The sequence below is a fragment of the Perna viridis genome, chromosome 9 (assembly GCF_037379345.1).
Source record: "Perna viridis isolate PV_CMFRI_1.1 ecotype Kerala chromosome 9, ASM3737934v1, whole genome shotgun sequence".
Lineage (NCBI taxonomy): Eukaryota > Metazoa > Mollusca > Bivalvia > Mytilida > Mytilidae > Perna > Perna viridis.
In genome coordinates, this window is record NC_142453.1 from 21,523,540 (window position 1) to 21,645,435 (window position 121,896).

Consider the following 121,896-nt stretch of genomic DNA (forward strand, 5'->3'; position numbering starts at 1 on the left):
GGAGCCTTTCTTGATCCATCAGATCATGATCACTTCGTGTTTGTTATTTTTTTGTGAGAGTTGTACTCTTGTTAAATTATTGTTCAACACGACCTGTTTTCTCAATTTACGCCAATTTATGCCCTATGTGAAAACAGCAGTTATAATAACTGATTTGATATCTAAGCCTTTCAATATTATTATTAAAATATAACAATGTATTTATCAGACTTAAGTTTCATCTGGGGCAAAATCCCAACTATGAGGGGCTCGTGCTTTTGTTGTACTCGTCAAGACTTTAGATATATATATACAATGTAGCTATTTACATTGATAGCAATTTGCACAAAATTATTTTTTGTATCGTGTTTATTTGTTTATTTATTTGATAGTTGTGGTTGACATGGTCACGTGATGGTATCCTATAAACTTTGAGAATATTTAACATATACATTAAACTTAAACTTTCAGTTTGCAAACCTTTGGTGGAAAATGGATTAGGCAACAAGTTTACTGGTACAGATAACAGCGATGTAGTAGTTGGTAGTACTGGTTTGAATTTCCAATCAGGTGTGAACAAGATTGTCTTCACATCAGGCTCTAGTCTAAACATATGGAGGTTAGCTAATTATGACTACAGTGCTTTCGCTGCAACGCTAACCATCGAATTTCCTGCATTTACGGGAAGTCCAGTTACCGAACAGATTCTCATTAACTACATCGCGTTGCCACCTTCTTCGGGTATTGTCAACGATGAAACTTCAATCTCTCTTGTGGTGTTGAAATCAACTAGCGCATTCACCTTTCGGGGAAAGGTTGTGACTACTACAGGTCTAGTTAATGTAAATGTAAATACGGTAAGAAGATTTTTGTTTTATTTCAAATATGTTACATTATCGATTGTGTACAGTCCTTTCTGCAAAGTAAATATCATGATTATTGTTATCGATAGCACGTATAACATGTCACGATATAACGAAGTTGTAGCAAGGAACCCTTGGAACCGTTAATTGGGGCTCTATTAACTGGCTAGGAAAGTATTCTATTAGTGTAACATCCGCTCCAAATGTAAATCTGTTTGTTATAGTTATGTGTCTTTTTATTCCGTACTACATACAACATTTTAAGTATCTGATAAAGTCTAAAATGTTTGTCCCGTCTCAAACATTATGAAGCCACACTCTTTATTGCAATCCTTCTTGGAGCATTATATCTTTTTTTTCAGCGGGGTCTATTGGGCAGCTTGTTCACACCCCTATCTAAATCTATGATAACGTATATATCTTGTATATTACATGGCAACAATATTATCTTATGTCGTATATATCCCTTCATCAGAATAAAACCCTCGTGCTAATGGTATATAGCCTAGCTGGGCGAGTGGTCTAGGGCGCTGGACTTTGTGCAGGCGGTGTTGCCATAGATGTCACAGTGGTACGAGTTCGAGTCCCGCAGAGGGAACGACCATAAATTTGCATCGCAAATTTGACAGTTCTAACATCGTTGGGAATTATTCAGACCTTTCTATACGTTTACATATCTCCCCTGTATCAATTTGATCCGATGGAGCAGTGTAACGAATAGAGTTGTCACATTCTGAGACGTGTTTATATATATATATATATATATATAGTTCAACATCCCTAACTTTGTTCATTTCATGCCGAAGAAGGATATTGGTATCCAAAATATTCAATGTAAATTGACTATCATTTGGTGATACTGAAAATATTTGGTCGTTTAGATATGTTTTTAACAATATTTATTATCAAAGCAGAATAAATCATTTCAAGTGTACACACCTATTTCAAAATTTATAAAGCACATCCATATTTTTGTCATATAATGAATTTATAGTGGTATTTAGGTTTTAAGGATAAATTCCAACAATCGAATGGCAAATATAAAGATCAAATTAAAAGGCAATAGGCAGAGCATTTGAATACAGTAAAATATGATTTAACACCGTCATTTCATTTAAAGGGCAGCGCAGTAACTGGACCAGTTAATATTATCTTTGTGTATGATGGGGCGAAAGTTGTGTTGAGAGTTGGAAGTAGTGAAGCATCCGAATCCTTGACAGGTGCGTATTCTTTTGTCGGTACTTAGGAATTCTCGCCCAGGCCTTTGCGATGGCCCGACTTGTCCTTTTAGTGAAAAAAAGTACAGTCCGCATTTTCCGAGTGCTGAATTACCTTGCATCCACAACGAATGGAAAATAACTCAAGGATAAATGGAAAGACTAAATCTTGCTTTAATATCAATATTATATTATCAGTTTTTAAGAACTAATATCAATTTTCTTCCTATTCAAATTAAAATTTTAGAAGGGAAAAACTCTGTGTTCTGTAGGCTGTATTGTCATTTGCTTAATATCACGACCTTCAATTAAAAACGATGATATATTTTTCAGCAAAGAATGCTCACCATTCAGGTTAATTTTATCGATAGTTGCAGTTTGTATATGAATCTTGTTTGCTAATTTATTTTCTATTTGATTTGTGTTTCATATATATCAATTTGTTATATTCATGGTCGTCTTTTGACTGTATTCTTTGCCTTCAAATTATTGCTATTCACTTCTCGTTCTAACAATGGTCCAATTTTGTTCAACTTTATAACATTTCTTTACAATTTGAAAAGTTTCATTACGAGATAGAAAGGATAACTTTTTAGCAACTTTGTCATTATTTCAATTCAAATTTCCATCCCTCTACATATTTTCAATTGCCAATAAATATTGGTTATGCCATTTGCTTAACTCCATATAAACAATGGTTTTCAGTTAAGGGTTACAAACTGTACCCGTTGGTGAACAAAACAAAACTATACCTGTACACATTAAAAATTTCTCAAGTCACCTACAAGCAATTAACGTAACCAATCTATTCTCATTTGTTTACTACAGTGCACTAGTGTTTGAAATGATGATCATTAGTGTGTCTTCGTGTCAAATTTTATATTGATTGAAATGATGATCATTAATGTGTCTTCGAGTCTTTATTTGACATCTTTTTTATTTTGTCATCGTTTTCTTATAACAAGCTCTCCATGCAGCGGTATTCGTTCGTTTCATCTCTTACTAACCACTGCAGATAGGCCTTTCTTATCTTGGACATTATTCAAATCAAACATCATTTTTACGACTATCTAAAACGGCTGCCTACAGTGAATTTTGAACGTCAGACGCTGTTTCAGAGCTTCCTGGATTTAATTACTGTTGTTATCGGGGCCCTCCAGAGCTTCCTTCAATGTACGTTTACATTGTGATTTCTGTTATTATTTACTATTTTCATACAGGTATTATGGTGGTGCATTTTTTTGCGCTTTACCATATCTATTCATTTCTTATTAGCAGTGTTTTCGGCTTCAGAGGATTACACAATAGGACATTAAAATATTTGTGACGCATAATATATATTGGGCTCATGTTTGAAGCTGATGTTTAAAAAGAATAAGGTTTATTCGATTGACTTCAAACACACACTTTTCTGATTTGCTAATAATGGGATACAAGCATTGCGCCATAGTCTCGGTTTTTAGTAGCATTCCATCTAAGAATCATGCAAAATGTGGTTCATGTGTCAAAAGCCTTTTTTTAAAATTTGGATATTTAGTTTGAATTGCCACGGTAAACAGAAATTAACATTTTGATTTTTATATAACCCGTGTTCTTGGCACTTGTAAAATATATATAGAATGCACTGTAGATTTAAAAATTAGGGGAGATAACTCTGTAAATGACTTTCAAATACAATAGAATCTACTGGATTTTCAATGTTGATTATCTCCTAAGAGTAGGCAGATTTTAATAAATAATTACACCTTTCATAGTATAGACCCATAAAACAACTAAATTACAAAATAAAATATGTAGCTTTTTTGGGGTGTATCACATTTTCAGATTTTGCATGATTCTTACAAAGACAGCTACTTGAATGAAAATGTTGTCCAACAATTTTACATTCAGTAACTAAGTCCAGAAAAGCTGAAAAATGTATGCATGACTATTGAATAGATAGCAGAAGTCGCCTAGAAATCACGATAATAATAACGTATCATCTTCTATTATTCATAGGGAAAATAAAACTTAGTCAGACAGGAATGGTACTTGGCCGGGGTAAAACAATGACTGAACACCAACTGCATGCATCCATATCAAATGTAAGTACTCTGATACCTTAAGAGAGAAAAAACAATCACATGATTTTAAACAAATTTCACATTATTTTCATCTGAACTGAGCAAATTATTTTTTGGACAGAGGTCACGCGTCATTCATGTGTACTTTTCATATGAAGTTTATGTTAAGTTAATTTCGCCTGAAAATTATGTTAAAGTAAATGAGCAACTAGGACTCCACTAAAAACTGGGAGCATGGACCAGGTGCACCGGTAGGGTAACAATATTCGTACTTGAGTTTATAGCTAGAACAGAACGTTTTGCTGACTGCTCAAACTTTCGAATTTTATACCTACAAACAAATATATAAAGGACTTATTAAAGGTATGGTCACGCTTAGATTTGAAAATTTTCAACGACATATTACGTCTAAAATAGACTATTCTTACGTGTATTTCGTAAATATTTAATATATTATTCTTGCCATTTTGTTCTTTTAAAAAATTATTTCAGAATATGTATTCATGATACAAAAGTCTTAGTGGTCCGAATAACAAAATGCATTTGCCACATTTGGTTACAATCGGATCACTGTTTTATTTAAATGAAGTCATTAAAGATAATATTGCTACAATCATTCACACTTACATCAAATTGGTGCTAAATGCATTTCTTTTTGATCTGCTCGAAGACAATATATTCAGAAAACTTCATAAGACTAGGTTTATTATTTTTAAATCTAGCGTTTCCTTCGCCTACCTTTCCATTTAGCTTCATAAAAATGTACTCACGTTCTCAGTTTACTTTCCATTCTTATACCCTGCCGGTGCACATGGTTCATGCATCCAGTTTTCAGTATGCTCATTTACCTTTGTTTCTTTGTACGTTTTATTTTTGTTGTGACATGAAACTTGCTGTATGTGTCCTTTTTTTCTGTCTAGTCTTTATCCTTGATATATATATTCTTATTTCCGCTTAAATCTGGTTCTTGATTACTCTAATAGGTTCACTAACCATCGCCCACTATGAAACGTTGCACCAAATACATGCAAATACGCACAAATAGATATAAGGTATTATAACAAAAATCTCAATCAATGTAGTCGACCCGCCCATTAGATCCTGATTTGATAAAATGTTTCTTTTTTTTTTTTTTTTTTTTTTTTTTTGTGTGGGTGGATTTGATTGCAATTACATGTAAGTACTATTTCATTTTCATTTTCAGTTGAAAATTTACGACTGCATCACACAGACCATGCGTGACACTCTAAGTGCGATTTGAAAACGAAAGGTAAAGAAAGAAGTTCTGTAAATATCAACGGATACTATTTTCAACATATTCGGTTCATTATTATATTTTTATATATATTATATTTCAATGTCTACCATGTATCAACTATTGCCTGCTGTGTACTTGATTTATTTTGTTATTCGACCACGATTTGCTACTAGCAACATTGTCATGTTCAGTACTTTTATTTGCCATCTCCCTCCGAAATAAAACTGATGAATGACTTAAAAAAAATAATTCTATTAACAAATAAGCATATCAACAAAAGAATTAAATGTCTGTTATGATTTTCGTTTCATATTTTATAGCATATTCCGTGCTACTTTCAATAATAAAAAATAATATTGTATGAAGACATACAAAGGAAATAGTAAGCAAGACACACTTGAAAACGATTACCTACAAATCATTGTACCCTTAATTGTTTACTCAAGCACTGATTCATGTCAATGAATTTTTCAAAAGAATCATAAATATTTTTCCGATTAAAAAGTTGTATAACCTCAAGACGGTATCCTCCAGTTTTCCTTTTCTTCGGTTTGGATTCTATTGAAAATATTCAAGAAACTAGTTATGTGGGTTGAAGTTAGTAATGTTTTGCATATGAACATAATCACATAATATCAAGTAGGCAATCCATGTATTCATTATCTACATTTTTCTTAAAAAAAAAATTATTTGTTCCGAAAATTGTTTTTCTTTTAGTGTATGTTACACGAGTAAACATGTTTGAATTTGTGTGCCACTTTCAATGTTACTTTCTCTTTATCATCACTGCGTTTTTCATGCAGACATATTGTACTTTTTATCTTTAATTTAAGATTAAGCAAATGTACAATTAAAGTGTCTTTAATGCTTTACTTTTTATCGTTAATTTGCGACTTATCGAATTTATGCATGTAATTAAAGTGTCTTTAATGCTTTACTTTTTATCGTTAATTTAAGACATCGAATTTATGCATGTATTTAAAGTGTCTTTAATGCAATTTAAACTTTCAAATTAGTTAATAACATAATCTTGCTCTTATGAAACAGATTCAGATGTTGATTTGATCATCATGATAAATGAAAACGTGATTAAAATAGCAAATTTTAATCTTCTTTCGGAAAGCATTTTGAAAATAAAACATCATTCGTTTAGACAGATTCCTCAAAATAATATGCAATGCAAATTTAACCATTGATCTAAGAAGCACTGCGACCAAGATTTCAGTCTGATTGGACGTTAAGTTGTAATACCAAGCGGAATATAGAGTAGGGATCTTTTTAGTTTTGTATATTTATCAACATAAAATGTTTATAGCACGCGTCTTAAAGTTATTTTTTTTAATTATAAAAATCGGCATAATTAGAGGACCATTTTTTGCTGCCTTACATGCTAGCCGGTATTGTGGGCAATAAGTAAGTACATTATAAGGAAAAAAACATCTTATTTATTTAAAGTGTAGAAGTCATTATCAATTTAAAAAATGTATCAATTTATTCAAAGGCATTCTCTAACATGATACGCCTGCCTAATATAAAATGTGAACAGTTTAGAACACGTCCAATTTTCATTTGGGTGCTCAAAACAAACAAGTATAACCAATCGATAAACCTTCGACAAAAACATACATATATGTGTACAATTAGACATTTTTCCTTTAACAAGTAAATAAGTAGGAATAATTCAACCGAAAGTCACATCAACAATGACTATAATCACAATCAAAAATCATATGACATGCAAGAAAGAAGTTAGGGAGGTAGACCTAGTGTAAGGGACATAACTCTTTAAATCAGTGATATGTTTGTATCATATTCAATTTCACTAAAGCCTTCCAAGCCTCGCTTTGAAACAGAATAAAATCAGTCAAAGTCACTTTGTTGCTTAAATGTTATTGATGTAAAATGGTAACACAAATGTTCCAATGATTTGTAAGAGTTGTGTCCCTTACCCTAGGCCTACATTCTTTAAACATATTTTATGGTTAACTTGGGTGTTCGTGACGGATGAGCATGCTAACCTCAGACTCCAAGATGAATGACTTGGTTCTTGCAAGACAATATAAAATTAGAACATAAGGAACAGCAAGTAAAAAGTTAGTAATGATAAGGAAATTTGAAAGAACAAAATGAGCGACTTGTATCATATTTATGTGTTATACACGTTGTAAAATAATGTTGTCGGTCACAATTGACCATTATGCAGCTTTGAAATGGATTTTAGCATTTTAAAATGTGACATGTTTAAGAAATGTATAGATTACAAAAATATGCAAAATTTGATATGCTGGGGTATCAAATCGTAAATTCATTTGTTTGTTATTGTTCTTCTATAAACGACACACAATAGAAATGTCCTAGTTAATTTGAAGATTTGATAGGGATTGTTTAAATATCGTGTATTAGATTTGACAATCGAATCTTGAAAATGTCTTTATTTTGTGGAATATACAGTAAATGTCTTTGGTGAAAAACACAAGATATAAACTGACATAAGGCAAATGTGATTTGGTTAAAGGATTTCTCCTTTCTTCATGATTTTTTTTCTAATTTAGTTGAAATAATTTTTGTACCCGAGTTTTTTTATGAATCAAATTATTTAGACTATTTCAAACAGAAAACGCATCTACAAAGTATAACTCGACAATGTTTGCATTGTCCCTTCGACTTCGACGTAATAAGGTTCGACTGTATACTTTTGATTAGATAGTTAGTATTTAGAAATTTGTCATTATTTATCTACTCATTCATGCAATGATTTGAAAGAATAATCATGGGAACCAAGATTCTAACAAAAATCTAAAGAATGTAATCCAAGGACAAAGACCAAACAGACAAAACGGACATACATAACCAAACCAAAATAATACATACAAAGCAACAAAAGTAAATGAGCAACTAGGACTCCACTAAAACCTGCGAGCATGAACCAGGTGCACCGGTAGGGTAAACGTCCTCTGCTTGTCTAGAAAAATCTGCTGAGTTGTTCATAATAAGTCAAGTCCGGAGTAGACACAGGAGGAAATCGAATCTAATGGTGCAGATGGACACCGCAATTTAGCGATTAGTGAATTCTTGACAATGACCATAACACTTATATAGTAATGATTTCAATCTTGGAGCAACACAACCCTGTTCCAGAAGCCTTATTAAAATAAGTTTAGAGAGGTACATTAAGTCTGTGAATGCAATGAAACTATTTTTGGTGAGAAGAAGCTCGAACTTGAAGTTCAAATAAAACTTAATTCGAGTTACAGTCTTCATTAGGAAGTTATAAAAACTTTTCCCAAAACTTTCTGACAACTGCAACAAACAACCCTTTAATTTATTAATTATGGAAATTATGAAAATATATGTCTAGAGAATTTTAAAACGAATAACACGGAATGATCATACATGTATATCGATATTATATTCTACTCAAGTAAATCGTTTGTTTAGAACTGAATATTCTGGAAATATTGCAATGTGTAAATTCAAAATTATAAAAACTAACATTGACTTATCGAGAAAACAAAATACAATGGGCCTTCTTTCAAACTTAATTGTATAAAAATCAATTAATATTATATCGTATTCATTGAATGGAAACCAAGGGAACCAGGATTCTAATGGTAATCCAACGAAATATTATCCAAAGAAAAAAAGACATGTACAAGAAAGAACACAAAGACTAGACGGGAAAACGGACATACATTACTAAGAACATATAATAAGCATAATTACACCTACAAGGAAACAAAAGTAAATGCACATCCCTGACATAAACACGCATTTACCCTAGTAAACGTATAAATAATCATTTGAGAATCTTCAAGTTCAAGCGAAGTTGGTCATGTTTTGACCTGCATTTCACCTTTCGCATAAATATATATTATTCAACCTTATAGCGTTTTTCCTGGCTGTTTCCATTTTAAGTTTGAATTGTGTACGCTAATGTTAGATAATGCTAAATTACCGGTAATAGTTATGATAATTTACATTCTATATATTTTTTATCTTCTATGAAAAACGGTTACATGTAAATGGAAAGCCACATATTATTTTCTGTTAACTATGACATTTTAAACACAGCACAAAAAATAAAACTATGTAGCTTTTATGAATCTCATTTTGCATAAATCTTTTATGGATTGCTACTTGACACCTTCGATGGACTACTTTTATTTGTACTTACATTTTATTGGCCTGCAGACGGATTTCCAATATAAAACATTCCGGATTAAGAAATGTATGAATCACTTATTATAGACCTCTACCTTAGTTTAAGGCAGATCTGTACTTAAGTACTGTGTTTTTCTTACTAAGGATAATTAACGAAATTTTGGTTATTGAAAAGCCAACAAAAAATAAAATGTGTTCATCCTATATGGATATTGCATAATCATGCGTAAAATTTATGCTTTATTTGCTTACAAAACTTATATGTGCAGGTCATATAGCCAGAACATGAATAGAAAAGTGTAAAATATTGTTAAAATGTGTAAATTTGACCGAACTGAGGAAAAACACTTCGTCGAGTGATACATTTCTGTGATACATTTCAATGCAGGGACTAATTGTTGCCTTCGTTAACAAATGAAATATTTTAAGACAATCTGTTTTATCAAGTTTTTGTTACGATATATTTAGGTCTCACTAACCACTTCCGGGTCAAATGGCCACCCCCCTGTGTAGTACCAAAAACACACTGAACCTAGACATATGCATTGTAAGTGCATTATTTGTGTGTATTATGATTAAAAGTAGTCAAAATAAAGCTGAGAATGTGTACTTTAAAATCATATATGTAATTAACTACAAAAGTGTATGAATATTGTTTACATGTGTGAGTAATTTGCCTCCATGCTGTCAGTTAGCAGAACAGGTAAAAATGTGGATTATCAGTATTATTTATTCAAGTAAATTTTGTGAAGAATTTCTACTATGATCGTACCATTAGCATAATGATTTTGGAAGCCTTATTTTCCAAGCTTCGCAACGGTATGCAGCTTTAAGATGTCATTTGTCCTGGGAATTCACAGTGAGACTTTGAAAATTATTTTTTAACATGTAAAGTAATAGAAACGTTAGAAGTGGTTAGTGAGACCTTAGTCATGTAAACAACACAACAGCTCCCCTTCTTTGTCAGGGTTTTTGTCTGTCATATTTGAGTCATAAACACGCAACATAGTTTTTCGTGCGCTGGCTAATTTTCACGTCAGTAAGATTATTGATGCATAATGCAATCAGTGTTATCTCTATCAGTTTGTAGACATGCTTTCAGACATGTTCATTAAATATTATCCAAACAATTTTTGTGATATGAAATACAGAAAATACTAAATAAATATAGACTATACAGACAAAGGGTACCTCAGTATGATTAATACTTTGGAAAAATGTAACCAAAGGTCAGCAGAAGAATGATTTCAAAAACATCAAAATCTAAAAACATGGCCTTAACGTGAACAAACGAAACGGAGACAATTTACATACAAAATGTAGCAGCGAGTTAAATTAAACAGATGATTTCAAAAACACCATAATCTAAAAACATGGCCTTAACGTGAACACAGGAAACGGAGACAATTTACATACAGCGAGTTAAATTAAACAGATTTCGTATAAAACCTGAAGATAAGGGAAACAGTACATCACACAATACATTATAGCATTATCAATATGAACTCAGTGACATCAAGTGCTCCGGTAACTATTTCTGATGACAAATAAAAGTAAGGTATAGAAAAAGGAAAACAAATCCTATTTCCTTTGACAAACACATAGTACCAAGTGGTATTGCCTAAAAAAATCCCAAAGGTAGCCAAGTAGTTCTGTTAATTTGTTGATACAAAATAAGTACACTACCTGGGTGGCGTATTTTATGGGTTATGTGGTAGAGGGCATGGTGAATTAGATAAAGTGGCGTTTAAATGGGGATCGGGCATGGGAAACGAGAGATTGGGAACACTGAATGTAAACCATACTTCAATTCTTTATGCAAAATAATGTTAGAAATAAATTGTAATAATCAATATTTCAGTATCATGTTTATTACATATGTCACGAATTTAAAATCAAACGTAGAATGAAACATTGGGAATGGGACAAAGGGATGGGCCTTTTCTGAATGGGAAGAACGGATTTTGCCTAAGGGAAACAGTACGTCACACGGGGCTGCACCTATTAAGTATGGTAACAAGGTAAAGGAATGCATTATGGTATTCTTAATAATCACTCAGATTATTAAAAAATAAATCGAAAAGTTAAGAATACCGAATAATCAAAACGGACATTCGGAATCAGTTTAATAGTAAGTTAGATATTACGTCTATGAAAATCTGAGTTTTATAGAATTTGTTTTAACGGTTTAACAGAAGTTCATGGATCAAAAGTGTGATAGTGTAATAGCCAAATGGAAAAAAATGAAAGACGAACATTTTAATCGTTATATACCATTCGCTATAAAGCGGTTGTAGAATAGCATAGCATATATCTTTTTTTATTAAAAAATTACGGTTCAACAAAAGGTCAAGTAATAGATGCTTGTTTCATTTTGTACATAAGAATAATTTTCAACTTGTTATAGCATTATTGTAAAGCTTGATAGCCTTTGGTGAAATTGAATATGATACAAACATATCGCTGACTTCATGAGTTATGTCCCTTACCCTAGGTCTACCTCCTTAAGAAAGTATAATCATCATGTAATGTTTAAATAACAATGTTTAAGTAAAACATTGCCAAGGATTTGAAGTATCAGCTTAAGCAATTGCCAAATATATTTCAATATTTCAACACCCCCCCCCCGGTCCACTGTGACATTCTTATTGATTTTCTCATTACAAATGCACGTTCTTGCAAAGCAGGAAGTATTTTCAACCAATGAAATTAATAGCAACACATATAACAATATAGATTAATTATATATTAACTGATATCATTTTAACATGCAATATACGTGACAAAGGCTGAAACAAGATAAAAGAGTTTAATATTTCATTTTAATTTCCACAGTACATTGGAAACAGAAGCGTGGTACGTAACAAGGAGACGGTCTGGTGAGTTTTTGTTTTATCTTTGTTATGATTTTTTTTAATTGATTTACGTTTTTGGTATGTACTTTAACGCAAACTTTATGTCCAAATAAGTCTAAAATCACATGGATATTACAAAATTATATACAAAAGTTGTAGGTGTACATATACGTTTACTCATAAAATATTGGCTACATGAAATTCAAAGTAAAATTCAGGCAAACTGTTAAGCGTAAAGTAAAACTACGCCGTGAAGATTTAGAGGGGATGTTGTTCTTCATACCTAGCCAGTTACATCACCTACATAATGTTGGACGAATCATCAATAAAGGTTCTTACTGCACTATTACATCACATTCAAAATTTGTTGTGTATGTGTGTTTCCAATTTTTTAAGAAAGCTTGTAACAGATTAAATTATATTTTTAACCCCCGCCCCCCCCCCCCCAAAAAAAAAAAATAAAATAAATAAATAAATATATTTCAACAACTTTCTTGTATAATTTTCTAAGAATTTTAACTATTAACAACATACACAACTGAAAATAATCACTTAAAATTTTAACGAGATTGGTCTCTAGTTTTATGTAATAAAAGGTGTTACTGTTAAAGGAAACAATAAAAGCCTTACGCCTCAACCAGATTATTAATAACACAACCTTATATTAAACAGGATTCAATTAAGTAAAAATCATACTAGTATATCTTTAAAACAAAATTTCATTATTTTCTACTTCCGAAATTTGGAGGATTTCTTACATTTGAAATATTAAATCATCGTGATTTACCTTAGTCCTGGATTTGGCTTCTTATATTGACATACGTTTTCAAATATGATTGTTCTTGTTTAAATGTGTAAGGGCATTCAGCTATAATATTGCCTAAAATATAAAATTCTCTATAATAACATAAAAGCTGCTCATATTTAAGTAAAATGTATTAATATAAGGAACAATAAGTTGCATCATATCTCTTTGAAATGACGTCAATATAATGCCATAATTTGACGTCATTTAGCAAAATCTGATGGGAATTTGTAAACTTTTTTTTTATTTAGACAAATTTACATCCAGAAAACTATGTACACACCCATTTTTTTCTTTATTTTCGTATATGATATACTATGTGCTAATATATGTATTAATTAAATATGTTACTCTTTTTTGGATGTGGATACATTTTCCTTGTGATATATATGTGATAAGATGTATAAATATATATGATAAGAAAGTGAAAACAAAGTAAAACCATCTTTTTTCTGGCCCATCAATGCAAACCAGAAGTTGTCATGTTTCTTCATTTATGGTGGATTCAAGTCTCCAACTTCACAAATAAATCATTCAACGTTTTATGGTTTATTTTCAGTTGAATTTTCAGTAGCATTCAAGACCAATGAAACCCTTTATCTCCCCTTCTTCTTTATTTCAGAATATTAATCTTTCTATGTATGCGTTCTTAAAATATCAACAGCACAGGTTTAGTTAAAATAAATCAACATCACTTCCTTACTACAAAAATTGCATGACATATTGATTATTTTAATACTTAATACGTCACGTGTACAGCATATCGGAAAAAAGTAATAATAAGTGTTATTTTACATTTAAACTTGCATGAAATGGAGTTTTAACGTTTGCTCGTTTGTCAGTATCACGATTTTGATTCTTTTTAGATGTTTTATACAAAATGTTTTACCCAGTCTTAAGGCGCTAATAAATCGTCATAACTTTAAAATGTTACATAATTTTCACAATACTTTAATACAGTGTTTCCACCGCTAAACTTGTTCCATTATCAAGTGGATCCTCATCACCTCAACTGTTTCAGAGATTTCACTTTTTAAAAACAAAGAAATATTGTTTCTATTTTTGTCACTAAGACAAACTTTTTGTAAGTCTGGCTTCACGTAAATAAATTCATCAATTGAATATTGAACATATGGGGTTATTGCACAACTCTATTGCTCCTTTTTTACTTAGATTCCTTAAATAAAATTATATTATCACTTATAAACAAAGAAATTTCGACCATCATATATTTAAGTATAGTCATTGAAATAATCATAAGTAAATTACTTTAATCAATAGTTTGTGATTGATTAAATCCAAAATGACCATTTGTAGTTTAAGAAAAAATATGTGAGGGTGAATAAACTGGACTTTAAGTGTTCAAGAAACAAATGACATGTCACTAACGTTCTCCTCTACATAACATCTACAATTACTGTATTTAATGCTTTTATGAGGTCTGGCTTATGAATCTATTGCCATAGAGTCCGAGTTGCTTATTTGCTTTTGTTTCTGTGTACATATTATATTGGTTATTTTTTGTTCTTGGTTGTGTGTTTAAGTGTTCCTGGCTAATCATTGTCCCTGGATTACATTCTTTTGATTTCCGCCGAAATCCTGGTTCCCTTGATTATTCCTCTTGAATGGAAGCAACTGATATTTATCGTCTTCGCTACCCTTCATTCCCAATGGGCGAGGAGTAGAATCAGTGAAATCCTTTCTAATGGAAATTTCCAATTACCCATTTTTATACCCATAGGATTTATTACATTTTTAATTATTACATCAACTACAGTTTTGTCTTTTTATAATCTTCAATATGTTTTCTGTCATAAGATTCAACATTATTTTCTTATGAAAAAGTATTTTAAAACTGACTTCCCAATTATTTCCCATTCAACAGCATTATCCAACCGATTTGCCATTCCTTTTCTCCATTACCAATCCCCAAACTAAAATGGAAAGTGTATCTTTGCCATACCATACAAGTGTTATGTATAAAGTTTTTTTAATTAAACCATATCGTTGATAAAATTATTTTTAAATCAAACTTATTAATCAATCAGTTAGTAAAGGTGTGGGTGTAATTTTGCAACCCAAACCCGAATTTTCTTAATTTATAGTTATTTTTTAAACGTCTCTGGTGCCTTTCCTTTTGTTGCAAAACCATGGTAGAAATCATTTTGACCTTTGCTACAAGTCAGCATTTCATTTTCTATCCTAAAACAAGAACATATATGTACCATATTTTAAAACAAGTGTAAGACATTGATATTTTTTTAACTTTTACAGAATCTTTATTACATGATTCATTATGCATCTCATTATGCATCTCGTACATTTTATTTCAGTTTTTTATGAAAAAAAATGGAGGTGTGTCGTATCAAATGCGGGAGTTTGGCTACATTTATCAAGTTAGTGAGCATTGCTCACGGCTTCTTTTTTTTTCTAGTATATATTGTATGTTTTACCTGAAGATCAGTCTTGGCTTATCGTATTTGAGTAAGATACCACGGTCTTCCTATCAACAGTAAAGTGATATTTGTGGGACCTTGACGTTTTTGTTCTCTTTCCTTGGGTATAATGCTCTGATTTGATACTTCAGGGATTCGTCTTATTCAAGTTTGAGTTATATCTCGTTTGTCTACCCCGGAATTGACTTTTTATGAGCAACTCGGTGGGTGTTTCTAGAAAAGCAGAGGACGCTTACCCTACCGGTGCACCTGGTCCATGCTCCCAGTTTTTTTTGTGGAGTCCGAGTTGCTCATTTGCTTTTGTTATTTTGTATGTATGATTTTAGTTACTTTATGTTCTTTGTTGTGTATGTCTGTTTTCCATGTCTGGTCTTTGTCCCTGGATTACATTCTTTTGATTACCGCTATAACCTTGGTTCCCTTGATTACTCTCTCACTGAAACTTGAAAATTTCTCATTGTTTAATAACGACCTATCAAAGAAATATTCTAACTGATTTTAAAAACAAGAAATCATTTATTACTTGGTAATTATCTTGAAAATGATAACGGAGTGTGTACATCAAAATCATTATTCAATTTCATTTTCAATAATGCTATGTATCCGTGTCAGGAATTTACACATAGAAGGAAAAGTCCTTTTTTCATACCCCTACTCGCAAAGTGAGGATATGTAGTGATAGCGCCGTCCGTCTTGAGGCATCTTACTAATAGAACGGTAACTCTAATTTTCAAACGTAGTATTCTCTTTAGCACTTAACGAGCAGCCGCTGGTAATCACCCTGCCTTTACATCTAAAGTTTGTTTTTCATGTGTTATTATTTATATTCGTGTTTTACGGTAATTCTAAAAATGAAAATGAATTTACAATATTTTGGATATATTTTCTTATCTCAGTACTTATTAACTTATTATTACATTTACTGTGCATGTCATCAAAACACTACTTAATATATAAGCCACGCCCACATTTATTTATTTCTGTGCATTACGTATCTGAAATTAAATTAAATGCAACGAAAACAAGACCGTTTAGATACAAATGAAATGAATTAAGGGAAACATGTCAAATATTGTTTTCAAAATTGAATATTTAATTTTTTTTATATTTAATCAGCGTGTAAGGACAATTTGACCGATCTCATATTTTGTCTTTAAGCGTGTGATCTATACGATTCTTAAATAGAATATTCTTCTTTGTTTTTTTTTAATGTATATTTTGAGCAAATGATGAATTTCTTCTTTCAATTCACATACCTGTTTCTGATAATCTAAATAACCGATTTCTCTTTTTCATGGTCTTGACTGCAAACAAACAATTTCAGTTAATGACAGACAATTTTTTGTATGAAAAATTATCAATTTCTCTTTAAAAAAGTTTTTGCAATTGTGCACATTTTGCAAACTATTTTTTTCTATATACTCAGAGTACAGATCTGGAAGGACAGATTTTTTTGGCTGTTATAATTTTTGGCCATATTTTAAACGTTCTACACTCTATGAATTTAAGAATGAACGAAACTAGTATTTTATTTTGTTTACTATTTGCATACAATGTTGGCAAATTTAATCACTGTTGCTGGAGAGATGCACAGCACTCAGTTTTTATCAGAGAAGTTAAAGTTAAAAAGTTTTAATAATATCCTTGTAATATATTAGTACACCTGAGAAGCACAAGTCTAGCCTTAACTAAGCAAAGACTCTTATTTTGATATTTTTTTGTACTTTTTTCGGGGTGTTTGTTTTGTTTTGTTGCAAGTCCTTTCTTAAGCATCAAATGGTCGTCGTTCCCTAAATCAACAGTACCTCTGTTTAATGTTAAATATAATAATAACTTAAAGTCAATAAAACGGTTAGCACTAGGTTTATTCATATCAATCATTTTTTACTTTATTTGGAAACTGCAAAACATAAGATTTAGTAAATTATTTAATTCATTGTTTCTCATCAAATTTTAGAAAATTGATAATCTGTAAAAATACAATGCACGAAGTACCGTCGTTCCCTACATTCGTGCAGAATTTGAACCAAACATAGTCTGAAGATATGTTGCGATAATCCACTAATGGGGATCAACTTTTATTTTCGACAATTGATTCATTGATTTTATTAATTTAGTGGTATGCACTGTTTGCCAATAGTTTAAGATATCTATATTAACAACAGTCGGTCATAGATGTTGTAAATTGGGTGGAGATGGCGAATACAGAACATATAGAGCAGGGGTCCCGATGTAGACATTCATACAAGGGGTTCCAGTCTATCATATACTTATATTTGCCACTTCGCGCAATTTTCTTTCTCTAAAAAATGGAGGGGGGAGTCAAATACTCAAAACGTTCTCTGCTATTACCACAACTGTACATGAGATACAAAAATAGAGATTTTTGTATTCTTTACTATGTGGAACATGTACATGATTTCTTTATCCGGGCAAAAAAATATGTTCACTTATCTAGTCGTTAATGTCAAAATGTTAAGCATCACTATCATAAAATCAAAAAACCTTTATCGACAGTTACAGTATATGTTCTGAAACGAAGATTCACGTTGTGTATAGGTAGTTTCAGAATTTTATTTTCTTCAGAAATGTTATGAAATATCAAACATCTGAAAAATGAATCATGAAGCGTTCGTTATAAATAGAATCAAACTTTGTAGATTTAGACTAAAGATGGCATCGATTCATTTACTTGTCTTACTGGTAGCAGGGTTCTATTCTGCGGAAGCTGCTCCTAAAACCGTCGGTAAGTACATGTGTAGTCTAGAAGCGTTATTTATTTAAGTTATCAAAGGATTTTCCATATGGTAATGGTATTTCTTAAAATTCATTACTTTTTGAAACAAGCTCCCTGATATTACTCTCTAGGTAGATTTATACCCAAATTAAAGAAAACAAATTATTTAAACACAGGATAAACAAAACTTAAGAGATTAGGAGTGAGCTTCTTCAGTAAAATGTGGTTTGAACTAGTTTCCTACTCAAGGTTTTAAAACCCTTTTCTTGACTTAAGCTTTATTAAATGTATCCAACTACTGTGGTAAAATTTATAGAAACCGAATTAACGCCCGATGATAAAAAGTCATCATCACTGGATTTGAACAGGAAACATTACTGTTTACCTTCATTTAATTATATTGTGATTTTTAGCATTCACTTTGATTTAAGGAGGTAGACCAATGGTAAGTAACATAACTCATGAAATCAGTGATATGTTTGTATCATATTCAATTTCCCGAAAGCCTCTCAAGCTTATGTTTGAAGCAGAATAAAATGAATCCATGTTAATTAGATACTTACATAAGACTGATATAATATGCTGAATACAAACGTTTCAATTATTTTTAAGAGTTGTGTCCCTTACCCTATGTGTACCTCCTTGAATTGATCTAAAACTGATTTTAAGGGAAACGTATCCTCGGATACCTACAGTTTATTCTGTAATCTCAGCAGAAATATAGGCGACAGGTTTCCAAAGAATAGAGTAATGCATTTTACTGTATCTCCATTATTTGTTTCATCCCCCTTTGTGGCTTCAAATTGACTTGAATCATCACAAAGGGTTATTGCATCAAATACATATTGAAATTTTGTTCATTCCATTACTTCTTCGATTGATTGATTAGTTGTTGGGGTTTAACGCCCGAGCAGCAATATTTCAGGTGTATTCAGGCAATGAACATGAAATGGTTGATAAAATGAACATGATATGATGATGAAATGAAACATGGGATGGGACACAAGGATAATGGGGTCGACAAAGTTTGATTGCCACTGGAAATAGGGAGAGGTGGGCAGGGTCGGGCAATTTAGCCTCCTGTGGTGGAGCCCTATGGTTCCTACTCCGGAAGAATACCACGGTAGGGTATTTGATTATGATAAGCTTGGTCAATCCCTTAAAGAAACTTCAGCAATAAATATAATTCTGATAATAAATTCTAAATTGATACCAACTATCAAAAACAAGGTACTTATTGTCCTACTTTTTTTAAGTAGCACTCCAGGTAAAAATTACGATTCATGGTTGAAAAGCCTACATGTTTATATTTTTGATATTGTTTTTAAAATGTAAACATGCAGTAAACAGAAATTAACGTGTGACTTTTCGTGCCCCCCATAGTTCTTAGAAGAAAAAACTTATATAGAATGTACTGTAGAATTCAGAATTAAGGGGGATAACTGTAAATGACACTCAACTACAATAGAAACTACTAAGTATTGCATTTTCAATGTGGATTATCTCCTAGGAGCTGACGGATTTGAATGAATTATTATATATATCACAAGTTAGAACTTAATAACAAAAATATAAATATGTAGTTTTTTTTTTTTTTTGGGGGGGGGGGGAGGGGGGTGCATCACACATTACGGAGTTTGGGTGATTCTTACAAAGACTACTGACTACTACTAAGTCAATTATCTGAAATACGTGAATATTGTTTTAGTAGTAACATTATTTTTTTCAATAACTTTTTTGTCCATTTTTAAAGATGTATTCCTATTCCTGCATTGTAAATTACAAAAACCTATTTGATTATTTTGCCGACTACCGGAAGTGGAATATCTCTATTGAGCTTGTCCGTACTGAGTATTCCTACATTGTAAATTACAAAAACCTACTTGATTATTTTGCCGACTACCGGAAGTGGAATATCTCTATTGAGCTTGTCCGTACTGAGTATTCCTACATTGTAAATTACAAAAACCTACTTGATTATTTTGCCGACTACCGGAAGTGGAGTATCTCTATTGAGCTTGTCCTTACTGAGTCTATTGAACCTGTTTTTTTTCCAAATTGAGTCTGTTTCTAAGTAATGGACCAATAACTGATTTTCATTAATTCTTGATCATACTTAACACAACTGATGAATAATACTGATTATTAACCAACTACCCAAAAATACGTTAAAATTTGTCAAAAACTGACCAATTGATATGAATACAAGCAGGGCATCTATTCGGGGCCAATATGGATCTACCCAGGGCCAATACGGCACCATAACTTCCGGTCGTTTGACACTGCCAGTTTGAGTTAGAATTGGATTTCATTCACCAGGCTTTGTTCACCAGGACTAAAAGTTGCAGAAACACATAAAATCTTCCATTTTATACAAAAAAGATATTTAAGACTGATTAATGCAAATAAAGCTACATGTTCTTGGTAAAATACGAAAACAACTGTTTTACAAATTATCTAGTTGAGTTGGTTAATAAAATTGTCAATAAATATGTAATTTCATATTGGCCCTATTATAGGTTTCGTTCAATCATATTGACCTCGACAGTCGTAATGGCCCTAGTCGATGCCTCGGGACCAATATGACCGCCTCAACCAATATAGCAGGGCCAATATGAAATTACATATTTATTAACATATAATATTATTTTCGATCTGATAATTAAACCTAATCAAGTTAGTTACACTTTTTTTAAATTAAAATGCAATTCAGATGCTAACGTTTGATGAAACTAATTTATCTGTCTCGAAAGAAAATATGTTCAAAATACTTGCTGTTTTGAACCCTTCTAATTAAGTCCATAATTCTAAACTTAATAAATGTATTTGTACATAAATTTCCGATCCATATGATGTTCTGTATGCTACCTCATATGGACCACATCGTTTTCTATCCTAATTATGACGTCTTGTTGAACAAAGAGATTTTTAAAAAAAACAAGTAATTCAAATTTAACATCAAGAATATAAAAAAATATAAAGTATACCTTGGCAAATAGTAAAAATCCTACATTTTCAATGAACTTGAATCGGACCAAAAAGTAGTATCAGAGGCGTAGCTGCCTATACGCAAATACGCAGCTGCGTACTTTTGGAAAAAGTAACAAAAATAAAAACACACAGTTTAAAGATGAAATAAAGGTTATTTATCACATATGCATACCATGAACGTAGTATAGGCTCTGAAAAACTGCCTCCAAAATCGTTAAAATTCAGGAGTTTCCCTCAGGGCTTTGCCTTGCCGGACTCACTGGGGGCCTTGAGCGACCCCCCCCCCCCCAAGACCCCTCGCCGTAATTTTGCGTACAACTAAAACAGGCTTAGCTACGCCCCTGAGTATTAGGATCGACCGCTTTCTCGCCCGTTTTGATCAGACCAACTGGACTATATACGGCATTGTGGCTCTTCAAACTGTTTACTGATTATGTTTTTTACAATGTTTCAACAGCAAAATGTGACAAGACTGGTGATGTAGTGTTTTCCATTGACGGATCAGAGAGTATAAAAAGGAGGGACTTCCCCAAATTGATTCAATTTACCCTAAACATAGTTGATTCCTTCAAGATCAGCGCAGATAAAGCCCAAGTCGGTGCCATGGTAACTAGCTCAGAAATAAACGATTATTTTGAGCCATTGGATATTGCAGCTGACGTCAAAAGTAAAATTTCTGCCTTTGTACATCCTAGAAATTCATCACGAACGGATCTTGCATTAGCCTATTTGAGGGCACGACTACTAAAGACATCTCGAGCACGTGTTGGGGTCATTATATCGGACGGAGATTCCAAGTTCCCTGACCTTACCAAAAGTGAGGCAGAAAGCGCACGTAAAGAGGGAATCAGTCTGATTGCTATTGGAGTTGGTACTGGCCCTGATGAAGAAAAAGAGCTGGAAAATATTGCTGGAAGTAAAGCCCTGTACAGATCGATTACAGATATAAATAAGCTTACAGACGCAGCAACCCTAAAAGATATCAAAGAACTGATATGTAATGGTAGGTTGTTCCCAAAAATTAAATATGAAGTTACAAAACAGATCATGTAAAATATTCTTAAGGCTTTAGGAAATGCAAAGGGAATGACGAAGGCAAAATTAAACATTTGTGTTGGTTGATTGGCAAGTCGACTTTTTCCCTTAAAAAAACTAAATATTTCATAGTATTTTAATTAAGAAAAGTTTAATATTACTTTTTTAATATAAAAAAAACAGTACAATTTTACACAATTTGCGTATACATGAATTCTTAATTTGCAAGGCTAAAATGTATTGTTACATTGTTTACAGTTTTGAGAACAAGCAGAAGGCTAACATACCCAGTTGAACCCGACGAAAGTAAGTATATATAGCTTTACATCTTCAATATCAAAATACAAAATTAGTGTAAAATCATGCAAATTCCGAAACGAATCAGAAGAAAGACACTCCCAACTCTCTAGTTCTATCCACACTAAGTTCGCAATGCAAGACAATAAAGTAGATTGTAAAATATGGAAACAAAGCTGGTAAAGAATATAGAGATGTTCAATTTGGTGTTCCTTATTTTTGATGGATAAAAGATCTTTTGGAGACAATCAGTAAAAGACTATTATCTGATTTTAATAGCATTAAAACCTATGATTTTTCAACACTGTATACTTCTATTCCCCATACTCGGTTAAAATCACGACTTAAAAACATTTTACATCGTTGTTTTTCCAAAAAAAGATGGTACACCTAGATACAAATATGTAGTTCGTGGTAGAGATTCCTCATTCTTTGTAAGAAATAATTCCAAATCATCTACTAAATATACAGAGGAAGATGTTTAAAAAATGCTGGAATTTTTAATCGAAAACATACTAATCCATTGTGGTGGGCGTGTTTTTCAACAAATGGTCGGAATTCCAATGGGAACAAATTGTGCTCATTTACTTGCTGACCTATTCCTTCACTCTTGTGAGGCTGACTTTATTAATAGCTGATCTGATCCGAAAGAAAGAATATCGTTTGTCTAGATCTTTAATCTCAGTTTCTGCTATATAGATGACGTATTATCTTTAAACAATCCTAATTTCGGGGATTTGATACATCGCATCTACCCCAAAGAACTTGAGATAAATGATACTACAGACACTGTGAAGTCAGCCTCATATCTTGACCTACACTTAGAAATCGATGGTAAAGGAAAAGTATTGAGCAAACTTTACGACAAACGTGATGACTTTTCATTCAAAATTGTCAACTTTCCTTTCGTCTGTGGCAACATCCGTTCAGCACCTGCGTATGGAGTGTTAATATCACAACTCATACGTTATGCCAGAGCTTGCCGAAACTACGCAGACTTTTTGTATCGCGCTAGAACTCTAACAAAGAGGCTTCTGGAACAGGGTTATGTTGCTACAAGATTGAAGTCATCACTATAGAAGTGTTATGGTCGTCATCATGAACTCGTGCGTCGTTATGGTGTATCCATCTGCTCCATGAAAATTGATTTATTCAACTCATAGTGTTCCTTTTTTCGTTTGTCTACCCCGGACTTGACTTTTTATGAGCAACTCGGCGGGTGTTTCTAGAAAAGCAGAGGACGCTTACCCTACCGGTGCACCTGGTCCATGCTTCCAGTTTTTAGTGGAACCCGAGTTGCTCATTTGCTTTTGTTACTTTGTATGATTTTCGTTGCTTTATATTCTTTGTTGTATGTCTGTTTTCCATGTCTTGTCTTCGTCCCTGGATTACATTCTTTTAATTACAGCTATAATCCTTGCCTTGGTTCCCTTGATTACTCTTTCTACCAATAACGATTCTCCTAGGAACCTGACCTTGCATACTAATGAAAATCACGCTTCATGACAATTTGGCAAAATTTCTATTTCAACATTGTGAGAGGAAATAAATCCTGAAAGTGCCTGTATCCAAAGATTTTTAAAAGTGACGTTTCAAGTGGGGGAGGGGGTAAGAAAAAAGGGAGTTATTTGCTCAACTGTGCCAAACTTTTCTTCACTAAATTCACAAACACTATTTTTTGACAACAAATAGGGGTCCTGTCTTAGATGCCTACTGTGTCCGCAACTGGATTGCCATCCTTCTAACATTAAAGTTCCTGTCATGAACATTGTAAAAGAAAGAAAATGCTAGATGAAAGCTAATTTCAACAAATTTTAATTACAATGTTTATTACTCTTTGAACAGTAATTATTGATCCGCTCTGCGACGGCTGTATCATAGCTAATGGTTTTGGTTACAACGCTTACAAACATGATTGTTCCAAGTTCGTTCAATGCTATCCAAGCCAAGACTCAAAAGGTGTGAAAGTTATGACGTCAACGGTAAAACAGTGCGCATACGGGACTTTCTGGTCGCAGGATGATATTAGCTGTGTTGAACCAGAGAATACTGAATGCAAATACAGTAAGGATTTTTTCAGAGAATAAGCACATTTGTATTTGTATTGATGGGCTTACGACAGCGTAGGCATTCAGATATAAATGTAGGCATATGTCTTCGGAATAACTAGATATCTTCCAATTAAATTCTACTTGTTTGTATGTCTATTTAAAAAAAATGTGTACAGTGACACCTGTCGAAACCTTTTTGACAATAAAGTCTGTTCGGTTTACCCAGGTTAAAATTCGAGCATATTTAAACTGATACGGAGAGACCTGGGAAAGTCTGATCAAAACAAATGCTCTATTTATTCAAGGGTGTAGTGCGAATGTTACACAAGCAATATATCCAGTCGTGCAGTATATAAACATATACAATATATGTTAACTCATATCATTTTTTATGTTATATTAATTTAAAAAAAAATGGATTTTTTTTTCTATTTCAAAATTCGTAAAAGAAATAATTAAACTTGTCTTAATTTTTAATTATTTAAGGCATATGCAAGGGAAAATCAGACGGTTACACATTACCTTATATCGGCTGCAAAACCTACTGGAACTGTAACAAAGGTATTCCGGAAGCTAAGTGTTGTGCTGCAGGTCATTACTATGACAACAAGAGGGCCACATGCGTAGTGGGAGTACCGAGTGGATGTTCTGGCGTAGAGTGTGGTGAAGATGCTGCTGCTAAGAAGAAAAAATTAAGTAAGCTAAATGCATAATTATGTATTACACAGAGAAAAACATACCACATGTTTCAATATTATGTTGATCTGTGCATGATTCAAGTAGAAGTCGGTTATAAATAGGAAATAGATACTAGACAATTTTCCTTTGAAACCAAGGGTAAGGATGATATCGGAAGTATCTTTGTGCTTTATTTTGTACTGTAACACGAATCAATATGAATTTTCACAAAGCAAAATTGCATCAGGATTCGGACTTTAGATTAGACGATATGTGTATTAATGCACAACAACCATACATGTAATGAAGCCGAGTGCCATATATTGAGCCCAAGGTTCTACCATATACAGAAAATAACTTAAAAATAAATCTAAATGCAAGCAGATTAAGTTAATCCAGTTTACATGTATAAAATCGGTAGATCGCATTTGTATCGGAAGTGCTGCACTTATGCTTAAAAGTACATGTATTTATTTAAATGTAAGATACTTTTGGCAAAATGTCTGAAAATGTTTTTATAATGTGATATTCTATATCATTAGGGCTATGCGAGTTCGAGGGATACAAGAAGGACCCGGCTAAATATTACCAGATTCTGAAAATATCCTCATCCAAAACCATGAAACTACTTAGATCGTGTGCCCCTGGAACAATTTTTGACGAGAGAAAATGTTCCTGCGTGTTTGACATAAATGGAATCTCTAAATCTACTGGTAAGTTTAAAAGATCGGGCAAACACTCTGGATATATAGTTACGTTAGAAGAGGGTTAACATGTGCAAACTTTCAGAGTCACAGTTAAATGTACTAAATCTGAAATAATTGAAATTCCAATTTTTTTTTGTATGGAACTTTTTTGAAAATATGAATGGAATACGTTTCTAAAAATGTGAATGAATGTGCACATCGAGCAATGCGTAGCATGATTTTTTGTATTAGTCACCATATTTGTTGGTTCCACAGGTCGTTTTACATCGAGCATCGCGTAGCATGATTTTTTGTATTAGTCACCATATTTGTTGGTTCCACGGGTTGTTTTAAATGAAAGTTTTACTGTAGTTATTAAAAATTTCGATCAGATTTTCTCACTTTTCATTTAAAACAAAACCTTTTGCATCGCTCTAGACTTTTTTACAATGGGGCTTCTGTAATAGGGTTGTGTTGCTACAGAATTGAAGTCATTACTACAGAAGTTTTCAAGTCGTCATCATATAAACTCGTGCAAAGTTACGGTGTATCCATCTGCACCATGAAAACTGGTTTGTTCAACGTGTCATAGTTTCCTTCCGTATTTCGTCTACCCTGGACTTGACTTTTTATGAGCAACTCGGCGGGTGTTTCTAGAAAAGCAGAGGACACTAACCCTAACGGTGCACCTGGTCTATGCTGTTTTCCATGTCTGGTCTTTGTCTCTGGATTACATTCTTTTGATTTCCGCTAGAATCTTGGTTCCCTTAGGTTGATTATTCTTTTCTCACATGCACAATATATGCATTTTTCGAAGGTGAAATTTATACAATGTACATGTATAACCTGAACGCCAAATTCTCAGTCTATTTATTTCTGTTGTTTAATATCATTTTTTTTATATTAGATTGCAATGCTTTGGTTAGCCAGACCACCATGTCATACGGAAAAACAAGAAACGTTGAAGTTTCATCTTCCGGGGATGTCATTACCTTCAAACATAAAGACTTCATCAATATTTGGCGGCTCGCCAATCACGAATTCCAGGATAGTTTAGGGGTGACCTTCAGCGTAAAACTAAAACCATACACCTCTACGAGGGGTTCCGAAACCGAACAGATTATGATCAACTGCCTTCACTCCGATTCGGTTATAAAGGGGGATGACTGTTCGGCCTCTATTTCTGTACAGGTCAGAAAGAGTTACGGATGGTACACTTTCATCGGAGAACTTTACACCGCAAATAGACCAAAAGGAAAGAAGATCTATATATCAGTGGTGAGTAAATCAAAATTTGGCGAGTAAGACAAAATATGGCAATCAAGTCAATATTTGGGGAGTAAGAGGAAATTTGAAATGCAAAAAAAATATCGTGCAAGAAAACAATCGATAATTGGTGATAAAGACGAACATTGTTAAGTAGCACTTCAGCTAAGAATCATGCAAAATGTGATTCATGGGTGAAAAGCCTACATATTTTTATTTTTTAATATTTTGTTTGACATGCCATAGAAAACAGAAATTAACATTCGGTTTGAATAATTATATATTCCATAATATAGACCCATAAAACAACTTAATTTAAAAAAAAAATATCATGCCATTATTGAGGTGTACTACATTTTTCAGATTTTGCATGATTCTTACAAAGACAGCTGCTTAAATATTTAGGTATCTATTAGAACGATATAGAGAGCGAAATTAATACCATTTCTAATTAAAAGAGGTACAGGTACAATTGACATTTTTTTGTGGTAAATAAGGCATTTTTTTTAGTTTACTTTTGATTATGTTTTCAGAGATCAAACAGTGGCTACAAAGGGTACATTGACCTTGTTTATGCCTACAATGGACAAAACTTTGCAATGAAAGTCGACAGCAAAGAAAGCTCTACAGCGCTTAATGGTAAGTCGTTAAGTCATCAAAACATTTTCTGGCCAGAAAAGGTCTCCAACAAAGACCTACACACGATAACAAACGCCAAAGACATGGAGACCTTACAAGTGCAAAAAAGATGAAGATGGCATGGTCATGTTCTTCGCAGAACATCAGACGACATGATCAAGGTAGGCCTTAGATGGACATCTGAAGGAAAGAGAGGTAGCCCAAAAACAACATGGCGACGAACAATAGAAAATAAAATTAAAGAAAGGGGATTCACCCGGGGTACTGTTGAAAGAAAAGCAAACGACCGAGAATAGTGGAATAAATTTGTCCCTGCCCTATGCGCCAATAGGCATAGCAAGGACGATTGATAAAATGCTAAGTCATCAAAATCAGTCATCAACTTCGGCAAGGAAATGTACATGCGATTACTCATACTCCTTTTTGATTTACTTCAATGATTTAATTTTCTCAAGTACGTTTTGAACTTAAGTTGAACACAAGAATACAATGAATAGGAGCTCCAGAACATGAAAGATTAAAGTAACCTAGTTTTGACATACAATGGAAGTACATACTTAGAACGTGTGCTATTTGTTGAGGCTTTTTGGATGGGTCCAGAGATTTTGAAAAGGGGTGGTCCAGGCTTTTATTTGCTGATTTTGGCCAAATTCTGCACAAAACTGATGACATTTTCCAAACGTCGGATTTCTTCCGGAGCTCCCCTCACCGGAACCGCTGCTGCCCGTACACATTATGTAGAAGATTTAGTTAAATCTGACAATGATAACATAGAATTTGCATCAAAAGCATAGTTTTACTATTGTGTATCTTTGTTACAGGTTGGGTCCAAAGGAGACAAACAGGTTTCATCTTTGGGCGTCCTATGCTGACAAAGGGATCCATTCAGTTCCTTGACGGAAGCATTAAAGGGGTAGGTACAAAGTACATGTATTTTTTTTATCATATAAAAAAGCAGAGTTTTTGGTGACGAAAGATAAAGATCTTTACAAATGAGTTTGAGGGGTATAAAAAATTCGAAGGTGAATCTTGGGTTTTTTTATAACCAAAACATTGATCCCAGAATATTTGGAATTTAGACATGAAAATCTCCAAATTTCATGTTTACACTTATAACCTTTAGATTTTAAAAGTCTCACTCGAATTTGTACATGCATTTAATCTTTTTCGGATCTGTTCAAGGTATACATCTAAGAACAAGAACGACTATGCAAACAGTTTTTTTTTTCTTTTTGATGGACGCAATCCAAAATACCAGTCACTAAATGAACGAATTAGGAAATAAATTGTATACCTTCAAAAGTACATTGAAACCTGTCTAAACCAGAAACTTTAAACAGTTCAGATCAAATGTGTTTCTACCTGGGAAAATCCGTACCATGGTCAACAGGGTTTTTGTTTGATCAGGTTTAATTGTACTTTACTGTGCCATTATATATATACATGATATGTATATTGTATCTTTAGTTGTCTTAAAATGTATGCAATTTAATTTTCAGATTGAAATCTTCGACTGTATACCCGACAGTATCCGAGATGCACTCCGAGTGATGTAAACAGTTCATGGCGCAATGATGGACACGTGATTATAAGCATTCGATATCTGACAATCAATACTTTTTCTGTTCTTGTTTTTTTTTTCTGTAGTTATACATGTAATTAATCGTTTTGTGTTGTTTTCTTTTTTTGTGTGTGTTTTTTTTATTTTTATTTTATTTTATTGTATCTTTATTTATTCTTTATTCTTGCCAGTAAATAAACTAGATTTGTAGCATACAACAGTTTTATTTCGTTACCCAAGTTTTTCCAGAGGTTAACCTATACTGGAAGATCGACCTTGACCTTGAATTAAACTTATTCCCTCTTCCTAAGTTCAGATGTGGATGATGGCAAAGATTTTTAAGTCACAAAGCATTCTCCTGCCAACCCATCTGTCCGTAAAAAAACAAAATGCTTGGACTTAAACTGATGTGAATACCTCAAAGTATAAAAGACTGAAATCACAGCTACTCCCGGTTTAATCCGTATTCCATTTACTTAAGAAAAAGATATACCCCGGTCAAGGGGCATAACTTTTACAAACCACTATTACATGTTTATGTGAATTTCATGTAATACAAGCATCTACGTTACTAAGATTAGCCTTCTGATTCAAATGAATGCTTGACAGACTTTAATGAAATAGATTATGACACAAGCATAACTGATTTCAAGAGTTATTTTAGCCTAGGTCTACCTCCATAAGCGTAAGGATGAAGATAATGTCAGGGAAACAAAGAAAGAAATATGATGCATGTACAAAACAATTGATTAAAAACGGTGCAAATTGGTTAACATTAAAATACAAATTTCAAACGATTAGCGAAGGCAGCAAGAAAATGCATTGCATATTACGTAATAATTTCTATTTGATGATACATATACACTATCGAACATGTAACTTTTTTTACTAAAACAACACTTTACAGAAAGACAATAAGAAATTTAATCAAACAGAAAAACTTAATGATTAATTAGAATCATTTTCTATTTCACTGATTCACGAGTTCAGTTCTGCAAATATACCCCCTACTCACACTCAACCAAGAATAATGGTCGTGAACTGATCGATCAGAACCGGGTGTCAAGTTAACGGAGATTTTAAGGATCGTGAACAGCAAATGTAGTGGCCAGGGTCGAACGGTTGCTCCCTCCATATTTTTGAAAATGGCTTGTCAAAATCACGTACGCACATCCCCATATCATTTGCAAAACTGTAAAACTGTTATAAAAAGTTGTTGTTCACGATCCTTAATATCCTCCTTTCTAGTTCAAGCTGCAATACTTGACATCCGTTATCGTTCTGTACAAGAGCATTGTTTTCTCGATTGACGGTGTGGCGGGAGTGTATATTATAGAATAAATTAAGAGACTTTCTAAGTACTAGTAGATATTGTATGAGTATTTAGAACTTTAACAAATGGTAAATTGAACTCAAAGACAGAAAGTGGTAAATTAAATGCATTTATACTCTAAAAATACATTGTACAAGTATACGAAAACAAAAAACAAAAAAAATACTGTATACATATTACAAAATGACACAATCAATCAGAATAAAACGATTCTAACTAAGGTATTATATCAAGATTTTATCTTGCATGACATACATATCTGAAAGTGACCAAATTGTCTGTATGTTAATTTGACTGTCTTGCGGCTAAAACACGATGGACATTTTAATTTGTCAAACCTTTATCTGGATATTCTATCTACTGCCCTTTTGTCGAATGGTCAATTGAGATCAAGAATATGATTTCACACATTGTAAAAATGCCAAACATCTATGTACATATATGTACGTGTAATGTTTGTCACTTATGCGGTTCGTGAATAAAGGAAACTGTCTATTTTAAGGTATAAGTAATATATGGAATATTGTGATGGGCAGTGGCGATTGGAGGGTGTGGACTTGGACTTTTGGAAAATAAATAGTTATGTTTTATAAAAATTACGTTTATATTTACTCTAATAAAGACAATGATATGATTTATCGAAAATTATAATCAAATATTGTATATACAGTTAAAAACGTGGTAATGTAAAAGTGAATTACAATGCGGATTTTATGCATGGCATTTCTATGATAGAGGATAAAAAAGTATCTGTTTAATGAGGAAATTTCTATGGAAATTTTAACTAGTAAAATTTAGTTCATCTCTGTATCCAATTATCCGTTGTTTACGAGTGAAGAGATTTTGGTACAAACAAAAATAAAGTTCTCAGATTGTGTAACCCCTCCCCCTTTTCTGTAAACGTTACTTTGACATCAAATGTTTGGTTATGAATTTAAATTAACTTCTGGAGTCTGTTCAGTTTGTAAGCATTAACACACTATATTAAAGCAACAGATTCTAAATACATATTTTTTCAATAATTGTGTCTTATTTACATCTTAAAGGTAAAATTCCAATCTGTTCTTTTTTCCTCCAAAATCTTGCCATTTTCTTTTAAAACAAAAGAAAACGTGCCGTTTGAAGAAGAATTTCGGCATTCCTCTAACAAAATAAGGCATTCTCTTTTCTGTTATGAAAAAGGGGAATATAGGGGTGTCTTTTCCAATGATTACTTTCAAATAAAATTATCATTACTAGTGATCAAATTGATTTTATCAGTAATCATCTTAAAATCGTGTTTGATCTTTTTACCACAATACATAAACACAACCATTACAAAGGCGTGATAATAATAAGATATCTATCTCGTGTTACGTAGGAACACATAAAATGACTATTTACATGTACATGTAACAGTAATTTAATTCAATCGGACCTTCTCGGCCATTTCCGCTACACAAATTTTTTTTTCTTCTGTATAACGAGAAAAAAAGATGAGAAGTTCCGATTGTAATTGTAGTATGTGTAAAAGCAAAAAAATCGTGTTTACAAGTTCCTTAATCACTTTCACCTTACCAATGCATCTAGTCCATGATCCCAATTTTAGAGGAGTTCAAGTTGCTCATTTATTTTGTTTCTTTATACGTGTTATTTTGGTAATATCGTCGTTTGTGTCTGTTATCTCCTTCTAGTCTATGTCCTTAGAATTTAATTATTCTTATGATTTTCGCTCGAATCTTGGTTTTCTTAATTAACCTATGTGTAAAACCTGTCGAAACCGATCCACGAATAAGCAAGACACATGCTTTAAACAACCAAATTATGCTTCATGTGCTATGTATCAACAATCCCCGTTTTAGTTAAACCTGAGTTAACAGAGCACATGCCTTGAACGAATGAAACTAATAACGTTCTGTTTCGGTATATTCTGCAGTAAATGTGCAAGGTTTACGGACTGAAGTGTGTACTGGATGCAAAGAACAAGTATATCTGTACTTGTATAAAGGTTTCATGTTTTGTGCACTATGAATAACCCTATAGAAATATATAATATTAAAAAGGATGAAATTTCAAGTATAAGTTCATGTTTAAAAGAGCTGTTTGGTGCGATCAATTTGTTGTTCCGACTTGAAAATAGCAGGAAATCGTGAGTATCCACGACAATGTTCATATACGTTTGAGAAAATGAACACGCCTGAAACCACTTTTCACAATATTTGAGGGGCCATAAAATATCAGTTTATCTGCGTCTATAATATTCAGACGTCTCTTAACATTTAAACATATGTACTTTACAGGAACAAACTAAGATAGGTGCACGTGGATCATGACATAACAGTACAACCTGTGTAAACCAAACCCCGAATAAACCGAAAATCTGTCAAAAACAGGATACACTGTATATTTTTTATACCTTCGTTTTAGGTTAATGTATTTTAAACTTGAAAAAACGAATAACTTGTCTAAATCATACAAACTATAAAGTCCTAAATAGGTTCCGTTTGGAAAGGTTTAATTGTGTACACCTATAATCAATTTATTTGATATATATTTATACCCAATGAAAGGATTGTGTTATATATTTTTCTTTTTTTTTATTATTTTTAATACGTCTGCCTTTGTACTTTATGAATGTTCGGATATAATAAGAAAGGTACAGTACTGTAAAAGGAGACATTTTGATAATCTTTTATTTGGGAAATACTTTCCACCCGTTCCACTATTCCTTATCCCCTCTGAGATGAAGATAAAACAACATTCTTGAGAAAAAGTTACGAATAACAATACGTGACGGAAGAACCAGGCTGTCGTTGTCAGTGGGACAGTATCGCTTGTTTAAACTGACGATTATGATAATAATAGGAGAGATTTATGAGTCATACATTCGGAAAACACAAAATATTGACATACATACATGTATACTCAATGGCCGTGCGGGGGTACAAATTACTGATGACATAATATGTGCACATAATTGGCCTAGTTCGACCAAACTGTCGGATTATCCCGACCCTGTTGTCACATTTTCGCAAAAAATATTCAACCTTGTGGCAAATACTAAAAAATATTCCCAATCTTGTTCCGATTTTTTATGCAAATTTAAATTTAGCGCTACAATTCTGCTTGAAGAGATGCTTACTTTATAAAATCGTGCATTATCCAGACATAGCTAGATTGTATCAACGTTTTAGATTTTCTGGTTCGCTGCCTCATCCTAGGGGTGGGAAATTCCTCCAGAACACATGGTTAAAGTCATACTCTAAAAATGTCCATTTTTCCACATGGTAGAATAGGTGAGTCGATTTCTTATTTCGAAAATGCTTCAGGGTTAGTACAAAATGTAGATTTATCTTTTATCAGAATCTGAAATCTTATGTTTCGCCCTCGACGGAACGAATAATAAATGTTGTGTAATGAACGTTTCAAAATTTGACGGTTGGGTTTTAGTCATTGTTTGCGCTATCAGATAGCGTCCGGGTCTTGCTCTTCCGAACGCCTTTTATGTAATGGTGTCTAGGACAGAGAATTAAAGAGGACTATTTTCTGAAAAGTGGTAAGCTGTGTATTTTTTTATATATCTTTTTTTTATATTGGAAGTACAATGCATTATGAAAAATCGTGAACATCAATTTTACTTCCAGTATGATTTCTGCTTTGTGAAAACCCAAAATAATTAAAAAGGGTGGAAGGCTTTAAGTTTGCGCAGTTTTGCAGTTTGATTTTTCTTTATGTGAAGATTGTACTCAGTGAACTTTTTAAAATAATTATTAAGTAATCAAGGGAACCAAGGTTATAGCGGTAATCAAAAGAATGTAATCCAGGGACAAAGACCAGACATGGAAAACAGACAAACACAACAAAGAACATAAAGTAACTGAAATCATACATACAAAGTAACAAAAGTAAATGAGCAACTCGGACTCCACTAAAAACTGGGAGCATGGACCAGGTGCACCGGTAGGGTAAGCGTCCTCTTCTTAAGTTGTGTATCCTTTTTTATATTTTTATTGTGATTAAGTCAAAATAGTACTTCATTTGAAAAATTGTTCACATGCATAATAGTCTTTTTATCTTAAAGGAATGAAAAAAAAATATATACGTACTAAATTTCCTCCTTTGGTATCTATAATTATTTGTTGACTCCACAAAGTATTTTCGATTAAAGTCTCATCAAACTGATCAAGTAGACAACTTAGGAGTTGTAAATGTAACTCAACAGTACACAAAAGAGGATAAATTAAAATGAATATACTTGTTTCTTGGGATTTATTGTCAAAGAAATTCTAAACTTGTGTTTATCTTAATACAGCTAACACAGACATACAGACAAAAAGGCCATGTGGCTTTCGATTTCGTTGCTTGCGATCAGCGCCGCACTTTTAAATGTGGCAGTTGGACAAGCTGCAGGTAAGAACCGATGCAGTCTAAAAGCATTATTCTGTATTTTTGATTTTTCTACATTTTCGCGTTTATTTCTTCTTCCATATGCATTTATGCCTCATATACCATTGCATACAATGTATATGTATACCGCCCACTGCATGGCATTTTAATTGATATACATGTGCATGTATATAGAAAATTCAAAACAAAACACAAAAGTAGTTTGAAAAGCCATTGAAATGTTTTTTCTTCCACCCATTCAGTAAATCATCTGTGTATATAAAAACAGACGAATCGAAACGAAAAAGGAAAAAAGAAACCAGACTTTTAGGGAATTTCGTGAATTTCAGTGTTTATGGTCCAATTTGAAATTAACAAAAAAAAAACGTACATGCAATAAGTATAAGCAAAATGTTCAAGAAAATTAACAATTTTACCAAATACGTGTAATACGTTATATTTTTTTCTGTATATAGTCGCTGTTGTACTACAAAATCATTAAATCCGAAACTTACTATTACTTATTTAACATTAAAATGACAATTAACAATACGGAAATCAAACTCTACTTCCTATACCCGTTGTAAGCATGCGTATAAGAAATTGTTTGCAAAATTACTAATTTCTAAAAACAGAGGCGGTTGTCCTTAAATAAAGTATTTTACATGTACATATAAACATTATCCTACCTGTATCAATCTTTTTATTTTTTAATTTGTGCTGATATAAGCACTAATAATATTAAGAAGATTCTGGAAGTTAGGCCAATTATCGTTAATATAATGCACCAAGACAAAATTAAATAAAAATCAGTCCGCTTTCCTGTAATTTGAAATTTACATTTTTTTGATTTTATGACATTGCTGAATTCTTTTTCGATAAAAGGCATCAAATCTTTCATTACATCTGATTATTGTGTAGGTGATGATTATAATTGTACTTCCGGAAAAGCAGACGTCGTCATGGCGCTGGACGTTGAAACAGATCAAACAACATTTATATTTATGAGAGAATACGCAAAGAAAGTTATTGAAAGAGTTTTTTTAAACCAACAGACCGGTGTCATGATGTCACTGCAGACATTCGGCATAAGCGTAAGCGAACTTGCCGACTTTACCGCCAGTCGGTCGGCCTTGACAACTGCGTTGGATAATTATCGCCAGCTCCGACCGACACAGCAGAGAAATATCAGTCTGATTATAGATCGAATTATAGACAAATTTAATAATTACAATAGACCGGGTGTTCCAAGAATCGCTATAGTCTTTGTTTCTGGTAACACAAAGGGTGATTATAACCAAATGAAACTCAAAGCTCAGGCAGCAGCACTACAGCATAATATAGTACTGATGGCAATAACAAACAACAAAGAATTTACCATTAGAGATTTAGATGCTCTTACAAGCTATGTCCCTGGAAGAATATTTTCGACCAACTATAAAGATACTACAATGCCATCTATTGCCGAAGTCATGCCCGCTGTCTGCAAGTGTAAGTATTTGTTGTGTAGTTAATTATGTTCCCAATTTTCTGAAGAATTGAACATTATGTTGTATCGATACTATGAAGGCTCTTTTTAGGTCCTGGATTTCCCTTACGAGTAGCGCGCGGATGATTCGATTTCCATAGGTGATTTGGACTTAACATCATTTTTCGTTGGTCAAATTATATGATGAAAGAAATTAAACCCAATTAAACACGATGTATGGCAATTCTTGGTTCGTTGAAATGTGAACTTTAATGCGCATCACAGGTCTCTCTTCATGGAGAGAAAGTTATTCAGTTCCTTTAAATTAGACAGGTCAATATATCTGTTTATTAAGTTACAGTACTTCATGCATCCATTAAATATATTGGCAAAACTAACTAATGACAAATATTGACTCACGTTTTCAAAGCAATTCTATGTAAGGACAAAAAATTAAGGAAAAAAATAAAAATACAAGTGTCTAATACTCCTTATCTTTACTGTATGACGTCATCACGGCATGTAAACATGGAAAACAATGACACTTTTCATTTTGGTAACCCCGTTACCATAGTAACTATCAAAGAAATTTCACTGTACTACTGGAAAGGTCATTCCATGTCATTTCCTATTCTGTTTTCATGGAAACCATTAATGAATTTACTTAATAACTTTGTTCTGCATTAATCAAGATCTACATTTCAACATTAAATATAATTCCTTTGGATTTGTAATAGTTGTAATACTGCCGCTACAATTCGTGGTCAAAAAGGGTCTAAAAGTACATATGTACCTTTAAAATCGTCATTTTTGTATTGTAAAAAAGCTATTGTTTTATAATTTCAATTAGCAACTACAAATAATTGTACTTGTAGATAGGAAATTCCTTTACATATTACAAAATGTCAAATTTGCTCTATATTATCAGAGAAAACAGACACTTGTCATTTTTCTATTTTGAGAAAAATGTCCTTAATATGGTTACCATGGCAAAAAAGCAAAAATATGAATTTTTGGATGTTTTCTATACCACAAACTTTTGATCTTCAAATAATATTTCTTTTCTAATATATAAATGGATTTTTTATTGCAAATAGATTTTTTTATATTGAAAATAAAGGTCAAGGTTAAAAGAGAAATGCATGTTTATGAAAACAGAAATTACGATGGTGACCTTATAAATGACATTGAAATGAGAAAATTTGAGTTTAAAATTTTGTCTTTTTATGTTCCTTTGATTAAGAGTATTATTGAAATGTTCTATAGAAAAAAAAATTAAAATCGGCATATTTTTTTTGAAAATTACCATTCTCTCAAAATTTCTCAATTAAAATTTGAAAAAAAAACTTTTTCTTTAATTTTCTTTAATTTTCTTGTGGAAAGACAGTCATATCCACTTTTGATAATGTACACATATCTACGAGTGCATTTCTGTACTGTTATACATATATTAAACAAGATTTGAAATTAAAAAAGTGGCTATTTTGGAATACCATTGTATACAATTTTGAATAGCAGTCTTTATAAAAATCAGACAGGAGGTGACTCATGCATGTCAAAAACCCACCAAACTTTTATTTCATGTTCAGAAACAGCTAAAGACTGCATAACCAGTTTTAGTTTGTCATTTTGGTGTTGTGCTTTTGAAATAAAATTTATATATTGTACATGAAATTAGCACTTTGCAGGAGTTATTGTTCTTGATTTGGTTTGATTTTGGTTGATTTTTGTAGGAGTTTAAGTGCAGTTTCTCAAAAGTACAAATCTAAATACAGAAAAGACCATTGTCACATAGAAATATAACATATGTAGACCAAAAAAAGCACCGTTTGTTCCATGGGTTTTTTCTACACTAAAAATCACCTTACCATATGCAGTGTCTGAATTTTATGTGGACAGGTACTTACTACACTAGTATGTGAAGATAATGATGTGACTACATGTATCTACAAAAACTGGTTGTATAATCATCATGGAGTTGTCACATTTATAATGTCTGCATTAATGATTTCCATGGTAACAAGTCCACTAAAACAGCAAAATTTCCATTTTGGCTGGATACTAAATGTTGGTTTCCAAGGCAACGGGTTTGCAAAAAAAAAGAAAAAATCTGCTGATTTCGATGTTGATAGGTCATAAAATTATAGATTTATTTCAGTTATTTTAAAGATATTTGAAAGTTTACGGATTTCACATGTTTTTATTCGTACAGAGAACGGCTCTTGAAAGGCTAACTTTTTGAAATCCAGAACCACCGAATTATAATATAAAAAATTAAGCAAAAGAAAGCACAAAATATTATGCTTTCTGGGAGGGAAAACTGTTTGGAAAAGATGTTTTGATATAGAAGGAAGTAGAAAATGAAAAAAGAAAACCTGACGAATACTTTTTGTCTGTTGACTGGAAAATACCATTTTTATGCTACCATAAAGAAAAGTCCTGCTTAATTGGTAATTATAACCACAACATGCCAGTTTCAAATTTGTAAAGATTGTAACGGGTCCCGAATCAATGTTCCGTTTAAAAGTGGTATAATGATGATGATTGGGGATTTTTACGGTCTTGACTATCCATACGGAACTCCCACGACCGCCCCTTACGGGGATTCTATTAGTAATGCCAGTTAGTAGTAGAAGGTAGCGGAGCTCAGTCGTCTGGATACCTGACCGAAGAACTCAGTCAGAGTATGTTCTACTAGCGGCTGGGCTGCTGTGTTAACGCTCTGGCCTACTCCCAGATCCCACATGGTCCCGAGAGCGTTTCCTTACTCTGTTTGGTGTACGTCAACGTGTAGAATGGTAAATATGATTAAATTGCCTTTCCTTTCATATCAATTAGTAATCTTTATTTAATGTATGACCATTGTCTTTAGGCATGGGTGTCTATTAATTAAACATTTCACGGGGTTATCCATGCTAGAAATCAGAGTCATATGTAACCATGCCACGTATTAAACTACATGTCCATTTAAAAAAAAAAAACAGAGAGTAGTTGTAGTAAAAAACGTCGCATTGAAGCAAAATCCTGTCAATATACTTCTTCAATGTCGTCCTCTGAAGCTAAAAATATGCCAAACTATCTTCATAATCGATATTAAGCTCAAATTTTCACTAACTTATATCTGGACCAGGTACTGTGTTACGGGAATGTACTCCTTGTATAAATATAAAATTTTCACTAACTTATATCTGGACCGAGTACTGTGTTACGGGAATGTACTCCTTTTGTATAAATATGAATTTGTTTTAGTTATATGTGCTTGAATCATGACACTGACAATGCTCCAATTTCGCAAAGTAACATTTTGTGATTAACTATATGGTATTGTATCTGGATAATGAAAGTAATCTGTCAGATTAGTTGGTTTTAACCTTTACTGTGGTATCACCGCTGCAGTTCCCCCGATACGTCCTTATCCTCGATACAGCTCGGGTAGTCTTAAGCTTGTGATCATCCTCGACCCCTCTGCATTTTTTTCGAGATAGATTCTAAAAGTAAGTAGATTGATATTATTATTTTCTTTTCTATTTTGTAGATATGATAAATGGTCCAGTTCTCTTCAAAAGTAAGTATGACAATTGGTTATATAAGTGTATACATCCGGTCACTGAGAGGAATGTTATAATTGACAAAAAAATATGAAAACACGGGAAAAAGTATTTTTTCTATATGAAAAAATCGATTTTTACAACAAATTGCAAAAGTCAAATTCGAAGCAATGAAAGCTTGCTATATATATGAAGTCTTAAAAAAATACATTTTACAAAAACAAAGAGATTGAAGAAACTACACTTACTGCTGCCTGTCATAAAAAATATTATCTTAAAGAGTTTCGTGTAGATTAGTGCGATATTACTCTGACGTTCAACAGCTGATTTGCAAGACAAGTTGGGGCCGTGGGATCGCGGCCCCATCTTGTCTACATAATCAGTCGTTGGACGTCAGAGCTGTTTCAGACTACTTGTAGGTATGCCTCATTTCACTTTATCCCCTCTTTATTCATTTAGATTGTACCGGAAAAGCTCATGTCGTGGTTGCAATCGATTTGCAGTCTGACGCTCGCTTAAAAAATGCGCTAAACTTTGCAAGTGTTCTCTTCTGGAATGTCAGGCAGATTCGGAGAACCCTAATAATCAACAATGTAAGACGATACCAACGTACCTTTGCACCAGGAGAATACTCAATTAGTGAGTTTAGTCAAGTACTGACTAATTCGTCAAACTACCTTAACAATGGAAATTACAACGCCCGGGATATGGTCGATCGAATCGAACAGGCCTACACACCACCAACAACTATGCACACTGTGCGAGTCGCTGTGTTGATTTCCGATAGGGATTCGGGTACCCAAACTCAGATGAGCCAAGCATCAGAACTACTGAAGAATAGAAATATTTGGTTATTTGTTGTTGGAATTCAGTCGACTTTCAATCAAGGTTTGCCAGTTTTTCTTTCCTTGAGTGGTGATGTTGTACAGAACAGGATAGTTGTCTCTGACCAGACACTAATAGGAAGTGGATTGAACCAAATTATTGATGCAACATGTCATGGTAAGTAAACTTGTGTTTCATACGAAAATAACAATAGATTTTTCATTTTTGTTATAAGCAAGATTTTGTCATTCGTTCTTGTAAAAACGTGTACATGTAAAAAGTTACTTCGCCTCTTTTCTTTTCTATTAGTGTACCGCTGTTGTTACAAAATTCTTAATATGACGATAAACACTATTTTGGTAAAACCTTAAAAATTACAATTATATTGTATTCTTAATAACTGCATGTAATAAACAGAAGTAAAAATTGATTTATATTTTTTTACACAAAAGGAGTAGGATTTTATAATACTAAGAACATTGAACAAGTTTTCTTAATTTTGAAATAACCTTCCATCTACTTCACACTGTATAGTGCACATTACCGTCGTTTTCAGCTATCAGTAAATGTCCTGGAGGACTGGATGTCATGATTGCTATGGACAGCTCTTACAGTATTCAACCCCTTCAGTTCCAACAAGTAAAGCAGTACACTAAAATAATCGCAGATAGTTTCGTGAATAACAGAGTCCATGCAACTCAGTTATCTGTGATTGGTTTCGGTCAGAACGTGTCATTTGTTTCGACATTTGGCGCCAAAACTGTAGAAATATTTGAAAACATCAACATTTATCTACAGAACAGAGAAGATTTCAAAACAAATATCGATCATGCGATGTCAAACATGACTCATTGGCTCATTACTTTCGGAAGGCCAGGAGTTCCGAAAGTCTCAATTACGGTAACTGACGGGAAGTCAACTAGAGGTATGATGAACCTGCAGAAGAGTGCACAAGATGCCGCCATGAAGAATGTGATTACAATGGCGATTGGAATAGGGAAGGATTATGTCATTGAAGAACTGAGAAACATAACCAATGGTATTGAGGCCAATATTATCCAAACAAGTTTCGAAGAGCTTACTGGTGTCGCCGCAAAAACTACCATTGAGCGATTGTGTTTGTGTAAGTCTACATTTTACGTGTATTAAATTGATTTGAGACCACAATTCATTAACTTGTCTTGCTCTTGAAGTTCCAAGTTAACAAAAGATCAATTTTCGTTTTCATTTTGCTTTGAAATTGCTTTGCTAAAAGTAAAGTACAAATGTATGCATCTTTTCCGTGGATAGAAAATTACACCATTACGGATTACGAATTGGCGGATTCTGTCAAATGAACATATTCGGGGGTATCAATTTTTGCGGTTTACTCTCCTCCGCCAAAAAGCGGAAATTAGTACACGGCGAAATGAATACGTTTATAGTTCGTCGTTTATGTTTTAAACCAAAGGTTAGTAGAGGAGAATTCTGAATTTTGATTTCTGTATTCCATTTCAGTTTCTATTGAGGGAAAGAGCACAGACAGAGGTAGGTACCAGCATGTTTATGTAAAACGGAATGTATGTCTAAGGGACATAACTTTAAATCAGTGATATGTTTGTATCATTGTCAATTTCACAAAAGCCTATCAAGCATTCATCTAAAACAGAATGAAATTCAATTCAAGTTTCTTTGTTGCTTACATGAGAATAGTTTCATTGCCATATTTCTAAATCAAACTATCCTATGTGCTAATGTAAAATTTTATCTCCAAACCTTCACATTTAAAATTGCATTTGTCTAAAAAGTAGGTCAATAACTTGAAAAAAGAATACCTTTTTTTCTCAAAACGATCATTGAATCGATCGTTAATAAACAGCACAACCAACCGAAGAAAGACTTTTAAGTTACTACAGCATTTTAAACGTATTTAACAGCTTTGTAAAATGATAAACAAATGTGCCAGCGTCGCATTGTTTGAAACACTATAATCGTCTATTATTTTTGCAGTATGTGATGGAGCGGCACACATTACTTTCGCACTTGATGTCAGCACCAATAATTTCCAAGCAGCAAAACTCTTTGCATCAAATTTAACCCGGCATCTTCAGGTCAAACCAGACATGATAATATCGATTATTATCGGCAGTACTGGATCTGTCATTAACTTTCCCGCCAATACCGACGCGCCAACAATTTTGAGTGCCATTGTAAGTGCCACCAACGCCGATCCCTTTATTTACGATTTTCCGACGACGATTACCAGGATCCAGAACACGTTCAGTGCTCGACCTACCATGCCCAGGATTGCACTAATGATAACAGACGGACAGTCTTCAAACAAGCAGATGACGAAAGAAATGGCAAGACAAGCCGCTGCAAAGGATATTCAGGTTTGTCTCTATCCAACTCTAAATATTATACGATAAGTAAAATAAAAGCTTTCAAATATTCTTTTTAAATATCTCGATGTAAATAACAGCTGCAAACAATATATGATTTAATGATAAGTCACAATTGTGCTCGCCTAAAATAACTGACTCTTGGAAAGCAACGACAAACCGAAAACAATCATAAATTGGCAAGCACCATTTTCGCCATGTGGTCGATGTTCGTTTCCTTGTTTACACATACCTAATGTAAATGTATTTCTCATTTTCTACGAGGTTTCAATCTCTTTGCATGCATACTGGGTTAGTACCGTCTAACATTTATACGTGTACACGTATAATGCTGTTTTATTCTTCTTTACTAGATCATTTCAGTTGGGATTATTAAAAATGGCCGACCAGACTTAGTAAACATGCAGGAAATACAAGACTTAGCAAACGGCGTTATACAAAACAGATTTGTCATTTCTGCGGAGGGTTTACCGAGCAGCGGTGTCAATCAAGTCACTGAATCTGTGTGTTTAGGTATATACAATGTAATAATATTTATAAATATGTTTACATGTAAAGGTACAATCTCCCTTTGAATTATATTGACCCCTGAATGGTCTTTTTAAATTGATCTGAGACCACATTTTTTTTCACTTGTCTTACTATTGAAGTTCCCAGTTAACAAAAGATCAATGTTCTTCTTTAAGAATAATTTGCGTTTTCATTTTGTATGTGAATTCTCATCTTCACCCTGAAATCATGAACACATCTTGGTAGTTTATTACATTGCATGGATAGACACAAATCTTAAACCAATTTCATAGAAACAAAATTGTATAATTGCATGTACACACAAACTTATAAATTTTGAACAAAAATTGCCCTTTCACATACTTATGTTAACAGACAGACAGACAATTTAAACTTTTATTATCTAGCTGATTTTCAATGTCAACTTATTTCTGAAATACCGTAATGCTGTAGGGTTAGATGAGGTAATGCATGAATAACAGGGTGCAATGTCTTTCTCATTAGTAAAATATACAGATACATGTAAATCAAGATGTAATTCCATCATATTTTTTTAGTTTTCGTGGTAATGACGGATACCCTTATAAATCCGCGCTTTAGTTTATATTGGGATATGGCAGTGATACATTCCAAAAAACGCACCAAAGCAAAATATAGTTATATATTAACGTCTGTTTATTTTTAAGTATTTTTACAGTTAAATTTTCATAAGACGATCCTTTCTGAATTACAGTTCTTTCGTAAACTTCACACGGATATTCATGCGTATATTTGTTTCAGGTATAAGTGAATGGGCTGGAACAGAACTAATGGGTAAGTTGATTTTATTGATACACGTACATGTACATCGTACAAGTACATTTCTACATGTATGTCCTTTGTTGTAAATCCCCATTTTATTCATTACAACTAATTTATACAAAATATTTAGAGTATATTCAATGTAATATTGAATGCTGAAAATGAAATAGGACATTCATATATAAATTCACTGAAAACTTAAAGGAAACTCTTTAAGAATAAAAAAAAACAAAAACAAAAAACGTTAATGTTTGGTCCGTTGTTCAATTTTGTAAGTAATACTCTGTTTGTAGAACTTCAAACTTAACCTGTAAATCACTGAAAATTGGTGCCAATCTCATTTTAATTTTACGACACGGAAAATGTTTCTTTTTTTATTATAGGATACAACGGTCCAGCAGAAGTCTCTTTAATATTCGATTCCTGTGATAGCAATATGTACACTTACTATCGAGCATTCACAGAAAATACACTTAAGTACTTAAACGTCACCAACAACGCCGTCAAATTTGACGCCGCATCCTTCTGCTCCATGCTTGAACCTATTACGTCATACCAAGATATGTATTACATCCATGACAGTATGAAACAGGAAAACGTTTTGGCGGGGAAAACGTGGACGGCTAAAGAGGTCATTGGAGATTATATTACATATTTTGCAAACATCAAATCGCCATATAAATTTGGAATAATACTGGTCAACGACGCCTCGTTTGAAGCTGACCTTGACGTGATGGCTCGAGTTGCTTTCCAGCAGGGAATCACATTGCTCGCTCTTGGAATTTCAAGTGACAAAACTTCGGTTCTCGATTCAAAATTAAGTCTTATTAATAGCGACAAGAAGACAATAGTCACTATAAATGGATTGAACACAACATTCCTCAACCAAAATATTGGTAATATGGGTAAGTAATATTTAGAGTCTGGCATACGTCGAAAAATTGTGATTATAAAAAAACCAAAAAAAAATGGGTTCCTTTATTCGTTATGAACATGTAAAACGAGAATAGGTATGTTGAATATGGAAAAGAGACAACAATCCCATCAGGATGAAAATGTTAGCCCAAAGGCACCCACACATTCGACCTAATTTTTACGACATTGCAGAACAGGGGATTTCTTTTTTCCATGAAATGTAAGACATGAATGCGATTTTTTGAATAGTTGTATGTTCTTTGCAGCCAATGAAAACATTAAACTCCTATTACCAAAACATATACAGTTAAGATTTAAGACGGGTAGACAGTAGCTCTTACTATGGCTATAGTAATAGGCTTTATTAGCTTAGCATGATTTAATGTATTACACTTTATAACTACTCTGTATACTTATATTCTATTTCAAGCAACTCCCGGGCAACGCCATATCGCCTTTGGTCTGGTTGGACTTTATTCAGGAGAGTCGCCTAGCAGCCAGTACGTTCTTTACCGAGACCTGTTAACAAGGCTCCAAAACAAGACGCAATCGTACAGTGGCAACATGAAGCAGATTATGACCAATCAAATAGCGAACTCGGTTTATACCACAAATGGATTAGCTATCCACGATGCGATCAGGAATGTTCGCCAACAGTTCCGTAATCAAGGCGGATCATCCAAGTATTTATTTATAGTTACAAACAGACCGGCTCAGTATCCGGAACTTGTAGCACAACAACGCAAACTTGCGCAGAAGGAAGGCATTAATATTACAGTCATTGGTAAGAAACGTTGATTTGGGTTTCACTGATGTATCTCACTTCTATATTTAGAGGTGTTAGACCTAGGGTAAGGGACATAACTTTTGAAATCAGTGATATGTTTGTGTCATATCCAATTTCATTAAAGCCTTTCAAGCTTTCCTTTGAAACAGATTGAAATCAGTTTCTTTGATGCTTACATGAGATTGATGTAAAATGCTGCAAACAAACGTTCCACTGATTTTTAAGTGTTGTGTCCCTTACCCTAGGACTACTTCCTTAATGTGCAACTATATACTTTAGCATTTAACGAAGTTAGATAGGTTTTGTGCTTTCATCGTCTTTCCGAATTTATTCAGAATAGCGTGATGCTACATATTCATTATATATTGAATACCAGTATTTCTTCTTTTAAAACAGGGGTCCTTTTCACAATAAATCGTAAGTGTAAGTTATGACGTCATAGTAAATCAAAGTATTGTGACGTCATAACTTACTACTAATTTTACTCTTACGATTTTTTTTGTGAAAAGGGCCACAGGATCCCCTTAATATCTCTTATACTCGGCGTCACATAAATAACATACTGTTAAAATTTGAATAAAAATATTTTCTACGACTTTATTGGCACCTACCGTCGTTTAAATTGTCTTAAATGACTTGCTCATTCGTTTAGCCAAACGGCTTCTCCCTAAACATTGAATCGTTAAATTCCGGTCAGATTTTAATTCTCGGTGCCAATATTTACATTGTAAAAAGTCGGCCATGTTTACAGTGATCGGGTTGCTAGGAGATGTTGTTTACGTTTAAATGGTTTTTCCAAAAATCGAAGAACCCAGAATGCATTTCGGCGTTATTTCGGATATCTCGGATTTATTTTACGCGAACAATGTACAATACCGAGAAGTTGATCAAGCAGACGATTGTCACCGGAGTTCGACGGGAACTTACGAACTTCGTTTGTAAACAAATCGTCCCGTAGAAACCGACATGGCGGATATTAGTATGGGATTTTCCCGTAAGGATTTGTTACGCATGATTTAAGCTTATAAGCGACTCGTTGGTACTAACACGTTATGCATATATGCGAACTATCTTCATATTAAATAAAAGAGATACAACTCTAGCGGTAAGTCCCGGCGGTTTAAAAAGTAGAGCTTCAATTCGAAAATGTGTTGTATGTGATGTCGAGTATAGAGTGTCCATTATGCAGACTAATGTTTGTATTGTTTTTTCTGTGTGTTTTGGGTGGATGGGGTTGGGATTATGATTGCAATTTTAGTACATGCTTGTTAATTCTGTTTTAGTTAATACAGGAATCATTGAATTATAATGTTTGAATTTGGAATTTGGTTTAATTTGCAGGATCGAGACCCGATGTTACATTAGATCAGCTTGCGGACATAGCAGGAGATATTTATAATGTATGGTTCTATCAAGACCGAAGTCAGCTGATACAAGCGTCTACGAGATTTATTGACTTAGCAAATAATAATGGTAAGCACATGTGAAAGGCTGCACTACAACTGAACTGGACCAAATGCTACATGATGCAAGACAAATGTAATAACCAATACTGGGTAACCATTGATAAAATCGGGGAAATTCATGTGTTTACCATTTGAAATCGAAGCCGTGAGTCCCGAGAACTGATACTGTAAAAACTGAACAAGTAACTTTGCCGTATATCTTTTTGGCGATGGGCAAAGAATTGTGAAAAATATTTTCCACGAAGTAGACTTTTAGAAGTAGATATTTTTTTTAAATCACACAAATTAACATCCACATTGATAGAATCCACACAAAAGCTCATTACAGTATTACGTGGACTTAACATGGTTTGAGAAACGGTTCTAATGCGTGCTTGAGCAATAATTGAGGAATTAAGTACACGTATATAGAATACTCCCGTAATTAAATTGTTTAGGGGAGTATTCTACATACTAAGTCATAGTTGTTTTCGTGAAATGAGGACGCAAAGCTTTTCACTTTTTCTTATTTTACACATGTATATGAAATGGTTTATTTGGCATTTAGTTTTATTTTATATCTTTTTCCTTTTAAAGTATAAACTGAAGGATTTCATTAAAATATGTTGTAAATATTTAAGGAGGTAGACCTAGGGTAAGGAACACACATCTTACAAATCACTGGAACGTTTGTATTCAGTATTTGACATCAATCTCATGTAAGCATGTAACTTGGACTGATTTCATTCTGTTTCAAATGAAAGCTTGATGGCTTTGAAATTGAATATGATACAAACATATCAGTGATATCAAGAGTTATGTCCCTTATTCTAGGTCTACCTCCTTATGTAGGTTAAATAACGGGAAACAATATCTTACTGACGATTTAAGTTATAAATGATGTATTTTTAGATGTATATAAATTTGGACCAAATCCAAAGTTAGCTTTTGCCATTGCTGGTAATGGAATGGATGCCACAACGTTCACTCAAATTCGCATAGTCCTAAAGACCGCCGTGGACTTGTATAACCAACTAGGAAAATTGAAGAACATGTCAGTAAGTGTATCAGGTGGATTGATTGGTTTTGATGGTTTTTACCCTGTCGATTTCCTGAAAAGCGTTGAAAAAATAAATGTTACAAATGACTATAAATTGATAGAAAATGAACCGTTGGCACACTCTCTTATGACCCAATACTTGACTCTTAAGGGGAACTATATGCCAGGTAGACCGCAGTATGCTGTAGTGTTCTATCAAGGTCCCGTTAGCCAATTAGCATTGAGAATAGCAAACATGATGAGGGCAGATGGAATAACAGTTATACCGTATCATGTCAATGGTGTTGTCAATGGAGGGGACTTCAAATCAACGGTAGAATACCAAGACGCACTCAACCTAGCTGGTGGAATTGCTAGTAATGTTGGTTGGCTGCCAAGAACTTCCATCGATAATGGTAACGTGGAACCCGTTCGCATCAGCAACGAATTGAAAATTGGTACAATGGAAATAGGTATGTTTGTTGTTCTTGAAACTTATTCATTTATGTTTTGATCTTCCCAAAAGGAGGTTGGTAAACTAAACCGCGAAATTAATAAAAGTATCCTGAACCATTTAAAATGTACTCGGAATTGAAGTAAAACACATTTATTTATTTTTGTACATGTTCGTTTCTGTGAATTTTGTTTAAGATTCATAATTTTCATTTCTTCCACTACCGTTTGTTAACAAAGGTATAGATGCAATTAATTTGGCTAACATCCTCCATCACAAAAACGTTACCAACAAAATTCCCCCATATTTCAAAGACAAATCCATACCAATTATTTCATATTCCTATACTTCACCCATTGCATCCAAAATTTTCATTTATAAAAGGCTATTGCAGAACCTCGAGATTGAGGACTTCAAGGCTAAACCACCTGACTGTTCTTGCAAAAACTCTCCATTCAAATATGGTCCTTCTGGTCACGTCGTTACGGGATATTAACCATCATCGGAAACGAATCTCTGCGGAATATCCTTTCTAAAGGTCCCAAATACCGTGAACCACGCTCCATAAATTGGAATTATAACTTTAAAGTTCTTGTGGACGCCGTCGAGGACTATGCAAGAAAATGGATAAAACGAGAATAAGAAGACATTGATTCTCTGTCAGAGTGGTTAAAGGCCGTGAGGTCTTTAATTTTGAAACGAATGAAAGTTTTAAGTAAGTCGATGAGTGCCAAGGCTACATCGGTTTTCAAAGACCCCGATGTAGCAAAAACCTTGTCTACTATAAATGACAAGTATATTGTCGTACCAGCAGACAAAGCACAAAACAACATTGTTTTTGTCTGCAAAACGTTTTACATCCAATGTTTATTGTCAGAGCTAGACGTAGAAAATAATAGCAGTGATAAGACCTATACTGCTACCACACTCTCCAAAGAAGAGATTGTGGAAAACCATAAATCTGTGCTATCCTCTTTTGGTCTGTCTACCAAGGACGATGATTGTGATTTTCCGTCTATGTACTGGATTCCTAAACTCCACAAGAATCCATACAAACAACGTTTCATAGCTGGATCTGCAAAATGTACCACCAAACCTCTTTCAAAACTTTTAACTTCTATACTCACAACTGTCAAAGAGGGTCTGCAGTCCTGCCACAACACTTGTTACTCCCGTAGTGGTATTAATCAATGTGGATCTTGAAAAATTCGAAAGATCTTTTGGAGACAATCAGTTCAAGATTATTATCTGAATATAATAGCATTAAAACCTATGATTTTTCAAAACTGTATACTTCTGTTCCCCATACTCAGTTAAAATCCCGACCTAAAAACATTATACATCGTTGATTTTCCCAAAGAGATGGTACACCTAGATACAAATATATAGTTCTTGGTAGAGATTCCTCATACTTAGTAAGAAATAATTCCAAATCATCTTCCAGAGGAAGATGTTTACAAAAGGCTGGAATTTTTAATCGACAACATATTTGTCCAGTGTGGTGGACGTGTTTTTGTGGTCATTTACTTGCTGACCTATGCCTTCACTCTTATGAGGCTGACTTTATAGCTGATCTGATCCGAAAGAAAGAATATCGTTTGGCTAGATCCTTTAATCTCAGTTTCCGCTATATAGTTGACGTATTATCTTTAAGCAATCCTAATTTCGGGGATTTGATACATTGCATCTACCCCAAAGAACTTGAGATGAAGGATACTACAGATACTGTGAAGTCAGCCTCATATCTTGACCTACACTTAGAAATCGATGGTAAAGGAAAACTATCGACCAAACTTTACGACAAACGTGATGACTTTTCATTCAAAATTGTCAACTTTCCTTTCGTCTGTGGCAACATCCGTTCAGCACCTGCGTATGGAGTGTTCATATCACAACTCATACGTTTTGCCAGAGCTTGCCGAAGCTATGTAGACTTTTTGTATCGCGCTAGAACTCTAACAAAGAGGCTTCTGGAACAGGATTATGTTGCTACAAGATTGAAGTCATCACTACACAAGTTTTATGGTCGTCATCATGAACTCGTGGATCGTTGTGGTGTATCCATCTGCACCATGAAAACTGATTTATTCAACGGGTCATAGTTTTCCTTTCCTCGTTTGTCTACCCCGGACTTGACTTTTTATGAGCAACTCGGCGGGTGTTTCTAGAAAAGCAGAGGACGCTTACCCTACCGGTGCACCTGGTTCATGCTCCCAGTTTTTAGTTGAGTCCGAGTTGCTCATTTGCTTTTGTTAATTTGTATGTATGATTTTAGTTACTTTATGTTCTTTGTTGTGTATGTCTGTTTTCCATGCCTGGTCTTTGTCCCTGGATTGCATTCTTTTAATTATCGCTATAACCTTGGTTCCCTTGATTACTTTTAAACGAACTGATACTCAACTGCTACTTCATAATTCACTTTCAGGAAAATATAATGGAAATATTGACGTAAACGTGGCTATGGTAGGAGATTTAGGAACAAACTCACTAAAATGGATCCGGCGAATAATTGCCGCCTTTATTGCTTCCTCTTCCGGTCAACATGAGAACAACCTAAAACTTGGAGTGATGGAATTCGATCGGAACAGTTATGGTTATCTCATCAATTTCGGACTCCATAAAGACTATTCAGTTTTACTGAATGCATTTCAGAATGAAAATGTAATGAGAATGGGATTTCCACGAACTGATGTAACCTTACAGTACATCATCAATACCCTAACTCAGAATCCTTCTTCCAATATACTTAAAGCGGGAATCCTTGTTATGGATGATGCATCCTTTTCGAGATACGTTAATTCTGGTCTTGCGTATCAAGCCTATTTGAATGGTATTTACATACTACCAATGCGTGTCAACAAAACTTCTTCAACACTCACAGTGTACGAAATGAATGAACTAGCGAATGGTATGACTGAGAACACATATACAGTTGGAGAAGTGGCAAAACTACAAACGGACGGCTTGGTGTGGGTTATAAACCGACTGCATTCACGTAAGAACCCTTTGTTTAACACTTTTGGTTGTTTTATCTGAAATATGTTTAATTGTCATTGCAATTAAATACATCTTTACTCTGAAAATGGATACATGTAGTTATGTTTTGAAAAGTAATGGAACTAGTCAAAATCGGAATTGTGTTTCGAGTTTGTAGAATGAAGATTTTCCAGTAGTAAGTTATTTTTACACAAAGTATCAAACGGTCAAATTTCAACAAAAGAAAACACGTGTTCATTTTATGTATTTGTTACAAGTTTTTGACCTTAAATTAAGCCCATCAAAATCAATTTTTCTGACATTTTTTTTCTAATTTTAGGTTTTAACTATTTTTCTTTGTTTTTTAGTTGTACCTCTTGTACCTGTTTTGACAACGACGACAGTTTCAACTACGATTACAACACCAACAACAACTACTACAACACCGACAACGACAACAACTACACCAACGACAACTACAACACCGACGACAACTACAACGACACCGACTACAACAACTACGACACCTACAACGACAACTACAACGTATAGCCTTCCACCTTTAGAAGGTATTGTATGCCTATGTGTACTATATTGATGAATAAAGACATAACGGAATGTTAACATACATGTATCTCTCATATTTAAAATTAACAGAACTTTGAGAAGGACACAAGGAACGTAGATATTGTGCATTACCATCACATGTTTTAACATCATGTCATGAAAACTAATTAAAGCCAAGAGTTTTACATGTACAGACCGATTCTTAGTTTAATTGGTTTCTTCACTCAAGTTGGTTATACATGTACTTGGATTGCCAACATTGGAATTCTTTTGTTTGTGTGCTTTAGCGAGCATATTTAAATCTAAACTTGACCATGGATTGTGGAGAAGGAGTTAAAATCAAGATTAGGATTTAAAGTGAAATCTATATAAAACTTGAAAAAAATGTTGAAATCGTGGTAAAATCTCTTGTAGAGTCGATAGTTAAAATGGTCAAGCGCATTTTTTAGCACTTACTTATAATAGAAAAAAAGATGTCAACAAACTTGTTTGTCCTAACTCATTTATAACTTTTGTTTCAGAGTGCATTGGACCAGCTGACATTGTTTTTGCTCTCGACTCTTCTGACAGTCTTGAAGAATCCGATTTTTCTGACTCTAAACAGTTTGTAAATGTCTTAATCGACAATATGAGAATTGGGGTTAACAATATCCGAATCAGATCAGTGTTCACCTTCAGTTCTAACCTTAAGAATATAACAAACGACATTTACAACAAGGATTTAATGAAGATCTTAATCAGCCAGGCTAAACAGTTGAAAGGGGGTACCAATACCCATCTTGCCATTGAAGAAATTATCCGAGTACACGAAGGTCAAAGTGCGAATCCAAAATTCGCCATTTTGATTACGGATGGACTATCAGCATATCCAAATTTCACACTACTGAAGGCACAAGAAGCCGCTAATAAAGGCATCACTATGATATCAGTTGGAATTAGGGGTTCCAAATACACAGCAGCAGAATGGGCTACGATGGAGAATGAATTGTTACGAATAGCAAACAACAACCCTGCTCATAAATTCATTGTAACTGATTTCAGCCAAATGGTTGGCATTCTTCCTGCTCTAAACCAGCTTATTTGTACTCGTATGTATAAAAAAAATATATGAGGTCTGAAGGATATGAATTTGTGAACGAATACAGATTCTCTAGGAGGTTCAATCAAGTCTTTCAGGTTCTATATACATACATGTATCTACCATTTTTTTTAATGGAGATTTATGGGTTTTTTTTAACTGTATTTAGAGTTCAGTTTCTAGCTTTAAACTTGGTAAGGGTTTTGCTGATAATGGTTATGCCCTATAGACTATAAACGAAAAAATGGAATTACAAATTCTATGTAAAGGCTAAGTGATTTATCACACTGTTTTTATGTTTCTGCTTCCACTAATCTGAATTTTTGTGGCTTTAATGCATATAGAATTTAGACAAAAATGCTTTCCAGACGAAACATGTAAAACAAAAGGTAATATAGTGAATTACTCAATAACTGATTTTTTTCAGTTGCAACAACGACTGTATCCACCTCTACAACGTCAACATCAACAACGACAACTACCGAAACAACTACAACATCAACGACAACAACTACGTCACCCACAAGTAAGTGATTTTGTACATAATTTGAGAAGAGTTTCATGATCGATGACTTCTTTTTTTTCTATACCAGTTACCAGCATTATGAACTGCATTAGAGCAACATTCTTAGTTTTTAGTGGAGTCCGAGTTGCCTATACACTTTTGTTACTTTTGATGTATTATTTGAGTTACTTTATGTTTTTTGTTGTGATTGTCTGTTTTCCATGTCTGGTCTTTGTCCATGGATTACATTCTTTTGATTTCCGCTAGAACCTTGGTTCCCTTGATTACTCTTAAACTGACTTCGATCTAAGTTAATTTATATTTATTACTTTAAGAAATGATTTTTTAGGTTTTTGATAGAAATCTAAACATAAAGATTTCGGTATCATACCACGTAGAATCGAAATGGTGAATGCAAGATAGGCATACGTTGTAAAATTGTAGTCTGAAAGCCGTACTAGATGATTAAACAGAAATGTTTCTGATGTATTTTAGACATATTTGAGATCACCATGCAACGAAATAAAAACTAATACCAAAAATAATGTATTTTTCAGCAACGCTTCCATACCAAATAAATTGTATGACTCAATGTGACCCAAATGCTATCAGATGCTTTATCCCTCATCCAAATCAGTGTAAATTTTACCTGGACTGTATCAAGATGCCCGGAGAAACCCTGTTCACTGACTACATAGTACAAGAGTGTGCAATGCACTACTTCTTCAACCCCTCCACAGGGAAATGTGATCATCTGGACGAGTTCATTTGTCAATATGGTAATACAAGTTATCAAAATTGGTATCTTGTACATTTTGTATTGATAGATATATTTAGGAGTAAGGTGTATATATGAAATTTCATAAGAAGAGTTTTTGCAAAATATAATGGTTATTTTCAGAGGCCCGAGAAACAAAATTTGTTATTCGTTAGAGTTAAGGAAAATTCATGCAAAATAAAGGATTAAATTTTCTTGAATATCTAAGACAAAACGGGTTATTTTAATGTAGGATTTCGTTTGTTCTTCTTTTCTCTTTCCCTATTTTCTTGCTTGTTCAGGTCAGTTTAAAGCTACAACAACATTTTTTTTTAAATGAAACAAATGTAAATTGATACCAAAATGTATTTCTGTGGTCTCATTTTGTTTGACCTTTTTTTGTAGATCCATGTGTACTGAACGGCTGGACTAATGGTACTACGTACGCCATACCAAACACGTGTGACAAGTACTATAAATGTCTTTATGCAAAGGATAATGTCACAATACATACCAGGCAGGCCTGTCAATGTGAATATAGAACCAAATATGACGCTGTTGGTGGACACGATGCTCACAGCTCACATTGTGTGCCGGACACTAATAACGAATGTAGCATTGTGATTATAAATCCTACAACGCCACGTAAGTCAACAAAATACTGTAAAATGTTCCCTGTCATAAATGTTAAGAACGAATTGACTAACTTTGGGAAATTGCGGACGACATTTCTGACATTGTTTGCGCCATCCACGGTATTTGTATACATTGTAGCTGCTATATTGATATCTAGAGTTATTGTTTCTTGTTAAATTTGTCTCTAAAATGCTGGAGGCCCTGGATACGATTTACGACCGGGCAACACCATGCAAGAACTTTAAATATGTTAGTGCTTCACATCTAAACATACGTCATATACAAGATGAGTGACGACTTGTTGGTTCGGAGTAAAAAATAACTCGTCCGCTTAGAAAAAAATTTTCCCTAGGGCCGTTGCGTCTGTAATTTAAAACAATTAGAACCGGACTCAGTGCGTCGAACTACATGTAGTGCAAAGCAGTAACTGTTCTTTTGGTCAATCGTTGTCTGAATTGCATGAAATATCTGTCATTATACGTAAAACTACAATCGATTGATCAATCTTATTTTATCAAAATCTTTGTTATAGACACGCCAGTTCTTTATTTTTTACTATAAATGCAAATAGCGACTTCGTCTAATTCGTCAATCAAACCTGTAGACATGTTTAATTGCATATATTTGAATGATCGGTTGCTGCTCGAAAAATGGGATTGGGTAAAACTCACACTTTCCATAATTGCGTTTGAAAGTGATTGCTTTTGCAATTTTTCCTTATTGTGAAAGAGATCAAGAGAACAACATTTAATCAATCATCGAAATCGTCATAATTTATAGGTGAGCTTTAACTGCTTACAAAATATAACATATACAATGAAAAAAAATTTGTCCTTTCAGAACTCACACGATGCTTGAAAACACCAGGAGTAGCCGTTAATACATATTTCCTTAATGGTAAAGAGGAGATTTGTCCAATAGGTCAGATATACAAACGTGAGAAATGTAGCTGTGGTTGGGGAGCTTTCCCAACTCCACAAATGACAACAACAACAACAATGACAATTCCAACAACTACCTCTGGAACATCAACAGGTCAGTTTACAACATTTCTAGCTCAAGCTCCCTCTGTAACTTCGTTCGTTTCCTCTCCTACTAACCGCTGCCGATAAGGCTTTCGAAATTCTCGGACATTATTCAAATAAAACGTCGTTTGACAATCGGATAACGTCGCATAAATTCATTCATTTTTTCCCGACATTTCAAAATTATTACTTTTTGCGAGTGGGCTGGCTGCAGCGTCTAGATTAAATTTCGAACAGACGCTGTTCGGAGCTTGGTACAGTATAGGTCAATCAAACCATAAATTGTTAAAAGGAATTTTCCGAGTTGCTCTGTTAACGGTAGAACTGTGTTCTAGAGTAGAATTGCCAGAAGCTATTCTGAAAGAGATTTATAATCATTCTGTTGCAATCCTTGACCGGAATTGCATGCATTTATTGAAATACATTAATTTGACTTTATTTGGCCAAACAAAATGTTACATTTTCAAAACTTTTCCAGGCTGTACACCTCTTGTTAACTTGGACTTCTCTGATCCTACCTTAACAAGTAGCAACTACCAACTTCAGGGAAGTCAGGCGGTCATAATCAGCAATAACGAAGGATACTTCGGCGGAAATGCTTTTATTGCAAATCCCCAGCTAAACAACAACATTAAGACAGAACAAAACAGCGTGTTTGTAATTGATGTTACCCTCAGATTTGACTCGAGCAGTGCCAACAGTGTAGATAAAGTTTCCCTAATGAAGAGTTGTGACGGCCACCCTGATTGGTCAATTAAAATGTATGCTGATACATTTCCAAGCAAGCTTACAACAACTGTTAGATTTAACGACAGATCCATCCCAGATGCAAATATTGTTAATGAACAAATAAACGTAAGTCTCTTATTGCTTAGTATTTTATTTTTTAAATCACTTGCGCTTTTTTGTTTTACCCTTACAAAAACAATAAAAGGCATATTAATTTTACTCACTGTTCTTCCGTTTAGGTAAAGAGTGTCGTTTAAAATGAAGCATTTTTAATTAACAAGACCAAGCTCTTATGCAGAATACAGAACTGTTAATTAAAAAATGAGAAACGATCGATAGCTCTTTACATGATTTATTGCATTAAAACACCATTGTAAGATACTGCACGATAATAGCTGTACACCTGGATATTGACTCCAAACAATGTATCTGCGTTTTTTTGTTTTTTTGTTTGTTTTGGTCTTTAAGACAAACTCTGGCCAGACAAACAAATTCAAGTCGATGTAGGAGTTACTAAACCTCATGTGCATTGAAGGATTGTTTATATTTTTTACCAAGTTACGAGAAATAACTAACGTAGCAGTCTATGAACAAGCGTAAGCTGTCCGGAAGTTGCTTATGCAAGCATAACATGGTCAAAAATTATGGTCAATCTTTATAATTAAATTCCTGATCAGTCAAAATTAACATATGTTATTTCACCAAAGCTTTATTTCTCTTGAAATAAGTAAATTGTGGACTGCGGACCAATCGACGTTAATGACGTCATAGTAAGAGTTACAACTGTACTATACCCAGACAGTCCATAAAAAATAACATATCTTGCCAGAAAGAGAAAATTTCTGTAGATGTTTTATTCAGATAAATTAAATTTTTGTATCATTTGTTTTTCAGCTATTCGAGAACGAAAATATAAGAATCCGATTTGGATTTAACAGTCAAAAAGTTGTAGTTGAAGTTTCCAGTGGTGGTACCTTAGACCGACGATGGGTTACATTACCAGGTATGGTCCTATGTTAATTTGGAAGCACCATAGTAGTTAAATAGACTCACAAAAGCACAACCAAATGTTCAACATATGCCAATTAATACAATCATTTGCCACACGTGACTATCATATGTTGTTTGATTCATATGATAATCATATCACTATCATATGATAACTAAGATTATCCTCATATGATTTTCATATGTAAATATTGTAAAGGGACATTTGATAATCATATGTAAACAGAAATGTATGTTAATTATACCACATTCGACTCATATGATTCTTATGTGCCTCACTTTTGGCTGTGTAGACTTCTTTATATACTGGTAATTTTGCTGGATGCAAAGATTAAATGATCTTCTCTGAAATATCTCAACTATAAACATGACATCTTTAATGATATGTGTCGTTAAATTTAAGAGATTCTTTTTGGTCAATTTATCGTTGAGTTATTTCAAAGATCACTCATAGTTTTAAAATTCCCTCTCTGGCGAACAACAATTTTCAATGTTTCTTTAGACTGTTTTACTTTAAAAACATCTCTCATATTTCTATCAGTTTTTTATACTGTTATTTCATAATACTTTTTATCTTTCTTTTTCAGGACTAAATGATTTCAGAACCTGTAATGGCGCCCTTAGTTTTGGGAACGATTTCGAGGGTCTAGGACAATTTGTAGGATATGTGCGATCGGTAAGATTTTTTCTCATTCTTAAATTTTGATTTGCATTTCAATAGAGAATGTTACTGGGAGATTGGAATATCGACAGTTTACTGAAACCGGTTAATGTTCACTCCGACATTGTTGCGGTTTCGGTGATTAATGTTTCCTTTGAAAAAGAGGTACCATACATTACGCTACGAAATGTTTATGAAATGTTTAAGTACATGTAGTTTTTCAAACTTGTTTATATTATTCATTTTATTGTATTGTGAAGAGCTGTAAATATCCTTGAATAAAAACATTGCATGGGGCATTAAGAGAACAACAGTAGAAAAAAGAATGGATACTGTGAAACGTCACAAATGTACCAGCATATAACTAAATACCAAACAGTTAATGTTGGAAGAACAAGCACAAACACATTGAATAAAAACAACGGACATGAATCCCAATAAAAAATTGTGGTAATTCGGGTGTATAGGTAGGTCGTTCAGTTTTCTGTCCTTGTAAAGTAATCGCTAAACTACTGGTAAGCTGTAAGCCGCTCCTGTTTTTTTTTTTTTTTTTTTTTTTTTTTGGTTTTTTTTTCTGTAAACACTCGCCTAATTATTCAAGGTACATATACACGTATCTTGTATGAATTATTAATTGAATTATGTTTTTTTTTTCAGTGGAAAGTATACAACCGTTGTCCTCTAGGATCGTTTCAAGACCTATTTAGCTAATTGTGTGAGAGAAATGACAATATAAACTGTGATGTTTATGGCTAAGATAAACTTTTGTATTGTCACATACTTAAACACATGTATCTGTGACACTGCTAATTATTTACTGTAGCCAAGATTTGGATAATAAGACCTACTATTTAAGATGGCAAAAATCCAATCCCAGGGCAAATGTACATGTGTATATACATTTTCCATTGTTCTGTCTCGTTATGTAAAAATACTTTCATTGTTCTTCTTTGTCGATTCTTTCTACATGTCTGTATTATACCGTATAATTTAAAATCACGAAATAAGGAGGCTGACCTAAGGTAAGAGACACAAATCTTGAAATCAGGGATATGTTAGTATCATATTCACCAAAGCCTATCAAGCTTTTATTTGAAAGAGAATGAAATCAGTCCAAGTAACTTTGATGCCTACATAAGATTGATGTAAAATGCTGAATACAAACGTTCCAGTGATTTGTAAGAGTGATGTCCCTAACCCTAGGTCTTAGACTACCTCCTTAAATTTAATTATTTTTTAATTTTAAGTGGTCAACAACGGCATTGTACTTACTAATCATTTTAATTATATATGTTTCTATTAGCTGAGAAAAGGATGGAAATGTTAGGTCGACAAGTTACCTTCTTAAATGAATCAGGACTGGCGAAACCAACAAAAAAAGTAAAAATAAAATACACTTTTCAATTTATCTATTTTATTTTACATTGCTACACATCGTCGTGCACCTAACTACATGAGTTGATTGCTTAAAATGTTCTAAGAGTATTTGGAATGAACCAGCTACACACAAAGGAACGATAACTGTGTTATTTTATGTGTAATTAATATACATATGAGACCAGAAAATGTGAAAACAAAATATGTTTCCTATTTATTTCTGTTATTTGTAAATGATTGTTCAGTGTAATGTGTTTTATTCCTAATCGTGTAATAAGTCTATACATACACACGTATACAGTTTTGTTCTTAAAATATATAAAAAACGTGAACATTTTCTCTTCTTAAATGATAACTGTTGAAAGAAATGAAAAACAAAAGAAACGTAAAGAGATTTTTCCTTAACTATTTTCATTGGTTTTAAGTAATAATAAAAAATACACAGTAATCCTTACTTTAATTATGTTAATGACTAAAATCCGTGATTGTTTTTTGAATATTTGTTTGTTTCCAGTTTCTGAAGTTATAAACAGAACAAATAAATACATATTTGGTTTTTGAGTTGTTTGTTCTAAGCATACATATTCAAAATGAAATTCTTTGACATTGTTTACAGGCCGACAGACACGTAATTAAGGTCCAGCAATATCTAGATTTGACCGCCTGGCATCATATGGTTTCGGAGGGCCGTTACCATTTCCAATAACGTAATCCACATCTACACATCTATGAATCTTTAACTACAATATCAAACATCTTTTCATAAGTGGAATTTTCACTTATTCTGATAGAAAACACTCGCGTACACAATAAAAAAGAGTTTCCTTTTTTCCACATGTACTAATGTATAACCTTCGGATGATTATAATAGTAAAAAGCGGATATGGTGGATCGCAACGAGCGTATAGCCTGAATACAAAATGATAAATACTAGCTTAATTTTGGACAGTCTAACTTATTAAACTTAATTGTTTACCTTGAAAAATGTCAGAAACAATTGAAAATCATTTTTCGTCAATTACCAGTTTATGTGAATTAAATTAAACATTTTTTTAATTTTTATTTTGTGTTCCCGACCTGACAATGTAATTTCACTCAAGGATGCTTTCTCTATTAGGAAAGACTATTATTTGATCTCTGCATCGCTGGATTTTCCTCGAATTTTTTCAGTAGAATGTTAGAAAAAGTTTTTGATAGAGTTATCTGCCCTTGAAATGTTCATTTTCAGTGCAATTCAATGAAATTGTAACTCAATGCACCAGCATGATATGGAAAAAAATGGTCTTATTTTCTTTGATTCTGATGAAGCAAATAGTCAAATTACACTTTCAGAATTATGAGTTTTTTATACCATGTTCAACCACTGCCTGATTCTTACAAAGACTAACACTTAAATAAAAAAAAATAACACTCACGCATTATTTCAAAATAACAATACGAACACTATTTACCTATCTTTTTCAATAAAAAAAACGTGTCGTTCTTTGTTGTGACGTTAATATTTTCCTGTCGAAACCGAACCAGTTTTGGACTGCAAAATTTGATTGGTTTGGATCGGTGTATTGTTTTTTTGTTATTCATTCAAGGGTGTAGGGGCACTTGGTTATGAACACTAATATAAAAATATCATCTTCGTTGTAATAACGTTATTATTCCCCATAACATAGTTTATATAAAAGTATATGAGAAAAAAAAGAATGTTTTCTGGAATTAGTTCAATGTAATGACGTCATAATGGCGTCACAATTATACGTCATTAAACAAAAACTTTTGGGAATTGTAAATTTTCCTTTTCTTCCGACATACAATGTATTGACATCCACACCCAAGAAACAACTTTATATGTTCACCTTTGATATACTATGTGATAATGAATGTATTCACTAAGCATAAAATAATTTTTGGAAGTGGACACCACCTCCATTACAATATGTGACCGGAAAGTGACAAAAAAGTACAATATGGACAGAATAACTTAATTTTGGCTATCTTCAAACAATGTTTTTGACCTTATAATGCAAAAACATATCAAAAGACTTTATTCCATTTCATTTTTTTTATAGATTCAAACTTCCAAATTCAAAAATAAATCTTTCAACACCTTATGATTAATTTTTCAGTGATATTTTAGGCTAATATAAGCCCCTATTGCCCCATTTCTATATACGAATGGTCAAGAAAAATTGTTTTGGTATGGTTGATTGATTAAGGGATTGGTTTTAGTGTATATGTAATATTTTTGTCTTACAATTCAAAATTCAAGGACCAATTACGTATACTAAAATGCATTATATGAAACAATAAAGGATCCATATCATTTTAACTCACGTCATCAATGTATCCAACATATCCTCGTCTGTTACACATTCCGATTTCAAATCCACCTGCACGTGTATCTAAATGTCCTGAAATGAAATAAACAAACTTATTTAACTTTCAGAATAAGATTAGATTTCACGCAAAATCGTAAGTGTTATTTAGTAACTTAATTAAAATTACGAGTAAAAGTATACAAATAATTATTATTCATACACATATTATGTCGATATCCACAGCTAAGAAGAGGCAGATGTTTCCTCCCCCCTTACTTGGCTACTTCTCTAGGCAAGCCTTTCGAAATTTTCAGACATTATTCAAATCAAACGTCGTTTGACAAATGGATTGTTCACTATAACATTTTCCGATTTTTTTTTTTATGAAAGGGTTTAGTGTCTAGAGTGTGTGTCTAACGTAAGACACTGCTGAGAGCTATTATATGAAACATAAAAAAATATTTAGACACGTACCCAAGTGCCGAAATACGTAAATATTTACAGCTGAAATTAAAAGAATTTCTACCAATCTTTGAGATTCCTGGCTGTTCCTCGGGAAGTTTACTTTATTTCATCTAAATATGTTGCATTACATACAACATGCCATGAAAACAACTTGTGCAATACGTCCGTTTATAAACCATATAATGAATCACTATATCAACATATTTTAAACAATTTTCCAAAGAAGAGTTTTGTGCATTTTTATTCATTTATATTTTTCAATCGCAATTTTGTATTCCTTATTCATTTAAACTTTAGGACATTATTTTGTGTGGTGACAAAAAAAGGAGTCATTTTGTTAGCAATCAAAAGAGAGATATTTTTCAAACACTACCAAGAGATGCGCTTAGTAAAGCATAATTATCAATTCCGAATTCAATTATCTGTATGCAATATGAACTTCGAACATTTGTAAAAGAGGAAACGATACGAATCAAGAAGAAAGCGGAAAGGAAAAAAATTACAACGGTTAAAAACAAGAACTTAATTCGACGGAATGGAAAATTGGGTTTGAAATAGTTTTATTCAAATTTAGGATGGGCAAATCTTTTGATAGAAATATTCTGATAACAAAAACGTGAAGCACAAGCTGAAAATAGCAGTCTGTCATATTACGTTGGTCAGAATTGACAACAACATAAACAGTCGAAATTTATTATTACACATAACAAACACTATATTCTACTGAAGTATGTAATTCTTGAAGTCCGGAGTATGTATTTTTACAAATTTTATTGTGATTTTACTTTTTTGTCATGTTATATTATGATTTTACGTTTTTGTCATGTTATATTGTGATTTTACATTTTTGTCCTGGTATATTGTGATTTTATTTTTTTGTCATGGAAGAACTGTAATTTGTGTTTAGTTTAGCTTCCTTTTTCGATATTTTTGGTTTTAATTCATTCTTGTGTATAAATTATGTTGTTTTGTTCTTATGCTACTGAAGAAAGGTTACTCGTTGAAATGATTGTACACCTTACCGAAATTTGCAATATTCATATCATCGATTTTTTTTTACTTTTAGAATTCTTAAATACATGTATGAAGTGTATAGCAAGAAATTTCATACACAAAACTGTAGCAATTAGACAGTATTGTGGTTTAAAAAATGTACGGTTTTTTTTGTTTTTTGTTTTTTTTTTGTTTGTTGGTTTGTTTTTTGTTTTTTGTTTTTGTATGTACCTATGTTAGTTTGACTTTAAGTTTTATTCCTGACTATCTTATAACTAACCGTGATTTAAATGATAAAACTGTCTTGTGTCTATGTAGCCAATTTAATGCATACCGAGAGCTCCTATTTTAGTTTGTTTTAAATGGATCAATGTGTTCTTAATATACAAGTATTCATGCACAGCTCCTCTTTAGAGTGATCTTAGAGTGTTGAATGGATACGACTCATTTTAAGTACAAGTGTAAACGCCATTGAAAACAAAGATTTGGTTTGGCGTGTTATTCTACTTGAAGAAGATATATCAATGGAAATTGTAGTAATCTGTTTTACTAATTTACGAGTTTGTATTTCATTTGAAATTAAATAGATTGTTGGTTGTCAAACTAGGGAATTTATACGCGTTTAATGACTCAGCGATCGTTAAATTGTGAATGACGCAAGATTGTGACAGAGACAAATTTTAACTAGCAAGCACGATATGTAATATTGTAACAACTTTCAATTCAAGTTGAATTTGCTTGAAGGTTTTGTGCTGACGGTCATTGAACGCTCAATTAATATCAATCTTTTACAATTAATAGGGAAAAAAATTCACGTAATTCATGTAAACGGTTGCTTTCAATAACAATGGGTATTCAACACTTGACCTTGATTGGTCAAAAATATAAACAGACAACCCACATGTTTCAAAACATACCTAATTGTTCAGAGCGGTAGTTTTCTTGCGAAAGTAAACAAAGAAAAACTTATTCAACTATCTGTTTAAAACCTACATGCTATGACAATACCATAATAATGTATGTATGGTGATTGGCGTCATTTATGTAACTGATATTGTCCTGCAAATATTGGCAAAACTACCAAATAATCATCCAAACCTAGAGACATTAGCAAAACGTGACATAGGACACAGAGATGACCTCTGTACACAATGTAGACAATGGAATAGAATGAAACAAAGAAATGTGAAGACTGAAAATAAGAGAAAAAGGCAGCACACAAAACAACTGAAGAAGTTACAATACTTTATATCAGTCAACTAGTTTTGATGATCTAATAAGACCTCTTAATTGATTATGTCGACAAACGTTAAACATACCACTGTACAAGAAGTTTTTTTGGGCAATACTATCGCTCTATAAAATAAGTGTACAAATCACATGCACGACAGTATGTTTCAACTTTCACATGTATACTTAAAAAAGGAATCTTAAAATTGGAATTTCAAAATCATCACGTGTTATGTTTGGCATAAAATTTCCTGTGTCATACATGTATAGTTAATTGTATATGTGCAAAGCAGAAGATGTAACAGTTGTCTGTTTTAACATTAAAAAGGTTTTAATGATAGAAATCGTAATACTGTAATTCTTGAAATACGGATAATTCTGAGATAATACATAATGTATATATACGAAACTAAAATTAAGAACTAGGCTAAAAAAAACCTTGCTGCACACGATCATAGAAACATTAATTAAATATTAAAGGGACTAGGAGACCGCTGTGGCTCATAATACCCTACCTTCTAGGGATTTCAAAAGTCTAAAATAATCTATTAAATTAAAACAAAAATCAACATCAATAAAAAGAATGGTATTGATAAATATATATCTCCTGCAGTAAAATAATTTATTATAATGTAGTTAGTTTTAAGAAACTGCAAGAAATGCTTGCGAAGTGAAAAAAGCTTAACAGTATGCTATTCCGAATGCTTTATATGCACCCTCGAAATATAAAAAAAATGGCTGTAACACTCTATAATTAAATGTCGTAGATTTCAATAAAACACGCAGATCAGTCAGATGAGGTTAAAAAATGCTACAATTTGTCTATTTGTTATTTTTGAAATAACTACTCTTTGTACCTTCCATTTCAATGAAAACTTTCCCCTTTTAAATCATTAATAAAAAAAAAAAATCTCTAAAAGCGATTCCTATTAGAATAAAAGTAAATTTCGATAATTCACACTGTGAAGTAAATTCGGTAATTTCACTCTCGGATTTTCTCCCGCCAAAACATCACAACTTTGAAATAAAGTTACTGTTCACAAAATTTGAAATTTATGTTGAAAATAGCAACGAATAATCGAGGAAATCTATATAATAAATAGGATAATCAATTGGTTATCGTGAATAACCAAAACATGATTACTTATGCCAAGAACGCTTTTAACTCGTGCGCGGAATAATGTGATCATATTTTGGTTATTCACTTCTTCCGATTAATTATCCTATATTATTGAACTTTAATTTAGATTCCCAATGTGCTACAGACAGGTACAAATAACTATGTGGTATTAAAATGTACATTAATTACATAAGTACCAAGAGATATATATACCCAATTTGTTAATAACAAACAACACAATTAAGTAACAACTGTTCATTAAAAAAATGATACATGCCCCTATCCCAGGTAACTATGGCAACCATTTACTAGTACATTTTTAATATAAAAAAATTAATTTTGCCTGTGCAAGATGTTTTTTTACCTCTAAGTTCCTATAATTTTGTAATGAAATTTAAACTCTTTTCTTTTTTTAACCGTTAACAAATCTAACTTGGCCATGATTTTCGAGGTTGTTACCAATTTGTCAAATGTATTGGGTTACCTAAATATTAGAGATATAAGTATAACTTGTTTATGAAGTTTAAGATTGATGAAAATTGATGGGGTCATTTGCTAGCCTTTCAAAAGGAAACATTTACGAGACAATAAGTATTACGTATCATAATTCATGACATATATAATGTTATGTTAATGACCATCTGTTAGCAATGGAAATTAGGAAACATTTGCATACCGCTGACCTTACAAGTTATATCAGAACAGTTTCCATCTCTTAACTATGCTTGTAAATACTTCAATTTATTTGAAGGAGACCAAATATTTCATGTAATGGTATAACTTAATTACCTTAAATAAAACCAACTTGGAAAGTAAATATTGTAATATGCTATAAAACGAAAAGGCTTTAAAAGTTTTCAAGGATTCATATTGTCCTTATACAATTTACTTAACATTTTTAATATTCAATCTTATTTTACCAAACTGAATCTACATTTGCCTTGAAATTCCGATTGCAAATTTTATTCATTTTTTTATAAATCATGATTATCCTTCAGAAGTTTTCACATAAATATCTTTTTTTATTATAATTATCAAATACCGTAATAAAAACATTTTCGGGGAATCACAATTTGGAAGTCTTATTGGTACTGATATTTTTTGTATAAAAAGATCAAAATTAGTTTTTATTTGTTAAAAACAGATCTTATGACACATACATAAAAAGGGTAAAACATATAACGCACTAAATTTCCTTTACTTTGATCTGCCTCAAATATATATCCATACCTTTCATGGCTACTGCCTGCTCTTCCTCGTCTACTTTGCCTCTTAACGCTGTTCCATCGTAAACAAACGTTACGTTTTTCCATGATTTATCCTACAATAACAGGTATATTTAATTCAAAGGCCTCATCAGAGGCTGAATTAACATGATGGTAAGGTGGCATGCCTATTTATATTCTCTACATGTATATCCTCAGTTTTCAGTCAGATGATAGCTTCAAACTTTCTATTAAAAATTCATATAATGAATTGCCATATTGTTTGCTAAAATATAATTCATATGAGAAATGTGTACATGTCATAAGACTAATGTGTCAAAGAGATATCAAGGGAACCAATATTCTAGTCAAAATGTAGCCAAGGGACAAAGACCAAACATGGAAAACAGACACACACAATTATGTACATAAAATAATAAAAATAGTACGTACAAAGTAACAATAGTAAATGAGAAAATCGGACTCCACTACAAACTGGGAGCATAGATCAGATTCACCGTTAGGGTCCTATGCTTTTCTAGAAACACACGCCGAGTTGCTCATAAAAAGACAAGTGCAGAAAAATTATTTTTTCTATTCTATAAAAAGTTTGTAAGGCGTACATTTCCTGTGTGCCTAATCTGAAGTTAAATTTTTGCTTATTTATATTGAAATGAAATCTATGAGTTCCTTTGAAAAAATGCGATAAAAAGTGTGAAAATAAGAGATCACCTGCGGGTTTTTAAAGACAACAAATCACCTGCAACATTTGGAAAAATGATACTATATCAGTGAAAGTATATACATATATTTGGGATCATGAGAGTAAAGCAAAATATTCCAGAGCAGAATCAAACAAGACTAGAAGATTTTACAGACCAAATATTAACATATGGATGTCATCAACAAAGCTTAGGCTAAACTTGTCTGTTTTGATAAGTTATTTTTTGTGTTTTGACTAATTACCTTGTAAGGCAATCTTAATTCAGCAGGTCCATTTGATAAAGTATCTGCTCTAAAAACAACTTCTTTGTTCCTCGGAGCTAATGCAATTTCAACTGCTCCAAGTTCATTATCCATACAATTTGAAACTAACACTTGCTCTTCTGGACCTCCAGGGAAGTCATAAAATCTGAAACTTATAGTTAGTTTTTCCCCAAAGTCAATATTTGAATACATCCATATGGTTAGGCGACCGATTCCATTGAAACGTCCGGCTTTAGCGACGGAATCAACATGTCCATTATTTCCGATTGGAATATGTGTGCCTCCGTTGTCGTTAATTGGTTTGCTGTCAAAATCTAAAAATATTTCTGGTTTGCAGTCTGAAAAAGGAAATATATGAATAAGCAACTTATTATAAATACACTTAGAATTACAGACAATGGTTTCAGCTTCTATAACAAAATTTCTTGCACAAATTGTCCTTGTTCTTGTTAGCTATTCTGTTTCATAATTAGAACATTATTGTTGCGCTTGAAATAATAAAATATAAAATCGTTCTGCTTTTGCCTGTAAACATTTTAAAGATATATTTATGGAATTTGGCTCTGTTTAAGGTGGTACGGAAAAAGAAAATGTTTCATACAGAAACAACACAATTGTTTCAAAGTTACAAAAGGTGGCAAAAATATTTAATTTGTTTTTTTTTTTTTTTTTTTCATATTCGGTATTTTCTTCTAATTCAACTTTGAATGTATATTTAAGGCTTGTTGAATTCAGCCTTCATTTCTAGCAGACCACAATTATTACGAATTGAATATTAACTAAGACAGTGTTATAAAAGTAAATTTTCCATGAAACACCAAAACCACAAAACGTTTTATTTATCATAATAAATTTGTCTCATGTAATGAAATGTTTTAATGTCAAAAATATATTTTGTACATATATGAAGAATGAAAATAATCATTTACTTGTTAAAGCTTATTATTTCCATCAAATTACAATTAAATAAAACCTTTAACCATAGAAAAACTATGGTTTGCTCTGAATTCATGTCTAAAGCGATCATCCACTTTGCTTGAATAATTGACGTAAATATATAAAACTAATGCACCTGTTCGCCAAAATGTATTTTATAGGATGCTCATCAATTTTCTAAAACATTGCATTTTAATCAAATGCTATGATCAAACACAATGCTACGATTTCATTCTTATGCTACTCAATCGCAGTAATTGACTGACAAATTGACAAGACTAAGTGAAATAAATCTCTTCTGAACTTACATATACTTGTAACAGGTGCAAGATCAACACATCCGCACTCGACTTCATTATACAGTGTTCCTATTGGACAACGCCTTCGGACAGTACCGTAACCATGTATATATTGGGTGAAATAATTTCTATCGGGATCTGCCTCCGTTAAACATGCTGAAGACCAATTCACATATTAGAATTTAATTTCAATTTATTTGATTATACGTGAGTGAAACAATTCTAAATGAGCATGATATATAAATGTTTGAAAAATATCTTTTTAGCAATCCTTTTTTATCCTTGTTTAATTTTGACTTTCGGTTTAAATTGTTGTAACAAAGTTCATTTATTTTTTATTTGTTTATACTTGGGACCCATTTATTGTTTTTGTTCGTTTGTTCGTTTGTTTGTTTTTGTTTTTGAGTTTTTTTTTCTTTCTAAAATTTCATTTATGTATGTTTTGTTTGCGGAAAATTAAATGCATCTCCTGCTAAAAAAACTGAGAAATTATCACTTACTTTTTCTACTTTTGATAATGAGTAAATAATTATAATGGATGTTTAATTGCTTGACATTCAGTGGAAGTACGTACGTTCTGGTGGTCTAGGAATAACAGGGCGGATGTTTGGATTCGGTCTATCTGGAAATATCGGCTGAACAGGATTCACTGGGCGCAAGTCTATCGGGCGGGTAATAGGCCGGGGGTCTACTGGTTGAACAACAGGCCGCGAGGTATCTGGCCTAAGATCTACTGGTCGTGTAATTGGTCGTGTGTTATCTGTATTTACATAGGAATGATTTATTATTTTGTACTTTTAAATGACATGATTACCCTCTTATTAAAATAAAACCGTAACATTTAGGACAACATGTTTGGTAAATGAAAAATTACTGCTTGCATGTGAATTTAATTACCTGCAAAATAACTAAATAATTGTAAGTTGAAATGCATTCCTGTGAATGTTTGATATCATTAATTAATCGAAATGGATATAAATTTGTATTTTGTTTTGTATCCCAACTTGAAATATTTTACCTTAACATCAAATAAGTTCCTTTTTTGTCGTTTGCCAAACATCATAAATTGATATTCAAGACATCTTTAGTGCTACCAATTAATAGCATGACATAAAAGAGACAATTTCATATCAAGCAAAAAAGCGAGAAGGAATGGTTATAGATTAAAGGACAGGTTTGAAAAAAGTGAAAGGAAAGGGTTTGAAAGTTCAGTCGTGTCGTTTTATTTACATGTATACATAATATTACAAACGAACTAATTTTCTCGGAAGTCAGTCAGTCTTATCTGCCGTCTTAGTGATACATCATGGACCACTGTATGTCTATTTGTTATATAGATTTTAATAAATTTTTTTATTACAATAAATCACCTGTTTCGTTTTTTGGTGGCCAACCACATAAACATTTGTCTTGATAGAACTGTGTCCCATCAGCACACTTAAATTCTCCTGATGCACGAGAAGCGGTTAAATAAACTTTGTATTTTCTCTTATCACCTTCGACCGCCCGTAATACACAACTTCCTAAAATATTTGAAACACAGTTGACCGAAACGCCTGACATTTTGTTATTTTAAACTAATTGTATAAAGCTACAGGTGAAAACTAAAGTCATGCATTTAACTAGAATGGCGTACGGCAAGGTTGGCCATTTCGTGGCCATTATTAGTGTTTAGTTTACCAAAGCTTTCTCGCACATTTATTAAATATGTATATTATATAAAAGACTTGAAAACCAAATTTTATGTTTGTATGATCTACAGCATCTGCACTATATGATTTAAATTTAATTGAAATAATTAATTTTGCACTTTAAAGCATAGATACACAATACTGTCCTTTCTTAAATTCAGTCCTATTAACCAGTCATATTAAACAAACAAAATATTTGCATAGAATTTCGAAAGGTTTGATCCTGTAGAATACTTTATAAACTGATACTAATAAGCACTGCTACATAGAGTTAGATGTTATGTGGTCATGCACGTAATTAAGCGGTGTGTAACAATAGCAGCAAAGCAAGCTCAAAGCTACAAAATATGCGTAAAAAGCCATTTACATGCTTTGTTCTTACATTTTAAATACACGTTCATTCAACAATGAAAAAGAAGCATTTGTCAGTTTCATGCAGATAATGTCAGTGTTTGCAGATTATGTCAGGGTTTGCAGATTATGTCAGTGTTTGCAGGTTATGTCAGTGTTTATTGTCAATTTGTGTCGAATACAATTTGTCTATGCGTCATAAACTCAGAGAAGCATAGGATAAGATTTGTACAATGTCATCAACTCACAAAGTAATGAATTGAATAGAACAGGAAAAAAGAAGTGAGAGATAGTGAGAATAAAAGAAAATAGGTGAAATGAGTACACTGCAATTTTTAGAAATATTTTAATTATTGAAAACAACTTCCATAACCACCTATAAATGAAATTACTGTCATGTTTTTATCATTGCCAAAATTCTGACTGTGTTGCAGTTGCAATAATGTCAACTCCAACAATCATTTTTTTTTAGCATTGCTCAAAAAACAGGAACTTTCCTCGATATTGCATAAGTTTGAAATGTATTTTCCTTAAAACTTTCAGCCTTAAATATATAGGTGCAAAGATAAGAAAAAAGTGTTGATAATGCTTGAATCATTACGCATAAGTGCATCACATGCATCAGCGAATGTAATTTTACCAAATATTTTCAGCTTTAAAATGACAAGAATGTGCAAAAATACATAACAACATTAATAATAATATTTTAATTTAAACGCATATAAGTAGCAGCAAATGAGCAATAATAATAAGCAACCTATGTGGTATGTTTTACCATTACCAAAAGAGCCTTTGCATTCATTTTGTTTACACTTTATATTCAAAAGGGTTTGTAAGTTTCGTTCTTGCTACAGTTTCAATTCCAGGATCTCCGATGTAGAACGTATTGAAAGACCGATTTGCATGTTATTGTTTACTTTCAGGAAATCAAAACGCAGCATCACAATTCTAAATCCTCTATGTTATGCTTTTCTTAACATTTTCATCCTGTAGAACAAGATATTTGTCATTTTTTACGGTATTTTTACACAGAAAGATATTTTGCTTTTTATATCGAACACAATGCTATGTTAATGATGGTTAATGATGAATCTCCATGCATTTGAATGGCAGACGATGACCCGTTCTCATGAAACCATGGAGACGCGTGACGAGACTTACATACCCTATAGAAATTTACAAAACTTAGTTGTTATAAAAAGATAAATGAAAACTTTTTTTTCATCTTCATGAATAAGGTTCAATAAATTTTGGAATTAGATAACCCTTCACCTCTAGTTCTAATGGAGGTTACTCCTCGAAACACGTGCACAGTATATTTGCAAGACTAATACGATTGGTACCTGTGTAGTTGATAAAATGATTGAGCTATGAACAGTAGCAAAACACCACACATATGCTAAATCATACCACAAAAAAACAGAAAGTCAACCTCCACGCAGCGGCAAACGTTCGTTTCCTCTCTCACTTACCGCTGCAGACAGATCGAAATTCTTAGACATTATTCAAAATCAATCGGATAACATCGCGCATAGTCATTCACTTTTTCCCGACTTTGCAAGATTCCTGCATTTTCTGAGAGGACTGGCTGCAGCGTCTAAAGTGAATTTCGATCGTCAGATGCTGTTTGGAGCTTGACAGAAAATAGCTTGTAACACACAAATTAGAAAAACGATTATCAAAGAGTTGGGAAAGGTAATAATTACGAACACTAATTTACAAGGTTTTGATACAATGTTTTCAACCTTTGTAGTAAAAAACATTGAACTTTTATCTTTCAACATCAAATCAGTTCAAGAAGCAATTACAAGTTTAATGTTTAGTTTGATGAATTTCTAATTCTACTTTTCATTGCAAAACTGACAATTATAGTTACAAATCAGCTATTGATTTCGTTTTTTCATAAACAGTAATTTAAATAATGTATATTGCCAATAGCAATGACTATTCAACAACAAAACATGTGCATGATTTTAACACATTTCAGTTTATCGTTAACCGTCCAAAAGCACAGAAAAACTTTGGAAAATAATAATGATCATGCTCTTCGTATATGCGTGTGTATTTATTGGTCATTTAATTTTGTAAATTCGTGTGTTAATATTGATGTTATCTTGTCAGGGGATTCCCCCTTCTATGCACATTAGATATTACTAGTTCTTCATTTTGAAAGGAACAAGTGGTGAAAAAAGTAATATCTTGACTGTCATATTTCCTTTGAAATGGATAATAACTCATAACAATGTGTTATGTAAAAGAAACATAATAAATGGTTAACAAAATGAAAAGTTAAATTGGAGTACCTTGAAAACAGTGTAAGCTGAACCCTGAATAACCCAAAAACCTTTCCCAACCAAATACTTTTCAAAGTCCCTTTATATTAATTAATATGTATTTTGAATTTTGGTTGACCGAACACCTGTTAAATCGAACAGATTTTTAAGTCGTAAAATGGTTTTGTTTCTAACATATTTCACTGTACGCCAAATGAACTTTCCATTTTTGTTAACCATCTCCATATTCTAGTCCACCTATTACGATTCACCTTTTCAGTAGCACTCCAGAATCATGCAAAATATGATTTATGGTTAGATAGCCTACTTTTTTTTATTTTTGATACTTTGTTCCAAATGATACACTAAATAGTATGCAACATGTAGCTTTCCATATAACCCTTGTTATTAAGTGATAAAAAAAATACATAGAATGTACTGTGAAACTCAAAATAAAGAGATAAATCTCTCTATAAATAACACTAAAATACAATGGAAACTATTGGATTTTCAGTGTGGATCATCTCCTTAAGGTGGACAGACTGGAATGAATAATTATGCATTTCATTATGTAGACCTATAAATCAAATTAATAACAAAAATAAAAAATGTTTAGCCTTTTTGGTGTGTATCACATATTAAAGAATTTGCATGAATTTTACCAAGATTGCTAGTTAAGTTCATTACTTGTATACAAAGGTTGCTAAATATATTTAGATGCACCTTGGCAGAACGCATTATGCATATTTACTATACAAGCTGACAAAATTATTAAATCTTGTATAAATATACTACACGTTGAAATTGTATATGGGGTATGTACAGGCCTTGTATTTTCCTCGGGCTATAAAATACATTGAATCAGATAACAAGTTATCAAACAAAAACTTATATGAAAAAAATAAGTTTTTTTTTTAAAGCGCATTTCGTATTGTTCGCAGAATGATTTCGATTTCAAGTAATACTAGCATAATGGAAAAAAAAACCGTTTACATTCAACATCTCTTGATGTGGATTAAAGTTCAAATTTAAAGGTTTGAATAATTGTAAATTTCTAGTGGTGACCAAAAACTAGAAGATTTATAACAAAGATTGTAAAAGTAGAGCAAAACATGTATTATAAAGTCACAAAGAAGACGCAAATAAATTGATAATGTTATTTCAGATTTTTTAACGAAAGAATAGAGAAAAAAAAAACTTTTATCCCATATAAAATAGAAAATGAAATGAAATGCACCAGTGACAAATAGGGTTATTGAAACGATTCCTAAAATAAAAAAGAAAAATTGCCTTTTTTTTCTTTCCTTTTTTTTTTTGCTGTGCAAATAGCCGTGTATTTCATGAACACTATTCAATGGGATGTAAGAAATCATACCATTGAATCATATTGACGGAGTTATAAAAATATTTAACTGATTTTAATCTTTAAATATTTTTTCCCAACGCGCCTGAATTTTGACATTGATTCTCCAAAATTAAATACTGAATTAGACGCATGACTTTAAAAAAAAGCAACAATAGTTTAATCTTAAACAACTTGATTTCTTAGGTGACTGAAAGATGTCACAAAAGTTTGTAGCTAGGCTGTTATATGACAAGTACTTACTGAGTCTCTGTGATAAGGATAGATGTAAACATGATACTATTATAAGTAAAACTGGGAATACTATTCTGTACATTCTTATCTGAAAAGGAAAGAAACAAAAATATTAAGTCAAATACATTCAAATAAAACTTTATATTGTGAAAATTCTGTAGTTTCTGCAGTTTAATATCATTTGGTTATGCATTGTTGCATTGTCTTTAGTAAAAGTGTGTGTGTGTGTGTGTGTGTGTGTGTGTGTGTGTGTGTGTGTGTGTGTGTGTGTGTGTGTGTGTGTGTGTGTTGTAGTGCGCAATGCAATGTAGTGTTGTAATTCCTTAAGAACCTCAAGAAATTACTGTCAAGGTGTTTGTAAAGCTTGCGTTTTCAAGATATTGATAGGTCAAATTTAGTTGAAATGCACTATAGAAAAATGGCGGGAAAAATTTCCCGAAGTTTTTTCCATATATAAGTAGTCAACAAATATCTACGTCACCAATGTTTCAGGAGAAATTAAAATAGCTCAATAGTTGTTTTCTAGATGTATTTGAATATGTTGGAGGCAAAAAGACCAAATTGAGAATTATGATGTGCCATCCCTTTCCTGATTCTTACACAGATTGGTAATTCTTTTTTCTTTAACTTTCTATGATTTAAACCTTCGCAGAATAATACAAAACATTTTAAAAAGAAGTGATTCATTCTTCTAAAGTTACATACCATTCTCAATTATGATCCTTCAAAATGTAGTAAACAAAGTTTATAACAAAGGTGACCCAAACAAGCCTAAAATTGTCATGAATAATGAAATATGAGCGATGAAGTTATGAAAAAATAGAAAATTACCACATTCTCGACAATGAAGAATTAACTCGTGTTTGACAATAATCCTTGTCTCTGTACGAATTCATTTGTTCCATTATAACATGAAAATAAGTAATCAATGGAACAAAGATTCTAGCGGAAATCAAAAGAAATGTAATCCAGGAACAAAGACCAGATACCAGACACGAAAAACAGACACACACTACAAAGAACATAAAATAACCAAAATAACAAAAATAAAAGAATAACTCGGACACAATTACAAAAACTGGAAGCATGGACCAGGTGCATTGGTAGAGCAAGCCTCCTCTGCTTTTCTAGAGACACCCGCCGAGTTATTCATAAAAAGTCAAGTCCAGGGTTGTCGAAAGAGAAAATAAAACTGTGACGCTTTGAACAGATCAGTTTGCATGGTGTAGATTAATACACCGTAACGATCCACGAGTTCATGATGACGACCATAAACCTTCTGTAATGAGGACATTAATCTTGTAGCAATATAACCCTGTTCCAGAAGCCTAACTGTATAAAGTCTAGCGCGATACAAAAAGTCTGCGAAGTTACGCGGCAAGCTCTGGCATTAGGTTAAAGTTGTGATATGAAAACTCCATATGCAGGTGCTGAAGGCATTGTAAGTTGAAAATACAGAATGAGACGTCATCGCGTTTCTCGTATAGTTTGGTCAATAGTTTTCCTTTACCATCGACCTCTAAGTGTAGGTCAAGATATGAGGCTGACATCACAATTTCTGTAATATCATTTATCTCAAGTACTTTAGAGTAGATCCGGTGTATCAAGTCCGCGTAACTATAATTGTTTAACGATAACGCATCATCTTTATAGCGGAAACCGATATTAAAGGATCTAGCTAAACGATGTTCCTTCTTTTGGATCAGATCAGCTATAAGGTCAGCCTCATAAGACTGAGAGAATAGGTCAACAAGTAGAGGAACACAATTTATTCCTATTGGAATGCCGACCGTTTGTTGAAAAACGTGTTCACCACACTGGACAAATATATTGTCGACCAGCATTTTGAAAACATCCGCTTCGGTATATTTGAAGGAATAATCAAGGGAACCAAGGTTATAGCGGTAATCAAAAGAATGTAATCCAGGGGCAAAGACCAGATATGGAAAACAGACACACACAACAAAGAACATGAAGTAACTAAAATCATACATACAAAGTAATATAAGCAAATGATTAATTAATGTTTGTTATTTTTATACTGCCATGTTGACCAATATTCATATACTCACACTTCTTGTGAGCAACTCGGACTCCACTAAAAACTGGGAGTATGGACCGGTAGGGTAAGCGTCCTCTGCTTTTCTAGAAACAACCGCCGAGTTGCTCAAAAAAGTCCGGGATAGACGATAGAGGAAAGGAAAAACTATGACACGCTGAACAAATCAGTTTTCATGGCGCAGGAGTGTTAGAATTCTAGCGCGATACAAAAGATGATTTGGTATTGTTATTTACAAAGTATGAGGAAATTCTACAAAGAAAAGAAAAACATATTTGCATCTTGGTGTATCGTCTTTTTTGGAGTAACAACAATGTACAATGTTTTTGAGTCGGTATTTTAACTGACTGTGGTGAATGGAAGTATAAAGAGATAAAAATTCCTAAGTTTTAATGCTATTGTATTCTGATAATTATCTTGAATTGAGGTTTCCAGATCTTATGAATTTTCATGAACTACATAAAATTAATATCACTACGGGAGCAACAAGTATCGTGGACGGACTGGAGACCCTATTTCACATTTGTGAGTACAGACATAACAAAATTATGAAGGAGGTTTGGTGGTACATATTGTAGACTCAGCTATGCAGCGTTATTTGTATGGATTCTTGTGGAGTTTAGTAATCCAGTAATAGTATGAATATGATTTCTACCTAATGCAGTGGATACCTTGAAGTAAATTAATTTAAAATACTTGCATTAGTTTCCTACACCTTAATTGGTTTGTCACACGAAATATAACAAGCTCCAAACAGCGTCTGACGTTTGAAATTTCTCTAGACGCTGCAGCCAGCCCTCTCTGAAAATGCAAGAATCTTGCAAAGCCGGAGATAAGTGAATGATTTGAAGCGACGTTATCCGATTTTTAAACGACGTATAATTTGAATAACGCCCGAGAAGTTCGAAAGGCCTGTCTGCAGCGGTAAGTAAGAGAGGAAATAAATTTCTGCCGCTGCGTGGAGCTTGTAAATATAAGCCATAATTTCCAGGAGTTGGTATTTTCATGTATAAGTAGTCTAATCTATGGGTCATTTAATTGAAAAGATCAGAAAGATTTTATTTATTATTTTGATCAGATGCTGAACCGGTAGATGTATCGCTTATATGTGGCCAAACAAGTGCAGACTTTGGAATCTGGGTACTTTACACAGCACATAAAGACCGATGACCTGCCCGTTTTACTTTATATGATAGTGTTATCGCTTCGACAAAATCCATGCTTCCACAGACAAGAAATGGGAATAAACACTATCAGATGGGGCAAACATCAAGCCACTAAATATATGTTCTGTGAGGCAGATGCTGAAATGTATTTTAATGCATAATAGCTTATACAACTTGTTTTCTTTAATTGCAAACGTGATTTCAACTGAAATTGCCTGATGTTTGAAATGGCTAGAATTTCAACATACATTTTTGGTTTGCATATTTGACCTTAATTCATTGACATAAATTTGCAAGTTTTATGTATATGCATGCTATGTTAATTATTCAGCTGTATAAAGCTTATCATTTGTCTTGATATATTTGGTAAAGCATTTCTATTTGATACTTAACACAGACGTTTATGACAAAAGAATTAAGTCATAATTACTGATCTTTCATATTATCACAGCTCAATGACAAAAATGGTTAAAAAAAAGTCTAAATATGTAGAAGGTACATGTAATATACGTAATTTCAGAGGAAAATCGAATGAATTGCTATGAGATGACCCACTTAATGAATGTAAATACCAAATGTAAACTTTTAAAAAGTGTGCTAAAATAACAATAAATAGGAAATTTCGTCAAGACTCCAAAACATATAATAGAGAAGCATTTTGCTCACTCCTCAAATTCCCAAGAAAAAACATTTTTCACAACCATCATTTCTAAACTTTAAAGACGCCTTCTAATATTCACGATTATACTACCACACTTGGCCTATTTTTATTGGCCAACAAAATTATATGTACCATTGGTTCTGCCATTACTTTGCTTGAAGTGGTATGTGAGTAAGTGTCATGCAGCTACGGGTAATTAGTTTCGCTTTTGTTTGTTTAAGTTAACACGCCTCAAAAAGACATAAACCATTCAAAAATTCAATACATTTGCGGTTTGTTTTACTGAGACAAATTACTCTCATTAAACAGGTGTTTTTATGGCTCAGAACGTGTAAATCAACTGATACTTTGTTTCGAACATGGCAATTCCTTGTTTTGTAGTCCGTTTAAAACATATATGACCATGAATATCACAGACACCATTCTCTTATTTTTAAATATTATACGATGTGTCCACGTTCTTGCCAGTGACATTGTTTTGACTATTTCAACATTGACATTAACATCTTTTAAACTAGCTTTAAGTGTGACAATGGCAAAAATAAAATGACGTACAAAAAATTTGAAAGAATTTTATACAGTCAATTCGATTACTTGAAATCTTTAAAACAACTGGACCTTCTTTTGACAATTCGTGAAATATACATATATATAAAAGATAAACATGTTGAAGGAGTATAAGAAACATACCATTCATAGGCACAAATGAACATTATACCACACTATTATTAAAATGTACATGGTTTTAAGATCGTGATCTTTTTAATTATAGTAATTTTATTCAGATACAATCATACAAATGTATTCATATATTTGATAGCATGGTATGCGCGAACCGTTTTCGTACATGATCATATAAGAAGTTTGCAGAGGGCGTTAAACGTATATTTTTGTCAGCTTGCTTATAGAGTTTTTATTTAGTTTAGTTTGTAACATTTTACATGCGAATTTGTTTCTGAAGTATCTAGTTTTATCGTACCCTGCGACAGTACAGCATGTTTTTTTACAAAAAAAGTGTAGACTTAACTTTGCAAATTCCATGTAAACAAAGTTATTGCAATAATCAAATATGGCTGCTATCGCTTCGACATGAAACAAGAGTAGATCAATGGCGTTTTCAAGTTTTATTACATTCATATTGTGTAGCCCTCAAATTACAAGTATCAAGTTATATATGCTCAGGCAACTTATGCTACAATCGAATATTAAAGTGAATGGAATTAAAACAACCGATGTCTTACAGATAGTGTTTAGAGATTTAACAAATTGTTAAATGCTGCCATGATTCTTTTTGAAAATCAACGAAACCATTTACAATGTTTATTTCATGGAATAAGTACCTATACATACATTTTTTCTTGGTCTGTTATTAATTTTGTGATTTCAATTTTATCTCAAAACAACAGTAAATTACACTGTGTACAAATTTGGAATTTCAATATTGTAATTTGGAAAAATGTTATATAGGTGTGTATTTCATAAATAGTTGTGATGTTAATTATTTCAGCAGTAAAAATGTCCGTGGTGTCATATATGTAGTAACAAAACAACTGACAAGTAGGGACAAGATTAAGAAATTATCGTATTACATCTGAAGGTGTATTGTACAAATTATTTCAGTGGTCAAAACATACTGCATGACAATAACAACGATCAATCATACATGTCAGTTTTTGGTCTCCTAGGTAAGAATTACTTTTGTGTCGTGGGTCATATACATGATATTAAGGCGGGATAATTAAGATTTTAATTACTCCGAAAAAAAAATAATGTATATAAATTTTAAATGATTTAATTTTTACAAATCTTAAAAGTATACATTAATAATAATATTTAGTAAAGAAACTGAGTAAAACCTTGGCTCCACATTAAAATCTAAGGTATGAAGAAAATTAGTCATTGTTATATAAAGTCACTCGAGAAAAACAACGTGCAATATTACTGCGTTATATTTCGTTTCTGGTGTATCAAAATCAGGTAGCTTACTTCCAGTAAAGGCGATGAAAAATTAAATTTATAAGGAGTAAATATGTTCCAGAAATATGACTATCTTTCTTTTTTTGTAAACGAATGATACGGAGTCCAAATTTATCTTGAATTATTTTTTTTCAATTTGTTAAATTAGTTTTGTATTTAAATATTTATTAATTTGTTTAGATGTTGTTAGACGTCTGACATTTCGAGATGTTTCGGCGTAAATAATTACCAAAAATATTTTTAACAAATTGAAAAGTTAGTTTATCTTTTACTATATGCATGCACTATATCAGCGTTATGTGAAATTATGACAAACTGTTACACACATGCACTTGATAATATTTGAAACGTTGCAGTTTAATTAATGAAATGAGGACATTGAACGTATGTACATCTGTATATGCAAAGGTTAAGTTATTCAATTATTTACATTTCATGACACGAAATTGAAGTCAAGATTTTAACTGTACATCTCCGTAATTCCAATATTATAGAAAAAAATGTGGGTTTTTTTTAACTATCAAAAGTTTAAGTCAAAGTTTGTCATATACAGCAAGAATGCATTTTGTATAAAATACTTATTAACTACTCTACTTAATCTAAGAGATATTGGTATCAAATGCCCTGTTATATTTTGAAATTAACCATTTGAATCTTACATTTATCATCATTTTTCGATGTATTTATTTTCTCTTAAGTTAGAAAAGAGAAAAAAATATTTTGATCTACAAAAAGGAAGGGTTTACCTTAAGTTCATGCGAGGTTATATCCAATTCAATAGAGAAACATCAATATCCATTTAATAATGAATAGCAGTAGTCCCCAAAATGAAAAACTAGTGTGTTCAGCAATGCGTGACTATTATACTCTTGATGGTTTAATGTCATTTGTTGTCATGTTGTAACGGAGAGACCCGGTTTAGACATTATTATTACCGCAGAGCATTACAAGAAATGCAGGTAGAAGTGCAGTTTATGTAGTAAATTATTTGTTATTGTAGCGTGAACGTGTAAAAATGTCTTGCAGAATGACTGATGTGTCATTATTTATAACAAGTAAAAACATATATGTGACCTTCCATGGCAACCACTTTAAACTATCATGTCATAGACAATTAAATACTTTTGTTTTTATACAAGATCTTAAATATATATCTTGGAAATTTCTTTGTCTATCATTGTTACAAATTTTAAGGTTAAAATGACGATTAATGTTAAGATATTTTATAAAATGCATATTTTGAAATAATAGACTTTTTTTGTCGAATACATTTTTAATTATGATTACTCGAAATTATTGTTCATTTCTTTTACAACCAGCAACAGAACAAAATGATGACTAGCATAGTTTCGAGTTTTTCGTGTTCTGTTTTTCCTTGATAGGCACATATTTAAACTATCAAGTAACAATATCTGTAAGAATCAGGCAGTGGATGAAACATGGTATTAAAACACCCACCATTTTGAACGTTTAATTAACTATTTGCACCATCATTATCAAGAAAAGACAAGATTTACCATATCACGTGGGAATTTGAGTTATAAATGCATTGAAATGCACTGAAAATTAACATTTCAAGGAAAGATAAATCTGTCAAAAACCTTATTTTTCTGATATTTTATTGAAAAGTTTCTGAACAAATCCATGATGGAGATCAAATAATGGTAAAATCAAAAAGAGAAAGCATCCTTGAGTGAATTATATTTTGTTGTCAGTGGGCTTTTGATATGCATGTTTCAGATTTTTGCCTGATTCTTACAAAAGCTAACGCTTAATCATATTTTAACTTTCAATGTTTTTGTTACACCATCATCCCGGTGGGGTGGTTTTAGAAAAAAACTCTTACCTTATCAAAGCACGTATTCAATGCTTTCTGTTTTCTTATGGAGTATTATTGTTCATGCACTTTTTGTTTGTGTTTAATTTTTTTTTATTTCGATTGATTTATTTTTATTTGGTTTCGTGTAGTTAAATATATAAGTTTTTATTATCCGTTTGTGTGTTTGTTTGTTTGTTTGTTTTGTTTTTCTTTGTTTTTTTTCTTGGTTTTGGTTTATGTTTTTGTTTTTGTTTTTGTTTTGTTTTTGTTTGTTTTTGTTTTTGTTTTTGTTTTTTTTGTTGTTGTTGTTTCATTTTTTTTTAATAATTTTAATATTAGCAATTGTTTCTCAAAATTTGATTTTTTTAATCCTTTATCGTATTGTCTGTTTTAAATCGTATGCCTTTTGCCAGTTTTTTATGTACTATAATGTTCCTGAATCGGTGAGGCAATGTTGCTTCTTATGTAAAGCTACTGTATTATTGAATACGTTTCTTCTTATAAATGTTTTTATATTTGTCTTAAATTATCAGTATACAATAGTCTGTGTGTATGTGTGTTTTTTTATTATTCAAAGAAGCTGACTAAGTGGAGTATTTTATTTTTTAATATGTTTAGTTTTACGACTCCTTTTCTGCAATACTGTTCTAAAAACGTTTCTTCTCGACATTACAAACTTCATACCTATATTGTCTTTGTTATACATGTACAAAAAAAACTTAAATCAACTAAGATAAACAAAACATTCATAAGAAGACAACGAATCACATGCTCAAAGAACAATTCGCCACACATTTCTCACGTCCCAATTTGTAATTTTGTATTAACATATTGCGTACTTATTCCGAGATGACGTTTATGACTTCTATATATATATATATATATATATATATATATATATATATATATATATATATATATATATATATATATATATATATAGTTCAAGTTTTTTTTTATGGTATTGTGATAAAAGACCGGTTCCTTATTATTTGTTACAATTATTTTAACATTCTGTAGATAATGTTTGAATAACATATTATTGACCGACCCATATTATATATGTAAGTCTTGACAGGTACTAGGAACAAGTCCGCTATATTTCATCCTCTGGTTGGTTTGTTGTCATTCATGGTTCTTTATAGGATGACCTTTTCGGACAACCTGTTCAATCAATAGATATCTGAATAATCATCGATAAAATTCGTCTGACGAAATGAAGTTTATATGAAAGTCAATGTCGGCTTATTGGTAATTTGCGGAGTGGTGTTATTATTGTGTATATATATATATATATATATATATAGAGAGAGAGAGAGAGAGAGAGAGAGAGAGAGAGAGAGAGAGAGGTCTGAAAAATTCCCAACGGTGTTAGAACTGTCAAATTTGCGATGCAAATTTTTGGTCGTTCCCTCCGCGGGACTCGAACTCGTACTGCTGTGACATCTATGGCAACACCGCCTGCACAAAGTCCAGTTCTAACATCGTTGGGAATTTTTCAGACCTTTCTATACGTTTATATATCTTCCCTGCATCAATTTGATCCGATGGACCAGTGTAGCAAATAGAGTCGTCACATTCTGAGACGTTGTATAATATTGATTTTTTGTGACATGCATCATTAATTTGATCCTCTATCCTACATATTAACATCTAAATGAACTGTCCCGTACCACCATACATCGTGTACTAAGTTACAACCCTAGATTAATCCTACGAGGAGGAATGACCCGGCCAGCGAAAGATATATTTTTATATAGCCTAGCTGGCCGAGTGGTCTAGGGCGCTGGACTTTGTGCAGGCGGTGTTACCATAGATGTCACAGCAGTACGAGTTCGAGTCCCGCGGAGGGAACGACCAAAAATTTGCATCGCAAATTTGACAGTTCTAACATCGTTGGGAATTTTTCAGACCTTTCTATACGTTTATATATCTTCCCTGTATCAATTTGATCCGATGGACCAGTGTAGCAAATACAGTCGTCACATTCTGATGTATGGTAGTAAGGGACAGTTCATTTAGATGTCATTATGTAGGATAGAGGATTAAATTGATGATGCATGTCACAACAAATCAATATTATACAAACGTCTCAGAAAGTGACGGCTCTATTCACTTCACTGCTCCATCGGATCAAATTGATACAGGGAAGATATGTAAACGTATAGAAAGGCCTGAAAAATTCCCAACGATGTTAGAACTGTTAAGTTTGCCATGCAAATTTTTGGTCGTTCCCTCCGCGGTCCTCGAACTCGTACCGCTGTGACATCTATAGCCTAGCTGGCCGAGTGGTCTAGGCCGCTTGACTTTGTGCAGGCGGTGTTGCCATAGATGTCACAGCGGTACGAGTTTTTTTTTTATTTCCAATCTATCATCGTACTCATCGGTACATTAAGCTTCGTAATTTCTTGTCGTTCTATCACAGTCTCTACACGATACTTGTCAAAATAACATTGGTAACAGACAGGGCGTTTGAAGGAAAAAGATCTTTAAAACACAATAAAAATAATTTTATTTACCAATGTAATTTTTATGTAACAGCTGAAGTTTTCTTGTATCTGAATAAACACAGTGAATGAATAACAAACAATTTACATGCGTTCATATTGGTCGGAATTTTCAGTTCCATACCCCCGTTTTTTCAATCATTTCCATCATTTTTTAGGTTTCATTTGTGCCAGTACTTATGAACTTTTTCAGATAAAAAAACAAGCGTTGCTTTTTTGGATTTCTCTATTAGGCAAATGATATTCTTAAATGTTAAATACGTTTTGATAATTAGCACTTTCATTTCGTTTCATGTTCAAAACTCAATGGACCCTGCAATTAACTTTATACCCTTCCTCGCATATTTTCACTTGTGGGTTAAAATATAAGCCAGTCGGGCAATTTTGAATATAAGGAATACTATCAAAGCAATTAAGAAACTTGTCGCAGTATTCAGGGTGTGGGAATAAACCGGTGTGATAAGGACATGTTATCATTGTATAACAGGTGACCGCATCTTTGTGGTTACACGATTTAATAGAGTTGTCAAAGAGCATCCCTGTAGGACACCTTTCCCGAGTAGGAACATTCATGTCACACTTGAACATGTAAGCACAATTGTAGGGATCCTGGAAGATGGCGTTCATAGCTGGACATACAACTGGTGGGTTTGGACTAGGTCTCCACATTTCTGTGAAAGTAAAAACAAAACCATTAAAAGCGCACTAAAAGACACTACGAATAATAAAATCTATGAAGTCAACGATCGATTGATCAATCAAAAGTTATTGCATAAATTATATGATTGAAAATAGAGACTATTCCATCATTTATTCGTTTTGCAATTAAACACCACTTTTTACTGCTTTCTATTAAAATGATGAGAACTAATACAAGTATCGCGACCGTTCTGAAGATGACATCAATTTATATAAGCAGGCGCGGATATAGAGACTGACGTAAAGGATGTTCAAGGCTATATCATAATCTTTGCACTAATTTTACACAAAAGTAACAAAATTTCCTACAATAGGTAAGAGTTCCAGGATATGGAACCAAGAAATTACTTATTGCATGAAAATCAAGATAAGAATTTCTATCCACAAATTAAAATTTGATATGACTACTGCATAGCAAATGGAACAACTAGTCGGTTCTAATATATCTAATACTTACTTGGGAAGCAGTTTTCTTCAGTTATATTGGTACTGTTTTCTATTGCTGGAGAGAAATAGAAACAATGTAAATCAGGAAACAATAAAATAAACCATCCACAACATTATGTTTTATAAATACCTTGAACAAATAAAGCAAATATTACAAATCTAATTTTGATATCACAAAATTTAACTATTTTGAAAAGGAAAATTCCATATGAGATGAATGATATTAAATCTTCCTGAGTCTTTCAGAAACAATGACAGTACTGTCACACTTGCATCTGATAAGCTTACACCAGTCTCTTTTAACTTTTTCGCTTTTTCTTGGTGTTGAATAGTGGTGAATTACATGAAAGAAAAGTCGTAATAAGGGTAAAGCCTGTCATAATTTATGACGTCATAATAAGGAGATTTTATTGTGACGTTATAACTTGCGACTTATTTTTACTTTTCCGACCACTGGTCATTTACAAACATTTCTTATATGTACAATTACAATTGATAATATTTTCTTCAAAGATTTTGTTCCAGACTATTCTTTATCTTAAAAAGCTGTATCGGACTTATTCGAATAAAATCCGTTCAAAGATATTTGCTTGAGTTAGAAGAGCTTACATATACATTCAAGCAGATTAACGTATTACATACTTATGAGCACGCATGTTCTAACATAATGTTTTACTAAATAAATACATAAAAGCACATATACCTGTACAAATGCTGCTGCCAATATAGGGCAACAGTTCTCTCAGACTGGCAGAAAAACTATCCATCGAAAACACATTACATCTGTTGGAGGCTATTTCAGCAAACCATTCCCCGTTTGGATGTCGACCTACTGAGTACATTTCAACTCCAAGTTCTTTCAGTTCATTGGCTGCTACTACTATTCCTTCTGTAAGGTCATGTGATAATGGCCCGTGTGTAAACACGACTCCAATTTGTTTTGCATCAGGACGCGGTTGCTGCATTGGATAACCAGATGGGTTTTTAAACATTTGCTGCATTAAGTTTAAAGCTTGGGCCACGTTTGCTTTTCCTCGAAGTTTCCCGTTGTATGTTTCTCTTTGTGTCATTAAAGTTATTCTTGTGTTAATTTGTGTCTGGTCTTTTGCTGGCTGTGGCCAGCTTACTGGGATAGGTTCTCTTCCGTAAAGAATCAGCCCAATGTTTATGTTGTCAGCATCCAACCGGAAGTAGTCTACAAGCATGGTCAAAAATCTTTCAAAAGGGAAGAACTCTTCTCCTGGAATATGACCACTGCCTGGTACTGCAAATACGATGTCTGCACTTCCTCCGCAATCAGCTGCAACGTAAAATATGATAAAAATGATGACACGTTTATATTGATATTTGGCAAAACCATACATTCAACTGTATAGTGAACATAAAGGAATCATCAAAATTGAATTATAGAAAAACTATGTTAAAATATACCAAAGTAAAATATGATAAAAATGATGACACGTTTATATTGATATTTGGCAAAACCATACATTCAACTGTATAGTGAACGTAAAGAAATCATGAAAATTGAATTATAGAAAACTATGTTAAAATATACCGTCGCAGTGACATGAAATCCAGATTATGTCAAACTTTACCTGTATACTGGTAAGCAGACTGTTTGCTCATAACATTTAAAGCTACATGCATACTTGAATATTTTCATTTACATGAGTAATAATTTGTTATTCTTGTTGTTCATGTACATGTAGCAATGTTTTGTTCAGTTTCATTAAATTTTGTAGTAATGGCCTTAATACACTTCAAATAAATAGTAGCGGATTGAATTTCACAAACATTACCAGTTATATGTAATGTTGTTTTTTTCTGATCAAATACAAACATGGACCAGGTAAGTTACAAAAACTAATCCGTGTAATGCCAATTCTGTAATAGACCCTTTTGTGCTAACTGTGGAAAAGTCAATGAGCATGCGTAGAGCATGCTCAATATACACTTCCGCGAGGAAAATTCTGTTGTTCTACCCAAGTCCTACCTCGCGGAAGTGTATATTGAGCATGTTCGTCAACTAACTGCAAAAAGGTCTATCAATTGATTAGAAGTTCACAAATCCAATAACCAAAGACACATACGGTTAAATAATATGTTTCGTAGTACCGTCATTCCTTTACTTACCATTGATAAAATGGAGCGATAACAAGGTGATGAAAATGCGAATCATGTTTAAAATCCTGGAAATATAAAACAGTTAGAAATCATATTTACCTATCTTTTATCTACGAAATCACATTGCAAAAAGTGAAAATTATTTCCATTTACGTGTTTCATCTACTCCCAAAGATGTTTTTTTTTTTCGAAAATAAAATTTATGTTTAAAATTGCACAATACCTGTTTCTGTCACTGGATGGATTTAATAGTTAATTTTATTCGCGGTGAAACGTTACAAATACGCTTGTAATGTTTACAGCACGTGTGTATTTTTATAGGACGATTTACACGAAATAATGATGACGTAAAATTAAGTGGTATTTTTTTTTATAACTTCAGTACATTCCCATTGTTTTTGTTCTGTTTTTCGATTTTTACAATGTGTTAAAATGTATTCTTCGGCTTTCTGAGTTATTTTGTTTTTTGTTGTTTTTTTTTTTTTTTTTTTTTTTTTTTTTGTTTTTTTTTTTTGTTTTTTTTTTTTTTTTTTTTTTTTGTTTTGTTTTTGTTTTTTTGTTTTTTTGCTTTTTTGCGGTTTTACGTAATTTCATACGGTACTGATATAAAAGGAATATTTTCAGAAGACGTACGTTAGAGTAGAATGTTTACTTATTCTAAAAATGTATATGCTAGAAATTATTATGCAGTTTGAAATAAATGCGGTGCTATAATATTAAAAACATGATCACAAAATGAAATATTAAAGCATAACTTTCGATATCAATATATGATTTTTAATATTTCTTACCTGAATTTTGTACCTCAAAACAATGCCGATGGTCGAAAATGTAGTTTATTCCTAAAAACACCTTTTGGACTTAATCTGAGCTGCTGTTAATTGAAACAATACTTTCGGTGAATTTTCTTTCTCCAGTTGACCGTGAAAATTGGACGTTTCGTGTTATCGATATGTTAATTAACACGTTAAATGCCACAAAAATGTCCTTTTACTAATACACATACAATAACTTTGTCAGAAAGTGTCTATTTGTGTTGAAGAGATCTATAATTTATTTCTTTTTTATGATATAATAAAAAAAGAAAGCATTATCTTTTTTTTTCTATTTGACCCTTTTTCTTGAAAGTTATGAATGGCTTTGAATTGTAAATCGCCAACGACTAGTAAAATATATATAACACATGTGTGTGTTTATATATATGAAATAAAAACTAATAGACCAAACAAAATTTAATGCCGATTGGAATATTTTTGTAACTTTCCACATTTTGTTTAACCGGGCTGTGATTAAAACAGGATATAATAAACCTCGACATTCGTCAAACGTTAATATAGTCCGATGACGTGCTCGGATGTGGTCAGTCAGAACTTTTTATGAGGGCAATTATTAAAAAGCTTGACGATTTACTTATAAAAAGCATAAGCATATGGGTGAAGTATGACTAGACTAAGAAATTAATTGCGTCGTTCAATAAAACCCCTGTCTAAACCGACAGACGTCTTTGTTCTGTCTCGACAGGTTTTATAAAGGCTGATATTCATTGAAACTATCACATGAATATCACATGACTTCAAAATATGTCCGGTAACGACATGTAAAGGTTCAGTCAAAGTTGGTTAAAAAAAGGTTTCAGTGGTTTTTTTTGTGTTTTTTTGTGTTTTTTTGTTTGTTTTGTTTTGTTTTGTTTGTTTTTTGTTTTGTTTTTGTTTTTGTTTTGTTTTTGTTTTGTTTTTGTTTTTTTTTGTTTGTTTGTTTTTCGGGGGGTTTTTATTTTTGTTTTTTGTTTTGTTTTGTTCTTTGGTTTGTACTGTTTTTTTGGGGGGGAGATGGGTAACGAATATAAATTGTGATATAAGCATTTTGATCCTGATTCCAACTTTATCCCAAGTAAAATTAAATGGATGTCCTTAATCCAACGTGGTTTTCATTGACTGTTTCTACTGTGCGTACATAAGTTTTCAGCGTGTACTTTTTCGTTCTTTGCGCAATTTGGTTTTCGATTTCCTGTGCTATATATTTTGTTCCTGTATGTCCACTTGCATGAACATTCGGTATTGATAAAAAATGAATACATTCTTCTTCTCACAATCAATTCTACATTTTGTTCAAATAGGCTTCTGGAACAGGGTTATGTTGCTACAAGATTGAAGTCATCACTACAGAAGTTTTATGGTCGTCATCATGAACTCATGGATCGTTATGGTGTATCCATCAGCACCATGAAAACTGATTTATTCAACGGGTCGTAGTTTTCCTTTCCTCGTTTGTCTACCCCGGACTTGACTTTTTATGAGCAACTCGGTGGGTGTTTCTAGAAAAGCAGATTACGCTTACCCCCCTGGGTGCACCTGGTCCATGCTCCCAGTTTTTAGTGGAGCCCTAGTTGCTCATTTACTTTTCTTACTTTGTATGTATGATTTTAGTTACTTTATGTTCTTTGTTGTGTATGTCTGTTTTCCATGTCTGGTCTTTGTCCCTGGATTACATTCTTTTGATTACCGCTATAACCTTGGTTCCCTTGATTACTCTTTTATACTCGCGCATTTTAGACGGGACGTATAAAGAATACCGGTGTCCACCCGTCTGTCTTTCAATCGTCACACAATAGTTCAAAAATGATGTTCTTAATTATTGTGAAGCTTTGATGAATTTTTTTTATTGATGTAAGCTCGAGCTCCCTTTTGATTTTTTTATGAGTCATGTGAATTTATTTGTACAGAAATAGGGTGATTTCCCGTTTGTTTATTTATATTACTGTCAGTTCTCTTTCAGTTTTTGTAAATTTAAATTTTGCAGTAAATGGGGCAATGTTCATTTAAAAAGGGCGATAATATGTTTTTTGGAAAACAATTACCTAAGCCTGTTGTTTGTTTTGTTTGATTGCATTTTGGGTTGTTCAGATATTGCCAAATATGGTAAAATGATTCATTTTATAGAAAACCTCGCCAAACAAACTATGCTTTCCAGTCTACATATGCTATACTTTCACATCACGAGAATCATGTCTGCATCCAGATATGCACTTGTTAGAAAGCCATACACCCATTCCCCACTAAAATCAATTAAATGAAACCAAATTAAGAACGGTAACTCCTTTAAAGTGCCAATTTCAAGTACAATTTATAAAAAAAAAATTCTCAAAAGCGCAACCCCCAAATGAATAAACTGTTGTCACAAAGATAAGTCTCGCCTGTTCGATATTGTCAATATAATGGTGTGTTCGTTATTAAATATCATTGTTTTATGTAGCTTTCATATTTTGTATAATAATATGAAATTACAAAATTATCGTTTTTGTGTTACCACTGCAGAACGCACTAGGCGATAGATGGATGAACTTTGAGTTTCATCAAAACAAAAGTAAATGCAAAGAAAGAAGAACCAGAAAAAAAAAAGAATCAATGCACCCTCGTTAAACCGCCACCTTTTGGACCAGGCTAAGTTATGGCGGTATAAGAGATTGGGGATATATCAAGGGAATGCATAGTATAGAATCGATATAACTTTAGGAAAATTGGACTTCAGAAATTTATGGCAATAAAAGAGGGGCGTTAAAGCGAGGGAGTACTGTAAATCCCTTCCACTCATGCAGTGAACGGGATTCAAATAAAAATATTTACATGAACTATGAAAAAATTTAATGTTGAACTTTTGACATTAAATTTTCTAAGTCAACAAACCAAGGCTGCGGGGTATTGTGTATACATACATTTGGCATTTGTGGACGCCGTCGCCGAAAAAGCAAAACCTAAGTCTCCCTTTCTGCAACTTTTGTCTCAGGCAGGCGAGACAATAACTAAGACTGGTTATATGATCTATAACGGTTTGGTGAGTTGTTGACGTGCATGAATCACCATCTGCCATTTTTTTTTTACAAAGACTGCTACTTAAGGATGTAGACCTAGGGAAAGGACATAACTCAGGAAATCAGTGATATGTTTGTATTATATTCAATTTCAACAAAGTTTCTCAAGCTTTTGTTTGAAGCAGAATAAATTTAATCCAAGTTAATTAGATGCTTACATAGGATTGATGTAAAATGTTAAAAAAAAAGTTTGAATGATTTTTAAGAGTTATGTCCCTTACTCTAGGTTTACCTCCTTAAATAAACGGGAAATTAAAACAGTAAATTATTTATTTTGATAAACTCGAAATATTCACTGTAATCTTTACTGTTAAGTGAAGTGGATCATGTTCTGTTGAATTTTTCACATTCAACTTCTTAGACAGAGTGTATAGTCCGCTGTTCTCCGAAACAATCGAGGCTTCAATGTATGTATGTACTTGTAACTTCCGGAAAACTTACAAATGTACCTACATGTAACAAAGAGTTCAATGGAAACTGGCTGCGGAAATTTTATCCGGATTCAATGAATAAAAAAGTACATGTTTGTGTGATATGAATGGGGGTGGTTATTTAATAAAATAAAAAAACACAAACGGCTACTTTTTTTCAGGTTCTCAAACAAGAGGCTCCCAAGAGCCTGAATTGCTCGCCTTGTTAAAGTTTGTCTTTCAAAGGCAATAGATTTAACAAAGATTTGTCCAACAATTTTGACTTAGCAAGACTTTGGTAGGACTTATCAAAATGATCATTTCAACGACAGGAAGTTTCTTTCTATCTATTATAGTTTTCATGATATTGGATGAAAACTGTAAAAAAAAATCATCTTTCAAGGGCAATAACTCTTACAAGGAATCACCTTACAACTTTGATCCCTGAAGACTTTTGAAGGCCGTATAATAAGGGACATTTCAGCTATAGAAATAATTTGGCTAAACCTAATGGATTTGGAGATATATACGAAAAACTACTGTCTGACCACTTTGTTCTATTTTTAGTAACGTCGGCCATGTTTTCCGACGGATCAAAAATCCCCACACCAGTTATATGCACGATACCCCAAGGAACATTCTGTTTGGTTTTTAAAGTAGTCAAGTTTTGTCAGAGGAGGAGAGTTTTGAAAAATTGTTAACGACGACGGACGCCAAGTAAATTTTCTTGATTTTTTTCATTGTTCCTACTTTACAGAGGGACATCACAAGGTCCTCCTAAAAAAATTAAAATATTCATTTTACATACTAGAAATTAAGCATCATGCCTTTCTTTTTATAGCCCAGGAGCTTGCACTCACCAATCAATTCGAATGTTTTGATAAGGACTTGAAGTTAAAATTTTGAGATTTGAAATTTAAGATCGAACTTTGGATTTATATGTAGTTTGATCCTATGAATATGTGCATTCATTTGTTGTATATCAGTTACGATTTTAATTGGTTAATAAAAACTTATCTTTTTCAATTTTCATTTTCGGTTGGTCATGTCTGGTATTGACGTTGAATATCAACACGGATGTCTTATTGAAAGATTTTTTTTAATAAAGGTTGGACAAGTCCATATTCAAGTACATGTAACATAAAATGCTTCGTCCGCAGATGTCGAACCCACAACAGATGGGTAAAATATAGACATAAAATTCAAGTGTGATACAGCACTGAATTTTGATTTCGGTTAATTGCTTCACACAGGATATTTGTAATAAGACTGATAAAGGCTTACATAGACTGACTAACAGAGAGACAGCCAATGATATTTTTATTGATCCAAACCTTTTAGTTTCTGGAGGGTGTAGTAAATTAAATCCAACAATCGAAAGCCAAATTCAAAGAAAATAAATTATTCTGTTTCGCTTTGTTTTTTTTTGTTTTTTTTTTTTTGTTTTTTTTTTGTTTTTTTGTTTCGTTTTTGTTATAGTCTAAAAACCAAGTAATTGCCCATTTTTGCTAATAGAAAAACAAATGGTTAAAAGTTGAATAAAAAGTATGATCAATACAAAGAAATAGTTTCATTGACATTGTTGCAAGTTTTTTTTTTATTTGTATTAGTGATTAAGCAGAAAATTACTCCTTCTTAAACGTTTAGGTCCCAAATTTATGTAAAAAGATATCATATATGGCAGCTCACATCAACAGAGAGAAACAAGATTAAAGTTCCGCACAAAAAGTGCTGACAGCAAATTTGAGATAATGTGCAACGCGTGAACGACGGACGTATGGACACCGGTATACTTTAACACGTCCCTTTCAGGAAAATTAGAACCCAAGTTAGTCAATAAATAAACAAAATGTCGTACTCTAAAAAAACCTTAATTTTTATTCAAGTTATTATGGTTATTTCGTGTTGTGTATGTCTATTTTCATCCTTGAACTTTAGACACAGCTAAACATAAAACTGACTGCTAGCTCCACCTTGTTATCGAGGCTGGTTGTGAAATCCCCGTGAGTTATTTTTAGATTTGACGCATTGAAAAATATTTCACCACAATTGCAGTGAAATCTGGTGGGGCATTTTAGGCGCTAGCTTGTTGAAGGTAACACGATTTTTACTCTCGCTTTTTGTGATCATTTTAAGAAAAAAATATGGTTTATGAACCCATTTATACAAATTAATGTTCGATTACACGTATAATTGGTTTACAAGTCATTAACGTAATGTAAATTTTCATCGTCCATATTTGTTATTAATCAAATATCTGTTTACATGTCCTGTATAACTTGTACAATTTAAAGATTGTTATATCACTTGAAACGTAGCATAAATGTCTATTTTGTTATTTGATAAACGAAACATGGGTGTTTATTTTGATTTTCCGTTTATTTTAAGTTTAAAACTATACACTATTTACTTATTTATTTGGCTTGTTTCCAATCAATTTATGATCAACCAAGCAGTGAAAAATCCAATACTGTCAGCAGAATTCTTACAGGTAGGTTAAAATATCGGCTATATTCGGTTTTTAAAGTACAAAGGATTTGCAATAAATATAACGGTCAGTTCTGGATTCCCATTCAGAGACGTTTCAAGGTAAATAATATTGACTCGTATATATACTGAATATTACATGTCAAAATCTGTATCACATGCTGTATCAACCCGAGACTCCTGTATCCCAAGGGCCACCGGTCTGCGGGGTGATATATTTCGAGGATTGATACAGCGCGCATGTGATACAGATTTGAACATGCCATGATCGTTATATCATAAATTTTAACCATACTTCAAGTAAGGTCCGTGAAGTGGTGTGATATAAGATTTGCGATATATGTCTAGGGGTGTGATATAAGTTACGCGATATAGGTCTGACTAGAGGTGTGATATAGAGTATGGGTTATAGTGTAGACAATATATAGGGTTAAATAAACCCTTATAATGCATATACAAAAACGTAATATTTTAATCTAAATGTATGTTATAATCATTTATCTGCACACTGACTTGTGCTTGTTATAAAACATACTAATATATATTTATACATTTTTGTTCAATGTATATGTAACTTCTCCATGCATTAAAGTTTTTTTTCCGTAATGAATGTATCATTCTCCCCGTTTATTTATAATTGATTATGTTTTTAACAGGGCAAAATACCTTAATTGCGGTCATACAAACTAAAATTGACCATAATTACGGCCATTTGTATAGAGCTGATTTATACAGCTTTGATCATTCACTCGTTGTAGATCAGCTTGGAATATTAGTTTACAGGCATATAGACCCTTGCGTTCGTGTGATTCACTTCCGAGAAGGAATAATTTTCCTCGCGTAAGTGTACCCTGAGCATGTTCATCGACATCGCAGCAGTTAACACAAACGCAGTAATATACATGTACTATAAATAGTTCTTTGTTCTCTTCTAAGAGTAATGCCAGTCCCAGAAAAAATAGTTGTGCGATGTAAAAATTCGCGAACTTTTCAGTAATCCTTAAATTCTTTTAAAATTTTAGATTTCAAGCAGATGTGTTCCATGCCCAAACTTTCCCATACCCTGAAACCCTCCTCATTTTCTTGGATATATGTCAGTATCTAAATACGAGAGGAGGAGTGTGGGTTCAGAGAAAAATGTATTCCTCTTGAATGAGTGCTTAGTCGCTAAACATGTGTAGGAATACATTCCTATAGACATTTTATGCTGGAGTAATACATGTACAAAACAGCTTCTACAGTGTAATACCCAAAAACATACACGATGCATTTTATTTTATTTCAGGGAGTAAAAAGTTAATTCAAGATGTCTTTACCACAAAGAGGACGCGGCGATGAGTCCATATACAGAATACCCCCATATTACTTTCTGCATGTTTTGGACCAGAACCTCAATGTTACAAGGCTTGAGATTGGTCCACAGACCTTTGTCAGACAGGATAATGAAAAGTAAGTTACTTGATTCGATCTGATTACTAATCCAGGACTTGTGGTTACAAAATGGTCCATATATACTAGTCCTGGTCCGTTCCGGGGTTAAGAGAATGAGACCATACATGTACTAGTTCTGACCGACGCATGTGGTTGTAAGTGGGGCATACTTATTCCACCCAGTCTATGTGGTTGTGAGGGATGGAATCGTACGAGGGCATTGAATACTGGTCTGAGCATAGGGTTGCAAAAATTTGGTCTATTTCACTCATGCTCCCGTCCTTTAAAACCTTTCCCAATATTCGGAAATAGTCAGTCATAATCCGATTTTCATCCTCAAATTTACCAGGAAGTTGACACACACAACTTCTAATTAACCGAGATACAGGTCTGTAGTAAATTTAACTACTTTGAACAACTATGCTTTTAATCCAATTTAATTGTCAAACAAAAGAAATCCACCAGCATGCGAAAACGGTAAGTGAATATATTCCAATTGAAAGACGATTCATACATGTACAATGTGCTTTAATGGCCAAATGGAAGATACTTCTAGGGTCACAAGTATGCAATTCCAACAACTAGTATATGGAGAATGAAGAGGAAACACAGGGAAGTAAATTTAAATTTGCATGATGCATTTAGGGAAATCAGATTGAAAATACGAATAATGTACCATGTTGTGGCTACACATATTTTAGAGACGTTCTTCTGAGGCTGGCCGTGAAGGTACCATGAAAGATCATTGTACATGTACTATAGAAAATACAAAGCTGCTGTCCTTGTCACGGAAAAGGAGTTCCATACACAAGTTTGAAAAGAGGAAATATTACAGAATTATAAGTTCCTCTGGAAATTCGATTGCGATACTTTTTTCCCAACGGAATACATGTAAACCTAATATTACAAATCATGTTCCGAAAGGAATTTTCATTATAAAATGATTTATATGAAAATTACTACTACAATTCGAACTCCTGTAATAAAGAACAAATATACGTTGATATCCTTTACTAAATATATATATTTTAGTCTATTCTATATTTTCTGTTTATTCCAGGGTGGTCTATGGACCAGAGAAGATGATCACAGTTACAATAAGTCTATATTTTCTGTTTATTTCAGGGTGGTCTATGGACCAGAGAAGATGATCACAGTGCCTCCAAGGCATTATTGTATCATAGAGAACCCAGTCCTCAAAGATAAAGAGTCCAAAGTTGTTTTTGATGAGAGTGGTCAGGCTAAATTAGTACATGCTGACCAGGAGATCAGATTGGCCCAGGATCCTTTCCCATTATATCCTGGGGAAATTCTCAAACAGGTAATATTTATAGCCTAAGGATCTTTCTTTTTACCCTCATTTCCATGGGGGAACTCTCAAACAGGTAAAATTTTGTTGTCCTTAATATATCTCATTGTACCCTGGGAAATTATCGAACAGGAAATTTTTACCAATGTGCACTGCGCGAAAACTATAGTATTTCATAAGTTGCTTTATAATTAATTTATACATCGCAAGTATGTTGAAATTGAAGTAATTATTATTAGGGAAGTACATGTACAAAAAAGTTCCCTATTATAATGCGTGACAAAACCTAAGAATCATAGTTCGTCTTAAAATACTAAAACTGTGTCAGGGTCATAAGTAAATATTTTAAATTACAGGATTGGTTTAAACTACCAACAAAATGTATTATAAAGGCCGATTTTAGGCAGTGTTTATCCTGGGAATTGTCAAAACTAATGTATTTTCTGTTGTACTTAAGAGATTTGGTGCCCCGCCTTTAGGTGTTGGGGACTAATTTTTACTTCTGTTCGAATGCACAAGTGCTTCTGTCTCATTGATATTCGTCTCACAAACCTCAACAACGCTTCATTGGACCGATCTGCTGCTTCATCTCAAAGAAGCTGTTCGGATAGTTCGCCGATCGTGTAAATTTTCGCAGCACAAATTTCAGCAACTTTAATGGGAACAATAATTTTAAGTACGAAATGAAAAAAATATGGGTTAGCTTTGAAATTAACTATGATGCATGTACATGTAATTGCATTATATGCGAGTCTTTCGGCTCACTGGCTTATTCAGTTCCCGACTATAAAAAAGTAGTTTCCTTTGAATTGAGGTATGGCGGATCCATGGTCAATGGACACACTTCTTTTTGTATTTCATTTTCCGTGAAACTTGCTAAAAATAGTGAAAGTTATATTAGAATCTCACGATTTTTTTTTCGTTATACTGATTATATCATTAGTACATTTAAGCACAGTCTTTGGATTCACTTTGATTGATCTGTTTTATTCTATCAATACAATTAATTCTAACATCGCCGTTTTCAGGTTGTGACTCCATTGAAAGTGGTAGCAGCTAATTCTGCCCTGCGCCTCAGAGCTGTTCTTGACTTCGAGGATGATGATGAGGAGAAGAGAACAGCTGGTGATGAATGGTTGTTTGAAGGACCTGGGACTTACATCCCCAGAAAGGAGGTAGTCATTGAGGAGACGATTAGAGCTACAGTTATCAGACCAAACCAGGCAATCAGACTTAGGGCCAGAAAGGAAACTATTGACAGACAGGGTGTTGCCAGGGTAACGGGTGAGGAATGGTTGGTTAAACAGAATGGAGCCTATCTCCCTGGGGCTTATGAGGAAGTGGTAGATATAGTTGATGCATACGTACTAACAGATAAGGTAAGACATATGTATACTTTTTGACAAATTTGCTGAAATGTTTTCACAGTGCAAAGTATAGCTTCAATGTCAAAGATATAATAAAAAAAAATTTTTAAAAACGAACATGTACACTGGATGTAAAGAACGGTTTTTATGGGACATTTTTTACTTTCTAGAACTTTTGTAACGGTATACAGTACATGTACTTTCTCTCCTGCTCTTCTAAACATGTCACAATAATTTAATTTCAGATGTCACAAGCTTTAAAATTGGATTAAAATTTTGGACTAGTGTGGTATTCTCCCGGAGTAGGAACCATAGAACTCCGCCACAGGAGGCTAAATTGCCCGACCCTACCTACCTCTCCCTATTTCCAGTGGCAATCAAAATTTGTCGACCTCATTGTCCTTGTGTCCCGTCCCATTTTTCATTTCATCATCATTTCATGTTCATTTTATCATCCACTTCATGTTCATCGCCTGAATATAGCTGAAATACTGCTGCTCGGGCGTCAAACCCCAACAAACAAACAAAATTTTGTCCATCATCTCATAGACAAAATTTTGTAATGTGACTGTGATGTCATCAACCTATTTTAATGATTTACACCTTAAATTTTGATATTACAATTAAATTATAAGGAATGACTGCTATAGTTTTCGGTCTATTTAAATTAACCTCAATGACCGCGGTGCAACCAGAAAAATGTAACAGTCACTCCTTAAAGATAAATTGAAAGTGCCCACGTACAAAATATGTTGGAAGATTATATTTTGATGGTTATTCATTTTTAAGTGCATTTTATCTTGTAGAAAGCACTTCACATGAGATCCATAAGAACATTCAAAGATGACTTCGGTGTGACGAGAAAGAACGGAGAGGAATGGTTGATCAAGATGTCTGACACAGAAACACACATCCCAAATGTTTATGAAGAGGTATGCAAAGAAATTTTGTTGCAATTTCGATAGTGAAATGGAAATTTTACTTACTATGAAAGTTTGCAGGATAATCTGGTAAACTAAAGTGCACGAGATTACACACTTAACGTTCCCTTATAAAACACTAGTGTAAAATACATTAGAAAAGAAATTTACACCATTGAAGTAAATGTATAATTATTATAAACACTTTCTCAGTCACATGTAATATCATGTACTCTGGATTATGCTGTGAGTTAATTTGCCATTCTGCATTCTGGGCATTGGGAGATTTGGTAAAATAATACTGCTGGAATGAACATTAAGAATTCTGAAATGGCCATAAATAAACTTAAAAATATCCTTCAAGATATATTTTGCCTATTTCGTGTCTCGTACGTACAAAATGGCCAGTGCTTTTATTATTTCTCACGGATGCGATGGTGTCTTGAGAAGTCGTCCGTTTGTCTTGTTATTTCATTGTACATGCATTTGTATCTTCAATATTTATATACTATGACAGCGAGCGCCGCGAAGCGGTGTTAGCTCTAACGTTATTACATTTACTTTCTAAATTTCCCTTAAGGTTCCCCATATACTAACGAAAAAAAGTCATGTTCCGGAAGTAACAAAAAGTGACTGTCCTTACTGTTTACGGAGAAAATTCATCATTTCCTTCAATCAAACAAATAAAAAAATATAGGTTAAGATTACGTTTCAGTAAAAATAAATTCATCTTTTCTGATAGTTTTCAAGTCTTTTTCTAATTTGTTTTACTTATTTAAAGAAGTGAATGTTATTTTTATAAAAACTTCGGGAAACACGTGGATGTACGTACGTGTATCTCCGCTGCTCCACTGTGGCTGCCGTCAAGAACCTAACGAGCCTCGGAAAAAAATATAACTCCGATTGTATTATCAAAAAAAGACGCATAGCTTTTCTAAGATAGGACTTTGCAGCTGTCGTCTGAATTTTGTTTACGTCACATGATATGTGTAAAATATTCCCACCATCCGTGGAGAATGTAATATTTCCGGTATCTGCATAGTTTGATCTGACAGTCCAAAACTGAAGAAATGGATGTTGCTACAGATGCCCTTAAGGGATAAAAATGTAAAGTGTTGCGAAGTGCTATAAAGTTATTGACCATTTTGAGAGCGAGGGCAAAGGGGGATATGGAGTTGGTATTTTTTTTGGAAAAAAAAAATTTTCATTCATTTATTGAAAAAAAACTCCTCCATTAATTAACACGACAGACTTTCAAATAGAAATATTGATTTAGCTTGCTGCTTTAATATAAATAAAAATATTGCACTTGCGAAGCAAGTATTTTCATTCGGATTGACCCCTCCCCTTTTGTAATGTCCTTTATTATTTTCACGAGTCTGTCTCGGCACAGACGGTACATGTATGATAAAGCTCACGGTGCTCGCTGATTTAGGCAATGCCTACCCCATATTATATTTGTAGGTTGTAGGCGTGGTTAATATCACAACATTGACCACCAGACAGTATTGTGTTATCCTGGATCCAGCTGATGACCAGGGAAGACCTCAACTCGGAAGGAAAAGGTTGATCAAGGTTTGTACCTTTTTGTCAGGGTCAAAATGTATGAATGAATGTAGAATTTTAAATTCCTTTCGTGAAATCATTGACTAAAATGCAGATACAAATATTTTGTTTGCAATATTATTCTGTAACCATCCAATGAAAATTCAAATAATAGAAAGTAATTGATTGCATGATAATTTTGTTGATTACCAAAAGAAAAAATTACACCAGCAACCCAACAGTCCTGTACACAAATGAATACCTACATGTATATAATATTTTTTTATTTGCTTTAGGGAGAATGTTCTTTCTTCTTGATGCCTGGTGAGAAACTTGAGAGGGGAATTCAGAATGTCTATGTCCTCGGAGAAGACGAGGGAGTCATCCTCAGAGCTACCGAAACATTCAAGGATAAGGATGCTGTAAGTAACTTGAATCCATTTTCAGCGAAAATGACACTTTCTTGAAAAGTTGGTTAATATTAAACTTTAAACCGGTGTAAATTCTTCTACTTGGATTCTGTTCTCTATACATTTTAGGGATGGTTGATAGTCGTATATAGTCATGTTTATTGAAGGATTTAAAAGACAATTTTGGACTTGTAGACCAATTGATAGATAATAAAAATTAAGGCAAAATGGAATTGAATAAATACAACAGAATAAGAAATGTATGCACCCATATCACCCATTTGGTATTTTCATTCAATAAGCTAAGTAAACCACAATTTGTCATTTTTTTTTTAATTTCTTCAGAAAGTGGAGAGGAAACCAGGAGACAAATGGATGATCAGGGGACCAGCTGAATACGTTCCTCCTGTAGAGGTGGAGGTCGTTATGAAGAGAACTGCAATGCCATTGGATGAAAATGAGGGTATCTACGTCAGAGATATCAAAACCGGAAGGGTATGTATCCATATCATATTACCATCTGTGTGAGGCTGGAAAGGGAAGCCATGGACGTTAAAAACTTCTATTGATAGTAATTTTGATATATTACAGTCCTGATATTAAAGGGGTTCATGACTTCCTTTTTCCTACGGGAAGAATAGTAAGCAATCAAGTTTGATTAAATCATTTCAACAAAACCCACCCGTATAAGACCGGAAAGGGTAGTCAAGAATGTTCAAAACACCCTCAGTCAGACCACAATTTTCAGTATACCTCCATGATCATGTCTTATGCTTTGACTTCTTCGTACTACGCGTTCTTTGTCAGATCCTTCCGTGAAAATAATATTATTTAGTTCAAAAACATGCTGAGAGTTGAGTCAAATCATGTGATTTTCAGGTGAGAGCAGTAATGGGTGAGACCTACATGCTGAACCAAGATGAGGAACTTTGGCCCAAAGAACTACCCCCAGCAGTTGAACAACTGTTATCTCAGTCCAAAGAACCAGCAGCCTTTGGAGAGAGAGGACCAAAACCAACTGCTTCTGTGGAGACACGTGACAGAACACGTGTAGTGACTTACAGAGTGCCTCACAACGCTGCTGTCCAGATATACGATTACAAAGAGAAACAGGCGAGGTAAAACAACATCAAGTTTTTGGATTCACTTACATATAATAGGGACAGAGCGACAGCGGCGTTTTGTACATGTAGGGTGTGTTAAACATGAATAAATATGTAGCTCAAATCATTCTGTTAGAAATGATGTTTGTTTTAACTTTAACGCAGGCTCAAACGTTTCTTCTTGGAAACATTTAAAATTCCCTTTCGATGCAATGAATATGGCAGTGTAGCATGGACAAAGTCGTTATTGATAATAGCTCTGTCCCTCGAAGGAAAAAACTGAAATTATATTGCTTCAATTTACATGTAAATTATAAAATTATGTGCCAAGTTTCGATTAAAGAGTAAAGGTTAGTGTATCGGAGGGTAAGAATGAATATTACAAATTATATTGCTGAAAATGTACTTTATCAATTCACTTACTTCAGTTACATGTAGTTAACATGCAAATGTTGCTATCATTTTGGTTAACTTAAAAAGTCTGTTGTTAAAAAAAAAACCCACTGTGAATAAACTTTCGAATTTCAGAGTAATCTTTGGACCAGAGTTGGTTTTGTTGGGCCCAGATGAACAGTTTACAAAGCTTAGCCTCTCTGGTGGGAAACCTAAGAAAAATAATGTCATTAAATCCCTCTGTTTACTCCTGGGTCCAGACTTCTCCACCGACATCATCACCGTAGAAACAGCCGACCATGCTCGACTTTCACTACAGTTATCTTATAACTGGCATTTTGAAATCGTTGATAAAACAGACAAAGCGGAAGCAGCAAAGCTTTTCAGTGTCCCAGATTTTATTGGAGACGCTTGTAAGGCCATTGCATCTCGAGTCAGAGGAGCTGTTGCTCAAGTTCAGTTCGACGATTTCCACAAGGTATATGAGTTTTGCCTTACCCTTTATTGTACAATTGTTTACAAAATTATAGTATAAACGCGTAAAGTGGACTTCTCGAAAACTGTAAAATTGTGTTAATAAATGTTTGAAATATCTGGAACAAAGCTCAAATTTGAAATTTTAGATACATTTGTATCAAATTTATAAATTGCAAATTTCGGTATGTTGTTTACTTGACTCAAGAAATAGCATTAGAACCAAAAATAAGATTGTGATCCAAAAACAATTTTTTACACAAGAATACTAAAAACCAAAACAAAAATCGAAATAAGAAGCCTTATAAATAACTATGAATAACTTTTTTGTTATCTTTTTAAGAACTCAGCAAGAATCATAAGATCATCTGTGTTTGGTTTTGATGAGAAGGGCAAGGTCCGAGATACGTTTAGATTCTCCCAGAATAACTTGGTATTTACCAGTATTGATATCCAGTCGGTGGAACCAGTCGATCAGAGGACTAGGGACGCTTTACAGAAATCTGTACAGCTGGCTATTGAAATTACAACTAATTCACAGGAAGCTGCAGCAAGGTATTTTATTGACTTTTCTTCTTCAGTGAATTGTCTGCATGGGGATCAAGAATTTGTAATAGGGTGTTCCGATCCTGACATTTATGAAGAAAGGATTTTTTTCTCAAAAATTGGCACAACTTAGGGAAAATGTTCATGCAAAAAGGGAGTGTCATCCCTTTTTGAGAACACCCTCCGTGATTGGTTTTTGCATCAGTGTAAATATTTAATTTATATTATCTTTGACGGTATATACACCATTAACTGCAAATATCGTATATTCTTACGGATTTCATACATTGAAGTTTTAAAATACTTTTGTTACTTTATAGACATGAAGCAGAAAGGTTAGAACAGGAGGCTAAAGGAAGATTGGAGAGGCAGAAAATTACAGATGAGGCAGAGGCTGAGAAAGCCAGAAAGGAACTGTTAGAGTTACAGGCCAACAGTGCTGCTGTAGAGAGCACAGGACAAGCTAAAGCTGAGGCACAGTCCCGAGCTGAGGCCGCTAAAATTGAAGGAGAGGCTGCTGTTGATCAGGCCAAATTGAAATCTCAAGCAATGAAGATTGAATCCGTGAGTACACCTACTTTACTTGGGCTAGTGCTACTAAGCATGTATTATTGGTTGTGATTGTTCTTGTTGTTTAATTGTATATGGAGGTGGAAAATTCAAGGGGTACGAATCTTAATTTCAATTGTCTTATGGTAATGTCAATCAGTGAAAAGAGAGGAAAAAGAATGGACATGGTGAAACGCAACAAATGCATCAGCGTATATAAAAAAAATACAGCGAATAGTTACTTTCAGAAGTCACAAAAAGGTCTTCCTCAAGTGTACCACTCCTTTCAACAAGCTCTTAAAGGCCATAACAGTGAGAGGTTAACATGGTAACAGACCGATTACTGTTCCTCTTAGAAAGATCTTTTGTATGTACTGAAAATAGAACCTGTATAATAAACGTTTAAGTATATCCGATATGAATAATCCAAAAATTCCTATTTTACTTTTTTTTCAGGAATCCGAACTTGAGCGCCTTACTCAAGCCAGAGAGGCGGAGCTTAGATACACTAGAGAGCAAAATGAAATGGAACTATCTAAATCGAGAGAAATGGCTGGTATCGAAACCCAAAAGTTCAAGGACATGGTTTCTGCAATTGGCGCCAATACTCTAGCCAAGATGGCTTCTGCTGGCCCGGATCAGCAAGTGCGCATGTTACAGTCCCTTGGCTTGAAATCTACCCTGATCACAGATGGCAGCACCCCAATAAATCTTTTCAATACTGCCAGTGGTCTGGTAGGAGGGATGGTTCCAATGGGAAAGGGTAGAAGGGGTAGTGAAGATGATGTAGAGTAAATGTGGATCAAGTAACCTTTATTGACCTTTTTTTATTATCTGTGTACTGTTTATATCCTTATTTGGAAGTACTGAATCAGATGTTCAAGAAGGGTTACAGTTCATTTGTTGTTGGACGTGTTTTGTTGGTTTAGTGTTTAGGTGCAGTATCTGTGATATGAATTGATATGTGTATAGGTCATGTTAATAGTAAGAGATTGGTGAGAAATGTACTATAGTGGTTTTGACATATTCACATGATTTTGATATTAACTCTATATTGTTGGTGTAAGTTATTATATGAATGTACAATTTAAAACAATCTGTATGTGTTGAAGTCATTTTGTCTTTATACATCTTTTTTTTACATTTTTTGTACAAACTTTGAATCTTTCGTTCTTTTTTTGTGTGCAATATTTATCCATTCAAAGTTTATGCCTTTTCAACATTTTTTTTGTATTTGTTTTTATTTTTTCTTAACTTACACACATACAGAATCTTCATGTTTGCAATTTACCAATAACATTTGTACTGGTATTAATTTCGTTCACACACACATGTATTGTGTACCACTTGATATCACTTAAGTTTATACATGTACATTGTACATTGTTCATGTAGAAACTGTACGGATTGTAAGATGTCAGAAAGCCTTGACGTTTAAAAGTACATTTGTACCTTAACATGCATTAAAGGCTATCTTAATGTGATGTTTATAAATGTAGAACTAGTTTGTTATAAAAAATAAAATTGAATTTAAAAAAAACAGTATTTTTCAATAGGTTCAACGTCACTTCCCTATTTACTATGTCAATGTTATAAGATCAAAACACTGAATGAAAAATAAAAACATAACAGCCCATTTTCAATGCTGATATTTATTTGTCTTAATCTGGCGTCGGTATAAATGCTGTCTCTCGAAATTCTGGAGAAAAAATTATGAAATTAAATAGCAACAAATGAAAAAAAATATTCAAAGGGATATTTTAGTTAAAAATAGGAACAAACGAAAATTTGCTTCAGATAAAATTGCTTGTATTCTACAGCATTTCGAGTTGTCGTATATGAAATTCACTCGGTTAAATAAAAATTGTTTTAAAAATCAAAGTTGTCTATCTTTATACAAAGTTTCGAACAAAATCCTTCTGTCGATGGTATAAACTTTTTATCCTGTAAAATCATGTGGTAAGGCCATTCGGGGTTTTGGGGATTGATAGTCCCTCCATTAGTAAAAATATTTTGGTCAGTTTGGTATAAAATTTTGACACAAATGGGCAAATTTGAAGAAATCCTGGAACACGTCACCTTTTATACATTATATCCTGGATCCATCCTGTTATCTTTGGTATTTGTAGTTCTTTGGTGAATTCATAAGATTAATAGACCTACCTTCACTGTCAGTTGCATTTTTCATCCGGGTCGAAGAGCAGTACTGACTTCCGGTTATTAAACTCTGTTTTGGTCACCCTTCCGTCCTCTGTTAAATTATATGCAAGAATTAGTCCTTGCATTAAGACAAAAGAAGGCAATGTTGTATAAAATATGACTCAATGATCAGTAAAATAATTCGTTTAAGGTTTACTATATGATGACCTTGCAAATCACGATGGTTCTCGCCTAGTATGCGCAAGGTATAATTGACAAATCCGATGAAAAATGCTGATTTTAGATGTTTCACAAAGCTGAAAAGGCGTATAGTCAAGACGTGATAAGGCAGTTTATAGTTTTCTCATTTTCAATATCCTTCCGCTGTTTCTCTCTAAACAGACACTCAGATTAGCACTGTCAAGTACGGGAAGATCCGAACTGTTTTATGCATGGCTTATTATCTAATAATTGAACAATGGTCAAGCAGCAAGTCATGTGATTGAACCTCCTAATCGAAATAAATTGGATCGTTTGGTTAATGAAAAAACAAAAACGTTTCAAGGTTCAATCCACAGAATTGTACTTCAATTCAGATGTCACTTATCTATGGTTAAAGGTCATCATAATCATCTTTGAACCTTTAAATGACTTGAACATTTATTCATTTGTCACTGAACTTGTAAACTATTTCAGAAAACAATGAGCTGTCAAGAACGGACCATTTAACTGAGGAGGTGGAGCTTACTTTTCAAATTTCCCAAAGTTCATGGCTAAAAAAATTCTGATTTTTCACAGAATGTTAATGAACAATTTGTTGACAAAAAAGTAAAATAAGTAGTAGTTCCAAAGTAATGAGGCACGCCCCCTACCCCCCCCCCCCCCCAGGGAATTAAATGGTTCAGGTTCTACCGTACATGTTGAACCTGACGTGTATCAATAAACATCTGTACTCACTGTTCTGATCAAGTAAGTCAAAAACTTTCTTGTTTCCCCTGTCCCGGGCACGTACACCCATGACAGGAGCTAGTTCCGCCGGTTCAAAGTAACCCCATCCGTCAAGGTCATAATCTTCATATTTACATGGAACAGGTTTGATGTCTTTGCTCGGCCAATTTATCTGAAATTTCAAAAAATCAAAATATTTAGATTTTTTTTAAATCTAAAATGATTCCAAGTCTGTAATCTAATATGTATTAATTCAATTTTGACATATTTTTTGACAAGGTTACTCAATCCACGTTTCTTTTTTTTTTTTTTTATTTTGTTGTATCCGTTTTGTAAGACTACATCATCAATTGTGACCCTACATTCTCTTTCCTAGTCAGAATAAAATAAAATTTTATATTTTAAGAAAGGAACGTTTATCAAGTTGCTGTAGTACAATGTAACTAGATGCAGAAATAACTGTAGCCAAATTTTGTGGACAGACAACGGTAGAACGAAAGAACGGACGGACACTACAGATAACGGTAGAACGAACGAAAGGACGGATACTTTATCACTATACAACTCCCGCAAAGCAGAGTATATCAAATTCCATAGATACATATATTCTAAAACAAACCTTGTCGTTTCGGAATACATTGCAAGCGTCGTCACAGTGCCAGCCGCAACTTCCGCTGTAGCATTCCCCTCCACAAATAGGACCACCATTACATTTTTCCTGCGATTCGCACCCACCATTTTTCCCATCCCCTCCTTTCTTTAGCATTTGTTTCACTTTATCAAACACTTTCTTTGCTACAAAAAGATGAGGGTTCGCCAGTAAATAGGCTTTAGTTGTGGTCTTTATTACTTTCTTTACTATTCTTCCTAAACGTCTGGCAAAGCGCCTTACACGAACTCTAGGGACAACTCGACGGATTCTAGGGACAACTCGACGGATTCTAGGGACAATTCGACGTACTCGAACTCGAACTCTAAATCGTCGTCGTCGCCAGGCTTCGGCATCTTCCATGAAGACATACACCAAAAATAGCGATAATAATAAGATCCATGCGACCTTCATCTGAAACCAACAAATTGAATTAGAGATCGACACAGAAAACTTTTAATGAAGTTACAGCACAAGATTGCATACTAGTATCCCAAAAACTGAAAGCTGAAAATCTAAAAGGATTCCTTAATGAAACCGCATCCCAGTATTCTGAAAGCTGAAAATCTAAAAGGATTCCTTAATGAAACCGCATGCCAGTATTCTGAAAGCTGAAAATCCAAAAGGATTTCCTAATGAAACCGTATGCCAGTATTCTGAAATCTGAAAATCCAAAAGGATTTCCTAATGAAATCTTCTTTTATTAACAAGTAAAATAGATTTTGTAATGTTCTTCATGACTAGAAATAATTGAAGAAAAACTAAACCAATCACTTCGATTAAGTGTATTTTTATATATGTAAAAACAAAATTATATTCATGTATATACATGAATATCCCTCATCAACGGTTGTATCCAGAAATTTATAACAAGGGAATGGGTTGCGATCCTGACAATTCAGGCTATAATTTAACCACATCTGTCTAACGTTTGCAAAATTGTTTTTGAAATTGCACATGAAGATAGGATTCCTCCCCACCCCCGCTACCCCACTTCCTGGATCCGCTACTACCATCTATCCGTTCTCAAACAATATTACATACACAAAATATTCATTCCTAAATAACGCTGACAAATCTTCATGTCTTACCTTAAAAGTCGCGTGCACTTGATAATGATACAAACTGGTGGAATCTGTCTCTTTATCACAGAATATTGATTCAAAGTGTATCTGATTTCGTTGTTTATTTTATTACTATTATTATTTTTTTTTTTTTTTTTTTTTTTTTGTTATGCCTGGATTTTTCTCGGAAAGCAACTTTCCAAGTATAACTTGTATCAAAATTCAGTAAACATTCGCTTTTTTTTGTTCTTTGTTCTTTGTTTGTTTGTTTTTGTTTTGTTTTTGTTTTTGTTTTTGTTTTTTTTTTTGAGTTTTTATTGTTTTAATATTTTTTTTCTTTACGGTATGCTCAATTTAGCCGGCATGAATAATTTGTTTTGAAGGCACTGAGGATTGTAGCATGTAAATTGGCCTGATCACTGTAAGGACTCTTCATCTAAACCTCTGATATATTTCAGTATAATCGAAGAAAATTTGATTTTCATGTGCAATTTTTTATTACCAATTTTTCAATTATTAAGACGGTTTAATTTGTTTATTGACGTGAACAGTGCGTTGTTCAAGTGTTTTAAGATGAATAATTGGTAAAAATATGTTTGTATACACTAAAATGTAAAACTTAAATGTATTCATCTACACCATGAACACTGATTTGTTCACCATGTTATAATTTTCCTCTTTCTTATATACAGGACATGGCATTTTAAGCAACTCGGTCGATGCTTCCAGAAAAGCAGAGGATGTTTATCCAACTGACGCACCTGGTCCATGCTCCCATTTTCCATGGAGTCCGGGTTCTTCATTTACTACTGCTTCTATGTGTGTGTAATTTTGGTTATTATGTTGTGTTTTCATACCTTGAAAGAGTAATCAAGGGAACAAAAGTTATAACAGTTATCAATAGAATGTAATCCAGGGACAAAGACCAGACACGTAAAACAAACATACACAACAAAGAACATAAAGTAACTAAAATCATACATACAAAGTAAAAAAAGCAAATGAGCAACTCGGACTCCACTAAAAACTGGGAGCATGGACCAGGTGCACCGGTAGGGTAAGCGTCCTCTGTTTTTTTTTCTAGAAACACCCGCCGAGTTGCTCATAAAAAGTCAAGTCCGGGGTAGACGAAAGAGGGAAGGAAAACTATGACACGTTGAACAAATCATTTTTCATGGCGCAGATGGATACACTGTAACGATCCACGAGTTCATGATGACGACCATTAAACTTCTGTAGTGATGACTTCAATCTTGTAGTTACATAACCCTGTTCCAGAAGCTTATTTTTTAGACATCTAGCGCGATACAAAAACTATGCGTAGTTTCGGCAAGCTTTGGCATAACGTATGAGTTGTGATATAAACACTTTATACGCATGTACTAAAGGGATGTTGCCACAGATGAAAGGAAAGTTGAAAATTCTGAATGAAAATCGTAATGATAGCCATTTACTATTTAGAACATATTGTTTCAATTCGTTCTCCATTTTTATTATAGGGTTAAACAGTTATTTTCGGTCGTTCAATGATGTATGAATTTACTTGTAGTTAGATTTTAAGTGGCAGTCCGCTTAAGAGTCATGCAATTTTCACTGTAAGTGATTTATTGATGTCAGATATTTCATCCGAACTAACATTAAATCAGTTGGATATATGGGAAAAGCAATAAATTAAATGAAAAAAATGAAAAATATTTTAATTTTTTTTAAAAATTGGATTCAAGTTAGAATGCACTATGGACACTGTGCTATAATTTTGGAAGAAGGGGGAAAGAGCTGTGCTATACCGGTAAGCACTGTGCTATTTAAAAATTATGGGGAGAACACTGAAGGGGTCAAAGGGTCACACCTAAACAACTTGACTTTTTTTAACGTCCAAATTCAATTTTGTTTATTGGATTCCTTATTAAACTCTAAAAATGGCAATTTTGGGATTTGCAAAAATTAGAATTGCAAATTTAAATGAGAATGAGTTTTTTTCTTCTTCTTAAACGCTTTTCATACAAACGTTGTCCAGGCCATAACGTTCTAGTCTTTTGACCTAGACTTCTAATATTTGGTACGTTGGTACATGGACGGATGTTGCGTATTTGAGTAAGTGACATATGACCTTGACCTTTAACCTGAAGGTCAAACCATATACAAATTTTGGCATAATACGATACATAATTTTGTCTGTGCCAATATTTTTAGGTCTTTTTATTTGATATATGATCTTTGGCATCTAAGTATATCACACCAAGGCAGAGAGTATTGTTTTAGGTATTTGACCTTTGACCTTGACCTCCGACCCCAAGTCAAATAACATAAAAAAATTGCAAAATATCATACAAAACTTTGTGTCGGTCGTAATATTTTTTCGTCTTTTTACCCAGATATCTGATATTTGGTATGAAAGTAAATTACATTAAGGTAAAGAATATTGTTGGCTGATTTTTTACCTTGACCTTTGATTCCAAGGTCAAATGACATACAACATTTTGGCCAAATAACATACAAAATTTTGTCTGGTCCATATTTTTTTTTAAAAAGTACTTCCCCGTCTAAGAACCAAGCAAAATATGTATAAGGTGTGGCACATGAAGAAAAAAAAAGAGAATTTATTATATTATCCAAGTATTTATCAGAATATTATCCAGTACCTCAGGAAATTATTGTCAAATTGTTTGAAAAGTTTGCTTTTTTAAGATATTTATAGGTCAAATCTAGTTGAAATGCATTATGGAAAAATGATGTGCCACTCATTGCCTGATTCTTACACAGAATGGTACGTAAGCATTTAAAAGTTTCTATGGAAGTAATAAACGACTCTTACGGCTATATTATGCCATTTAGTTCGTCGTCACACTCTTTCGAACTACGCGACCGCCATATTGGTTTCAATTTGACAGGCGTTCATTCATACATGAACGATCTGAAGAAGTTCATGCAAGTATAAACTTTCTGGCAAAGACGTTCTCGACCAATTAAAAATGGCTATAAGCATGAAGAATCCTATGATTAGAATTATTAAGAAATAAAAAATTATGATACATGAAGTTTAGTACAATGTATTATAAATTGTTTCCAACCAAGTGCATTGTGGGCATGAAGGTGGAGACGGTATTTTCCATATATAAGCGTTGTTAACTTATACTAGTTTTACCCTTTCTTTTTGTTTGCCTGTTATTTTTATATTGTTTTTTTTTTTTTTTTTGTTGTTTTTAACCGTTTTAAATATTAGACTTATAAAATGGCAGTGTGAGTAACCGGTCTCTATTGAGTTTTGTATTTTGTATCCATAACATTATTATAAGTACAGTATTTTTCTTTTCATTCGAAATAATTTTTAGGCGAAATTCAAAAATTCTGTACAGGTTTTAACCCAGAGCATTAATTCTACTTTCTTGTATGTTTAAAGTTTCTATACTTTTGAAATTATCAACTAAGTGATAACATATTGGCGAATCTCACCAATAGTCTTAAACTGAATCCCACAATATGGCATTCTGTCAAAATACTGATTGCCATGGCTGTGATTGGTAGTTGCAATGAAATGTGGACAAACGGACGGTTAGACATTAATAATGGTCACTGTACGGTTTGTAAGTCTCATCATGTGACTCTGTGGTTTTACGAGAATTGGTTCTAGTCTACCATTCAAATGCATGGAGATTTGTCAACTTCAGAGCGTTTGGTTGAGTATATAAAAGCAAAACATATTTTCGTGTAAATATACCAATAGAAATCATGAAATAGAAGATTTTGCCTGGTTATACAGCATTTTTTTTATTGTTTACTTTCGAGATCCCGAAAGTAAACAATAAAATACAAACCGGTCTTCGAATTTCCATACGTTCTACATAGGAAATTCCGGTAAGAAAATGAAACCAGAACGAGGCTTACAGACCATATATTATACAACAGGGGTGTAATTATAAACTACAAGTGCTCCTTTCAAACGCTAATATTTATTTAATGTCGTATTCTTTGGGGTTCTTTATACACAATCATGTCTTCATTCTTTATCTACAAAAGAGAATAAAATGTGTGTACTTTTTGTTTTTACCTGATAGTAAGAATGGTTCAATTCATGATAACCAAGGCAAAATATGCATATTAAATTCATGCATAACCTGGGTTCAAATAAAACCCCTGGAGTGCAGGGACTATTAAAACGTACCTTTTATAGTTTATATGAAAGCTTCTAATAATTAAAAGTTGAGATTTACAAACATTGAAATTAACGGAAATTCTAGGCCTGGAAAAAGATTTAACAACTAAGTCAGAGGTGATACTGTATTGACGGTCGTGCAATATGAGACAGAGAAATTATGGAGTTGTTACATCGTTTTAAAAAAAATCAACTACACAAAAAATGTAATTCCCTTCAATTTCTTGAAACTGAATTAAACTTACGATTAATTTCAGTTGCAATTTTCATCCGGGTCAGAAAGTAAAATTGACTTCCGGTTATTAAACTCCGTCTTGGTTACCCTACCATCCTCTACAAAAAGAAATATACACTCATTGTCTTATACTGAACCAATCAGTTTTCTATGCTTTGTTAACATTAATTATGTGGCTGTATGGTGCTGCATATGCCAATATAACTTGGAAAAATATTGGTATAGTTGAAACCCTATCATTGAAGAACAGCCAAAATTGATTAAAAGCCCCAACTTTGACCTAATAATGATTTGTTAGTTTTAAAATGTTCAATTTAATTGCATTGCAATAACAATTATTATTTTGTTTCTATATTGATGACTGTCTTGTGTTAAGAACACATGCTCTAGCGTTGAGAAACAGTTAGGAGATCGTCGGGCAATACAACCACGCTAAAAAAATCGGCATTTTTTTAGCGGAATTTCCATTGCCCGACGATCTTCCGGTCATCTCTACTCAATAGTTTATGTTTGGACTAATACGTAGCGCTCCAGCTAAGAATCATGCAAATTAAATGAGATTCATGGATGGAAAGTCTAATTTTATTTTTGATATCTCGTGTAAAATACCATACTTAACAGAAATTAACATGTGAAAATTCATATGACCCTTGTTTATAGAAGATAAAAGTTTCATAGAATGTACTGTAGAATTTAAAATTAAGGGAGATAACCCAGTAAATGACAGTAAAATATAATAGAAACTATTGATTTTTTTTTAATGTAGATTATCCCCTAAGAGCAGACAGATTTGAACATGTGATTATACATTTCAGCATATAGACCTATAGAGCAACTTAAAAACTAAAATAAAAATGTGTAGCCATTTTTGGGGTGTATCACATTTTACAGATTTTGCATGATTCTTACAAAGACTGGTACTTAATTATATCAATAAAATAAATAGAATAAATTAAGTATACCGTTGCTGCAAGTTCTTATTTATTTATTTTTCTCTGTTTTTTTCTTTTTGGTTTTGTGTACTTTTCTTGTCTTTGTTTTTTGTTTCCATTGTTTTTGACTCGTTTAGTCTATATTTGATCATAATTATGTATATGCGTTGTACTGGATTAACTAGCTAGCGATGTAAATATTTGGTAAGTCAGTTCAGGAAAAAAAATCCTGGAACTGAAAAATGAAAAAATAGTCCCCAAAATATTTCCAAAAAATCAAATAATAAGACCGTTTGTGCTAACTATGGGATATTCTATAAGCATGCTTTGAACATATTAATCAATATACACCTCTGCGAGTTCTTTTTTTTTTCTTACCAAGCACTACCTCGCGGAGGTATATAAATCTCACGTGTGCTCATCGATTAACCACGATAGGGTTTATTGTTGATATTGTATACTCACTATTCTGATCAAGTAGGTCAAAAACCTTCTTGTTCCCTCTGTCTCTGGAACGTACTTCCATGAATTGGGCTAATTCTGACGGTTCAAAATAGCCCCATCCGTCAACATCGTAATCTTCATACTTGCAGGGGACCGGTCTAACTTCTTCACTTGGCCAGTTAAACTTGGTAATAAAAATGTATTTTAAGTTATTCACACAGAAAACATAATGTATGTGCAGTTTATTATTATAACAGGCGTATACAGTCGCATTCAATAATAATTCTTTACTCCTACAATACAATATCATCAGAATTAACAATAGAATCCATTGGTTATAACGATTGTCCCTATTGAAAGCGCGGTAACACCTGATACTATCAGGATGAAAAAAAAACAAGCATTTAAATATATTTATGCTTAATTGCATATGCTAAAATCGAACTCTGCATATGCATGTATATGCATATTAAGAATTTTGCATACCTAAAATATTAGAGCATATCTATGATCGAAGCATATGCTTAAATAATTTAGCATGTATATTTAGCATATGCATGATTTTTTAATCATATGCGTAAATATGTATTTTTATCCTATTACCGCGCCATACCTCTATATGGTTGATAAAAAAAATAAAGGAACAGATTATTTCCACAGGCATTAACGTTATTTCAAACTGACAGAAAAAATATAACAGTCATTTCTTTTATTTTATATTTAAGAAGAATAAAATTTGAACAAGTTAAGTGCCATTCTGTGAGAGAATCAGACAATGAGTGGCACATCATTTTTCTCAATATCGTTTTTATGCCTCAAACATAATAATTATTATTCAAATACATCTAGGAAAAAACTGAAAAGCTATTTAAATTTATCCTGAAGCATTGGTGACGTACATATTTTTACTGCTAATATAAGGAAACATTTTCCGGCCATTTTTCCATGATAGTTATTTCAACTAAACTTGACCTACCAATATCTTGAAAAGGCAAACTTTACCAACATTTTGACAGTAACTTCTTGAGGTTATGAAGTATAAATACTTAGACAATGAAATAAAATATCTGTGTACTTTCTCTTCATGTGTCACACCTTATAGACATTTTGCCTGATTCTTCGACGGAGAAGTACTCAATCATTCAAAAGATTGTTGACGTCACAGTCACAAAAAAAAAATCGAAGCCCTCATCTTTTTATGAAGAATTTTTTTATAAATGATTCCATCCTAGGAATTTTATTGTTTTTTTTAAGACATATCATGAGATTCATATAAGTATTACTCTGACTAAGTATCTTGCAAAATGTATGGAAGGTGTGACACATTAGAAAAGAACACTTAGGGTTTTTTGTGTGCATTATCCAAGTATTTATACCCCATAACCTTCAGGAATATCCATCAAGTTTGCCTTTTTAAGAAATTGAATAGGTCAACTTTAGTTGAAAAACACTGTGAAAAAAAAGGCGGGAAAACTTTTCCACATTATTTCCCTATATAAGCAGCAAAATATTTAACATTTATAATTTTAAATTAGATACGTCAGGATCAATTTCAATAACTTTTCAGTTGTTTTCTATGTGTATCGAATATATGTGAAGTAAACAAAAAAATTGTATCGTTACATCACCGTTGTTTCGGAGTTTGTATGAGTATTTCTTGAACAAACCTTGTCATCCCAGAATACTTTACAAGCGTCTTCACAGTGCCACGTGCATCTATCATTGTAACACTCTCCCCCACAGATCTGATCAGCAACACATTGGTCCTCTTCCTCCCCCTTGTTCTTCATTTCTGCTATCTTTTGTTTCACCTTATCGACGACTTTCTTAGCAACGTAGAGGTGTGGGCTGTATTTGATAAGGCTTTTCGTTGTCGTTTTTACCACTTTCTTTGCTATTCTTCCGATATTTCTAACAAATCGCCTTACTCGGACTCTAAATCGACGAATCCTGGGGACAACCCGACGAACTCGAACTCTAAATCTAAATCGTCGTCGTCGCCAGGCTTCAGCATCGTCCATGAAGACAAACACCAACACAAGGGATAACAGTAGAATCCATGCTACCTTCATCTGAAAACAATTAACAAAACTATGTAAAAAAGGAAAACATATACCGTTCTAAAATCTGCTATCAACAAATATATTGTACAGGTATATTAAGTGCAATCGGAACTCCTCAGCCTTTCTAGTTACACAAAAGAAATACATCGGGGGCACTTGGCGAAAGAATTTGTTCGGAATTTGACCGATCCGACTCTAAAATTAAAATTTTATTGGTCGAAGGTACGAGGACACAAATAATTTCGTAGTGCATTTCAACAGACCCATCTTGACATATAAAAAATATTCCACCGCTTCAAACTCATTCAAACTTCACCAATATGGAAACATGTATAAAAGCAGATTTCTATAAGAGTGCCAGAAAAATTCACCATCATTTTTTTTTATTTTTAGCAACTTTGCTTCGGAGACCCCGTAGACAAGAAAAGTGACCACTGCCAAATGTTCTAAATTTTGACCTTCTTTCATGGGACCAAATCACAACTTCTACATAAAATTACAGAATGAAAAAAAATCCCTTGTAAATTTGATCCTTGCCCTACATTTCTGCAGTTAATACTAAGCAATAAAGTTTATGACAGCAAAGAAAAAAATAAGGAAGAAACACACTAAAAAAGGAACTATATACAACGAAAAGTCAAGGGGAATTAATTGTTATCTCGTACCTGAATGGTTTACCATAGCTATTTTTTCCTACCTCCTCTTCGCGTCAAAATTCTTGACAGAGTTTTTGTTCTTTAGTTCTAGTGATTTGTAACCAATTTTTTAGCGCCACCTGATGGATTGAACTACTTTGTGTCGCGTATGACTACAATTCCGGTGAATTCTCCTTTCTGCATCCGAGGTTATTTTTAGTGTAGCGGAAATGGGCATGTAGTTCCGATCGGTATAAGTGTAGTTACAGTGTACCAACAGTTCAGGTGCAGTTTAAGAAAGGTGGTAAAACGTGTAAGATTGTTGTCCATTTAAAAACCAGGCAGTGTGACATACAAATATGAAACAAAATAGATTAATTACATTGGAACCAAAAAAAAATCAGTTGGATAAAACTCACCATTTGCCACCCATATCATATGGATGTGCCTGATTTTTTTGCGCAGACAGTCTCTGAAGGAGGTAGACCTAGGGTAAGGGGCACAACTTTTAAAATCAGTGATATGTTTGCATCATATTCAACTTCTGTAATGCCTATCAAGCTTTCATTTGAAACATAACGAAATCAATCCATGTTACTTTGATGCTTACACGAGATTGATGTCAATTGCTAAATACAAACGTTCCAATGATTTGTAATAGTTGTGTCTCTTATCCCAGGTCTACCTCCTTAAAATGTTCTTAATCATAAAAGGAAAATTACGCAAAATTGTTTCAATCGTTTGAGAGAAATAAAGAGCCCCCATACACCCGATAATTTTTTTTTCCAGAAATGAAGTTGAAACACGAGTTGCTCAATTGCACCATGATAATTTAAAGTAAAACGAAATTAGATAAATGACCTTTTACAGAAATGTTTCCTTAGATTTGAAATCATATAAAATAAATCATCATTTTTTTTCAGCTAAAAAAATGTGGTGGGTCCAGACGGGATACTTGGAATAGCACCCCCTTTTTTAATGGAAAATTTGTCATATTAATGTGTAAAATTAACAAATATGGCAAATAATTTCCTTACACCCCCTTTCTTCTGAGAAACTCCGGCTGGCACCCCTACTTATCAATGCATGATGGGTTTGTCCCTCTGTGTGTCGGGGGGGGGGGATAGAATTTGTAGAAAATAAAGATTTTATGCAAAAAACAGTAAACTGAAAAAAATATTCTGGGCAATAATAAAAAGTACATTATAACAAAAAAAAACGGATATCAAACAGAGATTACAAAAAAGCAAAAAAAGTTTTATTGAATCCCATTCAGTGCAGTAGTAAATTAAGTGTGTGGGGGACACCCCTACACCATATACAGAACTTTGTAAGCTTGGATATATTTTAGAAAAAAAAGATTAGCACAGAAATTTCGACAAAATTCATACTATAATATTATAGAAAATCCTACCTTGTAGTCTTCAGTTGCTTATGAAAATGTGTGAACAGGTCCAGTTAACCTCTGCCTTTTGAACACCACATATCGATTCATCTTATATCAAATTTCCTTTTAGTACATTGATTTTACATAGATTCAACTTTTACACACCGTGTACTAATAAGTTTTTTTACGTTACGAACCAACAGAAAATTCTGAGTAAGAGGCATAATGTATCTGATAACAATGAGAACGTTTATATATGATAGGGCTAATGTGTTTGCTAAAAAATTCGTTATATTGATTGTAAAAAAAGTTGCAGCGGTACAATGTTCTGTTTTTTTTTTCATTCCAAATATACTATTTATGATGATCTTTTTTTAATTAATTTTTCTTTTAAGATATATAAAATGATCAATTATCAAATTTTGAAAAAGTGTAATGCCCCCCCCCCACACACACACACACACACACCCCCGCCGGCCACTTCGTCTGGGAAATTAAAGGAGAAGGGTCGATCAATGATCTTATATGCCCAAGATACAACTGAAAGAATTTTTGTACCATTAAAACGTCATTACATTGAACTAATTCCACAAAATATTATTTTCCATGTACACGTGTTTATCTATTTTACTATGTTATGAAATATTTTCATGCCACTACAAAAAAAGTTGATTGTTTAAGCAATATTCATAGCTTAATGCCTCTACACCTTCGGTATTAAAATAG

General features: G+C 33.0%; 7 protein-coding genes across 11 annotated transcripts; 3 read left to right on the forward strand and 4 right to left on the reverse strand.

The window, feature by feature from the left end:
- The first annotated feature begins 12,285 nt into the window (after positions 1-12,285).
- LOC148607307 (protein PIF-like) lies at positions 12,286-29,816 on the forward strand. Its single transcript, XM_088544574.1, has 11 exons — positions 12,286-12,420; positions 18,318-18,403; positions 21,843-22,388; positions 22,679-22,726; positions 24,563-24,781; positions 25,255-25,464; positions 25,989-26,159; positions 27,040-27,410; positions 27,932-28,037; positions 28,859-28,950; positions 29,537-29,816. Exons 2-11 carry the CDS (start codon positions 18,331-18,333, stop codon positions 29,591-29,593), a joined length of 1,893 nt encoding a protein of 630 aa, XP_088400700.1. The 5' UTR covers positions 12,286-12,420; positions 18,318-18,330; the 3' UTR covers positions 29,594-29,816.
- A 5,434-nt stretch (positions 29,817-35,250) lies between these two features.
- Positions 35,251-61,172, forward strand: LOC148607308 (uncharacterized). Its single transcript, XM_088543517.1, has 24 exons — positions 35,251-35,320; positions 36,218-36,787; positions 40,300-40,329; positions 40,772-41,314; positions 41,694-42,260; positions 42,635-42,664; positions 43,127-43,509; positions 43,872-44,031; positions 44,809-44,841; positions 45,213-45,734; positions 46,175-46,528; positions 47,873-48,004; positions 48,889-49,488; positions 51,895-52,464; positions 52,814-53,014; positions 53,534-54,100; positions 54,518-54,616; positions 55,153-55,374; positions 55,758-55,997; positions 56,829-57,023; positions 57,492-57,868; positions 58,637-58,745; positions 59,338-59,426; positions 60,069-61,172. The coding sequence occupies exons 1-24, from the start codon at positions 35,251-35,253 to the stop codon at positions 60,120-60,122; spliced, it is 6,717 nt and encodes a 2,238-aa protein (XP_088399643.1). The 3' UTR covers positions 60,123-61,172.
- On the reverse strand, positions 60,804-83,070 carry LOC148607309 (shell matrix protein-like). Its single transcript, XM_088545796.1, has 9 exons — positions 82,857-83,070; positions 76,257-76,335; positions 71,706-71,858; positions 70,910-71,095; positions 70,345-70,491; positions 69,080-69,438; positions 68,139-68,229; positions 63,117-63,193; positions 60,804-61,528 (listed from the first exon to the last, which is right to left on the reverse strand). Exons 2-9 carry the CDS (start codon positions 76,327-76,329, stop codon positions 61,421-61,423), a joined length of 1,194 nt encoding a protein of 397 aa, XP_088401922.1. The 5' UTR covers positions 76,330-76,335; positions 82,857-83,070; the 3' UTR covers positions 60,804-61,420.
- Positions 83,071-86,424: 3,354 nt separating this feature from the next.
- Positions 86,425-95,970, reverse strand: LOC148607310 (matrilin-2-like). 2 transcript variants are annotated; one of them, XM_088547009.1, is made up of 5 exons: positions 90,501-95,970; positions 89,719-89,774; positions 88,286-88,882; positions 87,593-87,637; positions 86,425-87,107 (listed from the first exon to the last, which is right to left on the reverse strand). In XM_088547009.1, the coding sequence occupies exons 2-5, from the start codon at positions 89,762-89,764 to the stop codon at positions 86,740-86,742; spliced, it is 1,056 nt and encodes a 351-aa protein (XP_088403135.1). In that variant the 5' UTR covers positions 89,765-89,774; positions 90,501-95,970; the 3' UTR covers positions 86,425-86,739. The 2 variants fall into 2 exon arrangements, with proteins under 2 accessions (XP_088403135.1, XP_088403134.1); XM_088547008.1 differs by having other exon boundaries at positions 89,719-95,970.
- A 42-nt stretch (positions 95,971-96,012) lies between these two features.
- LOC148607311 (major vault protein-like) lies at positions 96,013-108,402 on the forward strand. Of its 4 annotated transcripts, XM_088547005.1 has the most exons (14): positions 96,013-96,478; positions 97,233-97,314; positions 97,760-97,923; positions 99,031-99,226; positions 100,243-100,593; positions 101,388-101,513; positions 102,966-103,076; positions 103,343-103,468; positions 103,802-103,951; positions 104,336-104,574; positions 105,088-105,430; positions 105,770-105,981; positions 106,293-106,536; positions 106,978-108,402. In XM_088547005.1, exons 3-14 carry the CDS (start codon positions 97,781-97,783, stop codon positions 107,314-107,316), a joined length of 2,580 nt encoding a protein of 859 aa, XP_088403131.1. In that variant the 5' UTR covers positions 96,013-96,478; positions 97,233-97,314; positions 97,760-97,780; the 3' UTR covers positions 107,317-108,402. The 4 variants fall into 4 exon arrangements, with proteins under 4 accessions (XP_088403131.1, XP_088403130.1, XP_088403132.1 ...); XM_088547004.1 differs by lacking the exon at positions 97,233-97,314 and having other exon boundaries at positions 96,013-96,576; XM_088547006.1 differs by lacking the exon at positions 97,233-97,314 and having other exon boundaries at positions 96,013-96,082; positions 98,966-99,226.
- Positions 108,158-111,116, reverse strand: LOC148607312 (uncharacterized). The gene is made up of 5 exons (XM_088547010.1): positions 111,087-111,116; positions 110,228-110,671; positions 109,618-109,780; positions 108,685-108,772; positions 108,158-108,220 (listed from the first exon to the last, which is right to left on the reverse strand). Exons 1-4 carry the CDS (start codon positions 111,099-111,101, stop codon positions 108,693-108,695), a joined length of 702 nt encoding a protein of 233 aa, XP_088403136.1. The 5' UTR covers positions 111,102-111,116; the 3' UTR covers positions 108,158-108,220; positions 108,685-108,692.
- Positions 111,117-115,252: 4,136 nt separating this feature from the next.
- Positions 115,253-121,339, reverse strand: LOC148607313 (uncharacterized). The gene is made up of 5 exons (XM_088545433.1): positions 121,198-121,339; positions 118,753-119,157; positions 117,107-117,269; positions 115,720-115,807; positions 115,253-115,329 (listed from the first exon to the last, which is right to left on the reverse strand). Exons 2-4 carry the CDS (start codon positions 119,155-119,157, stop codon positions 115,728-115,730), a joined length of 648 nt encoding a protein of 215 aa, XP_088401559.1. The 5' UTR covers positions 121,198-121,339; the 3' UTR covers positions 115,253-115,329; positions 115,720-115,727.
- Positions 121,340-121,896: the final 557 nt, after the last annotated feature.

What these genes read in the sequence shown, in the direction of transcription:
- LOC148607307 (XM_088544574.1), top strand. Translation starts at nt 18,331, where the DNA reads ATGGCATCGATTCATTTACTTGTCTTACTGGTAGCAGGGTTCTATTCT. An exon ending in AGCTGCTCCTAAAACCGTCG is followed by an intron (nt 18,404 to 21,842) that starts GTAAGTACATGT and finishes ATGTTTCAACAG; the next exon opens with CAAAATGTGACAAGACTGGT. An exon ending in TTGACGGAAGCATTAAAGGG is followed by an intron (nt 28,951 to 29,536) that starts GTAGGTACAAAG and finishes TTTAATTTTCAG; the next exon opens with ATTGAAATCTTCGACTGTAT.
- LOC148607308 (XM_088543517.1), top strand. Translation starts at nt 35,251, where the DNA reads ATGTGGCTTTCGATTTCGTTGCTTGCGATCAGCGCCGCACTTTTAAAT. An exon ending in GGGAAAGAGCACAGACAGAG is followed by an intron (nt 42,665 to 43,126) that starts GTAGGTACCAGC and finishes TTATTTTTGCAG; the next exon opens with TATGTGATGGAGCGGCACAC. An exon ending in GGCTGGAACAGAACTAATGG is followed by an intron (nt 44,842 to 45,212) that starts GTAAGTTGATTT and finishes TTTTTATTATAG; the next exon opens with GATACAACGGTCCAGCAGAA.
- LOC148607309 (XM_088545796.1), bottom strand. Translation starts at nt 76,329, where the DNA reads ATGTACAGAATAGTATTCCCAGTTTTACTTATAATAGTATCATGTTTA. An exon ending in TATTCCTAGACCACCAGAAC is followed by an intron (nt 70,492 to 70,909) that starts GTACGTACTTCC and finishes ATTGGTCTTCAG; the next exon opens with CATGTTTAACGGAGGCAGAT. An exon ending in ATGTTGGATACATTGATGAC is followed by an intron (nt 61,529 to 63,116) that starts GTGAGTTAAAAT and finishes TTGATATTGTAG; the next exon opens with TTAAAGATTCATAGATGTGT.
- LOC148607310 (XM_088547009.1), bottom strand. Translation starts at nt 89,764, where the DNA reads ATGATTCGCATTTTCATCACCTTGTTATCGCTCCATTTTATCAATG. An exon ending in ATCGCTCCATTTTATCAATG is followed by an intron (nt 88,883 to 89,718) that starts GTAAGTAAAGGA and finishes TTTACGTTGCAG; the next exon opens with CTGATTGCGGAGGAAGTGCA. An exon ending in TGGCAGCAGCATTTGTACAG is followed by an intron (nt 87,638 to 88,285) that starts GTATATGTGCTT and finishes ATTTCTCTCCAG; the next exon opens with CAATAGAAAACAGTACCAAT.
- LOC148607311 (XM_088547004.1), top strand. Translation starts at nt 97,781, where the DNA reads ATGTCTTTACCACAAAGAGGACGCGGCGATGAGTCCATATACAGAATA. An exon ending in GAAGGAAAAGGTTGATCAAG is followed by an intron (nt 103,077 to 103,342) that starts GTTTGTACCTTT and finishes TATTTGCTTTAG; the next exon opens with GGAGAATGTTCTTTCTTCTT. An exon ending in TCACAGGAAGCTGCAGCAAG is followed by an intron (nt 105,982 to 106,292) that starts GTATTTTATTGA and finishes GTTACTTTATAG; the next exon opens with ACATGAAGCAGAAAGGTTAG.
- LOC148607312 (XM_088547010.1), bottom strand. An exon ending in ATGTATTCCGAAACGACAAG is followed by an intron (nt 109,781 to 110,227) that starts GTTTGTTTTAGA and finishes TTGAAATTTCAG; the next exon opens with ATAAATTGGCCGAGCAAAGA. An exon ending in TGACTTACTTGATCAGAACA is followed by an intron (nt 108,773 to 109,617) that starts GTGAGTACAGAT and finishes ATAATTTAACAG; the next exon opens with AGGACGGAAGGGTGACCAAA.
- LOC148607313 (XM_088545433.1), bottom strand. Translation starts at nt 119,157, where the DNA reads ATGAAGGTAGCATGGATTCTACTGTTATCCCTTGTGTTGGTGTTTGTC. An exon ending in AAGTATTCTGGGATGACAAG is followed by an intron (nt 117,270 to 118,752) that starts GTTTGTTCAAGA and finishes TTTATTACCAAG; the next exon opens with TTTAACTGGCCAAGTGAAGA. An exon ending in TGACCTACTTGATCAGAATA is followed by an intron (nt 115,808 to 117,106) that starts GTGAGTATACAA and finishes TTCTTTTTGTAG; the next exon opens with AGGATGGTAGGGTAACCAAG.